Source organism: Benincasa hispida, chromosome 3 (assembly GCF_027475165.1).
Source record: "Benincasa hispida cultivar pf3 chromosome 3, pf3_genome.v1.1, whole genome shotgun sequence".
In the NCBI taxonomy this organism is placed as follows: Eukaryota; Viridiplantae; Streptophyta; class Magnoliopsida; order Cucurbitales; family Cucurbitaceae; genus Benincasa; species Benincasa hispida.
The window spans coordinates 76,996,892-77,141,070 of NC_143480.1; the positions used below are offsets into that span (position 1 = coordinate 76,996,892).

The 144,179-nt window shown below is 35.7% G+C and overlaps 6 protein-coding genes and 1 pseudogene across 11 annotated transcripts; 3 read left to right on the plus strand and 4 right to left on the minus strand.

Annotated features, from left to right (window-relative positions):
• Positions 1-18,807: 18,807 nt before the first annotated feature.
• On the plus strand, positions 18,808-24,873 carry LOC120074601 (CDK5RAP3 protein homolog). The gene is made up of 10 exons (XM_039027767.2): positions 18,808-18,989; positions 19,127-19,261; positions 19,998-20,092; positions 20,208-20,302; positions 20,388-20,523; positions 20,663-20,812; positions 20,954-21,481; positions 21,582-21,790; positions 23,093-23,225; positions 24,515-24,873. The coding sequence occupies exons 1-10, from the start codon at positions 18,929-18,931 to the stop codon at positions 24,644-24,646; spliced, it is 1,674 nt and encodes a 557-aa protein (XP_038883695.1). The 5' UTR covers positions 18,808-18,928; the 3' UTR covers positions 24,647-24,873.
• A 23,012-nt stretch (positions 24,874-47,885) lies between these two features.
• On the minus strand, positions 47,886-64,948 carry LOC120073293 (carbon catabolite repressor protein 4 homolog 1-like). Of its 5 annotated transcripts, none has more exons than XM_039026045.2 (12): positions 64,302-64,919; positions 61,008-61,761; positions 60,624-60,710; positions 60,409-60,492; positions 60,227-60,313; positions 60,024-60,110; positions 59,050-59,103; positions 58,849-58,940; positions 58,623-58,737; positions 58,270-58,417; positions 57,977-58,135; positions 47,886-48,493 (listed from the first exon to the last, which is right to left on the minus strand). In XM_039026045.2, the coding sequence occupies exons 1-11, from the start codon at positions 64,457-64,459 to the stop codon at positions 57,990-57,992; spliced, it is 1,812 nt and encodes a 603-aa protein (XP_038881973.2). In that variant the 5' UTR covers positions 64,460-64,919; the 3' UTR covers positions 47,886-48,493; positions 57,977-57,989. The 5 variants fall into 5 exon arrangements, 3 of the variants coding, with proteins under 3 accessions (XP_038881973.2, XP_038881971.2, XP_038881972.2); XR_016528381.1 differs by lacking the exon at positions 47,886-48,493 and adding an exon at positions 56,091-56,422 and having other exon boundaries at positions 58,270-58,430; XR_016528382.1 differs by lacking the exon at positions 47,886-48,493 and adding an exon at positions 56,091-56,427 and having other exon boundaries at positions 58,270-58,430.
• Positions 64,949-90,268: 25,320 nt separating this feature from the next.
• LOC120074346 (serine/threonine-protein phosphatase 7 long form homolog) lies at positions 90,269-99,382 on the minus strand (annotated as a pseudogene). Its single transcript, XR_005480960.2, has 3 exons — positions 99,246-99,382; positions 90,723-91,524; positions 90,269-90,493 (listed from the first exon to the last, which is right to left on the minus strand). The product of XR_005480960.2 is annotated as a serine/threonine-protein phosphatase 7 long form homolog (transcript).
• LOC150037538 (uncharacterized) lies at positions 92,409-93,599 on the minus strand. The gene is made up of 2 exons (XM_090312039.1): positions 92,798-93,599; positions 92,409-92,491 (listed from the first exon to the last, which is right to left on the minus strand). The coding sequence occupies exons 1-2, from the start codon at positions 93,597-93,599 to the stop codon at positions 92,409-92,411; spliced, it is 885 nt and encodes a 294-aa protein (XP_090168165.1).
• On the plus strand, positions 94,771-99,702 carry FCLY (farnesylcysteine lyase). Its single transcript, XM_039026091.2, has 5 exons — positions 94,771-95,413; positions 95,501-95,674; positions 97,348-97,707; positions 97,816-97,991; positions 99,293-99,702. The coding sequence occupies exons 1-5, from the start codon at positions 94,895-94,897 to the stop codon at positions 99,561-99,563; spliced, it is 1,500 nt and encodes a 499-aa protein (XP_038882019.1). The 5' UTR covers positions 94,771-94,894; the 3' UTR covers positions 99,564-99,702.
• Positions 99,703-101,377: 1,675 nt separating this feature from the next.
• On the minus strand, positions 101,378-103,378 carry LOC120073322 (SWIB/MDM2 domain superfamily protein). Its single transcript, XM_039026093.2, has 3 exons — positions 103,240-103,378; positions 102,789-102,994; positions 101,378-101,716 (listed from the first exon to the last, which is right to left on the minus strand). The coding sequence occupies exons 2-3, from the start codon at positions 102,960-102,962 to the stop codon at positions 101,588-101,590; spliced, it is 303 nt and encodes a 100-aa protein (XP_038882021.1). The 5' UTR covers positions 102,963-102,994; positions 103,240-103,378; the 3' UTR covers positions 101,378-101,587.
• A 5,379-nt stretch (positions 103,379-108,757) lies between these two features.
• LOC120073784 (uncharacterized) lies at positions 108,758-110,304 on the plus strand. The gene has a single exon (XM_039026623.2). The coding sequence runs from the start codon at positions 109,203-109,205 to the stop codon at positions 110,106-110,108; it is 906 nt and encodes a 301-aa protein (XP_038882551.1). The 5' UTR covers positions 108,758-109,202; the 3' UTR covers positions 110,109-110,304.
• Positions 110,305-144,179: the final 33,875 nt, after the last annotated feature.

Sequence of the window (144,179 nt, forward strand, 5' to 3'; positions counted from 1 at the left end):
ATGTAGCTTCGTCAAAAAAATCACTTCCAAATGACTTTACCAAAATTTCTCAACAACCAAAATTAATCCGCAAGAGGGTAATCAAAGCATAGAACTTACCAAAACTTGTTAAAACAAACTCCAACTTCACTGAACAACACCTCAATACCTTTACAAATTTGAATTCAAAGTTGAAACACAATGGGTATCAACCAATTGATGCCAAAAGTAAATGAGTATTCAAGAATCAACCGTAAACAAACCCAAACGGCAGAAATCTTACCCAAATCGATAGATCCAGTGACGGCAAAAGTGAACGACGATTGAGCAGTGGTGGACGGAGGTCATGAAGAAGAAACTGACGCGACAGCTTTCGGCGGTGTCGAACGGGCTCACGAACGTGAGGAAGAAAAAGGGGGGTGGGGTTTGACTTTTTATAAAAAAAAAACAATAATAATAATAAAACAAAAAGGAAATAAATATAATTACATTTAATTCCTTCCCGTTTTATATTATTAAATTATTTTCTGTTTAGAAAGAAAATTAATTCCTGCCATTAATTTCTAATTTGAATAATTTCACGCCAACAATTAAATTTCCACACTTACGCTTGAAGTCCAAAATTCCAAAAATGCCCTCCAACTAATACCAATTACTGAAATTCCAAATAATAAAGTTACTGAAATTACATTATTACTAAAAAAATGTGTGGGGTGTTACATTATTCCCTCCTCAAAGAATTTTCGTCCTCGAAAGTTCATTCTTGAAAAAAAAACTCAGGGGGTGTTACAGTAATGCTATGCTCCTTACAGTGTTGCAGCGCTTGGCTCGGCATCACAATGCTGTTGCCGAGTGTCGCAACGCTGGGCCTTTTGTGCCCCAACGTAAACAACGTTCTGCCTTTACGCTCCAACATAAAATGCTTGTCTTTGCTTCATTTTGAGTCTGTTTTGCTCCGATCTTGATCTCCTCTCCTCAACAACTCTTGCCAAAGCTTCAAGACATGGACTTACAAACTTGATTGCAAAAAATAAACTCCTAAACAATGGGTGTAGACATCGTATTTGGTTTGACTCGATGTTTAAAATTATGCTTAATTTTATTCTTAGTTTTTGATAAATTTTAACTATCAATTGAAATTTAATGAAAACTGAAAATTAAGTGATTTTTTTTTTCAAAATCTAGAAAATGATTTCCTTTATTTTTTTATTATAGAATATATTCAAAAATTGAAATAATTAAAATTTAAAAAGTAAAATAACTTTTCCTTTAGGTTCCTCGAAAAAAAAGGTAAAAATGAAAATGAAAAAGAATAAGTTGAAAATCAATAAAAATATTAAAAAGTTAAAAAAGTCTAAAATAAAAAAGTAAAATAATCTTCCTTGGTCTTCCATCTTCCCCTTCTTCTTTCTTTCCCCTTTTTTTCTCCCCAATTTTCTTTAACCAAAAGTGCTAATTTAAGCTTCCTAATGGCCTATAAGAAGAGGATTGAATACACATGCAGGGGGGATGGGGCATAATACATTGAGATGGGGGAGAAATCAATATGAACAAAGATATATTGATTGAGAGAAATAAGAATATATACAGTGAGGAACAAGTGAGAAAAGTGGAAGAATAAAATTCGGTTAAATACCCCACGCTCTGACAAACTCCACAACTCGGCAAACGAACACCATGTCCTCTATTCAAATGTTTCATGACGGCACCTCCGACAAGCTTCATGAGTAGTGAAAGTTTCCAATGAAGACCTCCACAACCCACTTGTAGTACTTCACCTATCGGGTAGTAGCACTTTGGGAAAATTTCACAAAATGACCCAAAACCCAAAAGCTTTTCTACCAATGACCTTTTCCTAAAAAATTTTCTACCATTGACCTTTTACCCATGCGAAATTCCAAAATTACCCCCACTTTTTAAAACTCCTCAAACCGCACTACATTTCTTCTTCCTTCAACGATTTCTTCAGCCCTTCATTCAATGTGCATTCAATAAAACACCAACATTCCACCAAAACATTTATTTCCAACTAATATTCTACCAATAGCATTGAATAACATTGGTATGAAGAGAATGAAAGGTCACTCTCAGTATTCACTTTCTATCGAAATCCCCACGAAATTCTCTCATTGTTCTCTCGTAGCTTTCTCTCAAAGTTTCATTCTAACATCTTCGTTGATCGCTTTTATCTTTAGATTCAGAAATGGAGAGAATGTAAGTGATATTCTACGATTTCTTGTCCCAGATCGCTTTCATAGTAAGTGTCGTTTAGCATTAAATGAACGATCGTATAGTAATATATACACAATCATTTATTACAATATAAATGATTGTTCATAAATTACAATACGGTCGTATAGTAAATTATAAACAATCATATAGTAATTTATACACAATCGTCTAGTAAATTATAAATGATCATGTAGTAATTTATCAACAATCGTATAGTAAATTATAAACGATCGTGTAAACATTTATAAATAATCGCATAGTAATTTATAAACCATCGATTACTTATCAATGATTTGCTTATCCCATTGTAGATCAATGACGCTACTTCACATCTTTGTACGATTTGATGAGGATTGGGATGAGTACGGAAGAAATTATGTTGGTGGTCATGTGAAAGGTCTAAAAATCAGAAATGATATAACAGTCAATGAATTAGTGAGTATGATACACCAACAACTGAATATCGATCCGAATATGTTTGATATACATATCAAATGTTGCTACAGTTTACTGGTCCCAACTCCCCCAATTGACATAATCGACGATGAAGATCTAGCTTCTTTTTAGAAGGTAGTGATGCATCCCAGATGCCTTTATTTGTATCGGTTACACCTTACGAAATTCATGGAGAACACACGGACAATATGTACCAGTATTGCAATCCAACCGATCAACCCATGTCAACCAGTCAAAATTGTGGGTTTGCAACCATTCCAACATGCAATATTCATACCATGTCTTCACTTGATGATCATATTGAGCCATATAACTTGGGGGATGACCGAAGTGAAGCTTGGTTTGGTCAGAACAATGAACCCAGATGTACTTCACAATTCAATACTGAACATGGATATGGACAATCTTCAGGACTACAGACTTCTCCAACACCTAATATTCATATTCCAACCCCACCTGCTCCCATTCCACTAGGTGTGATGCCTTTGGTTCTAATGCATTCCACCGTTCCAACCAAATCATTTGTTAATATACCCAAACCATTAGAGGGCCCATCGTATGACAACCTCATCACAATACCTCATGACTATCTGAATGACGAGGATATAAAGTTTGGTCAAATTTTCTTTTTGAAATATGATTTGTCAGTTAAATTATCAATGCTTACAATAAAAAAGAACTTTGACTACCATGTAAAAAAGTCAACAAAGAGCTTGCTAACTATCTGGTGTTTAGTGGAAGAATGCAAGTGGACAGTCCGTGCAAAAAAAAAAGAAAGAAAGTGATTCCTTCAAAGTGATGAAATATCCCAGCGAACATACATGTTCTCTTCAAATGAGAATTGGTAATCATCCACAAGTAAAAAGTTGGAATATTGGACACTTAATTCAGTCCAAATACGAACAAGTTGGTCAAATATACCACCCAAAGGATATAGTTGAGGACGTATGACGAGATTATGTAGTGAACATAAGTTACGAGCGGGTTTATCGCGCTAGAGAGTATAGATTGACGCTCACATGAGGGTCGTCATAAGGATAATATGTTATTGTTAGGGCACATGGCGAGGCACTTAAGCTTGTAAATCCAGGTATGATATTTAAGATTAAAGTACAGGGCGGACAATACTTTAAGTACGTCTTCATGGCACTTGGTCCGTGTATCAGGGGTTTTCTAAACTGCATCCGCCTAGTAATCATTGTTGATGGGACCCATTTTCACGAGAAATACAAAGATGTGTTGTTAATAGCAATGTGTATCGATGGAAATAACAACATATATCCTATCGCCTTTAGTATTGTAGATGGTGAGAACAATGCATTATGGACTTGGTTCATGACTCATTTGAAGACTTCGATAGGAGACGCTCCCAATTTAGTGATTATATCAGATTTTCACATCTCAATTGTAAAGGTTGTTGCAAGTATATTTCCTGATGCATTTCTTGCCCTATATATATACCAACACTTCTACCTAGCGGTGAAAGCTTATAGAATGTCTAAGTTTCAGATGTATTGGTCTAAGCTCCATCAATATCCTGGTGTGACGGCCCATCTTGAGGAGGTTGGATTACAACGGTGGGCAAGGTATCTGTTATGCAACCGTTTAGCTAACTGTTACACGATCATTTGATTGTTTAGGTTTATATCATGCAATCATTTAGCTAACTGTTACGCGATCGTTTAGATATCTATTATGCAATCGTTGAAATATCTGTTATGCGATAATTTAATTTTTGTTATGCTATTGTTTACTAATTGTTGTAGTGTACACGCTTGTAAGATTGGTAAGATAGACGTCCCTGCTGAGAAAAATTTTCCTGCTACAGTCTCTTGCCAAGTCCACAAAACTACCTATGTGATTAAGAATAAGTTGACAGAAGAACGGATGAGATTGTATAGGAAAAATGCTTTTGGTCCATTGTGGATATAGATCTTGTTTTTAATGGACAAGCAGATGCAAACTCAGATGTTATATCATTTAACATTCTAGGAAAGAAGGTAACATTCTCCCAAGATGATTTTAACTTGATAACTGGGTTGTGGCCGACCAGGGAAACAGTAGAAAAAGAAACAAGCGGTGAAAGGTTGCCAGAACTCATTCTTGGACCGAAGAACCCAAATGAAAAGGATAGTTCTTGCAAAGATGTAGAGACCACATTCGAAAAGTTCAATTTTACTAATGACGAAGATGCTATCAAGGTTGCATTGGCACTATTCATCAAAACGGTAATGATTGGAAAAGACAAGAAAACCCAATTCGATGTGGATATATATGGGATTATCGATGACCTTAAAGTCTTTGCACATTACAACTGATTTTCTCTTTTTTATAAATGTACATTGAATAGCATGAAGACTATCATGCGCGGGAAAAAAGAGGCATTCTACCATATTATCGTCATCTTGTCATACCTACAATGGACTTGATAAACCCTTGCCCACCGTTGTAATCCAACCTCCTCAAGATAGGTCATCACACCAGGATATTTATGGAGCTTAGCCCAATACATCTGAAACTCAGACATTCTATAAGCTTTCGCCGCTAGGTAGAAGTGTGAGATTATGTCCTTATGCTTAAATTTTTCAATCAAATTGTTCTGAATATGGTATATACATAGGGTATGAAATGTATCAGGGAATATACTTAAGACAGCCTTGTAATTGAGATGTGATGATTTAATATAATCACTAAATTCGAAATGTCTTCTATCGAAGCCTTCAAATGAGTCATGAACCAAGTCCATGATGCATCGTTCTCACCATCTACAATACTGAAGGCGATAGGATATATGTTATTATTGCCATCAATACATGGTGATATTAACAACACACCTTTGTATTTCTCATGCAAATGGGTCCCATCAACAACGATTATTGGGCGGATGCAGTTCAAAAAAACCCTGATACACGAACCAAGTGCCATAAAGACTTACTTAAAGTATTGCGTCCTCTACCTCAACCTCAAAGCTCATACCTGGATTTGCAAGCTTAAGTGTCTTGCCATATGCCCTAACAATAGCATATGATCTTTCCGACGACCCTCGTGCAAACACTAATCCATATTCTCTAGCGCAATAAGCTTGCCTGTAATTTATGTTCACTCCATAATCTCGTCAGACATCTTCAATTATATCCCTCGGACGGTATGTTTGACTAACTTGTTCATATTTGGACTTGATTAAGTGTCCAATAATCCAACTTTTTGTTTGCCAATGATTACCCATTCTCATTTAAAGAGAACATGTATGTTTGCTGGGATATTTCGTCAATTTGAAAGGAATCACTTTCTTTCATTTTTTTACACGGACCCCTCCACTTGCATTCCTCAACTAAACATCGGATAGTTAACAAGCTATTTGTTGAATTTTTTACATGTAGTCAAAATTCTTTCTTATTGCAAGCATCGATAATTTAACTGACAAACCCCATATCTCGAAAAGAAATTTCACCGACCTTTACATCCTCGTCATTTCAAACAGTCATGATGTATTATGATGAGGTCGTCATACAAAAGGCCCTCTGATGGTCTGGGTATGTCTATAAATGGTTGAGTTGGAACGATGGAATGCATTTGAATCGAAGGCATCACAATTGGTGAGACGGGAGCATGTGGGGTTGGAACATGGATGTAAGGTGTTTGAGAAGTTTGTGTTCTTGAAAATTGTCCATATCCATGTTCAGTATCAAACTGTGAAGTACAACTGGGTTCACTGTTGTGACCAAACCAAGCTTTACTTCGGTCATCCCCCAAGTTACATGGCTCAATATGATCATCCAGTGAAGACATAGTGTGAATATTACAAGTTGGAATGGTTGCAAACCCAAAGTTTTGAGTGGTTGAAATGGGTTGATCAGTTGGATTGCAATGTTGGTACATATCGTCTGTGTGCACTCTATGAATTTTGCAAGGTGTAACTGATATAAATAATGACATCCAAAATGCATTACTTCCTTCTAAAAAAAAGCTAAGGCCTTCATCATCGATTATGTCAATGGGGGGAGTTGGGACCAATAAGTTGCAACAACATTTGATGTGTATATCAAACATATTCGGATCAGTATTCGGTCGTTGGTGCATAATACTCACTAATTAACTAACTGTTATATCATTTCTGACTTTATGACCTTTCATATGACCTCCAACATAATTTCTTTCGAACTCATCCCAATCCCCACCATATCGTACAAAGATGCGAAGTACCGCCATTGATCTGCAATAGGATAAGAAAATCTTAAGCAATGTCCCATTAGAGTTTTAGAAATCGCCTAGTAATAGATAAGCGATCGCCCAACTATTTATAAGTGTTCACTTAGTATTGTATATGCGATCATATAAATTTCTGAATGATCGTTTACATAGTACTACATGATTGTTTATATAGTACTATACGATCGCTTACACAGTACTACACGATTGCACGATCATTTATAAATTACTACACAATAGTTTATAAATTACTGCGCCATCATTTATAACTTACTACACGATCGTTTATAACTTACTACATGATCATTTATAACTTACTATACGATCGTTTATAACTTACTACACGATCGTCTAGTAATTCATGAATGATCGTTTATATTGTAATGAATGATTGTGTATATATTACTATACGATCGTTCATTTAATGCTAAGTGACACTTATTATGAAAGAGATCTGGGACAAGAAATATTTGAAGGAACTCTTATTCAAGAGTACCTATGAGCGGAAGCAGATCTTTCCAATTCATTGTGACAGAATTACTGCATATACATTCAAAACATACTAATATGCATTCATAATGCTAAAGAGATCAAGTGATCATATAAGATCAAGATTTCTTCTTCATAGCGAGTCTAAAACCCAACCGTCTACCTCAAACAATCACCACTCGGACAGAAGGAAATGGAGAAGACACCACCACTCAGAGCCCTCAGTATTCTTGGAGTGAGAATCCAAAGTGTGGGCTTTGTTTGAATTTGGTAGATGGAAGAAGGAAGAGAGACCGTACACAACGATCAAGTTAGTGGGATATAAGGTCGTCTATCGCATAGACAAGATGCTTGATCATTTAGGTGAGGAATACGATCGTGTAGGAAAAAGTAAGGGGTCGTCTAAACGATCATGTAAGAAAAGGTAAGCGATCGTCCAAACAATCGCATAGGAAAAACTAAGCAATCGTCTATACGATTGTTTAGTAAATATCGGGAGCTAAACAATCACTTAGGAAAAGGTAAACGATCATTTAGATAATAGCGCGCGATAGTGAAATCGATAAATGATCAGTTAACAATATCGTATATGTAAGCGATCGTGCAGTCACTATCGTATAGGCATTGATTTTCTAAATGATGACACTATCTTTCTCACAATGTCTGCACATATGACTCCTACACACTGATAACGGGCAGAAATGCACGTTATCATAGCGTTAAGTTCTCAAACAATGTCGGATTGCGTTGATGAAATATATTAAATTGTGTCCATTAAGCATAAATTCTATAATATTGCGGTTGCATGCGTCCAACACATTAGAACAACTGATCTTTATATTTTTGTGCAGAATATGCGTTAACGCAATGCAAAGATTGTGATCATAGGAATTTATTGGTCGAGCGCAACTTTACCACAAGGCTTTGCGTTGATCGTGCTCGCACACATTCGCCTGAGAAGGATCGCCGCAACTTGGTCAACGCAACATGGTGGGCGTATCCGGGTGAAAGGATAATTAAGAGCGATGGGACAAAAAGCCGATGACAGTCGGATCCAAATAAAGTTAATCGATAACGGTCACGAAGTACATTCAGCTTTATCGGTGACAAGTATCCGGCGCATCAGTCAGGAATTAAAGTTGTCCCATCTATACAACCAGGAGAGAGAAGCCGCATTTCACCATGGAAGCTCTATAAATACCAAGTGCATTCTTCAGAAGGGGGGTTCACGACTTTTACAATCTTTTGTTCCACAAGCGCACGCCTCAGTCCATAGTTTTCTTTCGTTTTAAGGCGAACGTGAGGAAGAAAGTTGTGCCGGTAGATCGTTCCGGTAAGCTTGGGAAAGCGCCGAAAGCTCCAAGACAGAGAGAAGGCCGACGCTGCAGAAGCAGGAACATTTGTAGATCAAAATGGAGATTCAGTGTAAAAAGCCTTGGTCAGCAAGGAATTGCTACCAGGCTCTCTACCTTTACTTCCCATTTTCATTTTGTACTCAACTCATTATAAAAATGAAATTTCTTCCTCTATATCTGTTCACTCTCTGTTATTCACGCATGAGTAGCTAAATTAGTTGAATGGTTTAAGAAGCAATTAGATAGCATAATGAGGGAATCTTCATTCTTTGCGATTATCTTGTTTATGAAGGCTTCATTCGTCTATTAGAGATACTCGGGAGGGTATTCTAAGGACAGGATCTAGACTTAAGAAGGTCAGGTCAAAATCTAGGTTTGGAAGAACCATATTAGAATGCATAAACGAGAGATAGGCACTTAGGAATGAGCATTATTTGTTATTAACGCATCACATGCATCTTAGCGATAAGATATGATTGTATGCGATCACCTTGCTTTCATGCATTTTGCATCAATGCATAGGACAATAGTAGAGACTTAGGGATAAGCTCTATGGACACTTTGCATTCAACCATGCGTCCTAGACTTAGGAGCATCGCATTTACATTGGAAAATGACTTGTTGTGCATGTTGTAATATGATCGCATAGTCTGACGCATTCTCGAGTAACACTAGCTAAAGATCTTCTCAACCCGTTCATCGCATACTCATTTCATCTATCAATGAAACTGTTTTTCTCAAATCCGCCGCCTTTACTTATTTCCTTTCATCAACGCAACAACACACCCAACACTTTATTCATTTACTTGGTTACCACAAAGTTTTCGTAAAAATTACCAACGCAACTATTTTCACAAGTCCTTGTGTTCGACACTAGACTGACAAGGAAACTCAGAGGAATTTACACTTGAATTCTGCTGGGAAAACTTGAGTGTACAACGCAAATCCATCAACGCATATCATCCATATTTCCACTACATAATTCCCAGCATCACACACCGTCATTTATTTATAATGCACTCATCTGTTATTTTATAATGCACTCATCTGTTATTTTGAACAGAAGAGATGCCGTCCCATTTCCTTTATCACCGTTCAATGAATGTGATTGTATCATATTCATAATATATAAATTAATATCATATATTAATTATAATATTTTCCTATACTAGATATAAATCATATCTATATCCAATTTCCTCTAAATTAATGTATCTCATACATAAAGTTAATTATATCATATTTAATTAACTTGTTCAATTATATCATATATAATAAAACTCTCTTTTGTCAATTTGAACATTTCAAACTGACCCAAACACTGATTCTCAACTTGTATCCAAGCAACCAAGGGGACCTTATGGACCTATGGTTCGAAGCTCCAATGGTATGTGAATAGCTGACCAAACTCTTTAGTCACGATATCCACCATCCGTTAACTACCTAGCATTCTACTAAAGACCGACAGTTGAACTCTTCTTGCCATAGATATATTTATATGTCTATTGGATATAACCAATCATCAGTACGATGACCCTTCATAGATGCTCGTAATTACAACAGGCCAATTTATCGTTTTGCCCCTGTAATTACATCTTCCTTCTTAGGTACCACTGATCCCTCTAATGAACAATACAGCATAGTCCTACTATGTGTGAACACCTCTCAGGCCATGAGAAGGTGTGTGGTGCCACATCGTTCAAGCCCCGACCATTAAGAGAGTAATCTATCTACTTACCCCTACTTTGGGGAAGAAGTGAACTCCATCTTGTGAAGCAGAGTTCCCAGCTCCCAAATCAGAAGAATCCCCAAAATGGTAGGTTTGAGTTGGCGTTTTGGCCACTCGCACCCATGCAAATCAAAGGACCGCCCTCAATGGCATAAGTTCCCAACTCACTTAGGATTAAGGTCGTGTTATCTATGGTCATCCTAGTGAAGTGAAGTCTCAGTCATAAACGGTGTTATATGACAAGACATTAACACTTCGAGGTCAAGTCTTATACAAACTCTTTGTATAGGACGCCCCCGTTTGCATGTCCACTACACGAATGATCAGGATCAGACCATCTGTGACAAGTCACAACATTTGTAACAATTCCACAAAGCGGGCCATATCCATAGTGTTACTAGGATAAGGTTTCCCTCATATATCCATATACTATAGACTATTTTTGTTGTTACTTAAGACATGATCTACTTGTATGACACTACATACATGCTTAAGTTATATAAAGACAACTAGGGATATTAAGTTTATTGGTTTGTGGTAAAATAAAAAACATCTAAATGTGCAAAGTCAAGTAGTGAAGTAAATATCATTTATATTATACATCACAAGTATTAATGTCTTGCTCCGAGGTGCGTGTAGTCGTGAGAGCCTTCATTAACGGATCAATAACGTTTTACTCTGAGGCGATCTTCATAATGATCACGTCTTCTCAATGCACTATCATGCGGATCGACTTTTACATGGCAACAAGTGAGAAAGTCTCCTCTAGTCGACTCCCTCCACCTGGGTATAAACCTTTGCCACAAATCGAGCTTTGAAGGTTTGCACTTTCCCATCAGCACCCCGTTTACGCTTGTAGATCCATTTATAATCTAATAGGTCTTACCTTATCAGGCTGATCTACAAGATCCCATACCGATTTGAAGTACATCGACTCCATCTCGAGATTTATGACATTGACCCATTCATCCCGGTCAACATCCTCCATTTTCTTTTTATAGGACAATAGATCCTTAACGTCGCTATTTGTCACCATAGTTAAGATTTTCGTGAAACCCAGATCGCGATCAGGCGGGTTCGTAACCCTCCTACTGCGTCGAGGTTCCCTCAACTCTTGAGGTGGAACATACCTACCAGATGAACTATCATCAACAATTATGGTTGATCAAGTAGGTCCTTCAACAACTCTTGTTGAAGTTTCAGCAGTGTCTTTGGAAAACTCACTTAACACGACTTTACTACGTGGACTGTGCTCCCTGATATGATCCTCCTCCAGGAAAGTAACGTTCGTGGAAACAAACACCTTGTTTTCGGATGGATCATAAAAGTAACCTCCTCATGTACCTTTGGGGTAGCCTACAAAGAGGCACAACCTCGATCATGATTCCAACTTCTTTGAATTTGCCTCAAGCACATGTGCTGGACAACCCCATATGCAGAAGTGACGCAAACTAGCTTTATGCCCGTTCCATAACTCTAGAGGTGTTCTTGCAACACTCTTAGAAGGAATACAGTTGAGAATGTATACCGTAGTCTCCATTGCGAAACCCCAAAACGAGTCCGGTAAGGAGCGTAACTCATCATCGTATGAACCATATCCAACAAGGTTCTGTTTCTTCTCTCTGCTACACCATTTTGCTGAGGTGTACCCTGTGCCGAGAGTTGGGAAACGATTCCATGTTCTAATAAATAGTCCTAGAACTCAGAATCCAAAAACTCTCCACATCGATCTGATCGGAGTGTTTTTATTCATCTATCCAAAGCATTCTCAACTCCAACCTTAAATAATTTGAACTTTTCAAAAGATTCAGACTTTCATTGCATCAGATAGACATACTCATATCTCGAGTAATCATCAGTAAAACTGATAAAGTACTCATAACCTCCTCGAATTCGCACATTCATGGGACCACAAAGGTCAGAATATAATAATTCAAGAGGCTCTTTGGCTCGATAACTTTTTCCAGTAGAAGGTTGTTTAGTCATCTTACCTTCAAGGCAAGATTCATACACTGGTAAAGAATTTTCCTCTAACTCGCTTAGAAGGCCATTCTTCACCAATCTCTCAATCCTACTGAGATTGATGTGCCCTAATCGAAGGTGTCAAAGTCGGGCATTTTCTTTTGGAGAAACTCATTGGCATTTAGATTGAGTTACGATAGATTTAAACATCTCTACGTTATGGAAGGAACTTAAGGCTAAAGGTCTTAGCACATACAAGTTATTTTCCAGTTTAGCTGTACAAATTTCAACATCATCCTTACGAATAAACGCTTTATTCAATTTAAAAGAAATAGTGTAATTGTATTGTAACAGACACTTTACAGAAATAAGGTTCCTTTTTAGTTCAAGAACTACAAATACATCTTTTAATATAAGAAACCTATTTTGTAAAGTAAACTGGATGTCTCCCACTGCCACAACTGAGACGACGTGTCCGGTGCCTACTTGCAACATCATCTCACCAGCCTCCAACTGTCGCCAGGATCTAATCCCCTTTGTCTACCTTGGCCTTAGCCTTGACAGCCTTCTTTTCCTTTAGATAACGAGGACAATTTCTCTTCCAATGTTCGTCTAGGTTACAGTGGAAACATTTCCTTTTTCAACCTACGGTAGATACTTCTTTTGGGTGACAGGTGGCGGGTTAGCAGGTGCATTCCCTTTCCCTTCACCACCATTCTTCTTCTTCCCCTTTCCAGAGTTAAAAGTTGAAGGTGCAAACTTTATTCCTGAGGTCGAACCTCGATAGAACATTTTAGAGGACGAGGCAACATTTGCCTCACCTCCCTTTTTCTCTTTACTTTTTCAGCAAGGATTGGTAAGTCTGCAACTCGTTGAGGAGAGTGGTAAGAGAGTAGTCTACTTTATGAAGAATCGTATTGCTTAAACAAAGTAGAGGAAGCTCTCTGGTAATGAATGCAGGATACTACTAACCTGGCTGCCCTCATCAATTTTAGACTCATTCATCTCCGCCACGTTAAAGTGGACCATCATATTCAGCACGTGTTCATAAACAAAGGTGCCTTCCTCCATTTTGGAGCTGAAGATGTGTTTCAGAGCCTCATGTTTGAGCTATCCATACGACTGTCCGAACATTCCCCGCAGGTACTCCATGATCTCATGAGTTGAGACCATGGACTTGTGTTTCTTGGCCAGTCACTAAGACTGGTCAGAATATAGGTTCAGGCTTCTCGTTTGCCCGTGTCCAATGCCCGTATGCTGACCGAACATTTCGAGTAGCGTCCTAAAGTGGAATAGGAGGACATTCCTCCATAAGGACAAACTTTAGATCCTCGATGATGAGTATCGACGTGAGCATATATTTCCAACTTGAATAGTCTAGGCCATTCAGTTTTTCGTTGCTAAGTAAATTGATAGTGACTGAAGCCATTAAAAAACGAATAACCTTTTACAAGACTTTACAAAAACCACAGTTTTTACTTAATCAGTTAATTTTAGCAAAACAGATTCCAAGTACCCTAAGTGAAAAGACTTCTATTCTGCAATGATGCCCCCAACGAGACAGGACAAACATCACCAGTGGGGTGATCAGATAGCCCTTCACTGGGATGAGACATTCTCAACCATTAGGCATAATCAATTCTTGGAACTAAACCTAATATCCACCATTTGTTCGGTCCAGAATAGTTAACCCTTTAACAATTCTGCGTAAGTGCAACTCCTCGTTTTCGATCCCAGAGTCTCGCCCTAATATGCTCACTGTAAGGAAAAAAGTAGATTAGGACAAGAGACTAAGTAACCTTATCCTCTTACAGGAGATCAAATAAAAAAATGCGCAAAACAACCATCCTATAGGGGGACACACTCAGGGTGCCACGAGGCGATGCGCAGAAACTTTATTCAATCCAACGAGGGAGACCGAGGGATATGCTGTCGCACTTCCCGCTCCCACTTACTATGAACACTCTCTTCATCCACCTTGATATTGCCCTACCCAAACAACATTCGTTAGGGGGACACGCCAAAGGTGCCTCGAGGCCAAAGGTAGATCTCACGGTGTGGACTATGAGGGAGAAACGCGAGAGGTGAAAATGAAGCATCAAATGCCCCAAGAACCTCCCACTGAATGTTCTACCTAGGGGTTTATTAACCTAGAAAATTCGGCTACTGATGATGATCTAAGTCATTTATTAAGTTTGCTCAAAACAACTTTTGTCCTTGAAATTAAAAATAAATAAATAAATAAATCTAAGTAGTCACATTAAACTCTTTAATTGACTGACCTTAATTTGCATGCATGCATCAAATCTATCTAAATTACCTTTCCAGGTAGGTTCCCAGGTAAAGGTGTTTCGTGTCATTTTAAATACCCCAACCTAGACAGAACCCGCCTTCGACAAAAGGTCTACTATAGATAGACTTGCTACATATTAATATTTTACTAATTTTTTTAGTTCTAATTTCATTTTATAACCATTTATAAAATAAACAACTAAAACACTCATCCCACGTAACGAAGTATTTATAACGCTTATAAATATAACGTTAAATAAATAAAGCATATATAAATATAACCCTTATATTATATGATGCATGAGGATGCACTTCTATAAATTAAAACAAGCTTCTCAAAATTATAACAATTACAATAAAGAAATGATGCATAACCAATGCATAACCTAAGGTGGGATTTACTATATGTGCATACCATATGATATATTAAAAAACATACATCGCATGCAATAAATAAAGGATTAATGGACCGGGATGAGCCTTTACAAAAATCAGAATGAAATAACCCTATCTATTACATTTTTCATTGAGCAAACCGGTTCATAGGCGAACCGGGTCTTGAACTGCCAGGAGGACTCCATCGTGTAGTAAACGTCGTAGGTAGACGATCTTCCAACGTGCACTAGACGATAGAAGCAAAATTAAATAATCACGTAGACGACAATAAGGCTACGAAGCCTGATCGTCTATGTGATCGCTTAATGCGACGACAGGTAAACGATTTACCTTGCATTACTAAGCGATCGTTTAGTCAGTTACTAAGCGATGAAGCTTGCTGACCAAAACGATCGTCTATGCGATCACTGAACGTGGCGACAGGTAAACGATTTACCTTGCGTTACTAAGTGATTGTTTAGTCAGTTACTAAGTGATGAAGCCTGCTGACCGAAACGATCATCTATGCGATCACTTAACGCGGCGACAGGTAAACAATTTACCTTGCGTTACTAGGCGATCGTTTAGTCAATTACTAAGCGATGAAGCTTGCTGACCTAAACGATTGTCTAGTGCGTATGTGCATTAAATGATACGTGAGCATCCCATCGTCTACACGACTCTATACTCAGCGATCGCGTACCCGATTGTCGACATGATGCGATCAACCCTTGATCGCATACCCCATCGTCTGTACGATGCGATCAACCCTTGATCGCATACCCCATTGTTTGTATGATACGATCAACCCTTGATCGCATACCCTATCGTCTAACCGATGAAATCAACAGCGATCGCGTTCCTCATCGTCTGTACGATGCGATTAACCCTTGATTGTCTCCTTCCTTAAAGAACCGCAACGCTTGCTCCGACCTTCTTCACGAACGACTCAAAACTTAAATAGACTTTGAATACAGACTCAATAACGATTATAATGCCAAAAATGTAGGGGCCTTTACAAAAAACCGCAAATGTAAAAGAATTAAATCAACCCGACGCTAACATCCACAAATCTGCACATTCACGACAATTTAACGATTAAACAATGTAGATTGTACCCACCAATAACGTATTTGCAATTCTTTTGCAACAATGAATTGGAATATCAGAAAACCGAGTGCTCTGATACCAATTGAAGGAACTCTTATTCAATAGTACCTACGAGCGGAAGTGGATCTTTCCAATTCATTGTGAAAGAATTACCGCATATACATTCAAAACATATTAATATGCATTCATAATGCTAAAGAGATCAAGAGATCATTCCAGATGAAGATTTCTTCTTCACAATGAGTCTAAAACCCAACCGTTTACCTCGAACAATCACCACTCGAACAGAAAGAAACGGAGAAGACACCACCACTCAGAGCCCTCAGTATTCTTGGAGTGAGAATCCAAAGTGTGGGTTTTGTTTGGATTTGGTAGAGGGAAGAAGGAAGAGAGACCGTACACAACGATCAAACAAGTGGGAGATGAGGTCGTCTATCGCATAGACAAGATGCTTGATCGTTTAGGTGAGGTATACGATCGTGTAGGAAAAAGTAAGCGATCGTCTAAACGATCGTGTAGAAAAGGTAAGCGATCGTCCAAACGATTGCGTAGGAAAAACTAAGCGATCGTTTAGTAAATATCGGGAGCTAAACGATCGCTTAGGAAAAGGTAAACGATCGTTTAGATAATAGCGTGCGATGATGTAATCCGTAAGCGATTGCTTAGCAATATCGTATATGTAAGCGATTGTGCAGTCACTATCGTATAGGCATTGATTTTCTAAACGATGACACTATCTTTTTCACAATGTCCGCGCATATGACTCATACACACTGTCAGCTATTTATAATGCACTCATCCATTATTTTTAACAGAAGAGACGCTGTCCCATTTCCTTTATCACCGTTCAATGAATGTGATTGTATCATATTCATAATATATAAATTAATATCATATATTAATTATAATATTTTCCTATACTAGATATAAATCATATCTATATCCAATTTCCTCTAAATTAATGTATCTCATACATAAAGTTAATTATATCATATTTAATTAACTTGTTCAATTATATTATATATAATCAAACTCTCTTTTGTCAATTTGAACATTTCAAACTGACCCAAACACTGATTCTCAACTTGTATCCAAGCTACCAAGGGGACCTTATGAACCTATAGTTCGAAGCTCCAATGGTGATGTGAATAGCTTACCAAACTCTTTAGTCACGATATCCACCATCCGTTAACTACCTAGCATTCCACTAAAGACCGACATTTGAACTCTTCTTGCCATAGATATATTTATATGTCTATTGGATATAACCAATCATCAGTACGATGACCATTCACAGATGCTCGTAATTACAGCATGCCAATTTATTGTTCTGCCCCTATAATTACATCATTCTCCTTAGGTGCCACTGATCCCTTTAATGAACAATACAACATAGTCCTATTATGTGTGAACACCTCTCGGGCCATGAGAAGGTGTGTGGCGCCACATCGTTCAAGCCCCGGGATCAGCCCTTAAGAGAGCAATCTATCTACTTACCCCTACTTTGGGGAAGGAGTGAACTCCATCTTGTGAAGCTGAGTTCCCAGCTCCCAAATCAGAAGAATCCCCAAAATGGTAGGTTTGAGTCGCCGTTCTGGCCACTCGCATCCATGCAAATCAAAGAACCGCTCTCAATGGCAGGAGTTTCCAACTCACTCAAGATTGAGGTCATGTTACCTATGGTCATCCTAGTGAAGTGAAGTCTCAGTCATGAACGGTGTTATATGACAAGACATTGACACTTCGAGGTCAAGTCTTATACAAACTCTTTTTATAGGACGCCTCCGCTCGCATGTCCACTACACGAATGATCAGGATCAGACCATCTGTGACAAGTCAAAACATTTGTAATAATTCCACAAAGCAGGCCGCATTCGTAGTGTTACTAGGATAAGGTTTCCCTCCTATATCCATATACTACAGACAATTTTTGTTGTTACTTAAGACATGATCCACTTGTATGTCACTACATACATGCTTAAGTTACATAAAGACAACCAGGGATATTAAGTTTATTGGTTTGTGGTAAAATAAAAAACATCTAAATGTGCAAAGTCAAGTAGTGAAGTAAATATCATTTATATTATTCATCACAAGTGTTCGTACAAAGTTGTTTACAAACTACAGAACACGATACTTTAGGGCACAAACCCCAACAATATTGAATATCACTTACATTATCTCCGTTTCTGAATCTGATGAAAACGCTCGACGAAGATGTTGGACTGAAACTCTGAGATAACACTCCGAGAGAATAATGAGAGAATTTCGTGGGGAGTTCGATAGAAAATGAATACTGAGATTGAACTTCCATTGGTAGAATATTAGTTGGGAATAAATGAATAAATACTTCGATGAAATGTTGGTGTTGCATTGGATACATATTGAGTGCTTGAAAAATGGTTGAAGGAAGAAGATGGAAGACTTTGGTCCGAAGACTTTTTAAAATTGGGGGTAATTTTGAAATTTGCAAGGGCAAAAGGTTAGTATTAGAAAAGTTTTTAAGAAGAGATCATTGATGGAAAAGTTTTTGGTTTTTGGATCATTTAATGAAATTTTCCTAGTTTCTTGTTCTTCGTATTAATATATATATAAAAAAACACTGAGGGTCAAAAAGGTAGTTTTCTTATTTTTGTATTATTATTATTATTATTATTTTTTTTGATGTACAAATTAGCTCTCCTTCGAGCCGGGACAAGACTCTAACGCACCCTAAGCAACGGAATTTTGTGGAAAAAGAATGCAGGCCCCCGATGATATTCGTAATCTTCCAATCGACATTACATTCTCCCGCCTTGGTGGTAATAATTCCACTTACAATCTCCGATTCTTGTTCAATTTTTTATGTTGTTTTCATTTCATTCTTCGTTTATTGTTTGTTTGAATTGTTCTTGTTTTCTTCCAACTATTTGATTTTTGCACCTTCGTGGGATTGAAGAATGGCTCGTCGATCGGAAAAGAATCCCTGCTGATTGGCGTAAGCGTTTGGCAGCGTTGAGAGTTCGCATCTCCAAGGAGTTCTTGTCGCTCCCCAAAGATACCGATCCCTATTTCCATACCTTAGATCATGAAGGTTAGATTTAATTTTTTCAAGTTTTTTTTACGGAATTAGTATGTTTAATTTACTGGCATTTACTGGAGTCTACTCGTGTTTGTTTTCGAGTGAAACTTGATTAACAAAAGGCAGAGAGAGAGAGAGAGAGAGAGAGAGAGAGAGAGACAGAGAGTTCATTTTTATCAGTAGTACTGCAATTGACTTTGTTTCTTGTTTCACAAAAATAGTACTACAATTGCTGAAATGGAACCTTTAATTGACGCTGCTGCAAAGCGAAGAAACAAACTTCCATTGTAGTAAAGAACGAGCCTGACCTAAAAAATTAAAATTCTATGAGTTTGTTGATAACTTGTCTTGTGAGATGGTCGTAAGCTGGATTAGAACTTAGCATATAGTCGGCAGAGAGGTAGGGAGTATTCGTTAAGTGTGTAGAGGGATGTGGGGTTCACTGTCAATGATCACATTTGAGAAAGAGCATGACATGAATAGGATTTAGTAGGGATTGTACATAGAGATAGGTACTCTTTGATTAGCTGTGGCATCACAGCCAGGAGAGTTAGTGCGGTGTATATTTCTCTGTTGAATCAATACAGAGGTTCTATCATAATTTGATTAATATTTCTAAATTATAATTGATGTAATCTTTCCCTATCTTGTGCATCAAATGTCCCTTGTTATTCAGTTCTTTTGCTTATTAATTTATAGTTTATACCTCATCAGTAACTTGTACACTGGTTGAATGGTTTTTTCTCAGATATTGGTTATTTAGAGGCAAAGAAAATATACAATATTCTTCTAGAGTCAACCCCAGAAAGCCGGAATATATTTGGCCGGCTATCAGGTGCTGCTGTAAGACTTGTCTTTTCCTGTCCTTTTCTCAGTCTCCACTATACATTGGCAGGCTTGAATTGCTGTAGAGCTTTAGTTAAGTTTGTTTTCTAAATAAAATATACCTTTTTTGCAGGGTGCTTGGGAGGTGATTGTACGAGCTTATGAGAAGGATCATATTTTTCTTGGCGAGGCAGCTCAAATAATTGTCCAGAATGTGATTTATGAAATGTAAATGTCTTTTATGAACTTTGTGTAGTAACTGATGGATATAGAAGAGGTCAGTTTTCATGCTACTGTTATTTTTAATGTGAAGTCCATATCAGAAGAAACAGGTCCAAAAGATTCATCAACAGCTTGCTGAGCTGGAACGCAAAGAATCTGATACTAAAAGAAATGCTTCTCTTTCGGCAGCTAAATATGTAGAGGCTTGTCAGGATCTCGGTTTGCAGGTTATAACCTGCTCCATATATTTCCAAACTTTAGGAGACTCCTTTTGTATTTTATTTTTTATTGCATGGATTTCTTCTTCATCATCATCATTATTATTTTTAATTGAAATCTAGCTTCTTCATATTCTTCATCCTGCAGGGAAAAAATGTTAGAGCTGAACTTCTGGAGACTGCAATGTCACTTCCAAGCACGTTTAGCAGAATATTAGAAGTCATAAATGGTGATTCTGTGTCACGTGCTATTGAATACTATTCTGATTTTGTAAGGGATGCTCACTCGGATAAGGATGTAAGGAAATAGCGTAATATACATTATCTGATGATCATAAGTGTCATAGAGATGAATAGAGAAATTTATTTCCCGATGCTGTTTACGTTTAGGTTATTTTGACGTGGTATGTTAATTCTGAGTCTCTGACGTTCCATACAGAAAGACGCGACTGTATTACCAAACCTGCGGCATGTACATGAGCATCCTCCTTCTTTACATGTGTCTGTGGGCTTTGAGATTGTTGATTCTGGAAATGTTCAATCAAGCTATATAGAACCAGATGCTATTGGACAAACAGGAATTGCTGCTGATAATATTGACTGGGATATATCGGTGGAAAATACTCAAATTGATTGGGATATAGGTGCACTGGAAGAAACTGAGGACACAGGAAATGGGTTGGGACCTTATGAAATAGTTCATGCGAGTGAGGCTGTGGAATCATATCAAATGGAATCTAATAAGGAGGGTAGTACTACATTGCCAGAGACTACTGTGTCTGAGATATCATGGGATGTCAGTGTTGAAACACCGCAAGTTGATATCATCGATGATGTAACCTTGCCAGATATAGCGATGGATCAAAAGACATTCATCCCTTCAACCCAATCTGTGGAAATCACTGAAGTTAGGAGTGAGCTTTTGGAGACCGAGTATAGGAATAAAATTCTTGATGATCTATATGAGGTATATCTTAACTTTGGTACAGAACTTGAGTGGCGTTATCTGTCACTAAATCAAATAACTTAGATGAAGGCTTAATGGCTATATCTAAATACAATTTCAGGTTAAGGCATTTCTAATTCAACGTTTGAATGAGTTGAAGAATGATGAAACTCTGTCTTTGCAACATCAAGTCCAGGCAGTTGCTCCCTTTGTGCTGCAGCAATATGCTTCTGATGCCATTGAGACAATGTTATCAGATGTTTCCTTGGCTATTTCATTACTGTCAAGTAGGAAAACTCAAGATTTAATTATGATTCTCAATTCTAAAAGGTACTACGATTACTAGGTTATTATTTTCTTACATCTCTTAGGGATTTTCCAGATTTTGATACAAAAATTTCTTGTGAAAGATGCAAATTAAACGAAGCTACTGTTACTCAGATTTCAACCACCTTTTCAATAAACAACCATCCCACTTGTTTTTGTTGCAACTTCCTTTGATTGACGAACTAGCATTGGTAGACTTGTAACCCTTTGATTAATAAACTTTGCAATTATGATAATCTGCATGTGTATTTTCTAAATCATATCAAAATATGCTATGTTATTCTAGAAGCTGTTTGATTCAAATATTATGACTTACAGTGGACGTGTTTGAATCTTCTAATTAGTAGGTTAACTTTCATTTTTGGGTCTTTGTAAGTATTTTGTCTAGTTAAAAGGTTTTAGTTACATCTACAGATTTTGAATTCTATTTCTTTTTGCTTTAGTTTTGACAATGAATATTGGTTAGCAATACACATAAGTTGCTCTATTTGAGATTTGGACGAGTAGCATTGTACAGCTCATTGAAAAGATTATATATTATATCTAGATAAGATTAGATTTGATAATATTTTCTTAGAGTAGATTACAGTTTTTGTTCTTAAATTTTCACCTGTCCAATCATTTATGAAATCCATCTAACTAGTTGTTAAATTGTGTCACTTCATCCAAAATTCAAGAATTGAGTTCCGTCAGGCATGTTATCTACTGGTAACAATGATGGGCACTGGATAAATATAATTTAAAGTTTAAAGACAATTAATTTTTTTGAAGTTTAGGGACACAATTGATATAATGCTGAATGTCTATGAAGTATGTATTTAATATCTTTTCTATTTAATTGTCTCGATGTCGAGAATCAGTACTAAAACTTGGTTTTGAGCTGATGTTTTTTATTTATGTTAATTAGGCCAATTATTTTTGTTAAACATCACTTGGTTGATCATGATAATTGCCAATTTTCTTTTCTAATTTTGAATAATATATTCTTTTATACACTTACTAGTTACTATCAAGGAAATAATAGGACAAAAGTTATTTTCATGAGAAACAATCCATATTTCTAATGACGAATTATTGGATAACAAGGGGAGGTAGAAAAGAGACATTCCAACTTGGGGTGAATGGTAGATTTTCAAGAATACTCTATTTGATTAGTGATAAAAGTAAAGGCCAGTCGAAAAAGACTCCAGTTAGAGACTGTAGAGTGAACCAACTCTATCTTTTACATTTTCTCTAAAAAAATTTTTTGGTACTTTTCTTAAATTTGACCATTCTCAGGTAAACTGATGTAAACTTTGATTTCAGATTTCTAGATAGATTAGTTAGTACACTAGAGGAAAAGAAGCAGCGTGAAGTGAAACTGAAGGAAGGGTTAAAGGACTTGGCTGGCAAACGCATGGAGCTTCAAAATTCATTGGCTTCATTTTGGCCAAAACAGGTAAGTTTTCTTCCTTTTAACTTATATATGTATTTCAGTTCAGTTTAGTTTTTCTTCCTTTTTTACTTTATTTTAGTCATAAAAACATTATGTTTCAACGATAAATTGAAATATACAAACAAAGTGGGGTAAAACCTGCCCCAAAGCTGATGGAAGCTACATAAAGCCTTCTAGTTGGGCACAGGATCATTTAAACTATAATTTGTAAAAGGTGACAAAAAAACATTTTCACCAAAACAATGTTTAGGGTTTAGGGTTTAGCCAAAAGAGAGTTGTAACAAGTTGTAGCCAGAGAATTTATTATGTTTCTTTTGAGGTGTACCCATCTAAATAGATGAAAGAAGGCAGGCCTCTCATATTGTTTGCAATAGGGGTCTGCTACCTGAAGGAATATAATAACAAATTCCAAATTAATCTGTTACCAAGCTGCATGTAACAAACAAATGGCCTTGAGTTTCACTTTCGTTTTTTACACACAACACAATAAGTTGATGGGATGTTGAGGGAGCGTATCCTTCTCTGAATAACGTCTTGATTGTTTATGCTTTTGTGACCAAATTTCCCAATGAAGAATTCAATAGTCTTTTTGATACTTATCTTTTTCCCTCACAATATTTTTTAGTTAAAAAGATGATAGTACCTAAACACAAGTAACAACTATGCAATAGCAAGAGAATTACAATATCTAATTTTAAAAGCAGACAAGCTTGTGTTTTAATATTTATTTGACCTTTATAACTTATAACTTAATTTATACCCAATATCTTCTTCCTCCTCTCTGCCAATTCTCTATGAAGAATGGTTCCATTTGCTACTCGGGTACTGTGTCTTTCCTCTAGATGAGAAAACGTTTGCCATCTGAATAATTCTTCTCTTCTTTTTATCTATGGTATCTTATAGAATCTGGTATCTACTTTTTACCAATGTTTTTAGAAAACCAAGCCAAAGTTTGGAAGCTAGAGAAAGCAGTTCTTAAGCTTGTTTTTGGAATTTGACTAAAAATTCAATTATTTTACTTAAGAAAAATGCAAGCCGTCGTAAGACATTGAGAGGAAATATGCTTAATTTAAAAAACCAATGAGTAATTACCAAATGGTTAGAAAATAATTCATTTAAAAAAAAAAATTGAAATGTTTGGCAACTAATCCAAATAGCTTTTGAAACAATGTATTTTAAATATATATATATTTATTAAAAGAGTTTAAATAAAAATAACTTTTTTGAAAAATATTTTTTTTCTCCCCCTCAATCCAAAAGTCCTAAGACTAGCATGTTCGATGCAATTGCAGGAATCAGCTCTGACGAAAACGAGGGAGTTGAAGAAGTTGTGTGAAAGCACTTTATCATCCATGTTTGATGGAAGGCCTGTCAACATTATTGGCGAAATAAATGCTGTTTTAGCAAGCGGTCTCACCGCGTAAATACCCTAAAATGCCACCAAACACTTGAATATGGATTACAAATCGGATTGATGTTCCTCAACTTATTTTCCTCTTCCTAAATCAATCTGTAAAACATTAGATTTACTAACGCTTCCAAGTTTGTCACTTGAGTTTGTTTTGTTTTTCTTTACTATTAAGAAGGCTAAATATATATGTTCAAATCTTCGGTAATAGTGATTTTATTTTTGATGTTTGGTTTTTGAAAATTGTTCGTCTTAATTTTAGTTTGAGCCATGATTAGGTGGAGTTTGAGCATCCCATGCTCCCCTTCTCTTTGCACAAAAACTAATAACTTTTTTTAGAACATTTGTCACATGTTAATTTTTTATTGGACAACTGTTTGGGCTGCATAAAGAAGGTGAAATTCAGGTAGTATTTAAGTTTTTCTGTTTTAGTTCTTAATCAATTGCTAAAAATTAAAATAAGTTCTGAAAAATTATGTAGATATCTTTTTAGTTTTCAAAATTTGGCACGGATTTCTTTTAAAAAAAAAACATGGATTTTGAAATATTGTTAGAAAGTAATATAGAAACTCATCGGTGGGAGGGAGAAGTCAAACATTCAAATTCTTGATTTAACTTATTTATATATTCATTTGTTTATTTATTTGTTTATTTTAAATTGGAGGTAGGGGTACCCAACCCATGAATTTATGTTTTTATTCTTTTGGTGCATAACTTAATAAATTGATTTTGTTACTTTTACTTAAGTTTGCAACCAGTCCTATTTTCATGATACGTATGCATGTAGTAATGTTCGTATGGTATGTCTAGAAATTCAGATGGTTACATTATTCAATCAAAATGTGAGAAAATTGGACACAATGAATATAATTACATAATAGTTACCACTCATCTTCCTCGACGTTATCCCTCTTGACAGTCTCATAAAGGTGGGTATGATCTATCTCTTCCCATTTTCTTCCTGGTTTTCCAATCTTTGTCTTTCTTTCTTGCAAACATTTTTCAAATAGTAGCTGTAGGTTTGTAACTGCATGAGAGAAAATAAATTTTTTTAAGTTGGGCTAAAAATCATGATCATGTTTTTCTAACGTTCTTGAAAATTTTATCATAGGAAGAGTGCGTCATAAACCATCATAATAACAATAGAGTAATAGAGCAAATAAAACCATCAAAATACACAAAGCATAGTCCGAGCACAGCGCTCAAGGACCCAAGCTAAGATAAAATTACCCAACAGGTACCCCACCCCCAACTTTAAAATGATACATTATCTCCAATGTATCTCAAGTCTAGCACAAAAAGAAAAAGTAACAAGGGAACAAAAAACCTCCCTTGAAAATATTATCGCATACAAGATGGTGGTGGTAGGGCTCGCCTCACATAATGACACTCTTCTCTTTTAGGCTGTCCCTACAAAACAAAAACCAAAAAGGAAAAAAAAAAAAAAAAAAAAAAAAAAAGCAAAAGAAACCTAAAAAAAAAAAAAAGTTAAAAAAACTACAAAGTACAAAAACAACAGAAGACCAAAGAAAACAAAGAAAAATAAGGAAAGGAAAGGAACAATACTGTCGAGGGCACGAGAAGGAAAACTAGCCTCAATAGGAATCAGGTGAGTCCGGTTCCCTCTAAAGGTCGTTCTAGAAACTAATGCTAGCGTAGTAAAGATGATTATGCTCACAAATGTAGTTTACCGTCCTTTCCATACGCCTCGCCTGGTGAGCTGTCTCCTGACTCACCCTTAGGGACTTGGTAGCCATCGAAAGGGCCTTAGTGGACATCCTCAAGGCCTGCTCCTCGAAAGAGTCCTCTGCTATTGGCACATCATACTGATACTGAGGATCAACATGGGGAAGCTCCTTTGTGGTGGGAATATCCTCATCTTCCCCTTCGTCTTCGTCCTCTAAATCAACTCCACGGCCACGGAAGGCAACTACGAAAGATCTGCATTGGGTGCTTTACGCCTCATCCTTTCTTCATCATCAGGGATCTCCGCCCTAGAACTCCGACACAACTTGGTAATTAAGCTAGGGTGCCCTAAGCTACCAGTGGTGGAGCAACATCCACATCGACAGATCGAGGCCCTAATGACCCATCTTGCGTTAACGAACATACCCTAAACTAAATAGTATAGGACCTTGGCTCGGTCCTTTGTGACGTCAGTAAGGCATAACACTGGCATCAATTTTGAACATACAAAGGCATGCCCGATTTGGTCAGAAACAGACATATCTACTCCCCTAAACCTAACTGCAACACCACGTGGCCTAGCCCACTCAACTCCAGGTCCACACAGAGTCTCAATAACCTCTTACTCGGGGAACTACTGGGAGCAGAATTTACTATACTCATCATTGAATTCTATTAACCCGAAGACTTCATTGATGCGAATGGACGAAAAGGGAACTCTAATGCCCCTAACTAACGAGAAATCCCTATTCTCGTTAATGTTGGCATAAAACTCCCTAACCATGGGTACAACCGCCTCACCAGAACGGTTAGCTAAGGTTTCTCATCCTCTCTGCTGTATCTCAGCGGAGATATGAGGGTAGAAATCGGTCTCTAAGGCTAAAGCTCTTTCGAGGACTATGGTCCTTAACATAGTGATATCTATCTAGGGACCCTTGTGAACTAAACCTAGTATGCTCGAAAACAGGTCCAGGATCATGCCCACCCCGACTAGTGCTAGCCCCAATTTTCCTACTTTCTCTCCTAGGACCTATGATGGATATATTGATGAAAAGCTCACAAAAACTAGGTTTAACTAGGAAAAATCAACCAAATCCTCAAAATCGACCCAACCCCAAACAAAATGTATAACAATACAGTTCAATTCTACCTACACACAGAAAGATCCCAACAATTTATTCCAATTTCAACAAATAATTCATCAAACAAATTTTCAACACTATTTAGTTTAAGCATAAAATCCATATAATCCAAGAGATCTTCAATATGTTAAGTAAATTTATGAATCAAATACACAATAAAAACAAAAAAAAGTTACCTCCAATGAAGAAATCCTTAAAATCGCCCAAGAAAAAACCCTAGGATTTGATTTGGGTATTAAACCCATAAATCGAAGAAGAGATATTGAAGAAAACTTGAAGAATAGATGAAAACCAAGGAAAATCAGAAGGGAGTTTGTGATTTGGGGTGAAGAAACGTGAAGCGAAGGGAAGAAGTTAGGGAAGAATGGCTGAAAATCGGAGAAGATGAAAAGTTAAAACTTTCTCGTTATAGAACTGTGTTTTAACGTAGTTTTGCCTCGCAGCCTCACGACATTGCATTGTAGCGTTGCAATGTTGCGCTCTAATATATTTTTTTAAAACATAGAAATTAAAACAAAACTAAACCTAACCTTACTTAAACAAAAAATAAAAAAAGAAAGTACCCTAAAACTTTAAAACTAATTTTAAAAACTATCCTAAAAACAGAAAATAGAAAATAACAATTAAAAGAAAAATTTTCACCTGGCTACCTCCAGGAAGCGCAAATTTTAAACTTCGGTTGCTCGACGTGACTTGTCCCCTGTCAATGCACAAAGAAATTTTCGTATTTCTCTGGTTCTTTCTTGGATGAGTCGATATAGCCCGATAAAGCTATAAAGGTTTTCATCTTCCAAAGAGAACCAGACAAGTCAAATTTGGATGTTTTAAGTTTGTTTAAAAAAGGTAAAAAGAAAGAATCAAAAGACTCAAGTGACCCAAAAGAGTCAAAATAAAGAAAAGACTCACCAGACTCTTGAGAACAAGAAAAACAAAAATTAAAAAATATACGATATACCGGACACTGGAATAGGGTGAGGTTTTTTAACCTTTAAATCGACGGTGTGAGCTTGCATCGACATGTCAAATGTGGCAGGGTACGACTCATAGTGGCACTGGTCTCATCCTAGGTTTTCATAGCCATAGGACTCCTCCCATCTAGGCCGATGGAAATTGTCATCTATATAACTAGGATACCCTCCCATGGAGTAGTCTCGTGGCATAGGGCTCCACTATAGGTTTGGACATGCTTGTTCAGGGTGATCAATCCTACATGCTTGCACCTAGTTTACTTGCAACCAATTGACTAACCAAAGAAGTTAACTCAGCAAGTTGACCTGGAAGGTCAATAACTTCGTCACTAGGCCGAGATGCTTCACTTGATCGTCTTCATCCTTGTTGATGATATCTGTCCATGCTTAGAATATGAACACAAAAAAGAAAAAACAAATCAAAAGCAAAAGAATGCTCTAACCAGAAATTTAACTAACGAAACGTAATGGCCATCCTCGGGTCACCTACGTGACAGGCGGGAATACTTACCACTATACTCCAATGCCATTTTCGTTCGAACCACTTTTCGGTGTTGTTTAATTCCTGAAGGGCTATGAAGCAAAAGAAAATATGTAAATATCGAACTACTCCTATAACTATTAAAAAGTAGCAATAGTGGTAAGTCCGAGTCGATCCGTAAGGAAGCGCGATTTGTTTCGTTAAGCTAATTTTCTAACTAGAGTAGTAAATGGGGGTTTTGGTGTGGAAGAGAAAAAATACGAGAAATTGAAATAAAAGGATAAATGTAATCTAGGATAAGGATATGTCGAATTTCTAGAGCAGAGAGAGTTTCCTATGCAATTTCTATCATGGAAATCAATAATTAAACAAACATTCCATTCTATGCATGCACAACTACTAAATCGATTCGACTTAATTAATCTCTGCAGAGGCCGACAATCAATTAAATCAAAATCAATCAAGTACCCTAATTATTAATTAAGGTCGGAAAGACCATGCCCTAATTAAACTATATGCTCTTAATTCTACTGGGTTCTTAGCAATCATATAGAATTAAAAATCATATGCATTAAGAATGAAGATTCATTCGAGTCGATTAAATGTCAAGAAAAGCCATATTCAATTAATTAAGTTATTCTTTGAATCTAGATTAAACATGCAATACCAAAATTCAAGGTCAACCTATAAATTTAAGCATTCACATCTAATCTTTTGCTATCGGGGTAAATTCAAGCGTTGACGAACACAAGGAAACAGGCGAACTCGAAATTAACTAGCGGAGACATATAATTATGATAGGGTCCTCAATCCAACACACAAATGCAAATCTAATTACACAAATATTCAAAGAAAAATACAGAATTGAAGAACATCAAATCTAATTACAGAATTCTCAAGAAGTTAATCATAGGACTCTTGCTCAAAGAAATTAGATAGAAATTACCTCTTAATTCATCGACAAATTTGAGATAAACATCTGATCCATTGATTACAACCCAAAATAAAAAAGGAAAAACTAACCTAAAGATACTAAAATTTGAAGAGAAAAGAAGAAGATTGAAGATTAACCTCGACCTCCATCAAATTGGACCCCAAAATTCAACATATTTTGACATAAAGATGAAGAGAGGCATTTTTAATATAGATCGCAGCGTTGCAACGCTCTAGGGACAGTGTTGCAACACTGCCCTCTGTTTGGGCCAAAGAAGACACGCACGCGGACGGTCATAAGAAGTGTTGCTCTAATCGAAGCGTTGTGACGCTATAGGCAGTGTTGCCCTGCACACCGACGTTGTGCCTTCTAGCGTCAGATGAGCATTGGACCAAGGCATGGGTTGAGCGTTGCGACGCTGAAGTAGGGGCATTTTGGTCTTTTTGCTCTTTTGAAGTTTAAATGCTCAAATCGACTCCAATTTGCTTCAAATTAACCCCGTCCAACTCAAAATACTCGATTCTACCTCTTGATTGCTTGGAACCTATAAAATAACACAATAAACACTTAAAATCCAATAAAAAAACCCGAATTAAGTTAGGAATAATAGCTCTCTTTGAGAGCTATCAGTAACCTAAGCTAAACTTCTCGATGGCTTTAGGTAGAGACCTAGATTGGCTCCTACCTTGGTAATATTTCCTAAAACCTTTACCAGTTTTGTATCATCCCTTATCACAGATTATGCAACTATGTTTTGAAGCCTTTGATAATGACTACTACAAACTTTGGTCTTCAGAATGGGTGAAAATTGTACCATTTGTGATTTCAAAAGATTGAAAGTGACCTCTATGTAAGAGGTATCAGTAGACTTAGTTGATGTAAGGTGGATGAAATGACTCCTGTCAAAGGATCCAGGACTTACCTAATAGACAACTATAAGCTGAGTTTATGCTTATCACTTGGAATGTCACATCGAAGGTACAAGGTCCGATCTTGATAGGAACTTCGATATCTCCCACGAATCCTCTATGAGACCCATCAAAAGCCTTTTACCACCATCAACTTATGTTTGATATAAGATGGATCTACATGTGATTTTAGTATCGTATCATAGGCATCACATTTAAGGAAGAACCATTGTCGACAAGGACTTTTGCTATCGCATAATCTTTTTATTTTACCATTATGTGCAATGCCTTAGTATGCCCACTATCTTCAAGTGAGATTTCCTCATCGGTGAAGGTGATAGAATTAGACACAACAATATAGCCACATTCTCCTAAGAGTTCCAAATTCTCTTTTTTTTTTTTTATTCGGGACTCACTTTGCTCCCTTTCGAGGTGCAGGCACAACAATATTTCCTACAATTCTACCCAGTTTCTCAACTATAATATCGTGATTTATGTGTGCTTGGTTCAAAACATCCAACAGGGTTTTACGATGTTGCTCAAAATTAAAAAATAGTGACAATATAGATATCCAAGCTGGTGTACATAATAATTGCTCAATCAATTTATATTCACTATGTTTATTAACTTTAAGAACTCACCAACTTCTTCATCGGATACTATTTTCTTATATTAGCTTCCTTTAATGATCATAGGCACCTCACCCCAATTTTTTTCATGGTTAAGCAAACATTCTTTCTCTGTTCACTACTTTTGTTGGTATTCACTATATGATGTTTTTATGTCCTCAGGTCTACAGCATTTCCCACTTCTCGTCATTCCACTAGTTCCCCCGATGCTGATTACTGTGATAGTTTCTGAAGGAAATCGTGCACAAGGATTTCCATGAGCAGCGGAAAGATCATTCCAAATTACAATTATATATGAACTTTATAATTACAGTCATAAGCAGAAACATACGGTTATACATTCATTACAGAAATTACAGCATGATAATACAAAAATTCAAGGAGAAATGCTATACACATTTGTAGACTCATCTCCATCCTTGATCACGAACGCTCGAACACAACAACCTCGAACGCTCGTCCAACGCGACCGCTACACTGCACAAACACCGTGCACTTGAACTCAACGATCGCCTCGGTCACGAACACCCCAACAGCACGAACGGCCTCCACAGAACCTCGACGACATTGAGTTTAAGTATGACACCACCAAGAAGGCTACCTTGGTATTCTCGGTGTAAGAATCCAGAAGGTGGGCTCTTTGTGGACTTGGATTGAGGCAGAAGATGAAGGAAACAACAATCGTGTAAACGATTGAGCAAGTGGGAGAAGACTGAACCTATCGTATAGGTCGATGCCTAATCGTTTAGCAAGAGCTAAGCGATCGTTGATAACAGACAGATTAAACAATGTTGGATTGCATTGATAAAATATGTTAAATTGCGTCCATTAAGCATAAATTCTATAATATTGCGGTCGCATGCGTTCAACGTATTAGAATTATTGATTTTTGTATTTTTGTGCAGAATATGCATTAACGCAATGCAAGATTGCGATCATAGGAAATTATCGATCGACCGCAACTTTACCACAAGACTTTGTGTTGATCATGCTCACAAACATTCGCGTGAGAAGGATCACCGCAACTTGGTCAGCGCAACATGGTGGGCACATCCGAGTGAAAGGATAATTAAGAGCGATGGGACAGAAAGATGATGTCAGTCGGATCCAAATTAAGTTGACAGTCGATAACGGTTACAAAGTACACTCAGCTTTATCGGTGACAATCATTTGGCGCGTCAATCAGGAATTAAAGCTGTCTCATCTATACAACTAGGAGAGAGAAGCCGTCTTTCACCATTGATGCCCTATAAATACCAAGTGCACTCTTCGGAAAAGGGGTTGATCAGTTGACAAGTTAACCAGTTGCTTCTATTCATAGTTTTCTTTTCCATTTCACGGCGGAGTAAGAGAAGAGTGGTGGCACCGGAGATCGCCCAGGGCAACTCGAGAGAGAACCTTGGGGAGTAAGAGCAGAGAGCGGGCCGACTCTCGCGAGAGATGGAATATCTTTAGAGCACGAGTAGAAACAGTGTAAACGCCTGGCAGCAAGAAATTGCTACTAGGCTCTTTAATATACTTGCATTGTTATTTTGTACTTCATCTTCATATCTATTCAATGGAAGTTCTATTTCTACATCTGCTCACACTCTTAATACGCATGAATAGCTAAACTAATTGAATGGGTTGAGAAGAACTAAGCTAACATAACCTAGGAAGTTCATTGCTTGCGATTGTCTTGTTTTATGCTGTACAAAATACCCTTTAGAGTTACTCGAGAGAGAATCTAAAGAAAGAACCTAATGTCTCGAGAGAGCTAGGTTAGAATCTGGACTCGAAAGAGCAAGATTAGACTTGCATAAACAGAAGATAGGGACTTAGAGATAAGCTCTGTTTGTCATCTTCCGTTGCATGCATCCTAGGAATGAGAATGATAGTATGTGGTCGCATATTTGTGTGAATGTCATGTTGTCATCGCATAAATAGAGATAGAGGTTTATATGTAAACCCTGTAGACTTATCGCATATTTATTGCATGCATTCTAGCCTTAGAAACCGTAGCATTCACGTCGAGTGGTTTACTATTGTATGCATGTTGTATGATCGCAAAGCATGAACGCATTCTAGGAAGTGTTAGCTGAAAATTTTCTCAACCCGTTCACCGCATATTCATCGTATTTCTCGTTACCAACTCTTTTCAAACTCTGCCACATTCGTTATTTATTTTTATCAACACAAACAACAAACCCAACGATTTATTTATTTAACTGGTTACCGCAAGTCTTCATAAAAATCACCAACACAACTATTTTCACAAGTCCCTGTGTTCGACCCTGGACTTACCAGGAAACTCAGGGGGATTTACACTTGAATTCCGCTGGGGAAACTTGAGTGCACATCGCAATTCCATTAATGCATCTCATCCATATTTCCACTTAATAAACTAACGCATCAAGTTTTTGGCACCGTTGTCGGGGACTTCGGAAAAATAGTTGCTAACAGTAATTTTTATGATTTCTTTGCAGAACTCTCAATCTCTGGCGAATTACGACCCGGAGATTGAGAGAACATTTCGAAGGAGACTACGAGACCGCCAACAACAACCACAATCCGATAAAGAAGAAATAGCGGAGCAGCCTGGAGGTGGAGCACCAAATGATAATAATGTCATGGCGAATCCAATTCTGTTGATAAACGATCGCAATAGGCCCATTAGGGACTATGCATCGCCAAACCTCTATGATTTCTCTCCGGGAATCATGAGGCCTGCCCTCGACGGAAGTAGAATCGAGATGAAATCGGTGATGCTGCAGATGATCCAGACTGCAGGTCAATTCGGAGGAAGGCGTGGCGAGGACCCGCATGCCCACCTCCGAAGTTTTATTGAAATCTGCAATACTTTTATGTTCCCGAACATATCTGCTGAAGAGGTTCGGCTAACGTTGTTCTCATTTTCTCTCTGTGATCAGGCTAGGAAATGGGCTTATTCGCTCGAACCAGGAGAGATTACTTCTTGGGAGCAGGTAGTGGAGAAATTCATGAAAAGGTATTTTTCACTTACCGAGAATGCAAGACGAAGAAAGCTTATTACTAATTTTGAACAAGATATGGATGAATCGTTCAGCGATGCTTGGGCAAGGTTTAAAAGGTTGGTCCGGGATTGTCCGCATAATGGGCTACCAGACTACCTTCAAATAAAAATTTTCTATCACGGTTTGAATCCTGCTTCGTAGACCGCTGCCAATGTGGCAGTCGCTCGGGGTCTTCTTGACAAAACTTACGATAAAGCGAAGAATATCCTGGACCGCATCTCTAAGAACCATGAAGACTGGAGGGAGAGTGACCAGAGATTAAGACTTAAAGATTCTGACATAAATAACGATGCCATTGTTTCATTATAAAACCAAATGACCGTAATGATGAATTTAATTCAAGGAATGGCGATCAACAACCCAACACTGCAAGGTGGGCAAATTAACACAATAAGTCAAAACACCGCAAGGTGTGTGACCTACGGTGATGGGCCTGCGATGGAAGATTTCCCGCAAAATCCACAATCTATATGATTTGTAAAGAATAATCCCTTTTCGAACACTTACAACCCCGGATGGAGAAACCACCCCAATTTTGCTTGGAAAAATCAACAACAAAATTTTCAATCTGTGGCGCAAAAAGAAGGGCCACCAGGATTCTTCCAATGTAACAACGGTCAACAGAGTAACCAAGCAAGTAGCACAACAACCAACACAATCTTCTTCTCTGGAGAGCCTGTTGAAGCAATATATAGAGAAAAAAGAGGCAGTGCTTCAAAGTCAGGCTACGTCCATCCGCAACCTCAAATTACAAATGGGCCAGATTGCGAATGAGCTGAAGAGTCGACCACAAGGGGCGTTGCCAAGTTCAACTGAACTTCCACACAACCCAGGGGGATCAGGTAAGGAGCAATGCCAGGTTGTGACATTGCATAGTGGAAAGATTGTGGAGGGAGAAAAGAAGGATCAGAATAGAACAACTTCCATCGTAACTGAGCCCGAGATTGGGGTAACGCAAGAAGAAGAAAGAGAAAATGAAGCAGTGGACCTAAGGTTGCGTCAACCTCAAAGTCAAATGAAACGGAAACCGTGAAAGTCCAGTTTCCACCTTTCCCTCAGAGGCTAAGAAAGAAGAAAAACGAAGAGGTACAGTACCAACGCTTGTTATCTATGTTAAAGCAATTACATGTTAACATTCCTTTTAGTGAAGCGATTGAGGAAATGCTTGCCTATGTTAAGTTTTTGAAGTACATGGTAACTAAGAAAAGAGGCACTGGAAAATTTTCCATGGTGGCATTAACGCAAAGTTCCAAATCTATTATCCCACCGAAGATGAGCGATCCTGGGAGCTTCACTATTCCTTGCTCCATAGAAGGACTCTATATTGGGCAAGCCTTGTGTGACTTGAGGGCCAGTATAAATTTGATGCTGCTGTCAAATTTTAGACAATTAAAAGTGGGGCAACTTGTGCCCACATCAGTGACTCTCCAATTGGCTGACAGATCTCTGGTTCATCCAGAAGGTAAGGTGAAGGATGTGCTGATCACAATTGATAAATTTATTTTGCCAGTCTACTTCATCATCCTAGATTATGAGGCCGACAAAGATGTGTCCATCATTTTGGCACGACCTTTCCTATCAACAGGTTGTGCTCAAATTGATGTGCACAAGGGAGAAATCACGTTGAGTATAAACGGACAGAAGCTCAAATTTAATATAATTCGTGCCATGAAATTTCCGAATGAAGAAGACCTGCAAGATTCTGATGATGACCTGAATTTAATTGAAGAAGAAAAGTCTGATGAAGAGTGTGAAGAAGAAGATGCCAACGCATCCGTAGCTGCCTACAATGCAATCGTAGCAAAAAAAAAAAAAAACAAAGAAGAAGGAATGATCGCAATGCAAGAAGAAGAGCCAAAAGAAGAAAGAAAAACAATGCAACCTTCCTTGGTGGAACCACCAACACTTGAACTGAAGACCCTACCAACACATTTGAAGTACGTATTTCTGGGGCAGAATGAGAAGCTTCCAGTGATAATTTCCTTTGTGCTCAACGAAGATCAAGAGAATGCGTTGATGAGCATTCTCAAGAAACATGTGCGATTAATTGACTGGACGCTCGCTGACATTAAAGGAATTAGCCCCGCGTACTTCCTACACCACATTCGTCTTGAGGACGACCACATAGCAACAATTGAAAATCAGCGCAGACTTAACCTTGTGATGAAGGAGGTCATCAAAAAGGAGATTATCAAGTGGCTAGATGCGGGTATTATTTATCCCATAGCAGATAGCACGTGGATCAGCCCCGTGCAATGTGTGCCAAAGAAGGGCGGAATGACGGTAGTCTCAAATGAGAACAATGAATTAATACCGCAAAGAACCATCATTGGATGGTGCATATGTATGGACTACCGCAAGTTGAACGCGACCATAAAGAAAGATCACTTCCCTCTACCATTCATTGATCAAATGTTGGACAGACTAGCAGGGAATGATTTTTATTGCTTTTTGGATGGGTATGCCAGATATAATAAAATCATGATAGCTCCTGAAGATCAAGAAAAGACCACATTCACCTGCCCATATGGGACATTCGCTTTTCGTCGCATGCCGTTTGGCCTCCGCAATGTGCCGAGCACGTTCCAGAGGTGTATGATGGCAATCTTTTCGGATTTTCTCGAGGACTCAGTGGAAATACTTATGGATGGCTTCTCCGTTTATGGGAACACTTATGAAGTCCGCCTGGCCAATTTGGAGAAAATTTTGAAGAGATGTGAAGAAACGAATTTGGTGCTCAATTGGGAAAAATGTCACTTCATGTTGAAAGAGAGTATAGTGTTGGGACATAAAGTCTCCCGGGAAGGGTTGGAGGTGGACAAAGCAAAGATCAAAGCAATTGAAAAACTTCCACCACCAACCAGCGTGAAGGCTGTGCGAAGCTTCTTGGGGCACGCTGGATTTTACAGACGATTCATCAAAGACTTTTCTAAGATTGCATGACCACTGAGTGCGTTGTTAAAGGCGGACAGGAAATTTGAGTTTAACAACAATTGCCTCAACGCATTCAGAGTTTTAAAAAATGCTCCGATTACCGCGCTCGTACTAATTGTGCTGGATTGGACAATGCCATTTGAAATCATGCGCAATGTAAGCGGGTATGTGATGGGGGCTGCATTAGCGCAAAAGAAGAAAACTATTTTGCACCCCATCGCATATGCGAGTAGAACTCTAAACCCTGCTCAAATAAATTATACCACCACTGAGAAAGAACTCCTGGCTGTGATTTTTACGTTGGAGAAATTCAAGGCATATCTGTTGGGAACCAAGGTATACATTCACACTGATCACTCTGCGATCAAATATTTAATGACAAAGAAGGATGCAAAGCCGAGGTTGATTAGATGGGTTCTCCTCCTTCAAGAATTTGATATCGAGATAATTGATCGGAAGGGGATAGAGAATCAAATTACGGATCACTTGTCCAGATTGGAAAATCTCGAGGTTGACCGCAATGAATCTGAGGTGAGTGTTGTGTTCCCGGATGAGCAGCTGTTCCACATAGAAGAATTGCCCTGGTATGCGGACATCGTTAATTATTTGGTTTGTGAACAATTCCTTGAAGATTACACCTATCATAAACAGAAGAAGCTCAAGAATGAATGCAGACACTATTATTGGGATGAGCCGAATCTATATAAAAGAGGTGCAAAACAAATCATTCGATTATACGTACCAGATGCTGCTCAACAACGCATATTGTCACAATGCCACGACTCACCATATGGTAGGTACTTTGGAGGGCAGCGTACTGTAGCCAAAGTTTTGCAAAGTGGATTCTTTTGGCCTTCATTGTTTAAGGATGTTTCCAACTACGCAATGAAATGTGATCGGTGTCAGCGCACAGACAACATTTCATGAAAGAACGCAATGCCAATGAACACTATCTTTGAGCTGGAACTATTTGACGTATGGGGGATTGATTTCATGAGACCATTCCCTCCTTCAAACGATAAGCACTATATTTTATTAGCCGTCGACTATGTCTCCAAGTGGGTAGAGGCAACAGCATGCGCCGCAAGTGATGCGGCGGTAGTCTCCCAGTTCCTGAAGAAAAATATTTTCACTTGTTTTGGCACTCCCCGTGCCATCATAAGTGATGAAGGATCACACTTTGTCAATCACGATATCAAGGAGTTGCTGCGTAAGTACAATATCCTTCACAAAGTCGCCACTGCATACCATCCGCAAACGAATGGCCAAGCTGAAGTGTCCAATTGAGAAATTAAATTGATACTTGAGAAGGTAGTAAAGCCTTCACGAAAAGATTGGGCAACAAAGCTTGACGATGCATTATGGGCATACCGGACCACATTTAAAACACCCATAGGTATGTCCCCCTATGCGCTGGTATTTGGTAAGGCGTGTCACTTGCCTTTGGAGCTGGAATATAAGGCACTGTGGGCGGTAAAGAAGCTGAATTTTGATTTGAAGAAGGCAGGGGAAGCGCGAAAAATGCAACTGGTCGAGCTAGAAGAATGGAGGAACAACACATATGAAAATACGAAGATTTATAAAGAGCGTACCAAGCACTGGCATGATCAATGCATATGCTATAAGAACCTCCAAGTCGGGCAAAAAGTCTTGCTTTTCAATTCACGTCTGCGACTCTTCCCGGGAAAGTTAAAGTCACGTTGGTCCGGACCGTTCATAATTCGACAAGTACTTCCGCATGGTGCGATGGAATTATCAAATGACAACGGAACCAACATATTCAAAGTCAATGGGCAGCGAGTAAAGACATACCTGGAGAAGACTGGCATCGCTAAGTCGACTCCGTGAAACTAAGAGACTTTGAATGAAGAAGGAAGTAGGTAGTCCCTGCATTATCAAATGATCGTAACTTATCAGAGACGCCGAGTTTTGGGAAACCTCAAGTCTTCAACTCTTTTCTCCACTACTCAGAATTTTCACTATCTTTTCAATTCTGATTTATCCTTACTTTACTATCACTATCGTTATTATACAAAAAAAAAAAAATCGATATCGACTTTTATTTTGTTTAAAATAATTTGACCCTCTCCTTGTTTTTCTTACAACGATCGAGGTGCTGGATTGCGGAGATATTACGTGAAGAAGCACTTATCTTATTCCATCACTGCAACCCAAAGAAGAGTGATTGCCGCAAAGATGGATGCGTCAATACAATGCAGGCGACAACGCAAAATTTGGGGATGTACTCTTCCTTATCTTTATTTCCAATTTTGCACTATCACATTACATTTTAGTCTTCAAAGTTTTATCACCACATCCTCTTTAATTACCGCAATCATTTGACATAGATAAATTTAGTAAATTACCGCATTCTGTTTCTTATCCAAGTACGATTTCAATGATGAAAAATTATTCTTCTATTTCTTAAGTCAACTTAGTCTTAAAATAGTCACCTCATGAAATATTTCTCGAAGTAGGGGTTTGCTAGCTTTCTTTCAAACTTTCTTTACAATGCATTCCATGACCATCGCATAACTTATTTTAATCTTTTGGCAATGAGGACATTGCCACATTTTAAATTTGGGGGTGAGGTATTTATTTTCGACCTTTCTATCTTCTACAAAAAAAAAAATTTTGAGAATAACAACTCCATTAACAATGCAATGGAAAACCCATGTTGATAAAAGTTAAGTTGTGAAAGGCACTTATCTGTAGTTAGATGTCCGCATGATACCCGTGGAGGTAAGCCAAAATGAAGGTAAGTGGCCAAGATCAACGCATAAGCGCAACTCCTCTGTCTGGCGCAAGCCAAATTAAGCCAAGACGAGAGTTGAGTTGAATATGGCACGCAACCGAAGTTGGCTGTCCGCATGACACACGTGGGGGCAAGCCAAAATGAAGAGCGTAACTAAGTTCAACGCTTCACTCTAATAATAAATCGCAAAGCTTTGAATCGATTTAAATGGATGCATTGTTAAAAGCTAAACGCAAAGTTGTGGGGCATGAGTAAAAAGTTTTTGAGCAGAGGCTTGCCTTATTTAAGCTTAAAAAAGATTTCTTTGAAGAAGTAGCCGAAGATGAGGAGAGCATTGCTGCCAAGGTTAGAGGTATGAGTATATTCTGAGAGGCTGGTCATCGCAAAGGAAAGCCAGTGGGTGAATTATGAATTTCTTAAATGTAAAACATGCTTGAGGACAAGCATGATTCTAAGTATAATATTCGTGATTGTACTAAGAATTCATGAGAAAACGAGCTTGCGTCGATCGATATTAAGAATCTCGGCTAACCCACTATTATGTGTTACTTTGCGTCCAATTGTCTATTTTTGTAGCTAACGTAGGAATCGATCACATGCGGTGAATCTCGCCATCACAGAGGCGTCGCATACGCTCGACGCATGGATGTTACGGCCATTAACCGCATGCGTCCATCGCATAGAGGTTGTGGCTACAGAGTATAACCATAATAGAGGGATGATCACAAGGTTGATGGAATGCGATGATACTTCGGAAACCAAGCATGAACGCATTACTCCCAAGGTGATGTTGACATTTCACCTACCACGCTATTAGCAGCAAAGATTCAGAGCAGGTCTATCACGTCGTTAGCAACAGAGATTCAGAGCAGGTCTATCACGCCGGTAGCTGCAGAATTTCAGAGAGGGACCATTAATGTTGTCGGTGATCAAGCTCTATAAATAGAAGTCTTGGAGCACAACTTCAGATATCCAGGGTTTTCTGCCTGAAGGCATCTAAGCTTCTACCTTCGGACAGATCCTTGTGATCTAGACCAAAGCATGAGAAGACAGTCTTGAGAGTTCTTCATCCCTTCAACCATTCCAAGTGACGACCGAAGCTCCGCCGGAGTTAGATCTTGAGAGAGACTACTCCACCCCCCGTCCATGGCACCACCGGCAGCCTTGACACACATCTGATAGAAGCAAGACATTGCTTCCATCTGACCCTCCATATCTATTCTATCTTTGTATCGTATTACATTATGGCTTAAGAGATTAATACATTTTGTGATCAATGCATTTCTATATTTTCCTTTGATTCCATCTCCATCTTCATTTACTTAGCATCCTTTACTTTCATTGCACCACTAAGTAAGACTGCTAGAGTATCACATATTTAATCATGAGGCATAGACATTGAAGCATGTAGCAAACCATCGAGAGGTGTGCGTTGCGTGAGTGTTGTGAGAAAATCCTATTTGCCTAGTGTGAAGCTGTAGCAACACTTGTCTATAAGCGAACACAATGTTTGTCTATGAGTAGAATCAGCAGCGACCAACTGCCCGGGAGGGTAAGTAGTTGAACGCATTAAGCAAAGTAAGCAGTGTTCCTAGAGATAGGAATAATCTTATGTCAACCATGTTTATGTGATTACCTTGTCTTATGAGCGCATCATTCATCATTTAGGCATACTTGAGAGAGTGGTCTAAAAACCAAATCTAGGCTTAAGAGAGTCAGACTGGATCGCATAAGCAAGAATAGAGGCTTAGAGATAAACTCTGTTTTCTATTACACAGCGCATGCACCCTATAGGATGCGGTCACATCGCATGCGTCCAGAAGTAGGATAAGGTGGTATGCGGTCATCTTGTTTATGTGTGAGAGCACGTGAGCAAGAATAGAGACTTAGACATAAGTTCTATCAACACTATCACATATTCATCGCATGCGTCTTCGTCAAGTGTGTATAGCATAATCGTATAGCTTGCATTGGCTGGGGTTACCCTTGCGATCAAGCTTACTGATGATCCCCGCCATTTTATCTATTTTCCCATGCATCTTATTACGTGTTAACAGTTGTCGTGTCTCTAACTCTCATAGTCATACTTCCACTGCTTAATCTGTTAGTTAGGAGTAGGAGTAGCGCTTAGCCCATAACCTTCAATATTCTTTTATTCTTCGTCACAAACACATTACTCACAACATTTAGCTACAAGTCCCTGAGTTCGACCTCGGATCACCCAAGAAACTTGCGATCTCTTTATACTTGGCGAGAAAGCAAGAAAAATTGTGGCAGGAACGCATGGTCATTGCATACATTCTTAGACGCATATTGCATATCCAACGCATGCCCAGCGACACATGGAGAACGAACATATGACACCACCAAGAAGGCTACATTGGTATTCTTGGTGTGAGAATCTAGAGGGTGGGCTCTCTGTGGACTTGGATTGAGGCAGAAGACGAAAGAAACAAAAATCGTGTAAACGATTGAGGAAGTGAGAGAAGACTGAACCTATCGTATAGGTCGATGCCCAATCGTTTAGCAAGAGCTAAGTGATCGTCTAGCAAAAGCTAAGCGATTGTTTAGCTCATTTCTTAGCTAAGTATCTGTCGCCTACAAAACACTACACGATTGTTTAGTTAATCCAAGCTGTCGCTTAATAAATCCTATTTACTTGACAACTTCCGTGAGATTTCGAGACAAAAAAATCTCAAGCTTACAAAACTAAACCTTACTAAAAATAGGAAAATATTTTTTCTTTTTATCTCACGGTTACCATGAAACCACCAATAACCTCCCACTCAATTGGTTATTAGAGAAAATGAATTAATTATCTAATAATTAATATTATTATAAATATAAATGATAACCAAATTATCATACTATATTTATAACCTATAGTTTTAATATTTCATCTTATGAAACATATAAACCATAGCTCTTTTCCTATTCCATGACACTTAATGTAAATCTCATTTACATCAGTTTCCACTAGATGTATCTCATACATCATACCGATCATATCATATATAATCGAATTACCTCTTGTCAATTTGAACATTTCAAATCACCACCAAGAACTGATCCTCAACTAAATCCATTGAGCTACCAAGGGGACCTTATGGACTTGTAGCTCGAAGCTTCAACGGTACGTGAATAACTGACTAAACTCTTTAGTCACGGGATCCACCATCCGTTAACTACCAGGCACTCCACTAAAGATTGACAACTGAACTCTCCTTACCACAGATATATTATGTGTCCATCTGAACCAATCAGTAGTGCGACAACCCTTCACAGATCGCTCATAAGTAAAGCTCGGCCAATAATCGTTATGCCCCTATAGTTACATCTAACTCCTTAAATAGTACTGATCCCTCTAATGAACATAAGTCATAGTCCTACTATGATTGAGTCCTCTCTTCCAAAGAGAAGCTGTGACCACTATGTTCAGGCCTCGGAATCAGCCCTTAAGGGAACAATCTCTCTACTTATCCTTACTTTGGAAAAGAAGTGAATTCTATCTTGTGAATTGAGTTCCCAACTCCCAAATTAGACAGGCCTCCAAAAAAGGTATGCATGTTGAGTTGGCAATCTGGCCACTCTCACCCATACTAATCAAATGACCGCCCTCAAAGGCAGGAGTTCCCAAAACACTCAGGATTGAGGTCGTGTCACCTATGGTCGTTTATGTGAGATGTAAGTTTCTAGTATCAATGGCGTTATATACAAAGTCTAGTCATCTCGTGGTCCGATTTTATACAAACTCTTTGTATAGGATAACCTCGCTTGCACGTCTCCACATGAATGGTTAGGATCTACCATCTGTAGTAGTTTACAACACTTGTAAACCTCTATAAAGCGGGTTGTATTTGTAGTGTCACTAGGATCAGGTATTCAACCTTAATCCTTATACTACATACCTATTTAGGTTATCACTTAAGGCATGATTCACTTGTATCACATATACATACTTGAGTTCATATAAGATAACCATGGAGCTTTGTTTATTGCATATGAGTAAATGCCATAATGAAATAACAATTATTTTATTCATCAAACAATGTGTATCATTACAAACAACGAGACTCTGAGAGAATTAGGACACCAATCCCAACAGTTTCCTCATCAGGGATTTGGCCACCATAATTTTCATGGCACTGCTTTGTTATCTATGTATAAGTAGGAATTTGAGTAGTCAGTCAGAGGTTGTGCAACTTACAAAGGGGACGAATTGGGCGAGGCTTGCTCCTTGAACAAAATCACCAATGGTTGAAACTTGATCAAACTATTTGAGGGTTTTCCTTCTTCTATTATCATGTTTATAAAAGAATCTTCTACCTCGCTCCTCCTTACCATATAAAATGATTCCTTTTCGGATATGGTGATTGAACTGGCTCCATGGCTATACAAGGATTGGAAGTGCCTAAGCAGTTGAAATGCCATGATGCTGAGGTATTTGTGGAGTGAGCCCAAGAGGATATAGCGAGGTATCCTCTAATCCCTGGACTCCTTACTCACTGGTGGAGCTTCAACTACAAACTTTCCTTTTCCCACAATGAGTAACTCCACAATTTTTGTCATCTGCTCTCTCAATATCTTGCCTTAATGATTCGTTTTTATAACTATCATGCTCACTCATGATTCTTGATTGCACTCTAGTTTGGTAAGGATATCGATTTGAAAGTGAGTTATTTTTAACGACAATTCATTAAAGCTATGTAAGACCCTTTTTTCTTTTCTTTTTTTTATCATTAATTATTATAACCACCCTCTTCTTTTTCCCAAAACAGATTATGATAGAACATGTAGAAGGAATTGCAAATGGATGAACATGAAATGGAGCAATAATGGCTTAGTTGTTGTGCAAAACTAAAGATTTTAAACTTTAGGAAATGAAATAACTAGAACAAAACAACGTATACACATACTCAAAACTATAAAATATCTTAAAAGAAATTACCAAAGTGCAACGAATCTCTGCATAACTTTGCTAAAGATTCCCCTAATTCCTTTAAATTAGTTTGCAATGAGAATATGTCTCTACTAAGCTCATGCCTCTAATAGGCGAATGCCCCTAACTCTTTTGGCCATTGTCCTTATCCTTTCCATGACATTGTTTATTTGGGTCCTCATGTCTTCACATTTCTGAGTCAATTACAATTTTTCCTATCTCAGTCCCTTGAAATAGGTCTCATTATTTAACATTGACTCATGCTTTTCTTTAACCTGTGTATGCTCCAACAATATTTTTGTTGCAGACTCTAGACATCTACAAATCTAGTACTAAAGATTTCAATGAGAGTATGTAATGCTTCATTATTCTCCTCCCAATGCTTCATTATTCTCCTCTAGGGGTAGTTGAGATACTTTGGAAAGTGGCAACCTAAGAATAGTATAATTGATTTGCTATTCTTTTTCTCCAAGTAATTTCTACTCACTAAAAAATAGCAAGTGGCCAAGTCAAACTTGCTTAAACTTAGGAACTTGACTTGTACACCACTCAAGCTCCCTCACTCTCAGCTTCTCAGCATACCAGCCACTTAATCACTTTCCTTCTCTGAAAATTCCCACAAAGTTTGGAGAGGAGATTCGGCATCAATGGTTCACGTCGATCGTTCAACGGTCTGCTGACACTACCCGCATGCGTGCCTACGCATTAGTCACTCTGCCTGTCATGTGCACCCATGCGCCAATGCACACACTGTCATGTGCATCCCTCTGCACACGCGACCGCTTACGTGTGCTTGCTCCCTCGTGTGCTCTGTCAACACCTATGTGCTTGGCGTGTGCCTAGTGCCTTGTTGCGTCCAACCATGTCCATGCATGCCTTTGCACCCACCAATCCTCATCCTATCATCATGCATCCACCCATGCTCGTTGGTGTGCTGATGACCTATCTGTGCCCTGCTTGTCTTGGTTGTGTACCAAGGTATGCTATCAGTCGTGCCATCTGATGGCCTCCAAATTTGGCTTCCACTCCTACATGTGATCAAAGGTACACTCTCTCACACCCTCATTGCCTTGAACCTTGCATGTTTCCATCTCTGAAAACAACCTTGTGACGTGCATGCAGCCTTGCATGCATGCATGCTGCTGCGTGGGTCCCTCTACGCGCATGGTCCCACCTACGTGAGCTTGCACCCACGCATATATTGCCTAGTGCGTGCTAGGGCCTTCCCAATGCCTGATGTCTTGTTGCGTCTGACCATGCCCGTGCATGTTTCTATGCTCACTAATGCCCATCCCAGCATCGTGCGCCCACCCTCGCCTATTGGTGTATTGATGCCTTGTCCATGGCCTGCCTATCGTAGCTATGTGCGAAGGCATGTTGTTAATCATCCACTTTGTGGCCCATGAAGATGTCAGCCACCCATTGACCATCCCCACCTCAAGTAAATCGCTTACTTGCCTTTTTATTTTTTGGTGTGCCACCCCCACACACTTTTAAAAATAAAATTAAAGATTAATTAATCAAATTTTAAACCATTTAAAATAAATTATCTTATTAAGCTATCATGCAATTCTAATTTTTCATTCATTAAGTATACAATATAACTTTTATATAGATATATTAATGAATTAAAACTTATTATATGCATTTATGATAAAATTATTAACTAAATATAACTATTTTCATTAACATACACAATATAACTCATATACTAAAGATAATGAAAAACTATATAATAAGCATGTTTTTAACCATACATTAAATCATATAATATAACTCTTATATTATAACATGCAAACTATATAGTAATTATCATGCATATAGTTTTCATTAAATAGAACTTTTATATTACAAATAATGAAAACTATATATTAATTTTCATGCATTCATATATTTTAGGAAAATTCCTAAACATTAAATATAACAATTATATTTAAATATGATGCATGACATGCTTAACCTATGGTGAGATTTTAATCTATATGACACATTTTATGCAACATATAAATTAAAATAATTTAATACATATATCCCATCCATTATTAAATTAAAAAACAATAATAGATTGGATTTGGCATTTTAGAATACAAATAAAATTACAATAATTTTAAATTTCTTATCTTCATGATAAATATTTTGTCATGATCTTCTCAAATTAGGGTTCCAAAATCCTAATTTTCAACCAACTCCCGCATCATTCGCACCCAAAACAAATTGCTCTGTCTAGGGGAATCGGAATCCAAAACCCTCCATAACTCCCCTACAAAGGGAAGCTAACATGATTCTTTAAATTAAAAATAAATTTAACTTAATTTAAAATAATTTAATTATTTAATTAATTAAATTTAGATATCTTATATTTAAATAAACCCATATTTTGAATCATATTTAAATTCATATCTCTCTCATAACCTATATTTTTAGTATGAATCTCTTTCACATTAATTTTAACTTATAGTCTTTTATATGAATCTCGTTCACATAATCAATATTTGAATCTTATTCAAATATATTACTCTTTCATATTAATGTGTCTATATACATTATATTAATTATATCTTATATAAAAAGAGATTAATTATTTCGCCGTCCAGTCTTATACAAACTTTTTGTATAGGATATCTCCACGCATCTCCACATGAAGGATTTGGATCACATCGTTTGTAATGATTACGAAGTGGGTCGTTTCTATAGTGTCACTCGGATAAGGCACCCAACTTTATCCATATACCTCAGACCACTTAGGTTATTACTTGAATATGATCCCTTTGTATGTCTATCACATACTGTTCAATATATAAAATAACATTGAATCTTAGTTTATTGGATTGAGTTAGGCAGTATAAATGACAAATAAAATAGCGTCTTATTTTATTAAAAAAAAATACTTTGTATATACATTATAAACCACGAGATTTAGGACATAAATCCCAACAATCTCCCACTTTTCCTAAAGCTAATAGGGTGTACAATATATTAAAGTCCAACAATACAATAAACTAGGACATCCACTATATCCAGTAACATCTCCCACTTGCCCTAGACTCTCTAGATGACCCTCAAATACTTTAATCGAGAGAGCCTTTGTAAATGGATCGACTATGTTGTGCTTCGAAGCTGTCACACCCCTTACCAGATTACCCTCCTAACCTGGATGGAATGGTGACTGCAGCAGTTACCAACCCTTTTGCTGGCACTTACTGCCTATCTTACCTGTTAAATTTTGCTCAAACCCTGAATACATACATATTAACTCAGAACTTAACACATTTACATTACAGGGTTTCACAACATTGTTTATACATGGATATTACAACTTAGCCCCATCAAGAATACTAGTCACTAGACAGACACATGTGTACTAACTAATACAGGTCTTCAATTACGCTTCCTTCAACCTGTTTCTTTGAGTGGCAGAGCAGCAGCAGAAAAGTCTTTTGGGAACTGACCGCTACCTGAAAGGAAAACATTTGAAAACATGAGCTAGAAGCCCAGTGAGTGACTTAATAAAACATAAATCTCATGCTTAAACTAAAACCTCGAAAGCATAATACTGGAACTAAAATATACCAAGCAAACGTGTACATAAAACCTTTAAAACCATTGTATCCGAAACTTGAATCTTAGTTAAGAATGAACATTCATCGCTCTAATTCCCAACGCCAAGCCATGGCCAGATGAGACCCCTACTTCGATCTCCTCATACCAAACTATGGCTAGGAGAGACTCCTACGTCGATCTCTTCAAATATACCGATGGGTATCTCAAGCAACTTCCTTTATACATAAATATTGATAACAACTCTTAAACACCATTAGACATCATTATTCCCTAGTTGAGAACGAGCATACATCGCTCTAACTCCCAACGTCTGTTACTGGCCAAGAGACCCATACTTCGGCCTCTCTTAGCTGGCATATGGCCTAGGAGACCCATACTTCGACCTCTCATTCAGAACTACCTACATGCATGTGGAGTTTTCTATGTACCGTCAACACCTTAGGTATATTTATTCAGATACCTTCCTTACCTTCAGTATCCGGCTCACCTAAGCTATCAAGTTATTGAAGAGCATTAAAAGAATAGTTTTCAAATATAGCATAGAAAACTCTTTAGGATACCTTCCCTATCTTCAGTATCCCTTTTCATTATGTTTAGGAATACCAACGCGTGTACTTTGACAACCTTAGGTATTTAAAACATAGTACATCAAGCTTCATTCCACCTTAGCTTTAACCCTAACGCATGCTTCATACTTTGTAAAATAAGTTGGCTTAAATCATGTTGAACTAGCTTGTAAAAACCATTAGCATGCATTAGACATGGAAAACATACTTGGAAAACTCATACATTAGTAAACATCATGCGTTGATCATGCTTTCAATCATAGAAATAAGTTGCTTGGAATCCTATAAAATTTAGCATGAGACTAACTTTGCTCAGTCCCTCGATGTCGTATTACTTACGTGCACGTGCTTATAACTTAGTACCGTCATACCTTAGGTACTTAACTAGGATACTTTCTCATTGTCCTTCAGTATCCTTAGGATACCTTCTCATTGTCCTTCAATATCCGTCGTATAACTAGTTATAAGCATTTAGCTGAAAACTAAGGTTTAGTGCTCAAATCATCAAACTAGTTCATCCATCATACTAGTTCATCATAAAAATGAAGTTACTAAAATATGCTGAAAGTATTTGGACAAGATAACATATTTAAATCATGTCAATTTCCATGAAAAACATGTTTTGCTTAGCATGAGAAATAGCTTTAAACATATGTTGCTTGGCACTTCATTTAAACACTTAGCATGAGAAATAACTTCAAAGAAATCATAGTTTCTAAATCCTTAAAACATTAAATCATCATATAGTCACTCACAGCTCGTTGGGACTCTTAACGGGTTATACGCCTCTCCTAGCTCTTCTTGGCCTGAAAGGACATAATTCCTGGTTAAATTCCTTAGAATTCTTAGCAGAATACCTCAAATAGTTCATTTACTAATAGAACTTTCTTCAACAAAACCACATTGCTAGCGAGACAACCATTATGAGTGAATTCATCCTCATGAGCGAGATCAAGTATTTCTTTAACAAACTTCAACCTAGCGATACTCACCATACCGACGAGATTCAGCCCAAATTTCTAGCGAGATGTCCTTCTTGAGCGAGATCCTCATCACAAAATCAGCGGGATTATCATCTTAAGTGAGATCCTCATCCTCCTCATCTCGCTCTCGCGCTTCACGGTGAGCTGTTTGCTTGTTCTTCCCAAGCAATTGTCTGCTTCTGCACAGATTCTCTGTTTCAACTTCAAAAATTCATAACTCAAAATCCTGAACTCTTTTCAAGAAACTTCCTTCTACAAACTTGTTTAAAATCTAATTAACTTTCTTACCTCAAAATTTTAGCCAAAAATTCCTCATGATTTGGCCTGAAGCTTCCAATCTTCACCTCAGGCCTTGATTAATCCGAGATTTTGTCTCTTCTGCAAATTCCTCACTTTTTGTTCTTCTTCTCCTGCATTTTTTCTCCGGCAAGACAACCTCGAAAACTAGATTCTTCCGGCTTTCAAATGGCACCAATTTCACTAAATTTGCTCATGTATATTGCCAAAACCAAGCTTTCGAAGTTCCTCTTCCTTTTAATCTTCCTGCCGCCTCCCGAGTTCAAGGATTAACTGCCACGTCACCCCATATTTAGTGCCTCCAGCCAAACCAATAAGTGAGCTTCCCTATTTAATATGTTTTTCTTTTCCTTTCTCCACAACTCCTATAAATAACATGGATTTTCACTTACTAGATATTTAATATATCATTCCTTTGGCTAAACATACATGTCTAGGAAATTTAGAATTCGGGGTTTACAAAAGCTATCTTTGTGACGATCACCTCTCATCATTGTACAATCTTCCATATCAAATGATATTTGCGCTCTATGTGCTTTTCTCTCTTGTGACTTGTAAATTCTTTGGAATTTTCCAACACCGCTATTATAAGAATAAAGGATCATAGAGAATGACATATTTGGAACCACCTCTAGATCTTTCAAGAACTTCCTAAGCCATCGAGCGTCTTTAGCAACTTTACAAGTAGTTATATACTCTGCCTTCGTGGTAGAGTCAGCAATGCATCTTTTCTTAATGTTCTACCATACTATAGCTCCTCTGTTAAGAGTGAATACTTATCCTGATGTGGATTTCCTAGAATCCCTATCAGTCTGAAATTAGGGTCAGTGTATCCTGTAAGGAATAAATCCTTAATGTTATACGCAAACATATTATCCTTCGTTCTCTTAAGATCCTTGAGGATTGTTTTAACTGTAGTCCAATGATCTAATCATGGATTAGAATGATATTTATTGACAATCTCAACTATATAGCATATGTTTGGCCTAGTACACAACATGACATACATTAGGCTACCCACAGCTGATGCGTAATGAATCTGTCTCATTTCCTTAACCATTTGAGGTTTCTTAAGACATTGTTCCTTAGACAAAGTAATTACATGCCTGAAAGGTAGTAAACCCTTCTTGAAATTATGTATCAAATATCTTACAGGCATTTTGTCAATATACAATGTGTGATACAAGGTAACATTTTGTTCTTGTGGTTCCTAATAATTTGAATCCCAAGAATAAATTGTATTTCACCCAAATCTTTCATTTGGAATTGAGTAGGCAACCAATTCTTTACACTAATTAGTAAACCTACATCATTCCTAATGAGTAGGATATCAACCACATACAACACAAGGAAAGCTATAAAATTGTTGATAATCTTCTTGTAGACGCAAGTTTCATCAATATTCAGGTCAAAGCCATAATGTTTGATCGCATTATCAAAACTTATATTCTAAGATCTAGATGCTTGTTTCAATCGACAAATAGACCGATTAAGTTGCAAACTTTTTGCTCTTGATCTTATTCGATGAATCCCTCTGGCTATTTCATATAGATATTCTCATCAAAATTATCGTTCAAAAAAGCAGTTTTGACATCAATTTTCCATATCTCATAGTCATAATATGTGGCAATGGACAAGAGAATTTGTTGGTTGAAAATTTAACTTTCAAAACAAGAGGGAACCAACTTTTTGGTTAGAGAATCCCACATTGTAAAATTTGATATTGGAAGTCTCCCTTATGTACTCTAATCTTGAGTTTTAGGTTTAGGCACCAGGGGTACCCATGTTTTGGAGGGAATAAGGAGATAGACCAATGTGGGTTTGGTAGACGTCCCACACTCACGCCGTCGCCTGGTCGAGTGTGGCGAGGCGCATGTGTGATTATTATTTTTAATAAAAATATTATTTTTTTAATTATTTTTTTAATTTTTCTTTAATCGAAAAAAAGAGGAAAAGAAAAGAAAAGATCCTCCCCGTTTGCATTTCGTCCGCGTAAGCAATTCATATGTGCACGTTCTGAGGCTCACCACCTTTTTCGTTCCACGCTGAAGGCCTATAAAAGGTGTGGCCTTCAACAATTCGAAAACACAACTCATTTTCACTTCATTCCATTTTTCCTCTCCTATCTCTTCCATTTTAGTTTTCCGAGCAATGGGTTAGAAATGGTATATGTTCTGGTCGGTAACAATGCATTTCCAATCGAGTTTCTTTGGCTGTTTTATCTTGGGACAAGTGGCAATTTGTAGACTTGCTTGCATACTTGGGCAAAGCCACAAAACGTCTTAAAGAGAGTGAGCTCCACGACTCAACCTATAACGGGTTTATGTTTTGCAGGTTTTGCTCTTTGCTTGACCGTCGTGCCTTGACTGTTTACTATTCGTCGTTTTGAGGGTCCTGTTGTTTCCAACAAAATTCGAATTGATTTTAACATGGCAACATGTGAGAAAGTTTCATCATAATCTACTATCTCCACCTGAGTATAACCCTTCGCCACTAGTCTAACCTTAAAAGTTTGCACCTTCCCATCTACACCTCTTTTTCCCACTCCGTTTTTTTTAAGTTTTGACTCTAATACTGTCACCTTGTTTAGAGGTATGCCGCCACATGTTCTTCTTTGACCGACCATGATGGTGCCATGTGGCACTTGTGAATCTCCAGCCTTCCACAATGATCCTTAAGCCTAGAGTTGCTCGGATCAATATGCCCAAGCAGGCCTTGGCACTACCGGTGTGCGCACCTAGCCCATACCGTCGCACCCACATCTGTTGACCATGCACACACCTCCTTCGTGTGCGTGTGTGTATGTGTATGTATATATATATACACATACGTGTATCTATATATTCTACATGTGTGTGTGCACACGTGTATGTGTTTGTATGTGTGTATGTATGCTCGCACGTGTATGTGTGTGTGGTGCGTGTGTGCGCACGTGCACGCATGCATGTGTACATATTTATATATATATATATACACACACAAACCAAATGAAGCATATAAGAGAAGTTTCTTGCCCTTATGAACTTCCCAAAACTATTTTATTTTCAAAACCTACACAAGTAATGACTGTTTCTTAAAAAAATCGAAAATCATTGACCTTATAAATAAAAGTAGGAATGCATAAAAAGCTTCGATAGAAAAAATAAAGTATGTTAAATATTTACAGTAGTAAATATTTGAATTTTCTATAAATAAACCAAGGTATATTTAATAAATGTGTGAACAAGAGAATTTGTACAATTTATCGTCTTATATACCAAACAATATAGATGCACCAAACAATATATACGTTATATATTTACATTTTCCAATATATTTGTAAACACACCAAAAATAAATCATGGTATGTGTGATGTATATTTACTATTTCTAGTATATTACTAATATATTCAACATATATTTGAGATCTTAATGGAGATTTGATCGATTTTCAACTAGGAATATTGAAGAAAATAAATGAAATCTTCTAAAAATAAAGAAACATTAATTTAAAACATCTTGCATTAAATGAATATCAACCAAAATTAATAAATTACAAAAACAAAATCAAAAAATGATGTTACTAAGAAAAGAATTAAATATTATGAAGATTTATTGACTAGAGATAATATAATTAATGACATTTCAAAAAATAAAATCCTTACATAATTAATAATAAATCTTAAAATGATATATTTTTATTTTAAAAAATTACCAAATTAAAAAATGAGAGACAATCAATTAAAAGGTTAAAAATTTCACAAAATGTTGCTGAAATCTAATGATGAAATATTACTAAGCATTTATGAAATAAAAATATTAGTTAGACAAAAATCATTCTTGGCTAAATGGATAAATTGGTAACTCACATTGGATAACCCTAAAAGGTGGAAAAAATATGAGTATCAAGAGAGAAAGAAGTAGAAGCATTCACATATTCTTTAAACATGGTAGCCACGAGCCTCTTCGTTTGTTTGATCATTTTTTGCTTCCAAATTTTCAGCAGCTTTTTCTGAAGTAAAATGTGAATGACAAACTTAAAACTTAATATAACAGTGGAATAACACTGAAATACCCCTCTTAAAGAAGGTTAAAACTAAACCAACGACATGGCAACCACCATAACAATAGGTATGAAATCACCGATATGGAACTGGAACTCCGCTCTCTCTCTCTCTCTCTACTACCGATCTCCTTCTCTCACACTCAGAACCCACAGATCTGATGCTCCAAACTCACATCCCTCGCAAGGGAAAACCCACATCTGATACTCTGACGACCACTCGTATCTCTTTCTGACTAGCCCACAACCTCTTGTGTAAACACATGCCCAACAACCACTCTAAACACAGCAACTAGAGGGAAAAAAAAACTCATGGAAAAAGAAGAAACTCGGAAAAAAAAAATGGTAGTGTTGACTAGGGGTGTTCAAACAACCCGACAACCCAAATAACTCAGACTACCCAACCCAAAATATAAGGGTTGAGATAGATTAGTTTTGTTTTTGAGTTGAATTGGGTTCAATTTTTTCTGTTTCTGTTGGATTGGGTTGGATCGTAGGTTGGTTAAAAAAAAATTAGGTTTACCCAACCCAACCCGAATTATATATATATATATATATATACATCTTTGTTTAAAATTTGATTACTTTGTGATTTTTTAATATTTTTCTTTTAAAATTGTTATGATATTTATCTTTGTTTAAAATTTGCAATAAATATCATATTTAATATTTAGTATTTGAAATTTGAGATTTTAGTTATTAGTCATGTGTTGTTTATAAATTTACTTATTTTTAATTAAAAAGAAAAAATAAGTTATAACCCAATAACCCAACTAAACCCGAATTTTAAGAATTGGGTTGGATTAAAGACTTTATTTGGGTCATTTAGGTTGTTAACCCAACCAACCTAATTTTCAGGTTAGTCCTAAAAACATCTTCAACCCAACCCACGTACACTCCTAATTGTTGACTAGTAAAATTTTTAAGTGGGTGCCAAAATCTCTAAATCTAAATAGGAAAATATTGAAGAAAAGAAGAGAAGTAAAATTGGAAATGAATAGAAATAGATCCTAAGAAGGAAGCTATTAATGCAACGATGCACAATTCAAGAATATTATCAAAAACAAGTCGCAAAGTTCAAAATATTTTCTATAATATAACCTTATCACTCGACCGTCCTTAATCTAAATCATTTGTCAAGTACCTAAATAACAGTCACATATTAATTGAACACTAATTTAATGATTCGCAGTATCCAAAATAACAGTCACATATTAATTTAACGATTTGCGATAAATTTAACTTTTTTAAATGCCCTGAATGAAAACTTTTAATACATTAAAAATAAAATTGAGAATATCAAACAGTTAGAGAACATATTGGCCCCAAACATGAAAGTACCAATATAGCACCTAAACTTTAATTTGAAACATCTATCCCTGTTTCATGAAATTACAACAATTTAGTCCCTATAATTTCATATTTAACGATGCAGTTCCTATACTCTAAAATTTAGCTCCCTGGAGTTTTTTTGACACCCTAATGGTGTAGGGTCAGATAAGTTGTCCTATAAGATTAGTCAAAGTGTGCGTAACTTGGCCCAAACACTCACGGATACCAAAAAAAAATGCTTCCATGTCCAGAAAGAAGAAAACAAAAAAAGGAAAAGGAAAAAATTCTATATAGATTGAAAGACCATCATCATTTGGTGGGAGCAAAATGAATACAAATGGAAGAGGAGAGAATGATGGCTTTTGATTTCTTTTCATATTGAGCCCGTTGACATCAGAAGTAAAAATGGAGGGAGGGTACTAAATTTTCTTTTCCAATGAAATAAATGAAAATATAGGAGTAGATTTGGTCAGAGAATGGTTCCTGTTTTAAAAGAATTACTTGGGAAACAACATGCTGACCAATCTTATCCTTCCTTACAAGAACTTATATCTGTTTCCAACACCATTTCATTGCATCAATCTGTCTTGAATGTCTCCAGATCTATACTACAAACAACCATTAATTCAAGAATTATAACACTGATTATATAAAACCAAATACAGAAACACACAAATTTCTCTATGATCAGTAAATTAGCCATTAGTTGAACTCCAGAAAAAAAAAAGCATTAATAATAATATTAAAAGAAAAAAACATGTGGATTCAATTCATTCAATTTTTAGAGCAACTAAAAAACAATTAAATTCCGTATCTTGGAAAAAAGATTGGGGGAAAAGAACATTTTGTTTAATGTCCTAGCAAAAGTTAAAAGGCTCATTTGATAACGTTTCTATTTCTTATTTCCCAAATCTTGTTTCTTGTTTTCTATATTTTAAAAACTAAAAACAAAAACATGTTTGATAATTATTTCTACAAGTTTCTTGGAAAAAAGTTATAGACAAACTTTTTTTTCCTATCCTTTTCTCTTATTTTATAGTTTAAATATAATTTAATTATGTAAAATAAAAGATATATAACATGCATTAAAATAAAAAGTAAATATAAAAAAACTACATTATCTAATACAAGTCTCGATATAAAATTAACCACAATAATAATATTGTTCCCATCATTTAAATGTTCCTTAAATTTTATCTACAATAATATTTTTCACTCTAGTCATTTATCTTAAACGATTTGACTAAAATTCAACTCAATTCTATTATGTGTTGTGATTGTAAAATATTAGAGTAAAACTAAGTGAATTTGGGAAGAAAATTTATATATTGTAAAATTCTCATCGGTTTCAAATGTACTAAAAATAAAAATCATAAAATAATATATAAACATTCAAATTTAAAATTTAAAATTCAGAAATTAAAAAATTTAAATATATATATTGAAAATTCAAAATTTTGAAATTAAAAAAAAATATAAATCTAAATAGCAAAGTTCAAAATTAAAATTTATACTAATATACAAATATAGAAAAATTAAGAAATAAAAGAAATATTAAAAATAAAAAATAAAAACCAAACTGACTTAACTTAGACTCGAATTGAAGACCATGATCTAGATGAATTTTGATGCATGTCTTAAAACCAAGACGGCAGAGGTTCCAATGGATACATTTAAGAAACTGAAATATATAAAATAAGACGGAACGGAAATTTCTCAAATTTGGTCCCTTTTTGGGAAAGGTTTCTTAAAATTGAAACAAGAAATGAGACAGTTATCAAACAAGTCAATTTCTTGAAAAATGAGAAACAAAAAGTTAGAAAGAAAATAGAAACCCTAAACATTATGAAATGGGCCCTCTAAAATGCCTAAAAAAGGAATCATCTCAGATAATAGAAACTTCTATAATGAAATACAAATTTTCCAAACCAATAACTTGAGGAGCCAGCCAAGTTCATACTGATCACTAATGCCAAGTTTGTAGAAAGCTTAAACAACAAATATCACTTCAACAACTAGCAAACTTACCATCCAGGACATAACTAGAACCTCAGTTTAGCTTAATCAACTAGAGATTGATGAGCTAAAAATTAACGTGGTCACACAATAGGGAAGAAGTAAAGTTGAATATGGAGAAGGATGAAAAGATGGATTTACCTGCATCGAAGTATCAGCGTCTAATTCGAGGCTTGCAGCAGAACTGAGCAAGTAGGGCCACGTGATCAGAAGACCACTCTGGCGAGGGAAGTGCCGTGTTTTTCCTCATGCTTTCCTCATCCAGAAGCTCTAATAAAGACTCAACTGTTAAGGAGTCCACTGTAAACAAGAAGGAACAAGAGAAATGATGAAACAAACGGAAATTGTTTTTAAAGAAGTATCATCAATACAAAAAGGTAGTAAATAAATAAATAAAGAGCAGAGCCAATCATACTTGGCGTCTAAAAGCTTACCGGTATAAAATATGTAGTCTAGGGTGCCAATGAAATCTCTAGTACAGTTTGTAAACAAGGGTTCATTTGTTGTTGGGTCAAGTCTCTTCCTTTGTTTCTCTGATCCAATACTAACACCCATTCTTGCAAAGGATGAATAAGCACTAACCTGTAACAGTTTGCTGGAAAATTAGAATAAGGCCATAAGCCTTCTAGAAGAGGAATGTAAATGTAGCCCCAAGCTAACGTTAACATCGTATTAAAATTACTTTTTTTAAAAAATAAATACAGAAAAGAAGAGAGGCAAAGAGAAATGAAGAGTAAAAAACTAATAGAACTAAAATTTTAAAGCATTATGCAAGGAAAAATATTACCAGTTGAAGCTTATGAATCAGCTTGCTAGGTGGGCGAAATAAGTTGAGAGGATCAACTGCCAGGTCTGGATGTGATGGTTCTACCTTCCCCATTGCAAGAAGTGAATGAGGAGCACTGTAATAAATTTCGGTGGTAAAACTAAGCAGCAAAAATAATATCCACAAAGACCATAAAAAGAACGCCAGCATTCTTAGGGAGCAAAATTCATCAGTGCAGAAGACAAACCTTCCAGGAACAGAATTGAAATCGCCACAGACCAACATTGGAATGTCAGCACTAACAGCTATTTTCTCCAGTCCTTTCAGAAGAGTCGACACCTGCTTTCCAATAAGTATATTTAGAGCAAGAAGTTTCTAAATCTTTCCCCTTTTTTTTTAACTTTTGCTTTTGTTTTAAAAAAAATGGGTCGAGGGTTGGGGGAAGCACCTGCCACAGCTTGACATCTTTTAAATCCTGATGATCATTAACATGAGTATTGGCCTGAACAGAAGAATCCACCAAAAAATGGTCAAAATCTGTTTGAAAGAGTATCAGACAGTAGCATGGTTTTATCAGTTGATAAAAAAAAATGGAATTTTGTAACTAACCAAAGTTAAAGATTATAAACCTCTACGAGAGATAAGCAACCACTAAAAAGTACTCTCCAAATTATTTGGTTCATAACTTAGTAGAACAGGAAAAGATTCTTCTACAGATATATTATTAAATGGCAGTCCTGTCGTAATACATCGGAGGTTCTTCAAAGGAAACTTCCTTTTTTCACTCTCATGCATTCAGATTGTTCTTTTTTTTTTGGAGAACGGAAATTTATTTACCATTTGTTCTTCATTCTTCAGCCAAATCCGTTGAATTGCAGGCATAAGATAAGTTGTCTTCTACATTTAAGTTTTCTTGGGTGGTCTCTCCCAAGTTGAAGGATAATATTCATCAGCTTATTCATGGGTGTTATTTAGCTTCCAAATCTCATTTATTACAGATCAACATGACTAAGCTCTTCTGTTGGAATTGTGGATGGAAAGAAATTTGAGAACTTCATAAAACAAACATCTTCCATGGCTTGACCATTATGACTCCGCCAGATTGAAAGCACCAACATGGTTCTCCTTCCGAGGCCTTTACTACTTTCTCTTTACAAGATATTAAGCTAAATTGGGATCCTTTTATCTTTCCTTTATAAATATAAAAGAATTTCTTGGGCTTTTGAACCACCAAGAAGTTGTATACCATCGGAGGCCAAACAAATATTTAGATTCAAAACAAAAAGAACTAATCATAAAGTGCTTTTTCCCACAAGGTATACACTACATGAGGAAGTGTATAAGGTATACACTACTTGAGGAAGTGTATACCATCACTCGTTGGAAAGAATGTTGAGTAAAAGGCAAAAAAAGAAATCTTACCACACAGAGAAGCTGCCTTTTCCCCAGATTATCAGCTCCCTGATTACCAAATTTTGCTTCAAGAACCACTATCAGTGCAACATTATCCTACGCAGATAATATGGTTAAACTGATTATGGCTAGAACAGAAACAAAGTATATGAGGAAAATAAAATAGAAATCACAGAATTAACTCAGAGATCAACCTAGGAACAAGAGTCTACCTTAGCTAATCGTGTTAAAGTACTCTTCTTTTGTGCAGTGGGAATTTGAGCATCAGTCAACGACTGGGCAGCCTTATTAAACTCAACCTGAACGCAAGCATAAAGCTCTCTTAGATATAAATTAAACATAAAAACTGGAAAAGAAAAGAAAAAAAAAAAGTATATATATATAAATTCAAAACCTCATATTTCTTGACATGTGCAAATCTGTCTCTACGGAAAAATGTTGCACAACCATCAATTGTTTGTGTGTTTCCACTGTAAACCTAAAAGGTTCAACAGCAAGGATCATGAGAGGACCAAACAGCACAGGAAAAAAAGAGAGATGGAGCCCAAAAAACAAAAGTCAAGAGAGAAAGTAGGAAGTTAAAAGTAATAAAACAATTAAGACAGAAACCTCATTTGTCTTTCTCTTATACAGAGCTTGATAGCCATGTTTGTCAAGTTCAGGTGCAAAAAATGCCTCAAAATGATTGCTTTGGACCTGCACAAAAAAATAAAATATTTTATCATACGTAGCATCCTCCTAATCCTATCAGATCGCTGTTTCAGAAGTTCACAAGTCCTTGAAAACGGAGGTGATTCTAACAAGTTCCATGCAGTAAACCGTGACAGTGATACACCACAAAAAGGGATGAAGACAGAGAGGGATTTATCTCTATGGTCTCTTTCAAGAAACAATAGATTTTGCATTCAAACACAACATGAAAATCCCTTTTGAGTGCTAGTAAACAAAACTCACTTGGTTTTAGGAAAAAAAATGCACCATGTCTCATCATACCTCCTGAAGACAAACAATATCTGCATGATACCCAACTATTTCTCGTAACAAATTCTGTCGGCGGTATGCCCAGGAAAGAGCCCATGAAGGACAATAGCTGTATGATTCACTTGTCGCATATACATCAGCAAGAATGTTGTATGAGAGCACTGTGAAAGAACCAGAAGATAAAGAACGACCACTAGAATCCAATTGCCCAATCGCATCAACACCACTAACAGGGATTAAACAGCGTGGACTGGGGGATGGAGCTGGAATCACACGAGAAGTTAGTAAAGTGTTAACTGGTCCAGAAGGCAATTTTGACTCTGCATCTACCACAACACACTCAAACTTGAGGACATGGCCAATGTCATCAGCTGATGGAGTGTATGTTTTAGATCGTCCAACTTCAAACCAAGTCTCACCACCACTCCTTTGCGTAGTGGATGAAGGATAAAAAGGAGTTGAACCGTTGGTCAAGCTAGTACTTGATACTGTACCAGATAAGTTAGCATTGATCACTCCAGGACCTGCGTTATTGTAGCGTCCAAATAACTCTTCATCCTCATTTACATTAACACTCACAGCACTTGTCGCACGATCATGCAGCGCACGGTGATGTTGCCATGCATCCGAGAAACACTTAGTTGAGCAATGATAACTTTTAGCAACAGGTATTTTTGCTTTAAGACAACCTAAGCATTGCAAGGTTGCTTGCACAGAAGGATGTACACTACATATGGCAACATTTCGATCATTTTGGACCCGGTACCTGCAACAGAAAAGAATTGCAGAATAAAAATAGTGAAAATGCCAGAAATAGATTACTTCTTTCAATAGGAAACGGCCACAGATAATGCATATAGCATATGAATGCATACTAAAGCAAGGATAGTTTATCCAATCCGATCCCTTTTTCAAATAAGAACTTTAATCTAAAAACATTGTGGATAAACAAACAACAAAATTCTGTCATAATGGAATCGCCCATGAGTAAGCAAATCTTTTCTCGGAAAATAACGAGGATTTTTATTTCTTTAACACACGTGCCCGTGTGCACACACATATACATATCCAAGCTCTAAGCTTACTACATTCACAATTGGACAGTACCCATCAGTCATCACGTGATGTTTCTCCCCACTTCTACAACGAACTAGAAAGAAAAATACTGGAAATGGAATAAATGAAAAAGGGATCATTTGTCAGTTAGGTATTTAGTTGGTAGTCTTGGGGATTGTTCTGCCCAAGTCCTCAATAGTTGAAGATCATTCCTCACAGGTCTTTCTTCTTCTTCTTCTTCTTCTTTTATTTTTTTATTTTTTATTTTCTATAATAACATGATTGGTAGAAGAGAATATAATAAAAATCTCCATTTGAAGCTAAACATTTTTTTTCCAAAGCATCTTCTCCAAAATCTATCTCAAAACGGTGCCTCCTTTTCCTTGTCATATACATCTCAATTGGCTCATTGCTATGAGCACTTGGTTAGGAATGACACTACTTTTAGGAAAGTAAAAGTGAACGAAGAACTCCAATCTTTTCTTCTTTCTTCTTTTTTTTTTCCTTTTTTTTTTTTTAATAAGAAACAACTCCATTGATTGAATGAAATATCTAAAGATACAAAAGGGAAAGGTGTTTCCAATTTGCAATAAGGAAAGAATAACTATGGCTTTTTAAAGCCGATATATCTTTGCACCAAAAAAAAATGTATCAATGATGACAGCGTCTATAATGTCCTTTGAAGTCTTGCTCTTATCCCAATGATTCTTGCATTTCTTTCATCTCAAATCTTCAACAACAGCACAAATATTGCAAATCCATCAACATTTTTAGTGGCTGTGAAAGGTAGATCAATGAACAATTATCGAAGCCAACTCTAAATGTCATTAGTGAGAGCCACGGGCAAATTGAAGGCTGTAAAAAATCTCCAACCAAATCCCTTTTGTAAAGGGACAATCAAAGAGAACATGCTGGACAGTTTCATTGTTGATTTGGAAAAGGCAGCACCATAACCATGTTACCCACGAAAGACTCCAATCTAAAGCCCCATAACCAGTACAAGTTGCTCTCCTGTTCCTAATTCCTAACTTAACCCCCGCTTGATCCTCTATTGAGGACATCTCAACTTAGCGTATGAGTGCGAGTGCCATGCTCTAATATTCTACCATAGGTCCCTTATGTTGCTCAAATCCTTATCTTTGAGAAAAAAGACACATCCCCCATTTTGCCCATATACAGGGGCCAATTTAACCCTCATAGTTCATACCAAGAATGAAATGAATGGAACCATCATATCCTTGAAGATAGAGAAACGGAATTCACTCAATTTTTTTATCACCTTTTGTATACATATCTTTCAAGGTGTAAATTTACTTCCTTTTTGTGTAATTACAATCTTACATCTCTTACAACTCAATGGAATAGCATTATGTAATCTCTCACGACACATGTTGCCCCTTCTATAATTTCATATATCAATGAAACTATGATTGAATGTTTCTCATCAAATATATATATAGTTCATACCAAGAACACAGCATAATGAAGGTCAATGGATGACAAAAAGATGATGAAATCCACTGGTTTCTGTGAATGATATAATTATTGGAGAAAGGTTGACAGTAATAATGAGATGTAGAAGCTGCACAATGATGTGAAACTACATGGACATCTTGAAAAATATCTGTCATTCATTTCGAAGTCATGGGGTGAGGATCTAAATTCCAGTATGCTTGTTAATTTCCCATATAGAAAAGAGAAATGTTTATCATTTAATCAGTATCACTACAAAGAAGACATACAATCTGAATTCTTTTATGCTCCAGGGCTCTTCACTAGAAATTATCAGAAGCTTGGATTCTACCATGACATAAGCTGTCATAGTCATCCTAGTTTTAACAACTGACGAGCTTCATAGTCTCAGGTTAATCAAGAATGTCTTTGGTATTGATGCATTTCCATTTGACTTTCAAGCTTCCAAGATATATTCAATATTAACTCCATAGGGAGAGAAAAAATGGCAAAAAACGAATAAGTACAGGGCGTTCAATATGAAATGAAGAATTAACAAATATGAATTGTAATAAAAGAAAATGGGCATGTCACGCACAGAAAGATACTAGCACAAGTGTAAAAGCTCAAAAACCCAATCGCGAACAAAGCATGCAGCCATTGACAAAGATAAGGAAAAAACTTGGGCAACACCACGTTGAAACCTCGATCACAAACCAGCCTCCGGACACACCAAATACAAAACCCAGAAGTAGAAGCCTCAAAGAAAAACGATATGAAATGGGGAGGTACCGTTACCATTTGTATTTCAGAAAAAAACCATCAACCGGAGCCGACTCAGGCACATCATCAGTAGTGACGGAGGTGTCCGGGCGGCGGAGGAGCAGGTAGGGTGTGAGTTCACAGCCTACAATGGGGATATCAGAAGGAAGATGCACTCGGAGCACGATCAGCATGCTTTATTGTTGGTCAAACGTCGCAGCAGCAAGTTAACCCTATACACCAATTGATCAAAAACAGTGATAACTCGGCAGATACTTGGCGGATCTGCCATTAATACTTGTTGATACGAATACTCGCCAGCCTTGGAGAGGCAAAATCAAAGCTCGGAATCAGCGAATTCAAAGAAGATGGAAGCAGCCCAGGTTGGAAATCTGGAAACAACATTCAAAATTCCGGTATTGGAGTCAAGAAGTGAGAGAAACAGTAGGATTGAAGACAAAATTGTGTGCTGGGAATTAAAGGGGAGGGATAAAGAGTAGAGAAAAAGGGGGAAATGAATGGATTTCTAGGGTTTCATTACAAAGGGAGTGAATTTGTGTTGGTGCATTTTTCAGGTTCTTACGTAGATTCATAGATAGAGAGGGAAACGAGGAGTTTAGTTGAAAAGATTTTTTCTTCTCTTAATATCTTTTTGGAAATTTTCATAAAATAATCTCAAAAACAAAAAACTTTAGTATGGATTACCTCTCTCTTTCTAGAAATTTTTCAATAGCTGACCTTTTTACCATGTGAAATATCAATTTTATCCCACATTTTAAATCTCTTCTCAATCCCCTACTTTCTTCCTATTTCTTTAGCGATTGTATTAGATGCAATACCAACATTCAACCAAAACATTTATTCTCAGCTAATATTCTACCAATATCATTGAATGTTATTGATATTAAGAATGAAGCAAGTAATGGAAGGTCACTCTCAATTATTCACGATACTTTTAGTCGAGCTCCTCAACTTCTTCTCCCATTGTTCTCTCAGAGTTTCACTCCAACATTCTCATTGTCGATCGTTTTCATCGATCGTTCAGTTTATTTTATCTTTGGGTATAGAGCAAGATTGTTCGTCGGAACAAAAAACTGAGAGAATGTAAGTGTCTATGAAGTATTTTTCTTACCAGATCGCTTTCATAAAGATAGGAGACTGCTCATCATAATGTAAGCGGTCGTTTAGTATTATATAAACGGTCTCTTATATATAACTAAACAATCTCTTACATTAATATGGGCGATCGCTTAGAACTTACTGGGCGATCACTTATAATATACTAGACGATCTTCTATAGTTTCATAGGTGAACTCCTAGAACTTGTTGGGTGATTGCATATTACTTACTAAGTGGTCGCTTACTTTAATAGCAATTTGAATCCAATTGTCAATTTTTCGATTGCAGATCGATGACGCTAATTTGCATCTTTATACGATTTTGGGGAATGACTAGTCCAAAAGCAATTATATTGGAGGTCATATGAAAGGTCTGAAGATCATAAATGATATAACATGTAGTGATTTAATGAGTATTCTACACCATGGCTGAATATTGATCCAGATATGTTTGATATACACATTAAATATTGTTACAGTCTATTGGTCCCAACTCCCTCAATTGACATAGTCGACGATGAAGATCTTAGCTTCTTTTTAGAAGGCAATCCCGGATGTCATTGCTTTATCTGTTACGCCTCATGAAAGTCATGGAGTAGACACATATAGTCTATAGTAACAGTGCAATCCAACAATTCAAACCATTCCAACCAGTCAAAACTTTGGGTTAACAACCATTCTAACACATAATATTTCCATTATGTCTTCACTAGATGAGAATATTGAGGCATGTAATCAAGTCCAAATACAATCAAGTTGGTCGAACATGCCATCCAAGGGATATATGATGTCTGGCAAGATTATAGGATGAATATAAGCTATAGATGGGCTTACCGTGCAAGAGGGTACGCACTGGTGTACGAACAATGGTCATCGAAAGGATCATATGCTCTTGTTAACGCATATGGCGAGGTACTGAAACTTGCAAATCTGAGCACGGTCTCTGAGGTTGAAATAGAAGACAAACAACACTATAAGTACATTTTCATGGCATTGGTCTGTGTATGAGGTGATAGAGTAAAAATGCATAAAACAGAAGCTAACAGAATCATTAAGCACTCTAATTACACTTAATTTGAGTCAAAAGCATGCTAAAATAAGATTTTAAACAGAAAAGGGTTTCATCATGTATACCTTTGAAGATTTCAACTTGCTCCTTGCTTAATCCACGAAATTGATCTTCAAATTTCTCAGTAGACCACCAAGAGAGTCTTCTCTACTATTCTCAGTCTTGGATTGAGTGGTGGAAACTCAGAATTGAGAGGGTTTGAAAGGTTTTTTTTTCTTTGAAGATTTTAAAAAATCTAAATGCATGAACTGTTGTATATTAACGTACAGCGGAGAAAATAGAATCAATAAGCACTCTAATTATACTTAATTTGAGTTAAACATGTTTCAAAGTAACAGTTACAGAAGAGGGTTTGCTAAGCACAATACCTTTGAAGTATCCTCTTCAAGTCCAGCTGAGTTCTACGTGAAAGAGCTTCAATCTTCAAGTAGACAACCACAAAGATCTTCTCTACTATTCTCTTGCAAGGAATGTGTGGTAGAAATACTAAATTGAGTTGGACGTATATAAGATTTGAAGAGGGTTTGGAGGTTTCTGCAAAGTTCTTTTTGAAGTTCTCGTAAGCATGAATCATTATTCAACTCAGCACTTCAATTTATAGAGCTTTTACCATGCAAATTCATGGCTTGCATGAAGGCCAACTCCTACTTCATGGAGAAAACAAAGTTGAGTGAATAAGGTAGTTCAAATCATAGTGGAGATTTCCAAAATAAAACTAATTAATTAAACCTTTTAATTAATTTTGTTAATTTAATATCTAATATTAAATTAATAAATAAAAAATACCATCATAATGAAATTAATATTATACAATTAATATTTAAATCATATTTTAAACATTAATCGTTTCTCCAATTTTGTTTAATTTCGATAAAAATTAAACATTTTAATTATATCAAATACAATAAAAAGAAACCCTAATTGAATTTGAACATTTCAAATTCTAAATCTTAATTTCAAATCTTATCAAAATTACTCAATTTACTAATCCAAATTACAAGCTAGTAAAGGGATCTTATGGACCTACAGATCATGAGCTCCAACGACTTGTAATTAATTGGTTAAACTCTTTAAACCGAATTAATTACTATTCGTTAACTACTAAGACATTCCACTATAGCTCGATAGTTGCACTCTTCTCACTGTAGATATATTTCTGTTTATTTTAATCATAATCGATAAGTCAATCCTTCACAGGTCGTTTGTATTTACAAATGGGTCAAAGATTACCGTTTTACCCCTGTAAGTATATCTTGCTCCTTAAGCTCCCACTGATCCTTCATTGAACAATTGATTTATAGTCCAAACTTATAAATCATAACCTTCTCTTCCATGAGAAGGCGGAGCCCTGTTGTTCAAGCAAGGCATCAATGCTTAATAGAATAACCCATCTACTAACCCTAAATCAGGTAGAAGTGAATTCCATATTGCAAAGTTATGTCCCCAACTATCTATCTGGTCTTATCCTCAAAATAGGAGTCTTATTTAGCAGTGTTGTTAGACTACTCTCACCTATGCAGATTAAAGGATAATCCCGAAAAAATAGGAGTTCATAGTTAGCTCAGGATTAAGATCGGGTTACCCTAGGTCTTCTAATTTGAAATTGTCAGTTTTAATAGTAAACGGTTGTTATAAAGAAAAGTGACTATTTCGTGGTTCGGTCTTATGCAAACATCTTTTGCATAGGATGTTTCCACTTGCATGTCTCCACACGAACGATTTTGTGATCATATCGTTTGTATTAGTATATAAAGTAGGCCGCATTCATAGTGTCCCCAGGATGAGGTACCCAATCTCATCCATATACTTATAGACCTTTTTGGTTATATACTATAACTTGATCCTCTTTTATGTCTCTACATAAAGTTAAAGTATTCATATTATAGTTATGGATTCGTTTATTGGATTCTATAACATAATGCAATTTTCAACAAACGTTGTATTGAAGAATACTTTTATTGATAAATAGAATATGTTTCCAAAAATACCAACTGCGAGTTTTAGAACATTCCCAACAATCTCCCACTTGGACTAAAAACTCTAGTGGGTTACAGATATATACAAATATACAATGTTGAAAAAAGAGAAAATACAATAAACTAAGGCATCATTATACCCTTGACATTCCCCCACTTGCCTTAGATTTATAAAGCTTGTAGTCCCCATCCGACCAGGTGACCCTCGAACACTTTAGCCGTAAGGTCCTTCATAAATGGATCAACAAGATTATGTTCAGATGCTATTTTTGTGATTATCACGTCTCATTTGTGTACTATCTCCCTGATGAGATAGTACTTTCACTCGATGTGTTTTTTGCATTTATGGCTCCTCGGTTCCTTTGAGTTAGCAACTGCTCCACTATTATCATAATATAGGGTGATCAATAGATGCATATTTGGAACCACTTCCAAATCCTTCAGGAACTTTTTAAGTCATACTACATCTTTAACTGCTTCACATGAAGCTACATATTCAGCTTCCATGGTGGAATCAACAATACAACTCTGTTTAATGCTTGATAATGGGCAGAATGTATGTTATTACAATGCAAAGATATAAAACAATGTGAGAATGTGACGGTAAAAATATGCAAAATCGTGTCCAAAAGCATTAAGTTGAGAATATTGCGATCGCATGCGCTCATCACATTAAAATAGCTAATTTACTTATTTTGTGCAGGAAAATGCGTTGGCACAAAGCAAATTGCGATCCAAAGAATTCAGCTGACCGCACACACTAAAAGATTGCAACTGCAAAATCATGCGATCGAATGCGCTCACGAAAATTCGCTCAAGAAGGTGGCCGCATAAAGATGACACATCAAAGTGAAAGCATAATAAATCGTGATGGGACGGAAAGCTGATGACGGTCGAATCCGAATTTAGTTGACAAGTCGTTAACGACACACTATAGCAAGTACATTCAACTTTTCGGTGACCATTAATCGGCGCATCAGACAGAAGATTTAATGACCTCCCATCATTGCAATCATTAGAGAGAAAAGTTCTTCACCTTGAAGCTCTATAAATACCCAAGGCCACCACCATTAAAGGAGTTCAAATTCTACACAGTTCGCCATATACATAGAAGATAGAATATACAATTAGTTAGCCATTAGTCTGTAGTTGTTCATATACTTAGAGGCAGAGGCGAGCGAAGAGAAGAAGACACCGAGAGATCATTCCTGGTTAGCTCGAAAGACTGTCGGGAAGTGTTGAAAAAGGAGAGAGGACCGACACTTGCGAAAGCAAGGATATTCTTCTGGAAAGAGTATAGTAAAAGACAGTGTAATAGCCTCGGGAAGCAAGACATTGCTACTGGGCTTCTTATCCCTACTTTCCATTGTTGTTTTGTATTCTGACTTTATTTATAAAATGGAATTTGCATCTTAACATCTGTTCATTCTCTTCACATTTCACATGAGTAGCTAAATTTCTGAATGGGTTGAGAAGCACTTAGCTAGCATGACCTAAGATCTTCACTTTATGCGATCATTTTGTCTTATGTATGCGTCCTTCACCCTTTAGAGATACTTGAAAGAGTAATCTAAAGAAAGAACCTAGACTTGAGAGAGTCAGGTTAGAATCTAGGCTTGAGAGAGTCAGATTAAAACCGCATAAGCAAGAAATAGAGACTTAGAGATAAGTTTTGTTTGTTATTATACATCGCATGCACCCTAGAAATAGGATATGATAGTATGCGGTCACCTTGTGTATGTGTGTATCATTCATCATCGCATAGACAAGAATAGAGGCTTAGATATAAGTCCTATCGACATTATCGTATACATCGCATGCGTCCTAGAATTAGGAACTATGGTATTTGCATTGAGAGATGACATGTTGTTGTATGTGTGTAGCATGATCGCATAACTTGAATGCAATCTTAGGAAGTGTTAGCTAAACCCCTTATCAACCCGTTCCTTGTATACTCATTGTAACTTTCACTTTCATCAACTCTTTACTCAATTCTGCCGCATAGAATCTATACTTAAAACAACACATCAACCACTTTTTTGTATTTGTCACCACAAAGGAATCAAAATTTACCAATATATAATATCTCAGTAGTCCATGTGTTCGACCCTGGACTTACCAGGAAACCTAGTAAGATTTATACTTAGGTTTTACTAGAAAAACTTGCATGTGTAACGCATAATCCACCACCGCAATTTCATACCATTATTTCATCACATTCACAACGCATCAATGCTTCCCCACACTATAGCTCCTCCGTTGAGAGTGAATACTGATCCTGAAGTAGATTTCCTATAATCAACACCAGTCTGAAAATCAGAATCAGTGTATCCTGTAAGGATCAAATCCTTAGGATCATACACAAGCATATAGTCTTTCGTTATCTAAAGAAACTTGGGGATGTTCTTAACAACAGTCCAATTGCTATATCCAGGGTTGGACTGAAACCTGCTGACGATTCCAACTGCAAAGCATATGTCGGGACGTGTACATAACATAACGTACATCAAGCTCCCCACTACTGATGCATAAGGATTTCTTTTCATCCTCAATTTCTTGAGATATCTTAGGACACTGTTCCTTAGATAAATGAATTTCGTGTTTAAAAGGTAGCATACCCTTTTTAGAATTTTACATGTTATATCTTGACAACGTCTTGTCAATATGAGATGTTTGAGATAGCACTAGTGTGTTCTGTTCTTGCAATTTCGAACAATTTGGATTCCAAAAACATATTGTGCATCTTCCAAATATTTCATTTGAAATTACAATGCTAGCCATTTCTTTACGTCAGCAAGGAATCCTGTCTCATTCCTATTGAGCAGGATATCATCAACATAAAAGACCAAGAAAACTACAGTCTTGTTGACTATCTTCTTGTAAACACAAGGTTCGTCAACATTCTATTCAAGGCTATAAGATTTGATCGCAGTATCAAATCTTATATTCCAGAATCGAGATGCCTGTTTTAATCCACAAATGGGTCTATTAAGCTTGCAAACTTTTTGCTCCAGGCTTTGTTCAATAAATTCTTCTAGTTGAGACATGTAAATACTTTCGTCAAGATGACCATTCAAGAAGGTTGTCTTGACATCTATTTGCCAGATTTCATAATCATAGAAAGCAACAATAGATAAAAGTATTCTAATAGATTTAATCATGGCAACTGGAGATAAGGTTTCTTTATAGTCTATCCTCTCTCTTTGGGTAAAACCTTTTGCCATGAGTCTGGCTTCATCGGTTTGCACCTTATCAGTTTTGTCTCGCTTTTTCTTGTACATCCACTTGCAACCAATAGGTTTTACCCCCATCTGGTTGATCTACAAGTTCCAAATAGAATTGAAGCACATCGACTCTATTTCAAGGTCCATGGCTCTTATCCATTGATCTCTATCTACATTGTCCATTGTCTGTTTAAAGGTAAATGGGTCCTCTAAGCCCATCATCAGGTATGATGACATAAGTTTCTGTTAAACCCATATAGTGGTCAGGCTGTTGAACAACCCTCCCACTACGTCGAGGCATTCTCAACTCATGAGAAGGATGTGATGGAGTAACAACTCTTGTTGAAGGACCAACTTGATCAACAACTCTTGTCGATTTATCTGTAGATTTTCTGGACTGTTGGGTTGTATGTCCTAAAATTCGTAGTTTTGTAAACAATAAACATATATGAAGTTTATTCAGACAAATGTTATTGATTATTTAATAACTCTAAATCCAATAAACTACGAACCCTTGGCTATTGTCATGAATACTTGGACTTTATGTGGAGACATAAATTTGATCAAGTTTGAGTAAAATAGCCTAAACCGTCTATAGTACTTGGATTAGGTTGGGTACCTATTTCTTGAGATAATATTGAATACGGCCCGCTTTATGATTGTTACAAATGTTGTAAAGTATCATAAACAATGTAATCAATTCGTTCATGTAGAGACATGTGAGCGGGGGTATTCTACACGATAAGATTGTGTAAGACAAACCATGAAATAATCACTGTTACGTATTAACACCGTTTACTGTTAACACATATTAGTTTCACTTCTTGATGATCTAGATAACTTGATCTGAATTCTGAGCTGTCTATAAAATTCTGTTTATTCACGATTGTCCCTTGATCTGCATAAGTGAAAGTAAGCCCAGCGTCGCTACTCAATATGCCTCCCATTTCAGGGATAAGACTGGGTAGATAGCTGGGGACATAGAAATTGTAAGATGGAATTCACTTCTACCCATTTTAGGGATAGTAAAAAGGTTGTTTCCGTAAGGGCTGGTCCTAGGTTTTGAACAAGGGCCCCCATCCTCTCGTTGGCCTAAGAGGGAATGGATTTAGTGATTATGTTCTAAATCAATTTTTCATTAGAGATACAGTGGTACTTAAGTAGAAAAGATGTAACTTAAGAGTATTTCAGTATTTAACCTAGTTGAGGTTACGAACAACCTGTGAAGGATCAACTTATTGATGACGGTTATATCAAATAAAAACAAACATATCTACAGTGAGGGGAGTGCAACTACAGGCTATAGTGGATAGTCCTATTAGTTAACGAATATTGATTAACTAGGTTAAAGAGTTTGACCAGTTAGTCTTGGATCATTGGATCCCATGATCTGTAGGTCCATCGGGTCTCCTTGCTAGCTCAATACGGACAAAATTAAAGAACTAGGTGAAGTAAGAATTTGAAATGTTCAAATTTGGGTTTTAGGAAAAATTATATTTTATATGAGATATAGTTTAAATTAAATAATTAATTTATTAATTAATTATTCTTTAGAGTATACTTAATCATAACATGAAAGTGTTTTCTAAAACTTGATTAATGTGATTAATCAAAGTTAGGTGTCAAAGACAATTTAATATGTGATATTAAATTTGTTTATTTTATTTAATTAAAATTGTTTTAATTAAATATTTTTTCTAAAATTTGAAAATTTTTTTTCATTTTTTTATTAAAAAATTAGTTGGTGGAAAAATCCAATTGTTGGATTTTCCCACTAACTAAGTGGAATTTGAAGTGGCACTTCCCAAGCTTGACACCTAGAGATTACATGCTAGTGGAGTTTGATGTGGAAGACATGAAAAATGGGATTTTGCATGTGTTTTCTCTATAAATGACTTTGTTTTTGAAATTTGCAAGACTAATGCTTCCACAACTTTTGACCTAAACTCTTCCACCTCAACTCTCCTTTACTCTCATTCTTTCTATAGTGAAATCCCCTTATTTTCACTAACAAAACGGTCCCACAACCGTGTTCTTCAACCGGAGAATAGTGGGGATTTACAATTGGTGGTGTCGTTCGTGCACGAGAGAGGAAGTTTGCGCTAGAGTCTTCAAAGGTTGTATTTTATCCATCCCTTTGCATGCTTATTCTTGTTTTTATTACAATTAGAACGTTGTCGATTTCATTGCTTCTGTTGTGCATGCGTTCTTTATGTTCCATCAAATGGTATCGGAGCATGCTTATAACGTTCTATTGCATTTTGGTGGGTGTTAATTCATGTGATGAATGTTTGGTTGACTAAAGTTGATACATTACGGTTTTGGCATTAGTTTTCATTTAATTTCTTGTTGAAATTTGTAATTGCTCACATGTATATGAGCTTTAATGTATGATAAAGGGTCTGTAATTTTGCTAGAGTCTTTAGAGTCATTTTTAGGCTATAATTGCTCAGTTTCGGGAAAGAGGACAACTTCAATTTGGTGGAGAAAAGCTCACAGACTCGAGAACCCGGCGGTCCGGCTTGACTCGATCCTCGATTGGTTTTTTTCCTCGTTCCTCGCGTGTGACCCAGTTCCTTCAGCAGCCCCGTTGACCCGCGTGTTCCATGTGTTGACTTCGTGTGGGCGCGTTGACCAACCGGTCTAGATGGTCTGGACTAGTCCAGTTGACCTAGTTGAGCCGGTTTGATCGGTTCAACCTGGTTTTTGGTGTTTTCAAGCCAGTTCGAGTGGTTTTTGGGTTGGTTTAAAGTGTTTGAAGTCGGTTCGAGGGAACTACTTGCTGAATTATGTAATAATTTAGTTGTTGGTTTGCTTTTAATGCCAAAACCGGTCCACTTTAGTGTTGTTTACTTGTTATGCATGTGATGTATAATATTGTTTGACTATGTGTGCATAAAGTATGCAGTATAGTTTTTAAAAAAACCCTACCATAGAATAAGCATGTGGCATGCATTTGTTATATGTTATAAGTGTTATAATATATGTAATATGCATGCCAGGTTTTAATATAAGTGTTATATTAAAGCATGTTTGTTTAATGAAGCATGTTATAGATGGATGTTCTAGGATTATAAATGTTATATTTTATTTTATAATTGTTATAAAATAACCTAGACTTTTAAAATCTATAACAAAGATAAAATGCATGCTCACGTATGGTTAACGGTGCAATTCAATCGCCTTTTTTAAGAGTTAGAATAGGTCGATTACTTGTAAAACAAGAGTTGTTTACTTACCCGGGGTGATCTTGTCTAAGATTGGGGATACTTAAGTTGACGGTTTACGGAACACCTCGTACCTAGAGATCATATTGGCGTCTAAGTCAATAACCCTAGTTTTATGAGCATGCATAAGTGGTGTAAGGTAATAAAATTGGTTTATCATCTAGACATTGACAGGGCGAACTGCTAGTTTTCGGATACGAGATATCCATCCTAGTTATGGACATATTTTATAGGTTAATCCCGGTATAAGAGTTATACTAAGGAAAAATCACTTAGACTTAGGTTGTTTAATATTAGCTAGTTAATAACCAAGTAAATACCCAATCTTTTATAAAATAGAACACTTCAGTAGGAGATTAATAGTATATGAGATATATTATTTCTAGCTCTCACGTCTTTAAGAGTTCACACCATGAGATCCATGCTCGGCTTCGAGTTGCTATTAGCGGCAACCTTCTTTCGGAAAGTGTTTGCACGGGTCAATAATAAGGTGAATAGGAGAAGTAGTTCATAGTAAGTGGGTGAAGGGTGTGTGTCAACACGTCCTACTGTCTCTTCCATTGATTCCTATGTCGCGTTTGTTGGTTGGCTTTATGTGACCCTTTGCTAGTCGTTTAGCGACGACTATCCTTTCGGAGGGTTGTAACATAGGATTCAGAACATCGTGAACCTTAGAAATGGAATGTAACATCCCACAATTTTTTTATTAATAATAATGTAATTTTCAGTAACTTTATTATTTGGAAATTCAGTAATTGTCCTTACTTGGAGGGCATTTTTGGAATTTTGGATTTCAAGTATAAGTGCGAAAATTTAAGTATTGACGTGAAAATTATTCAATTTTTGAAATTCAATTTGAAAATTAATGGCAGGAATTAATTTTCTTTTGAAAAGGAAAGAAAATAAATAGTATAAAGTGGATTAAGAAAATGATTTAAATGTAATTATACTATTTTCCTTTTTAGTAATTATTATTATTTATTATTATCATAAAATAAAAAGAAACTTATCCCTTCTCCCTCATACACGAAACCCTTCTCCCCCAAATTTCCTCCTACCAGTCACGACCTCCCTTTGCCGCACGAGCCAAACCCGATCTCGCTGCCACCTCCCTCACTGCCCAAATTCGATCTCACCATTGCCTCCCTCACTGCCCAAACCCGATCTCGCAACGCTCGCCCAGCCGGGGAGTCGCCGTCGGAGTTGCACCGCTCGCCCAGCCGAAGAGCCGCCGACGGAGTCGCACCGATCTCGCTAACCGGAGGAGCCATCTGAGTCGTTGCCGCTCGATCCGACTAGTTCAGCCTGCCGCTTCTAGCCACAAATGCCGCTGCCGCTCTAGCCTCCTGACCATCGCGTACTATCGCCGCTATAGCCTTCTGACTGCCGCGCTTGACTCTTAGATTTTGGAAGATCTATTTTGGTGGTTAGGTTTCTTGAAAGATTTTGGATGCCCTCTAAGTTGGATTAAGGATTAAATTAGTCGCATTATTTTGATTTTAGATTTGAGCTTGGGAAATCACAGCAGCAACTGTCCAACGGATTCAAGATCGTTCGGCAAGAGTTTTGGTAAGAATTATGGTCTTTATTGTTGATTTGTGGGCACGCTTTGATTACTGAATTAAGTTTGACTTAACCCTTGTATCTTTAAGGTTCCAAGTCGTTGTTCATTGGGATTTAAACTCTGTTAGAAGGAGATTTTGGAGTCGAATCTTGGGAGTGGTTGTTGATCAAGTTCTTTGGGTAAGCTTTTGGGTATTGTGGATTTGAATATGAGATTTCGCAATTATTGTTGGACTGAAATTTAATGGTTGTAAACCGCGGTCATCATTTGGTTGTCTGAGTTTATCTGTGGAATTTCGATTAAGGTGAGTAATCTTACTATTGGAACTGCCCACGGGCCAGACTTTAGTTGTATGCTAGCATGATGAGTGTATGTTATGGTAAATGTTAGCATGTTGAATGATAGTATGATCTGAACCAAAATATGTTCTGGCATGAGATCTGAATTGTTTAAATATACACATAAATACTTGAATGTTAGTATGGGGTGGTATGTGTTTCCATATGATTGTATATGATCTGATGATGTTGAGGCATACATGAATGTTGTAGAACTATGATGTTAATGCATACTTGAATGTTGTAGAACATGCTGTTGAGGTATATGTGTATGTGGTAGAGCCATGGTATCGAGGATTATATATATGTCATTGATTCGTACGGTGGTGATTTTGATGTTGAGGTCGTGTGACTGTCCTTACTGATTAGTTAGATGCCCCTTTAGATTTTGTGTTTCCTTCGGGATTCACCAGTTTGTGTTTCCTTCGAGATTCACCAGTTTGTGTTTCCTTCAGGATTCACCAGTTTGTGATTCCTTTGGGATTCACCAGTTTGTGTTTCCTTCGGGATTCACTAGTTTGTGTTTCCTTCGAGATTCACCAGTTTGTGTTTCCTTCGGGATTCACTAGTTTGTGATTCCTTTGGGATTTACCAGTTTGTGTTTCCTTCGGGATTCACCAGTTTGTGTCTTCTTCGGGATTCACCAGAGGTAGGGGGCATGCTTAACTACAATAGGATAGGACTCAGTCTCCTTCTTCTTTCATGTGTATATGTGCCATAAATGGGTATCTAGAGGACATAGATGCCCAGCCTGACCCCAGTAGTAGGGTTTCTTACTGAGTATTTTATACTCATCATTTCTCATGTTGTTGTTTCAGGTAAGGGTAGAGATGCACCGACGATGGACAAGTGAAATCCGTGATCGAGCCACTGGGACTAGTTTTTACGCTTCCGCATAACGAGATTTAAAGTTGTTTTCATATTTCCTTTAATGTTAGTTTTGATGTTCGAACTTGTTAGTAAGAATTGTTTTTTTATATTTATTTATTAACCTTTATGATTTATGGGTACCCTAATTTTGTTTTTGACATTTGCATTTAATAAAGGGCTTTTGAACTTTCGTATCTATTTAGCATTTATTTCAACATAAAGAAGTGTCGTTTTAAGTGTCATGCATGCATGTATTTTAGTAACGGTCTAACGTAAGTCCTAGGGGGTCGGGTCGTTACAGGGTTACTTATGTCTGTTTTCAGACAATTATTTCTCCTTTGAGGGCTTGTTTGATTCCGATCTCTATAATTCAAAAGTGGTGGGTATACACTTACAAGACTTACTAAGTATTAGTAAAGATCTTGACCAAATAAACGGTAACTAAGTACTATAAAGATAAGAGTTATTCTGTTATTAGTATTTAGTCAAGAATGTCTTGATTTAGTGAAAGAGTAGTTGACTACCCTTCGATGGGGGCTATTTTGACTTATTGAAGTATCGTAACAAAATAATAATGAGAACGGGTACATTATTTTTTGCTAAATAAATTGGATTAAAAAGAGTTAAATCAATTCTCTAATTAATTTGTTTACTTTTTCAGCAATGTCGAAATCCATTATACAACTACTAGATTTTGAAAAACTTAACGGCGATAATTATGGAACTTGAAAATCGAATATAAACACGATACTAGTAATAGATGATATTCGATTTGTTTTAACAGAGGAGTGTCCTCCATCCCCTGGTCCCAACACAAACCAAATAGTTCGAGATGCGTATGATAGATGGGTCAAAGCTAATGAGAAGACTCGAGTTTATATTTTAGCCAGTGTATCTGATGTATTGTCTAAGAAATACGAGAAGTTAGCTACTGCAAAAGAGATCATGGACTCTTTGCAGGGCCTTTTTGGACAATCGTCCACATTTGTCATGCATAACGCAATTAAATTCGTTTACAACTGCAAAATGAAGGAAGGAACCTCCATAAAGGAACATGCTTTGAATATGATGGTTCACTTCAATATTGCAGAAGTAGACAGAGCCGTCATGAATGAAAAGAGTCAAGTTGGATTCATCATGCATTCTCTTCCAAAGAGCTATTTTCGATCCAAAACGAATGCAATGATGAATAAGATAGAGTATAACTTGACAACTTTTCTCAACGAACTCTAGATTTATGAATCTTTATTGGAAAATAAAGGTTCAGGGGTGGAAACAAATGTTGCTTCCACTTCAAAGAGGAAATCTCAGAAAAATTTGTCTTCTAGGAGTAAATCTGGCCCTTCTTTCTATTCAGAAAAAGAATGAAATTGGGAAAGGGAAGGCTCCAACTGCACAGAAAGGTAAAAAGAAAGTTGTCAAAGGAAAATGTTTCCATTGCAACGAAAATAGGCATTGGAAAAGAAATTGCCCTAATATCTTGTCGAGAAGAAAGCTGAAAAAGAAAGACAAGGTAAATTAGATTTACTGGTTATTGAAACATGTATAGTGGAGAATGAAGATTCTACCTAGATATTGGATTCAAGGGCTACTATTCATGTTTGTTATTCTTCTTAGGAAACTAGTTCCTAGAGGCAGCTTGAAGATGATGAGATTAGTCTCTGGGTTGGATCAAGGGAGCATATCTCAGCAAAAGCAGTGGGAGTTGTTGAGTTAACTTTTAGAAATAGATATCTGTATTTAGAAAATGTTCTTTATGTACCTTCTTATAAAAGAAATTTGATGTCTATTTCCTATTTGTTGGAAGATTTGTACAAAGTAAATTTTTGTCTTAATGAAGCGTTCATTACAAAAAGAGGTATACAAATCTGTTCTGAAAACTTAGAAAGTAACTTATATAAGTTTAAACCATCTAAAGTTGAAGCTGTATATAATATAAAAATGTTTAAAACAGCTGAAACTCAAAGAAAAAGGCAACTCATTTCTCAGAGTACCTATCTTTGGCACTTGAGATTTGGCCACATTAATCTCAATAGGATTGAGAGGTTGGCTAAAAGTGGACTTCTAAACAAGTTAGAAGATGTCTCTTTACCGCCATATGAGTCTCTCTCAAAGGAAAAATGACAAAATGTTCTTTTTCTGGAAAAGGTCTTCGAGCCAAAGAAACCTTAGAGTTCATGCATTCGGACCTCTGGGGACCGATGAGTGTTAAAGCACGGGGAGGTTATGAACATTTCATTAGCTTTATAGATGATTATTCTAGGTACGGTTACATTTACCTAATTCATTTTAAGTCTGAAGCTCTTGAAAAGTTCAAGGAATTTAAGATCGAGGTTGAGAACCAATTAGGTAAATCTATTAAGACACTTCGATCAAATCGAGGTGGGGAGTATTTGGACTTGAAATTCCAGGACTATATGATAGAACACGAGATTCAGTCACAACTCTCTACACCGGGAACACCTCCGCAAAACGGCGTATTTGAACGGAGAAACAGAACATTGTTAGACATGGTTCGGTCCATGATGAGTTATGCTTAGTTGCCTAACTCGTTATAGGGGTATGCAGTAGAGATTGCAACTTACATTTTGAATAACGTTCCCTCTAAGAGTGTTTAAAAAACACCTTATGAGTTATGGACAGGACGTAAAGCTATTATGTCATTTCCGGATTCAGGGTTGCCTGACATACGTGTTGGTGCAAAATCCTAAGAAATTGGAACATCATTCAAAATTATGTCTATTTGTAGGTTAACCTATAGGAACGAGAGGTGGTCAGTTTTATGATCCTCAGGATGATAAGATAATTGTATCAACAAATGCCACATTCCTAGAGGAATACCACATTCGAGATCATAAACCCCACAGTAAACTAGTATTGGAAGAGATTTCAAATAATGCTACAGATGAATCAACAAAAGTTGTTGATCAACCTTGCTCATCAATAAGAGTTGTAGATAGATCAAGGACGTCTGGTCCATCACATCCTACTCAAGAGTTGAGAGAGCCTCGACGTAGTGGAAGGGTTGTGAGACAGCCTGACCGCTATATGGGTTTAACTGAAATCGAAGTCAATATACCTGATGATGGCTTAGAAGATCCATTAACATATAAACAGGCAATGGATGATGTTGATTGAGATCAGTGGATCAAACCATAGACCTTGAAATAGAGTCTGTGTACTTTAATTTATTTTGGGAACTTGTAAATAAACCGAATGAGATAAGACCTATCGGTTGTAAATGGATCTACAAGCGTAAAAGAGACCATACGGGGAAGGTACAAACCTATAAAGCCCGGTTAGTAACAAAAGGTTATACCCAGGTTGAGGGGGTGGACTATGAAGAAACTTTCTCACTTGTTGCTATGGTCAAATCAATCAGGATACTCTTGTCCATTGCCACTTTTTATAATTATTAAATTTGGCAAATGGATGTCAAGGCTGAAGGAACTCTTGAACAAGAGTATCCATGAGCACATGCAGATCTTACCGATTTCATTGTGATCGAATTACCACACATACATTCTAACAAATAGATAACACTAATTATGGGCATGCTTTAAAAATTAAAATACAACAGATTGAGTAAACGTACCAGTTGAAGACAATCTTCACTCGAACTCAATCCAGCGGAAGAGAACTCCTTTACGCTCCTTATCGCCCAGCAATCAGTCGCTTAGCAGCACCACAATCGTCTACACGAACGACAGCGCACGAACAAACAACAACCGGGGACGACACCACCACTCGAAGTCCTCGGTATTCTCGAAGTGAGAATCCAAAGAGTGGACTTTGATGGAATTGGTAGAGGGAGGAGGAAAAAATGATCGTGTAGAACGAACAAGCAAGTGGGAGATAATAGATGACTATCGTATAGTCGGGTGCTTGTCGTTTAGGAAAAGGTACACAATCGTATATGTTTTACTAAGCGATCATCTAGCAAATAGTAAGTGATAGTTTAGGTTTACTCGATGCGCTAAGCGATGGTTTAGAAAAGGTAAGTGATTGTTTAAAAATTGTATGCGATCGTTTAGTGTGCGGGTGTGCGATCGTTTAGGATGATGGACGTTATCGTTTAGGCTCTCAACGTTAAGCGATTGTTTGGAAACACATCGTGAGCAATTTTCTTGCGTATCTCACAAAATGAAAAAAAAAATTCATTTTATTCTTCAGTTACAAAAACCGAATTCAATCTTCCCACTTTCGCACGATTTAGGAGAAATTCTCGGCCAATTATCTCATAACCGTCTATTTAATTAAATAATGAATATAATCATATTATATTCTTAACCTATAATTTGATATCATATATCTACTATAGTAATTTCTCCTCTACTTGATATAAATCATATTTATATCCAATTTCCTCCAAAATAATATATCTCATACATTTAGTCAATTATATTATATATAATTAACCAGTTCAATTATATCATATATAATCGAACTCCCTCTTGTCAATTTGAACATTTCAAACTGACCCAAAAACTAATTCTCAACTTTATTCAAGCTGCCAAGGGGACCTTATGGACCTGTGGCTCGAAGCTCCAACAGTACGTGAATAGCTGACTAAACTCTTTAGCCACGAGATCCACCATCCGTTAACTGCCAGGCATTTTACTAAAGACCAACAGCTGAACTCTTCTTACCACGGATATATTTCTGTGTCCATCGGATATAACCAATCATGAGTACGATGACCCTTCACAGATGCTTATAAGTACAGTTGGGCCAATTTACCGTTTTGCCCATGTAGTTACATCTCACTCCTTAAGTACCATTGATCCCTCTAATGAACAATACAACATAGTCTAACTATGTGTGAACATCTCTCGGGCCAAGAGAAGGTGTGTGGCGCCACATCAATCAAGCCCTAGAATCAACCCTTAAGGGAGTTGTCTATCTATTTACCCTTGCTTTGGGGAATGAATGAATTCCATCTTGTGTAGCTGAGTTCCCAGCTCCCAAATTAGACGAATCCCCAAAGTGGTAGATTTGAGTCGGCGACCTGGCCACTCACACCCATGAAAATTAAAAGACCGCCCTCAATGGCAGGAGTTCCCAACTCACTCAGGATTGAGGTCATGTTACCTATGGTCATCCTAGTGAAGTGAAGTCTCTATCATGAACGGTGTTATATAACGAGATGTTAACACTTCATGATCAGGTCTTATACAAACTCTTTGTATAGGACACCTCCACTCGCATATCTCTTACACGAATGATCAGGATCAGACCATTTGTGACAAGTCACAACCCTTGTGACTATTCCACAAGCGAGCCGCATTCGTAGCATTACCAGGATAAGGTTTTCCTCCTATGTCCGTATACTACAGACCATTTTGGTTATCACTTAAGATATAATCCACTTGTATGTCACCACATACATGCTTAAGTTACATCCAAATAACCAGGGATTTTATGTTTATTGGTTTGTGGTAAAGCAAATAAAACATTTAACTGAGCAAAATCAAGAAGTGGAGTAAAATATCATATATTGCAAACTGAAGAGATCTATTTATGTATTGAAACAGGCATCAAGATCATGGAATATAAGATTTGATACTGCAGTCAAATCTTATGGCTTTGAACAGAACGTTGATGAACCGTGTGTATACAAAAAGATCATCAACTCCACTATAGCATTTCTCGTTTTGTATGTAGATGATATCCTACTTATTGGGAATAATGTAGGATATCTAACTGATATTAAAAATTGACTAGCAACCCAATTTCAGATGAAAGATCTTGGAGAGGCGCAGTATGTTATTGGGATTCAAATAGTTCGAAACCGAAAGAACAGAATGCTAGTCATGTCTCAAACATCTTAGATAGACAAGGTATTGTATAGGTTTAAGATGCAGGATTCTAAAAGTGGTATTTTACCTTTTAGTAATGGAATACATTTGTCAAAGGAACATTGTCCTAAGATACCTCAAGAAGTTGAGTATATGAGACGGGTTCCCTATGCATCAACAGTCAAAAGTTTGATGTATGCAATGTTATGTACTCGTCCAGAATATGCTTTACAGTAGGGATTGTCAGTAGGTATCAGTCCAATCCTGGTTATGAACATTGGACTGGTTAAGAATATTCTCAAGTATCTTAGGAGAACGAGGAACTACGTGCTCGTATATTGAAATAAGGATTTGATCCTTATGGGATATACTGATTTCGATTTTTAGACCAATATAGACTCTAGGAGATCTACTTCGGGATCGATGTTCACTCTAAATGGAGGAGCAGTAGTATGGAGAAGTATTAAGCAGAGCTACATTGCAGACTCCACGATGGAAGCAGAATATGTTGCTGCTTGTGAAGCAGCCAAGGAAGCAGTATGACTTAGGAAGTTCTAAATGATTTAGAAGTTGTTCCAGACATGCATCTGCCAATCACTTTGTATTGCGATAACAGTGCGGCAGTAGCGAACTCCAAAGAACCTAGAAGCCATACGCGTGGAAAACATATTGAGCGCAAATATCATCTCATCAGAGAGATCGTGCTAAGAGGAGACGTTATTGTGAGACAAATAACGTCTGAGGACAATATTGCTAATCCGTTTACAAAGGCCCTCCTGGCTAAGATTGTCGAGGGTCACCTGAAGAGTTTAGGACTACGGGTAGAATAAATAGGGCAAGTGGGAGAAATTGTGGGTATGGTATGCCCTAGTTTATTGTATTTAGTTTTCTCTCATAACACTCAACTTTGTTGTAACCCACTAGGAGTTTTAGTCCAAGTGGGAGTTTATTGGGTTGTATGTCCTAAAACTCGTAGTTTTGTAAACAATAAATATATGTGAAGTTTATTCAGACAAGTATTGTTGATTGTTTAATAACTTTAAATCTAATAAACTACGAACCCTTGCCTATTGTCATGAATACTTGGACTTTATGTGGAGACATAAACTTGATCAAGTTCGAGTAAAATAGCCTAAACCGTCTATAGTACTTTTATTAGGTTGGTTACCTATTTATAGAGATACTATTGAGTACGACTCGCTTTATGATTGTTACAAATGTTGTAAAGTGTCATAAACAATGTGATCAGTTTGTTTATGTAGAGACATGTGAGTGGGGGTGTTCTACACAATGAGATTGTGTAAGACAGACCACGAAATAATCATTGTTACGTATTGACACCGTTTACTGTTAACACTGATTAATTTCACTTATTTGATGACTTAGATAACTTGATCTGAATCCTGAGCTATATATAAACTCCTGTTTATTCGTGATTGTTCATTGATCTGCACAGATGAGGGTAAGTCCAGCGTCGTTGCTCAATATGCCTCCCATTTAAGGGATAAGATCGGGTAGATAATTGAGGACATAAAATTTACAAGATGGAATTCACTCCTACCCATTTTAGAGATAGTAGAAAGGTTGTTCCCTTAAGGGCTGATCCCAGGTCTTGAACAAGGGCCCCATCCTCTCGTTGGCCTGAGAGGGAATGGATTTAGTGATTATGATCCTAAATCAATTTTTCATTAGAGGGACAGTGGTACTTAAGGAGAAAAGTTGTAACTCAGGGGTATTTCGATATTTGACCTAGCTGAGGTTACGAACAACCTGTGAAGGATCAATTTATTGATGACGGTTATATCAAATGGGCACATAATATATCTACAGTGAGAGGAGTGCAACTACAGGATATAGTGGACAGTCTTGTTAGTTAAGGAATTTGATTAACTAGGTTAAAGAGTTTGACCAGTTAGTCTCGGATCGTTGGAGCCCATGATCCCGTAGGTCCTCGGGTCTCCTCGCTAGCTCAATACAGACAAAATTGAAGAACTAGGTGAAGTAAGAATTTGTTCAAATTTGGGTTTTAGGGAAAATTGTATTTTATATGAGATATAATTTATAATTAAATAATTAATTTATTGATTAATTATTTTTTAGAGTATACTTGATCATTAGCATGAAAGTGTTTTCTAAAACTTGATTAATGTGATTATCAAAGCTAGGTGTCAAAGACAATTTAATATGTAATATTAAATTTATTTATTATTAGTTGAAATTGTTTTAATTAAATATTTTTCTTCTAAAATTTGAATTTTTTTATATTTTTTTAATTAAAAAATTAGTTAGTAGAAAAATCCATTTGTTGGATTTTCCCACTAACTAAGTGGACTTTGAAGTGGCACTTCCCAAGCTTGATACCTAGAGATTACATGCTAGTAGAGTTTGAGGTGGAAGACATGGAAAATGGGATTTTGCATGTGTTTTCTCTATAAATGGCTTTGTTTTTTAAATTTGCAAGACTAATGCTTTCACAACTTTTGACCTAAACTCTTCCACCTCAACTCTCCTTTATTCTCATTCTTTCTATAGTGAAATTCCCTTATTTTCACTAACAAAACAATCCCACAATCGTGTTCTTCAATAGGAGAATAGCGGGGATTTACCGTTGCTAGTGTCGTTCGTGCATGGGAGAGGAAGTTTGCAGTGGAGTCTTCAAAGGTTGTATTTTCTATCACTTTTGCATGCTTATTTTTGTTTTTATTGCAATTAGAACGTTGTCGACTTCATCGCTTCTGCTGTGCATGCATTCTTTATGTTCTATCATGGACAACTCATCTAATACTAGTTTACTACGAGGATGATGATTTCTTATGTGATCTTCCTCTAAGAGTATAGCATTTGTTGATACAAATGTTGGGTTTTATATCCTAAAACTTGTGGTTTGTAAACAATAGAACTTATTCTGAAAATTCAATAAGTTGTTATTGAACAAATGTTTTGCTTATTAGAAATCCAATAAACCTAAAAGTCCCTTGACTATTACATGAGTACTTGAACTTTATGTGGAGACATAAAAGTGGATCAAGTTCGAGTATATAGTCAAAATGATCTATAGTATATGAATAAGGTTGGGTTCCTTATTCTGGTAACACTATTGGATGCGGCATGCTCTGTAGTTGTTACAAAGAGTTGTAAAGTGCTACAAATGAAGTGATCCTAATTCATTCATGTTGGGACATGAGGAGTGGGGGTGTCCTTGTACAAAAGGGTTTATATAAGACCGGACCACGAAAATAGTAACGCTTACTTTATAACGTTGTTTACTATTTAAGTCTGACTATTTTAAAGCGATGACCTAGGTAACTTGACTTTAATCCTGAGCTAACTATGAACTCCTATTTATTCGGAATTATCCTTAGATTTGCATAGGTGAGGGTTGGCTCAACAGCGCCGACTCAATAACCTCCCATTTTAGGGGTAAGACCGGATATATAGTTGGGGACATATGATGCAAGATGAAATTTGTTCCTACCCGCTGTTAGGGATACTAGAGAGGTTGTTCCCTTAAGTGCTAATTCTGGGTCTTGAACAAAGAGCCCCACCCTTTCACTGGTCCGAAAGGAACTTGGTTTTGTTGATTAATTGAATCACAAAACAATTGTTCATTAGAGGATCAGTGGGACTTAAGGAATAAAAGGTAATTTTGGGGATAAAACAGAGATTCGACCCAACCGTTATTACGAACAACCTATGAAGGATTAACTTACTAATCATGGTTATATCGAGTGGACATATTATATCTACAGTGAGGGGAGTTCAACTATGGGCTTTAATGGAGTGACCTATTAGTTAACAAATGGGGGTTAGTTTGGTCTAATGAGTTTAGCCGATTAATCTCGGATCGTTGGAGCCCATGATCTGTAGGTCCACGCGGTCCCCATACTAGCTCGAAAATGGATTAGCTCTAGAGTAGCGTGATAAGTTAATTCGAAACGTTCAAATTAGAATTAAACGGAATTGGAGAATTAATATTTAAATATGATTTAAATATATGAAGCTGGATTTGTGTAAAATTAATTTAATATTTGATATTAATTTAATTAGAATTATTTATTGATTTTATTAGATAAATTAATTTATGAAATTAATTTTATAAAATTAATAACATTTTCAATTTTAGAAAATAAATTTATTTATGAAATCAATTTTTGAAAAGTTGAAGAAGAAGAAAAACACAAAATAAAATTTGAGTTTTTCCATCATCATCTTCAAGTAACTCACACTAAACCCACCATCTTTAGCTTCAATTACCCCAAGCAAGATCTGCATCTCATGCAGTTATTCTCATGGCATGATGGTCTTCAATATATTGAAGAGATTGGAGTGAATTTGAGGCAATGCAATCATAAGATTTTTTGTTGAAAAATTTGGTTGAAGAAAGTGTTCTTCAAGTGGGTTGCTGTTGAGCTATTCTCCAAGTTTCTTTGATTCCAGCTTATTTTGAGTCCCATAACTCAATCTAGAGTACTAAGAAAATAGTGGAGAAGATCTTAGGGTGGTCTGCACAAAGATTTGGAGAGTTTTGCAGCTGGAAATCGAGATTTCAAGAGGACTACAAAGGTATGACTTGAAACCCATTTATTTTTGCTAGAGCATGCTTTCGTTTCTGCCAAAATTAATGAATTAGAGTGCTTAATGATCCTTGTCGCTTCTGCTGCGTGATGATACAATCCAACAATAAATACCTTATCTTCTTGAGGATCATAAAATAGACCACCTTTTGTTTCTTTAGGGTATCCTACAAATAAGCATATCTTTGAATGTCGTTCCAACTTCTTAGGGTTTTGCACCAACATGTGTGCCGGGCATCCCCAAATTATGTATGACGTAAACTACCTTTACATCCTCTCCATAACTCATACGGTGTTTCTGAATTCGATTTCTCTTTTTTGTTACACCATTCTGTTGTGGTGTACCAGGTGCTGTGAGTTGGGATTGAATTCCATGTTCTACTAAATAGTTATGGAATTGTAAATCCATATACTCACCACCCCGATCTGATCCAAGGGTTTTTATCTTTTTACCTAATAGATTCTTAACCTCAGTCTTATATTCTTTTAACTTTTCAAGAGTCTCAGACTTATGACATATTAGGTAAATATAATCCTATCTGGAATAATCATCAATGAAACTGACATAATATTCAGATCCTCCCCGAGCTTTAACATTCATCGGACCACAAAGGTCTGAATGTATAAATTCTAGAGGTTATTTGGCTTTAAGACCTTTTTTTGAAAAAGATCTTTTGGTCATTTTTCCCTCAATACATGATTCACATGGAGGTAAAGACTTGTCTTTTAACTGATTTAGATGACTATTTTTTACCAATCTCTCAATCCTATTGAGATTTATGTGATCAAGTCTTAAGTGCCAAAGATAGGCGTTAGGAAAAATCTTTCTTTCCTTATTTTGAGTTTCCGCTGATTTATTTTGACATCAACCAAATCGTGTGTTGAGACAGTTTAGTCCGCAATAAATAGTACCATCATTGTGCCATACACTATCGGTACTAAACCAGATTGATTTGAGAGATAAGCACGGCCAAGACTGACGTTGAATTTATGCAAAATATATATAATACTAATGTGCACATCATGATCGTTGTGCATAAGGAAAATTGACAAATGGACCAACAATATCAGATGACTAGTTTTCTTGGTACGATTCAATCAAGATGCAATTTATCACACCATACGACGCTTACTATTACTGCATGGTAAGAGTTTTATTATGTTATGTATATCAAATGTATGATATGAACATTATTCAGTATTATTTTTTTATCATACATAATAATTTTGTCCAATATGTACAACAATATTTAGTACAACACAATTTACTAGAGTTGAGTTTAGTGTATGAACAAAACTTGGTAATGTAGGACATACTATTCAGTAGACAAGACGACTCATTGTTGCTGACACTGATCGAAGACGTATTCGTTGTAGACAACAACGACAATAAGGCAAAACTAATCCAGAGGAATACAAAGACGACCACCAGGTGAAAATTTGAGAGATAATTTTAGCTTGTAATTCAAACTTTTAGCTTCATGTGAACTTCTATTTTGAAATAAAAGAATTGATAAAATTACCTTTTATCTTGAGACACTAAATCAAATAAGAAAGAAATTTTTTAAATAAAAATTAAAGAAATCTAAATCGTGTATCATTGCACCAATTGTGCTGGTCAATACTTTTCCCTTTAATTCTACTTTTAAAGTTTTTTTTTTTTTTTTTACTATGTACCCTATTTTTGCCATTACCTTAAGAAATTACGTTATTGTTAAAGTTAACCCCCAATCTTGAATTTTTTTAAAAAATAATTTTTTTAATAAATAATGACAAAAATAGGGTTGGAGGGGAAATATTTTCATAAATAGGTGTTTTGGAAAAGTATTAACAGATCTAGGGTAGTGAAATCGTGTACCCGGTACACGATTTCTATGTGGCATACTTGTATACCCGATACAGGAGCCCATTTAATCCAGTCAGCTGACGACTGGTTGATCGGTCAAGTGAACTCGTGTACCCGGTATATAAGTATTATTGAACGTCGCCGATAAAATTATTCTGTAGAATAAAAAAAAAAATTAAACAATATTCATATTATATATATGGAAAATGTCTAATTTGAAATATCATACCATGTAGTAATAGTAAGTGCCGTCTGGTGAGATAAATCGCCTCGTGATCGAATTGTACTAGGAAAAGTAGTCATCTGATACAGCTGACCCATCTGTTAATTCTCCCTGTGCACAACGATCACGTCATCCATGCCAGTAGGATAAATACTCCGCATGGATTCGACGCCAGTCTTGGTCGTGCTTGCCCCTTAAATCGATCTGGTGTAATTCTGGGAGTGTATAGGACAACGAAGGTATCGTTTGTCGTATCAGAACTATCTCAGCACACGTTCTGGATGATACCACTCTACTATATGGAAGCATATAAGAGGGCTAACAGTCAACCAGATGTCTTCATCATCACGACAATAATCAGGTAATGATGACCAAATCTGTGAGTATGCTGTCCAAATAACCTGACAAAAAAAAAGTATACATATAAAATTTTTTAAATATTCATTTATATACATATTTACTACTTGATTAGGCGTCAGCATGTCGAATGTTTTCCTGTACACGAGCAATATATTTGCTAACTGTTCAGAGGCAGCTAATACATCACTCCATATAAAATTATAAAAAATACAATTAATTTATATTCTTACATAAAATGGTAACGAAATAAATATATAAATAAAATAATACCTGACACTAAGTGGCCGATGATCTGGGGCCTGTAGTTGTACTTGTGGTGCTACGATTGGAAATCGATTATAAGCCCACACTTGTAATAGTATCAGTGGTCCCACTATTTCCAACGCTTGTGCATTGGAAGCCCGACAAAGTTCTCTGTACAACCATGCAAGACATGCACCACCCCACAAGTACGTACCAACGTGCTCGAAATCAGACAATAATGGGAGGAACATGAGATGCACCAGAGTATTTGACTTGTCGACAAATAAAAATCCTCCAATAAGCTGCATGATGTATGCTCGTGCGTACCTACGTACGCTGATGTCGTCAGCATCGGAGGTAATTCGGGAAATTGGGATGCCAACCAAGGGATACTCAATCTTGATCCCTTCAGATCCTCTGGTAGAACACCTAAGAGCTCTTCACATACGTTCTTCCAGTCATACTGTAGTGAGCCGGTCAGTGGTTGCCCGTCCACTCTTAACCCAAATTGTACGGCTATATCCTGCAGCGTAATAGTGCATTCCCCACAGGGTAGGTGAAATGTGTGGGTCTCTGGTCTCCAACGCTCAACTAGAGTAGTAATCAGGTGCCAATCGAGCTGGATGAAACCAATCTGTGCAACCCCAAGAAAACCCACCTCCTGAACGTATAGAATGGTGCGATGATCAAATGGGATAGTACTCTGTGCAGTCGCCTCCCTCCTCCGACAACTCAACACTGTAGTGGATGAACTATCCCATACTGCCTGTGAACGATGAGTGTTTTGTTGGTACAATTGGACAAGATTAGAAGGACTAGGCTCCATTACCTAAAAAGTTCAAATTATATTACATAATAGAATTGATAACATAAAAGATACATAAAAAGTACATAAGAAAATACAATTACATAAAACAAGTTTATAAATTCATTACATAAATTCATTATAAATACATAAAGAATACAAATACATGAAAATTTATTATTTACACAAAGAATACAAGTAAAAAAAAAAATCAAAATCAAAATTCTAATGACCCAAAGACGATGAAGCACCAAGTGTACGGTGTGGACAAGTGCGTCTCTTATGTCCTTCTCTTTTACAAATTGTACATCGCACTTTTTGGCTTGCTTCTCTCTAATCCATTTCATTATGAATTCACGTACTTTTTGGCCGACCTTGTTCTCTGAGTAAGTTCGCATTTGGATGAACTTCTGTAAATGATAATTCTAGCCAATAATCTGGGTGTTGAATTAGATGGAAGCGGCCTTCGTAACAACGCTTGAAATTGGATAATTTGTAGCATTCATCAATAAGTGGTAGGTATGTCATACGCATGTAATTACAAACTGCAATTACATGAGAGTATGGAATCTTGAATGATTGCCACTTATTATAAGAACATGTCCCTTCTTTCTAGCTTAAAACTTGGGTGTGCTGTCCTTTGTAGGGAGAAATCATACTTATGCCAGTTTGTACTTCGAAAGTTTGACTTTTCTTGTCAATGGATGTCACCGTATGTCACCGTATGTGCCGATGCTCGTTTTTCCCACTTCTTCAGTTTCTTTAGGGCATATTCTGTATATATATCCCAACGATCGAGTGCTTCACTGATTTCTTGTCTTCGGTGTCAAGATACAATATTGTGCGATAGAATGTTAGTCTAACCAAAGAAGTAATGGGTAACATTCTAGCACCTTTAAAAACGCCGTTCATGCATTCGCTGCATTGCTAGTCATCCACCCATAGCGGTACCCACCGTCATGTGACTGTGTCCATTTTTCTAAGTCAATGTCTGAAAAAAATTCAAGACATTCAGGGTGCAATTGTTTCAATTCTTTCATGCATTGAATGAACTTACGCCTTTAGTGTTGATTTTTGGCCTTAAACACCAAATTTTTTAGTTGCTTCGATTTGTATCTTGTATTGAAATTACTGGCAACATGGTGAAGACAATATCGGTGGTACGCTTTGGGTTCACTCCAACCAATTTCTTCATTATTAATTGTAGCAAGAATGTCCTTATGTCTGTCAAAAATCAAGCAAATACCCTCTCTTTGGGTAACATATTCACGCAATGCCCACAAAAACCATGACCAACTGGACGAATTCTCATCTTCTACAATAGCAAAAGTAAGGGGAAATATATGTCCGTTTGCATCAACAGATAAGACTGTCAATAATTTTCCTTTATACTTTCCGTATAGATGAGTTACATCAATCTGGATTAATGGCCTACAATGGTTGAACCCTTCTCTTGCAGGACCAAAAGACCAAAAAACTCGTCCAAAAATAGTCGTACCTGGCATATCAGAGGGAAGGAAAAACCAGTCTACTCGTGTTCCTGGGTTGTAATGAACAACATCACTCAGCCAATACGGAAGCTTCGAATATGATTTCTCCCAGTCGCCAAACACAGCAATTAATGCTTTTCTCTTGGCTTGCCACACCCGTCTATAATTGAAATTATAGCCATATTGTCTTTTAATGGCTTTTTGAAGTAGGGCCACAGGTACTCCAGGATCAGCTCTAACCAAATTCTGAATTTCGATACTCATGAAATTTGAATCCAGCTTTGAATGATCCTGTGTCAACTCTGAAAACAAACATGAGTGTTCTCCTTGAAGTTTTGTGATTTCGAACATCCCATGACTTTTGCGTCGACATGCCCGTAGCCTCCAAGCACATCCGTCACTACAGGATTTACATTTAACATACCAAAGGTCCTGATTTAATTCCACTACGACAATTTTGTAGTGTTCCGTCACACAATATTTTTTTACAGCAAGCTGTAAATCTTCTTTGGTATTAAATAACATCCTCTTCTGTATTAAACTACAGTTATCTACTCCTACATTCCTTTCTTCCAAAGTAGACCCTAGTTCAAATGTTGAATTTGTCATTTCCCAATATGTTTGGTTGAACATTTCCGACGGTACCAACTCAAGATCTTGTTCACCACTACCATTGTTTCCAAATAATTCATAACATCGATGTCACTATCTCCATCATTTCCAAGTTCAAGAATTACTAAATCTTCAGGACGCATCGACATATTTATTATGTTTTTTTTCAACAATTATAGTTGACAAAAAAAATATGTTAATATGTCAACCCAACAAACTCTAATTTCTAAGTTTTCTAAGTTTTCGAAGTTTAAATCAATCATATATAAACTATATAATACACTATACATAAACTATACATAAATTATACATACATAAAATAATCATAAATTATACATACATAAATAAACATAAACTATAGTTTATACATAAATAAATTATACATACATACATAAACTATAACTATATATACATAAATACATAAACTATACATACATAATTATACATAAACTATAAATACATAAACTATAAATACATAAACTATACATACATAACTATACATAAACTATAAATACATACATACATAAACTATAACTATTTATACATACATAAACTATAACTATTTATACATACTTAAACTATAACTATTTATACAAAAACATACCAAGCAAAATTCAGCCCAAAAACAGTCCAAAACATACATATAAATATAGATCAGCCCAACTAGAGAAAGAAATATACCAAGCAAAATTCGACAGCAAAAAATATAGGAAAATCGAGAACCACGACCGCTAGATTCGGTGAAGATCAAATGGAGGACTGAAAGTCAAGCAAAATCAAAGTTTTGAAAGATTTCAGTGAGGGATCGACGATTTCGATGAGGGATCGATGATTTGGGCGAGGGAAATCAGCGGTAGGGAATATGAGTAGTCGTTTTAGTGAAGAAGAAGAAGGGTTGGGACAGAGCTTTTAATGTGTGGAAATTGTGTACCCGGTACACGACATACGGTACACGACATAAGGTAATCGTGTACCCGGTACATGATTTCCTCAGTCAAACCTACATGATTGCCACGCCAGACTGGGGGTGCCAGGTGGCCAAGGAATCGTGTACCCGGTACACGATTTAAACACCTATTTTTGGAAATACTTTCCCCCAATCCTATTTTTGTCTTTATTTATTAAAAAAACATTATTTAAAAAAAAAAATTCCCCAATCTTATTTACATTTTTTTTTTAATTTTTAATTTGTTTTTTATTAATTGCAATTCTTAAAATTCTGAACAAAAAATAGTTAATTAAAAAGCTTCATCAAGTGCTTTCTTCCTTGAAGCTCCATCACCATCGGAAAAATGTACGTAGTGCGTTGGTCAATCATCGTCTCCCTGTTCCTCTGCTTTCTCACCGTTCCGCCAGCGACTACTCAACCACCACCGCCCACTGTATGTATTATCGGCAGCGGTATTGGAGGCTCCTCCGTCTCCCACTTCCTCCGGCAATATGCTCCGTCGTACAACGCCTCCACCGATTTCAACATTCGGATATTCGAGCGCCACAACATCGTCGGCGGTCGGATGGCCACTGTCAACATCGCCAGTGACACATTCGAGGCCGGAGCATCCATCTTGCACCCCAAGAATCTTCACGCCTTGAGATTCACTGAGCTACTCAATCTTACTGTCAAGAAACCTTCCTCTTCCGGTTCGTTCTCTCTCGGCATTTGGGACGGCCACAAGTTCGTCTTTAGAACCCTCACGAGCGGCCTCACATCCACGGTTCCTTTTCTGGATAAGATCTTGGAGCTATGGAATCAGCTCGTCATGTTCCTCCGATACGGCTTCTCGCTTCTCAGAATGGAGGAATTTGTTGAGGTTTTTATCATTTTCTTCGTTGATCTGACCTGGTTCTCCAAAGTACCCTAGTGTTGATTCTCTATTTTTGGTGAATTGATGATGCAGAGCGCCGTAGAAAGATTCTCGAAGTACTATGAAGGCTTTGAATCTAGGCCTGTCTTTGAGACTGTAAATGAGATGCTTAATTGGTCTGGTTTGCACAATCTCACCACTCGAACTTTGTATGAGGAATTAATTGATGCTCGGTTGTCTCGCTTGCTAATACAAGAGCTTGTCACTGTAAGTACTTTTGACTTTCGTTTCTTGTTCGCATGAACCTCTATAAATTATTAAGTTAGATTCTTTTTGTTCATTATTTATGATGATTTATTGCTTTTGGGGGTTGAGGAGGTTTCTCTGTTCTGCTGGATACGAGTATATCCCTGAATGTAAAAAGCTACAAACAGCTATTATCAAACGTGTTAAAATTGGCTCTCTTGGTGTGAGTTTCTGATATTTCTTAGTGAAATTTGAATTGAAACAAAGGAAGTTTGTTGATTTCATTTAGATTTGGAGAGAAAATCGGCTCTTTGAAAGGCTGCAGAGATGAAACTGTACATATTCATTAACAGTGGCTTCCAAGACTTTGTCTGAATGTTCCAAACCAGAATCAGGGGTAGTTTATAGAACTGTATGAAGGATTTCTTATTTTTGAGGTCTTGATATGGCATACCGTAAAGATTTATGTAACTGTTTCAAAGCAAATTCTGATCCACAATCTTTTGAAGCCAAAACCTTTGGCAATTCATTTTTATGCATGAATTCCTCGGACACTTTTGTTCAACACTAATTTGATTACCAGTATTTGCCTCGAATGGAGAATTGTTTTTGATCAGTTTGGTATTTGTCACCATGGTGGTATAGTTCTCGTATAGTATAACGTAACTCATAGATTTGCTTACAATCTTGGTTAGTTAGTGACATTTTTTAAAGGTCCATTCGCTTTTGGAAAGGTAATTTCAAATTTTCATTATGTTTGATTTGGTGATCAAAAGTTATTTTGAGATTCTAAAAATGGGTATAAAGTACTTTGAAGTTCTTTTAGAAGAATCACTTAATTAACTTTCTCTTAAAAGTGCTTACAGAAGGAGTGCTCTACTTAGAAGTGGTTATCCCAAAAGCCATCTCAAAGTCACTCTAAGTTAGAAAAAGCACTAAGCTATTACGATGGTGTCAGTAGTAATATGATCAGCATCAGTTATGATAGAATATCAAATGTATTTCATAATATATTTGTTGGAGTTTTTGTCATTTCAAAACTTGGCATTGCTGATATCAATATTTCCATTGTTAATTTTAACCTTTAATGTAGAGTGTCAATATTTTTATCATTTTTTTGTTCCATGTAACTAGTAATTTACAAATCACACAATCATCCTAGAAGCATGTGATGGGCACTCACTCGAAAGAATGAATCAATCCATCTCTTTATTTATGTCTGAAGTTTTGCTATCTTGAGACTTCTTTAAATGTAAATATTATGTTTGTTTCTGGTTTACAAATTCAAGCTCAGAGATCAATAAATTTATGGGTGGTGAATGTGGAATTATTTATGCATTTATTTTGTGCATGCAAAGCAAGTCATTGTGAAGTTGATAATTTCTGATTCCTAGCCCAGACTTAAGTGTTCTATTCTTTTTCCAATTTTTAATTTTAATTATAATGTCTTCTTGGATCTCCGCTTACTATATTTCTTAATCAAGTATAGAATGGCATAAAACTCAAACTATGGTTTAACTTTTAAACAATGTAGGGTTGTTGCTTGAGATCCTGTTTGTTCTTGTTCCCTCTTTTTTTTATAATTTTTATTTTTTATTTTTTTTACAGATGTAGGCCCTTTTTTTTGCTTCAGATGGAACAATTTATGTTTTTTTTTTTTTTTTTTTTTAAATGTTGTCGGTTGATCTGTGCAGGTTATCACAAGAATTAACTATGGTCAAAGTGTCTCTATTAGTGGACTTGCTGGGGCAGTTTCGTTGGCAGGATCAGGTGGAGGGTTGTGGTCAGTTGAAGGTGGTAACTGGCAGATGGCTGCTAGACTGATAAATCACTCAGATAGCACATTACATTTGCAAGAAGAAATCGAGTCAATCTCTTACCTAGGTGAATATTACGAGGTCAAGTCTAACAAGGGAAATATTTATTCATGTGAAATTACTGTAGTTGCTACTCCTCTAGATGAGCTGAACATTGAGTTTACACCTCCGATTATAATTCCCAAGAGAGAATTGCAGCATACTCATACAACATTTGTTAGGGGCCTCTTAGATCCTGTGAGTATATTTGAGATTTTGAATGGTTCTATTATTTCCAATTGTTTATCTTCATTCTCTTCATCTCTTCTAACGTCTTGATGCTTTTGTTTCTCTTTTTCGTGCAAGGGGTACTTTGGCCTGAAGGCTTCATCAAAGCTTCCAAAGTTGGTGGGTACAACAGAAACTGACAATGTACAATTTTCAAGTATTTCAGTTCTTAAGCAACATGATGAGAACGATAAGACTTACAAGATGTTCTCTCGTAAACCAATGGAAGATACCCTACTGGATAAGATCTTCAGGTAAATCTAAATGCTCTATCTCTGTTTTTCTTTATTTGAACTTGGAAGGAATGCGTTGTTGCTGAAATATTCTGCTTACTTAATTTTGTATGGATGTCGATTCAAGTTTTTTACATTCGGTATCTTCTTGTATGTTATTATTTTCGAGAAACTTTATGCACATTTTGGAGTGATGGTTTAGGAAAAATATGGTTAGTATAAGTATGATTCTGTCGAAATGATAAGTTTGTGCTAGAAAGAAGAAAGGCATCAAAGAGTCTAATGCTCAAATTACAAGAAGCCATAATTAAAAGAAAGTAGAAAATAAAAATACTACAGTTCAGGCTAATTTCCTGAATAGAGTAATTAGGAAAGGCCTTGGATAGAGAACACCTAGAGGACACAGTGTTGTTAGTTAAATGCTCTTTTTTATTTTTTCCCGGAAGCTATACACAAAGGAGGGTCTTCTTTAAAGGCAGCTAGATTCTAAAATTTTATGAGCAGTAGATAAGATTTATTCTGGTTAAAAGCTTAGTAAAATTGCATGTTTAGTGTTTACACTTTTTTAAGTTCGTGTTATATAGGTTTAATTATAAAAGTGTCTAATAAGTCTTAAACTTTTAATGTTGGATCCAATAGTCTGGGACATATTTTCAATTTTTTAGATTAATTGATTTATTATACATATTTTTTATACATATTTTTTAGTACAATTGATCTGTTATACTTGTTCAATAGTGCACCTAATAAGGGTCTAAAACTTTCAGTTTTGTGTCTAATACTAATAGATATATGAGTTTTAAAGGATGTCAAATAATATAGAAAGTGCCTATTAGAGAACAATTTGAAAATTGAAGAACCTATTACATACATAATCTAAAGTTTAGACACTTTCTAAAGTTCAGAGACGAGTTTCAGCTGTGTGATAGAGCCTAAATATTCTGAAAGATAAATGATAACGAATTACAAGATAAACCAAGTGTTCGAGGTACTTGGACCTTCCCAATCTTGGGAATACTCTCAAGCCATCCTAACATATACTCCAAAAATATTGCCTAGCTTCCTCCTCCTCTACTCCATATATTTATAACCAAACATCCCTAACAAACTTCTTAACTAATTGCTAATATGTTATTAATACTTCAATTATTTTCCCATAGCATTCCTATCATTATGTTAGTTTTCTAAAGTTCTTGGACCAAATAGATACACATTTGAAAGGTTAGAGACAAAACATGTAATTTAACCTAGAAACTTTCATGCCATTCTCCTTACCTTTATGTGTATTTGGTTTTCTCACATGACTTGTTGTTGGTTGTTAGAATAAGAAAGGAGACCATTCGGATAGATTGGGCTGCATATCCCCACTTCAAGGCTCCTGAAGTATTTGCACCTTTTATTTTGGATGGTCGGCATCTATACTATGTGAATGCTTTTGAGAATGCAGCCAGTACCATTGAGACCAGTGCTGTTGCAGCCGAAAACATTGCACGACTCATCCTCTCCAGATTTTTTGCAAAGGTCGGCCCCGATTTGTTACATCTCAACCCTGATTCGGATCGAGAAGCTTCAGCTTTGCATATAGATCTTTGAGTTCAACATTTCTCTGTTTGAGATTGTATAATCATGTAACAATATGTCATGTATATCATCAGGTTTTTGTTGTATGATGAAGAGAGATAAACCCAAACTCAAAGTGGTTCTCTCTTCTGTTGAAGTATTGGACAGCAGGGGGAATTTGGAATTTGGGGTTTGAAAGTTATTATTAATAAAATATTATATGTTTAATATTTAAAGGAGAAAAAAAAACAGTTTAGCAACTACTCTCAATCATGAAACTTGCAGTTTTATAAAATATAGGATGAAAATCACAAAATAGGTTTGGGATAGGGATTTTTACATTGAAAGTTCTTTCTACCCTATAAATTTTATAAATTTTATAAATTTCCTAAAATTTGAATTATTTCATTGAGAGATTTTAGCTACAATTTTGGATCAAATCATTAGTTTTCAACCAATGGGACAAATAGAATCTTGATTTTGACTTCATAAAATGGTATTCAAGAATTTATGTTGCTTTCATTTAATTTAAGATTTTCTATTTTTTATAACTACATTCTCATGAGTTAGGAGATTTTGTTTGTGTTGTTTCATATTAATTTAATGCAAATCTTCTTTTTAATATATTGTTTTTTCATTTTAGGAAATTTTTTACTAGTTTCTTTTGTTCCCTTTTCTCAATCTCTATTTCGAGTTTCTTCAGCCCAAACCATCACATTTTTCATTTTGAATTTCTTCATTTTTATGTATATATACAAGGTTATTTCAAACATATATAATGGTTCTTTTGTCATATACATATATATTTAGGTATTTTACAAATATATACCTTATATTATATAGCAATAATGTTAACGCATGATAAATTATGGCATAAATTAAGATATATGACATCTTTAGATTATTTGAAAAAAATCTAGACATATTTGAAACTAAAGATAAAACGTAGAAATAACCCCCTAAATATACTATGTACTACATTCTCTACATTCTCATAGTATATGTAGTACATAGTATATAAATCTCAATATGTGGAGTTTTGTTCTCGTTGCCTTTATTGGAGTTTCGTTTGTGGGCCAGATTTGTTTGTCCTTACTTTCTAGACATTCATTGGATCTGTAACATATTTGTTTTGTTTGTCTATGTTGACGAAGAATGCCTCTCTTTGCCATTGATGCATGCTCCGGTCGTCGATTTCTACTGTTGGCTTTAGTTGGGCTCATCAGAGAAGATGGGTAAGAGAGGGAGGTTTGTTAAGAGAGATGAGAGAGTAATAGAGAAAGAGGAAGAAAGTGGGGGCCTATGGTAGAGAGAAAAATATGAGATCTTTTTTAGGGTTATTAGAATTAAACATGGAAAAGAAAATAAGTCTTTTAATGTGTTGGAATCACCATATTTGAGAATGAACATCGTATCTTTCTTGACGAACACTTGCCTTATGAAGACAACACAGCAGAACACACAAATGTATCAAACATTGTTTGTAGCAAAAGTCAAATAAACCGTGTTCAATTCCAAATGATTTTGGCAATTGAAATGTAATTATTTTCCTTTCAACGAGCTAATTACAGCTCCATATGATATTGATGAATTGCAGTATAGCAGTACAGAGCAGTAGTGAGAGGGAACAAAGAAGAGATTGCAAATGAGAGTGAAACGATATGATGCATAGGAACCAAAGATTGGATGAACATTGTTTAATTATGTTTCACCTCATTCGCTTTGCTGCTTCTCTTTTGTTTCCATTATAAAAGTTTTGGATCAAGTTCGAACTTTTGTTAAAGTTCCATCATATGTGTACAAAAGTTCCAATCAATTCCATGTTAATTGAGAACAATGCACAAAAATTTAAAAATTATAAAATGTCAAGTGAAGCCAAATATAATATACAAAAGGACATGAGGCACAAAAAGAGAGTTAAGTCAAATAATTTCCCGACAATATTTGAGAAAGAGACCTAGTAGGACAGTTATACAAAATTGAGGCTAAACATTCTAAGCATTGGCGATGTGAAGATGTCACTCTGGAGCTGCCAGAGGTTAAACTACAAGTATAACTCACTTGGGATTTTTGGGAAAATGTAATTTAATCAGTGCAGGAAGTTCGGCTAACTCAACCTTGGGCTTGCCTAGCAATATACTCTTTAACTTCTCATCACAAATGACCACATTCTTGTTGGTAGGATCCTAGACAAGAAAAATACATATCCATGACCTTTTATCAGAATAAAGAAAGCTACTTATAGATCAGCAGAAACATATTTATAACACTTAAGTCAAAAGAAGTGCTCCTTCATTAAAGTTTCAAGTACTTCTAGCTTCCCAAGATCATATCATATGACATTTGGAGAGTCATAAAGTGTACCGCAAACTGGTGCAAAAATCAAAAGGCTATTTTACAAGTAAAATCAAGAACTATTTTTTTTTTTTTTTTGAGAGGCATGGATAAAGGTTTAGTAGAAGGGTTGCTTGCTGGGAGGGACAAAAATCGTCCATCTTACTCATTTTTAGTTTATAATACAATTTAAGTATTTCCTTATGCATAAGGAGAGGTTGTCCTTTGGGAGCCTTAATAGGACTTCATAGGTTTGGTCTTATTTAATAAGAAAAAATATTTGTTATTGGCATTTGTGGTAAGGCAGACAAGCTTGAGAGATGGGTTCATACGGGTGTGACCCTATGGTTGAAAAATTGTTCAGAGGATCTCATCTTCTATAGCAATGCAACAAGGAGTAGTTAGGAATATTATTAGAACATACTGTTGGGGGGATTAGTTACAGATAAGGTGAGTGCTAAAGGATGAAAGTAGAGAATTGCTCAGATAGTTTCTATGGTTTTGACTTGAGTCGGGGACGACGTTCCAAACTTCCAAGTACCTTGAATACTTGAGTTATCTTGTAACTGTTCTCTCTTTTACGTTTCAGTATCATTCTAGTTCTATTTGGGTTCTATCAGACTCTCTTTGTAACCTCTTTCTCATACAATTTTACCTTGCAAAAAGATGGTTCTATTGAGTGTATTTTGTCTTCGACCTTGACCCACCATCAGTTTCTCATAACTTTCATCTTGAGTATTCAAACATATGATCAATCTTCTCCTACCCTGTTCCCCATTTTTAATCTATAATTTAACCAGCACAAAACGTAGAATCTACAACAGATATTTGGAAGTAGATTAAATAAGGGAGGTCTCTGTCAGGTTGATAGCAGCAAAATCAATATGCATCTAAAAAAAAGAAAAAAAAAAAAAAAAAAAGAACCTGAAGATTGTTGGTTTTGATATATGACCACACACACTTGAAACAGCCTAGACGAGAAATTTGGGACTGGCCCACAAACTCCCTGAGAGTTGAAGGAAGATTTACGAGATCAATCAAGTTGGCAAGCTTCTTTGGGTTATCTGTAATGGCCATCTTCATCCGTTTTGGAAGCATTTTTCTGCACAACTAGTTTACTTCCTCCTCCACTGAAAAATAACATAAAAATCGTTTACTCAGCCGTTGAATGAAGTTTAAAAAAAAAAATGAAAAACAGAAAGCCCTGCACAAGACCTGGGCATCGATTCTTGGGAATTTTATCAAACAACTTGCGTGCAATGAAGTTTCAATCACAAAGAGTTGTACAGACTACGCAGATCCTCCGAAAATCAAGAGAAAATTACAGGCAAAGAAATCGAAAGCATGGAATAGATTGAAAAGGGAGAAGAAAAACCTGTAGGAATTGGAAAGAGTTAAACAGAGACTAGAGGGATGAAAGCGAATTAGGGCCCGGAATGAAAAAAGGAAGATCAGTTTTGTAGCGCGTCTATGGCTTAGCGCTCGAATTTTTTGCAACTTCGAGTGCATTAGCATGTGTAAAGATTATTTATTTATTTATTTATTTTTAATTTTTAACAATAGGTTAGGTTGGCAATGGGGCCGAGGTGGAGCGGAAGACTCCCCATCCCCGCTGGGGTATTTCCCCGATCCCCACCAATTGAAGGCGAGGACGGGGACAGGGATTCCCCGTCAAGGAAACGGGTCCCCTTGGGACCCATCTCCGACTTTTTTTTTAATATATATAAATGTAAAAATATTTTTAATTAATATATATATATATATAATAAAAAATTTAATTGGGGCGGGGATACCCTCTTGGTCCCCGCCCCGCCCCGTCCCCGACCGAGGACCCGGTTAGGATCTCCAGTTTGACCCCATCCCCAGTCAAACCGAGGATACCCCACCCCGATCGGGGTGGGGACCTGGGGATTTTTGCCAACCCTAATAAGAAATAACGCTTGATTGATTACAAAAACGAGCATCAAGCTCAATATTGGTCCTTAACCACAAAAGTATCGCATCGATCTATTGACCATTCGCACCATTGATAGAAGTTTATCAAGCTAAAGAATGAACTACTCGATTACAAGACGAGAAATAAACGAAGATCCATAATGTTCATCTTACCCATTCAATCGCTAATTTCTTCCAAGATCCCAAGAATTTAGTTTGTTTATATACCATAAATCCTTTTTTTTGAATGTTGAATTATAAGTTTAATATAAATTTTTAGATTTATGTCTATTTGATTTATCAATTCTTAAGAGTATCTAGTTTGTACCTAAACTTAAATTTCCTTTTTGTTCAATCAATCTAGAACTATAAAAAGCACATTTTATTATAATTAATTTGTCATTTGACTTGTAGATTTGAGTAGAGATGATCTTAAATTCCAAATTGAAAATTACTTCAAATTCTTATTTGCTTTTGAAACAAAAGCAATTTGAAAGTGACTAAATTTTCAAATGAAAGAAACTCCTTTAAGAGTCATTTGTTTTGTGGGAATCCAACATTCTCATAAATTGATTATCTAGATTATCTCGTTTGTTTGCAATAACGTAATATATCGAGGCATCTAGAGATTTCTGAGCATCCTAGAATGCTTTTATGGAGGGATCCTAGGAATTTTGGATGCCCATATAATATATGGGTTTTTTTTTTAAGTTTCTATGTTGATACCATTCATTTTTTTTCTTTTTTAACCCTTCCTTTTTTATACATATATAGTTGAATATATATATATATATATATATAACTCTGCTTTATTTACATTTTTCATTTTACAATTAAAATAAATATTGATAACTATGTATTTCATTCTCTTTTAATATTGTAATTGGTTTTTTTTTAAGAAATATATTGAAATTAATATTTATTTTATAAAAAATATTATATTACTATAGATTATTTTGCTAAGAAAAACAATTAAAACTATATTAATTCTAAAAAAAATTTAAATTAATAAAAACAAATATGTAATATAAATTCACATTATATTCATTTAATTAAAATTAATGCATTGTCGTAAAAACATTCTTCAAATATTATGTACATTTAAGATATTTTGAAGTAGAAATCCTACAAAATAAACATAATCATCAATGTATTTCTAGATATCTTAAAAAAATATTACTATCAAACAAGCATGGTTATTAAATGATGTTAAACATTTTGGACATTTAGATATTCCAATTATCTACATTTCCAAAAAACAAACAGGTTAATGTTTTACACTTAAAATTTAGTTGGAAATGATGTGAATTTAATATTATATATTTTCTTTCTTAATCTTCATCTTTTCCCTCTCTATTTCTTCATATAGTTTTCCCTTGCTCTAGTTTTATTCTATAGCTTTAACTTTGCTTCTTGTAAAATATAAGTGATGAATCCTTGGTGATCAAACTATTTTAGTATTTTGTTTTAATTTAAAAGAGTGATGTTGGAGAAATGAACGAGAAAAGAAAACCAATGTATGATGAGTAAATGAGTGAACTTCGTTGAAACGAAGAAAAAAAGAACAATGATTTCACATGATAAAGATCAAAAGAAGGTAAACAAATAAAAGAAAAAAAAAAGAAGGAAACATTCAATGAAAATGTTGAAAATATCTTAAGTCCCTAAAAATTAATAGGAGTGATCCGGGAGACATAGGTGAGGTGGTTTCTCGCAAATCTCTAGCCCATGTTGCATACCCTCGAGCTCTTCTACCCATTACTTTGATTAACTTTTCCTAGGACTATTTGCATGTCATCCCTCAGGAGATCATAGTTTTATTTTAATGTATAACGCTCCTTCTTCTAATGCTTGTATTTTTGTGACAATTACTTGTTTTCTCTTTGGTAGTCTTAAAGTTGATGTTCAGTTCACTTTGCATTACTCTTTAAAATCTCATGTTTCTTCAAACTAATTCTTTATGCTCAAATGAAGACTATCAATAGTTTGGTGTGTTGTTGCATTGGCTTCCTCATTCTCTATAAGTTGAGATAGTTGGTTTATTTAAGTTAATGAAAACATTTTACTAATGTGAGTCCAATTAAATAAATCAACAAACTTTTTTTTAACAAGTAATTTAAACAATAAATTCATGTAAATAAATTCAACTCAAAATAATCAAGAAATTAATAATACTACTTTAAGGTACCCAAATTGGTTTTCATAACGAGATTGATAATGAAAGTAGAAATTCAAGAACAACCAATCAAAATAATCCAATATGAATATTAATTTCAAGAACAAAAATTGCAATTAATTTCAAGCAATAAAATATAATAACAAATTAATTGCAAAATTAGAGAGGAGAGGGATAGAGAAATTGACAGCAAGAATTTTATAGTGGTTCGACACAATCAGCCTACGTTCACTTCCCAAGCTCCTCTTGAGTATGTCACTACGAACTTGGCTATTTCCACGACTTAGAGTCGAATCGCTACAATTTTTTTTTGGGAGACTCGATCATTTCCACGGTTGAGGATCAAACCGCTGCAACAACTCTTTTTCCGAGATCAAGAGCAACCCTTACAAAATGTTTGTAAAAATAAAGGGCACAATTACAACTCTCTCAATAGTGTGGATTTACAAGTTGTAGCTCTAGCTCAATGAATCAATCCTCACAACATAAAATATCTCTCTCAAGAAGAAGATGAAAAGAAGAAAATTGAAGCTTCGAGAGAGAGCAACAATGGTAGCTTAATCATACTTATGCCAGTTTGTACTTCAAAAGTTTGACTTTCCCTGTCAATAGATGTCACCTTATGCGCAGATGCTCGTTTTTCCCATCTTTAAAGTTTTCTTAGGGCATATTCTGTATACATGTCCCCACGATCGAATGTTTCACTAATTTCTTGTATTCGACGTTCAAAATACAGTTTTGTGCGATAAAATGTTAGCCTAACCAAAGAAGTAATTGGTAACATTCTAGCACCTTTGAAAACCTCATTCATGCATTCAGCTGCATTGTTTGTCATCCACCCATAGCGGTACCCACTGTCATGTGATTGGGTCCATTTTTTCAAGTCATGAAAAATATTCAAGGCATTCAGGGTGCAATTGTGATGGTACGCTCTCGGTTCACTCCAATCAATTTCCTCATTATTAATTGCAACAATAATGCCCTTATGTCTATCAAGCAAATACCATCTCTTGGGTAACATATTCACGCAATGCTCACAAAAATCATGATCAACTGGATGAATTTTCACCTTCAACAATAACAAAAGCAAGGGGAAATATATGCCCGTTTGCATTAAGGCTGTCAATAATTTTCCCTTATACTTTCCGTAGAGATGAGTTTCATCGATCTGAATTAATGGCCTACAATGTTTAAACCCTTCTCTTGTAGGATCAAAGGACCAAAAAACTCGACAAAAAATAGTCGTATCTGGCACATCAGAGGGAAGGAAAAACCAATCTGTTCGTGTTGTAATGAACAAGAGCACTCAATCAATATGGAAGTTCTGAATATGATTTCTCCCAATCACCAAACACAACAATCTTTTCTCTTGGCTTGCCACACCCGTCTATAATTAACATTATATCCATATTGTTTTTTAATTGCTTTAGGGCTACGTGTACCCAGGATCAACTTTAACCAAATTTTGGATTTCGATATTCATAAAATTTGAATGATCCTGTGTCAATTTTGAAAACAAACATGAGTGTTCCCCTTGAAATTTGGTGATTTTGAATATCCCATGAGTTTTATGCCGACATGCCCGTAACCTCCAAGTACAACCATCACTCCATGATTTACATCTCACATACCTAAGATCTTGATTTTATTCCATTACAATAATTTCGTAGTGTTCTGTCACAATAATTTTTTATAGGAAGCTATAAATCTTCTTTAGTATTAAACAATTTCTTTCTGGATTAAACTACAATTATTTACACCTATATTCCTTTCTTCCAAAGTAGACCCTAGTTCACATGTTTGTAATTTCCCAATCTATTTGGGTGAACATATACGACGGTACCAACTCAAGATTATGTTCCCCACTACTGTCGTTTCCAAATAATTTATCAATTTAACGTCAATGTCACTGTCTCCATCATTTCTAGGTTCAAGAATAACTAAATCTTCATGACGCATCTGACATATTTATTATGATTTTTTCAACTGTTATAGTTGAAAAAAAAAATGTTAATATGTCAACCCAACAAAATCCAATTTCTAAGTTCAACATATAAAATCTAAATATTATACATTTAAATCAACCCAAATAAAGATTCATAAACTATACATTTAAATCAGCCAAAATCTAAGATTCATAAACTATACATTTAAATCATCCATCAACTATAAATTTAAATCAACCCAAATAAAAACAAAATAATATATCCATAAATCATACATTTAATTCAGCCCAAATGCAAACAAAATAATATATATATATGAACCAATCTTCATTTTTATAAACATATACATATATTTCTAGATTCAACCTAACAAATAGATCATCATTCAATAAATTAATCATACAAAAAAATAGCCAAACAAATAGACAAACATAATCATATATTTCTAGATTCAACGCAACAAATAAATCATGGATCCATAAATTACACATTAAATTCAGTCTAAATGCAAACAAAAGGATATATATATGAAAATTATATATTGGAAAACAATGCAGGGAAATATTTTTACTACAGTCAAAGAAAGGCAGAAGCTTTTGGATGATTTTGGACGGACGGTTAAATGGAGGTAAAATGATACGTTTGGACACGCAAGATAGAAGCACGAAGGAGGTTTCCAGACAATTTTGGATGGAGAAGATGGAAGCAAAGAGTGGATAGAGAAGAGGAAGCAAAGAGGTAGAAGGCTTTTGGATGGAGGAAGAAGAGGGTCGTGGCGGTTTAATGGAGAAGGAAGTCATGTACCCGGTATATGACTTAACGTAATCGTGTATCGGGTACACGATTACCTCAGTCAACGCTGCATGACTGCCACGGTAGACTGACACTCGTTTACTAGATACACGATTTAGGGCTAATCATATACGATTTAGGACTAATCATGTACCGGGTATACGATTTAAAAACTTATTTTCGTTAATACTTTCAATCCTAGCCTATTTTTATTAATATATATGAAAATAACATTATTTTTTTTAAAAAAAAATTCAATATTCACTTACCGACCAGCCCCCATAGCTCCCAACTCCATAGAGGTAGATAAATAAAATTCAGCTAAATCTCCGGTGGAAAGCGTTTTTCTCCATTTACAATCAATTCAATTCCAATTTCAAATTTCAAAATCCAAAGCCCCCAAATTCCCCGTTACAAAAACCCAATCCCTCTCTATCTTCTCCACAAATTCAAGATCGATTTAGGGTTTTCACTTTTCGGAGACTGAAGATGAAAGCATCTCTGAAATTCCGCGAAGACCAGAAACCATTACTGAGAGCCAAAATCCCTCTCAGCATTCTTGGCCTCCCTTTCCAATCCGCCATAGCCGCCGGCACCTCCAATGAACTCACTCTCAAGCTCTCAACTCACTTCGAATCCGGCCCTTCCTTCAACCTCGCTTATCGCCCCAACGATTCTTCAAACCCCTTCTCCCTAATCGTCAAAACCGGAATCGGCTCCTTCGGTTCCCCGATCTCTTCCCCCATGCTCATGAGCGCCGAGTTCAACCTACTCGCCAATGGAAACCCCTCCTTCATGCTCCATTTCAAGCCTAAACTTGGCGATTTCTCCATCAAGAAATCGCAGTCCTCGTCCGTGATGTTCCAGAAAGTTCTGAAATCGGAGGAGGAATCTATTGATGTTAAATCTGCTGTTTCTAAGGTGGTTTCCGGTTTGGATTTGGCGGCTAGTACGGCGGTTCCGGTTATGAAATTCGCCGCCGTGAGGTTTCGTTGGGGTCTAAGGGTGCCGGCGGCGGAGGGGATGAAGATGAGTGGTGGTGGTGGTATGTCGTTTAGAGAGGTTCCGTTTATGCTGGATAAGATCGGGCTCGAACACGTGGACGGTGGGGATTCGAGTTCGAGGGAGGGTAGTTTGGGAAATAAGGATTTGAATTTGGATTTGGATTGTTTTTCAGTGAAGCGTCAGTTTGAGGTTTTGAAATTAGAGAATGGGTTATTGAAAAACAGCATTGATGATCTTAGGAAGCAAATGAAATTGTTGTCTAATTCCGGTCGCCGGTTTAAGGACAGAAAGGCGCCGGAGTTAGCCGGTTTTGATGGGCTGCCGTCAGAAGACGCGGCGGCGGCGGCGTGGGGCGAGGAGCTAAGGAAGCCGGCGCTGTCTACTGTCTGAATTCGTCGATAAGACAATCGTCAGTTTAATTGTAAAAACTGAGTTTTTTTTTTTCTTTTTTTCTTTTTTTTTTCCTCCAGTGTTTAGTTCTCTATCATCTATAGAATTTTTAATGATTTTCTCCATTTTGTTTCTTTTGTTAAATGTAATGAAATTGTTTGTTGTGGTTAAATTGAAATTAGAATAGTTTCTTTCACATTTCATTTGGATTTAGTTTTAGAAGTCATATATACAAATTAAAACTTTAAGCTATTACAACTTTTGAAAGCTTTCTCGAATTTAAATAATCACATGATTATTTTTCTAACAAAAATCACATAATTATTAATACCATTTGAATGAACCGCGGATCTCATGGTTATTAGTATATTCGGATGCCAATTAAGCTACAATCACACATAATTATAATTTTTAATAACAAAAATATTTGTTAAAAGAAATTTTCACAAATAGAAAAATGTCAAACTATTTATAGAAATAGTAAAAAAAATATCGATAGACTTCTATCAATTTCTATTCGTCTCCTACAAAAGATTAAAATTTTGTTTAAATAATTTGTCTTATTTTTTAATTTTTGAAAATCTTTTACGAACTTTTAAAAGTGTTAATAAAACCATTAAACTTAAAAAAAATATGCAGATTAGTTTTGGAGGAAAGGCGTTAGTATTTTATTTTAAAAAAATATCAAGTTAAAAAAGTATATATTATAATTTGTTAGTTTTGGAGGAAAGGCGTTAGTATTTTATTTTAAAAAAATATCAAGTTAAAAAAGTATATATTATAATTTGTTAGTTTACATACGAAAATTGTCAATATATTCAAAACTATTTTTGAAGTTCCAAAATTTGTATTAATGCTCTTAATTACTTTTTTATTTTTTATTTTTTAAAAAAAAAGTTTAAAAATGCTCTACTATATATATAGTAAATTTTTTGAGTCATCTTATTTTAAAACAACTTATAAGTTATTTTGAGTTAGAAAAGAACCAATTTCAATTCAGCTTATACTTATCTTCATTTTTTTCCCTTTATATAGATACTCTCATTTGTTTAATTCTTACACCAAATTTTTAAGAACCAAACAAAATACCAAACTTTAAATTAAAAGCATAAAGTCTTATGAAATTTCAAAAATCCCAAAATCAAAATATCTCTTTAATATTCAACAAAACGATTAATAATCAAATACAAAAAGAATCCCCAAAGTAATATCATCTTCGATCACTTTGAATCTTTTTAATTAATCATAATAATTAGAGTAATTTGAATCACAAAAAGGATCAACAAAATCTCCGTTAGGACACATTTCATAATGCACATATTTTCTTTCTTTTTCCTTCCATTAGTTGTCCTCAAAATCCAAATCTCAATATGTCTCTAATTCTTAATGTGTATTAAACTCAAACGATATATTTACATATGAAACAAAAAGAGTAAATCACAAAGATGTCACAAGTCAGGAAAGATATCACAAACAAAGGTAACAACAAAAAGAGAAAGAACACAAAGAATTGTTAACCCAGTTTGGTGTAACTACACCTACGTCTAGGAGGCTCTATGCCTAGGTGAAGAGAAATCCACTAGTAAGTGATTTAGTTCTATGACATACACTTCAACTAAAATTACCTAAAATCAGCTTACACATAACTGAATTATTAGTAAGCAAGTTAGGCTCCCCCTAACACGAATATTGCTTTTAAACGAGTCTGCAGATTTAGGCTCTCACTAATTTTGTTACCACAGCAATGACCTCACCTTCTCTTCACCTATCAAATGACTACCTATTCACTTGTTCTCATGAACAATTCTACTAACAAACTGCTTGAACAGAACAAACTTCACAAAGTACAACCGCTCTACTTCATGATGATAACCCTCTGCCCATAGTCTTCATACAAAACCTTTTTGAACAAGAACCTCTAACCAAAGGCAAAAGACGGCTTGCCCTAGAAAAACCAAAACTAACCAATAAATACAAACCATATAAAGAAAGGAGACCAACACCGGCGGCAAGAATATAAGGAAAAGATCTCCCCAAAAAATCTGTCACCTATAAGGAAAGAATAACTCAACCATGCCAGATACAAGATATTCAACTAAATAAAAGAAATATTATCCGCCAACCTCAACAGTAACAACATACATCAACTATCAAAGTATAGCCTTATGTTTTAAACCTTGTTAAAATATTTAAATCCTCTCTTCGTAGTCAGTTTTTTCTCTTGCTATAGTCTATATATATTAATTGAAGGGGGTATTTTTAATTTTTGTAATTATAATTTTTTTGGATAAAAAAAGGTGAAACAATTAATAGGAAGCAACAAAATCAATAAGAAGAAGAGAATTAAGGTGGAAATGAAAATGGGGAGTAAGAAGGTATCGAAGAAAATAGGAGAAAAAAGAGAAAAAATAGAGAAGGGTTAGATTATAGATTAAAGTTGGTAAGAGAGTGGAAATGGAAGAGAGAGACTATGATGGAATGTAGATAAACGATAGAACATCTTTTAATAATTGTTTTTTAAAGGTTAAGGGTACCAATGTAACTTTTGAATGTTTGGAGGTACTTTTACAACTAGATAGTAACCATTTCTTTTCATGTACTAACAATAAGAGAATTTCTCAAACATTTTGTTTAAAATTTAATAGTATTTTTGAAACTTCTGAAAGCTCAAAGATATTTATGAAACAAATTCGAAATATTTCTATCCAAACTAATAGTAAGGTTATGGCCTTTTTTTTCCTCTTTTTGAATGTGGATGTACTCGTTTCTTTGGATTTGGAGGATCTAATTCTCAAATCTCCTCTTCTTGTACTAAAAACAAATCTTGTCAACCTTTTGGATGGTAATTGGTAGGGGTGAATTTAAATAATATAGCTTGAAGAGCCAAATTTTGATAATGTTTGGAGATCTAACGTCAACATACAATAATATCAACTAATGTTCAATTTTACTTAAGGACCTTTTAAAGACCATTTTCAAACTTAGGGACTAACCAACATTCAAATTCAAGTTGTGGGTGTCAAACATCTTCTTTTTGAAAGCCCAAAGATCAAATAGAATTTTGGGAAAAATACTTTTTTGGTCCCTAAGTTTTGAATTTAGTTTCCTATTTGGTCCCTATATTTTAAAATATAATATTTATTCACCTTGAGATTTCAATAATACTCAATTTTAGTCCTTAAGATAAGCAAACCATTAGTGACTTGACTGAAGGCTGATTAGAATGATGATTGTGTTGAGGTTGATGCCCTAAATCTCATGGTTTCGTAGTTTATAATTTATTTGTACAAACAGACTATTTTTTTTTAATAAAACAAGTTGTTATTTTATTTGGACATAGTTTCATTGACCAAAAAATAATAAACTATGATCCAAGGTTATTTGATGAAGCTTAAACGTGTATGTGGTGACATATAGGTGAATTATGTTTAAGCAATAATCTGAACGGCCTGTAGTAGATGAATAAGTCTGGGTATCTTATCTTGGTGATACTACGGATACGATTTATTTTGTAATTATACAATTGTTGTATAGTGTTAAAAATGATTTGATCCTGATCATTCATGTTGAGACATGTGAATGAGGGTATTTTATATAAAGAGTTTATATAAGACAAGAACACGAAATGATTAGTCTTTCTTTATAACACCGTTATTAGAAAATACTTACATTTCACTATGATGACCATAGGTGACTTGACCTTAATTCTAAGTGAGTTGTACACTCCTACCTATGAGGGTGGTCCTTTGATCTTCATGCGTGAGAGTGGCTAGTTTCGCCGACTCAATATGCCTACTATTTTAGGGATTCATCCGAGTGGGGACCTAGTAACACAACTACACAAGAAAGAATTCACTCATTCCCGTTGTTAGTGTAAATCGATAAATTGCTCCCTTAAGAGTTGATTCCAAGTCTTGAACAATGAGGTGCCTCATTCTCTCGCTGGCTAGAAAGGGGTCTAGTTATAGTACGACTATGATTAATTGTTCATTAGAGGAACCACTGGTACTTAAGAAGTTAGATGTAACTATAGGGGTAAAATGGTAATTTTAACCTAGTTGTACTTAAGAGCAATTTATGAAGGGTCAACACACTATCAATTGGTTATATCCAATGGACACATAAATATATTTACAATGCGAAGAGTGCAACTGTCGTTCTTTAATGGAGTCACCGACAATTAATGAATGTTGATTAATTTAATTAAAGAGTTTAATTAATTAATCTCATATCATTGAAACTTCTAATCTGTAGGTACATAAGGTCCCCTTATTAGCTCAATAAGGATGAATGAGAATCAATTAATTTTAGATTAATTTGAATCATCCAAATTAATTAAAGGAAATTAATTATACGCGATACATTAATATAATGTATGTTGATACATTATATTATAAAGTTTAAATGAGAGAAATAAATGTTTGAACATCATTCAAATAAAAACTATAAGTTAAAATTCATGTGAATATGATTCATATTAAAACTATAGGTTATATAAGAGAAATTAAACTATAGGTAAATTATATGTGATATAATACAAACTAGAGGTTATATATTATATGAGATATAATATATGGTTGTATTTAATTATATTAATGTAATATAGTTAAATTAAAGTTGAATTTTGAATTAAAAAATTAACTCTTTGGGAGTTATTGTTTAAGTTGTGGAGGGAGTCATTCCATAACTTCATCACTCACACATCTCTCATAGGAATAGGCAAAGGAGTTGGTGCATTTGATACGTGAAAAATCAAGACCTCATCTTCCTTTCTGCACTCTCCTTCCTCTGTATTTTTCTCTCAAGAACTCAATCTCCCTTTCACCAAAAATGAACAACAACCCCACAAAACTCTACTATGATTCTCACCTTGAGAATAACGAAGTAATTCTTGTGGTGGTGTTCTCATTACTGTGTTCGAGGCCTTGCTGTGAAACCGCATTTGTGAGAAGGAGATATTGTTTGTGATCTTACTGTCGGAGAGAAATTTGAGGAGAAAGATTCTTCAAGAGTATGTATACCATTTCTCTTTTATTCTTTGTAATTTTTTTTTTTTTTTTTTTTTTGTAGAAATGCATGCTTAGGTTCTTAATTGTTTATCCATGTTTCCATTCTCTGTTTTGTTAAGTATGTAAAATGAAAATTCTAAGACACGAATGCGATCTACCGCTCTAGCTGCAAAAATTTCATTTTCTTTAGACTGAACTAATTTTAAACCTAATTAGATTGATGTTGTGGCTATTTTAATTTATGTCGAGGAGACTACACAAATGCTAAAAGAAATAACAACAAAGAGAAATATTAAAATCGAAAGAAGGAAGGGAAACACAAAAACAACAAAAACATTCATGCATGCAACTGTCACTGAAATATTGAACAAGATGATCATACCTATTGCAATTGGTTGAAACCTAGAAAATATCGTCCTGATGAAAAAAATTTGGTGTAAAGCGCAAGTGTACACATCTAGTTACAATATACTACAACAGTCAAGAGACCGAGTACCGTTATCTGGAGATCAAGTGATCGAATTGAGTTTATCTATTCTAGAATTGTGTTAATTTTATTTAAGAATTGAAACCGATGAATATGTGATTTTGAAAATAATGAAAGACAAGAGAAAATCAAAACATAGATTGAAACTTTAAAGACAGAGATGCTCAAGGATGTTGATTTTCTTAAATACTTCATTAAGTCATATAAAAGTTTTGTGGAATATTGAATCAATGATATGTGTGGAAACAATATTTGAATGAATTATTTATATATTAACTTGAGATTTACATAGGGAATAGAAAAGACGATAGCCAAATTTCCTAATTATAGCCTAAATATATGCATAATACATAAATTAAAGCCTAAATATCTCAACACCCTCCCTCAAACTCAAGGTGATAGAAACAACTTAAGTTTGTAAGCGGATAAATTGAAACAACTGGATGACAAAAATTGAAGAAGCAATTCTGAATCAAAACACAGTAGATCTGAGCAAGAAACAGAAACCCATGAAGAACTAGAACACAGAGAAATTCTGGGCTGCAAACATGAACTTACGAACTTTTGAAATAGAGACCTATATAGAGATTTAAAACCAAACCCATGAACTTCTAAGCTAAAAATAGAGATCTACGAAAATATCCAAAGATAAAACCAGGGACTCTGGAAAATCTGAAAAACTGAACAAAGATTGAAATCGATAAAAGAATCAACTAAGAACCAAACTGAACCAAACTTGCCTGACTAAATTGAACTAACTGGGCTGACTAAATGAAAACAAATCAAGTTTATTTAACCCAATTGGTCCATCTAAATCGATCTGGTCTGATTGAAACTGGAAGAGCATCAAGTGGGGGAGCATCGATGGAGGGTGTTTGTTATGAACCCCGACTGATCGAGAGAGATCGGATGCTATCTAAAGCGAACAACTGTGCTAGAATGGAAACGAAACCCAATTGGATGCGTGAACGTACGGACACTTGCGTGAATCTGGCTGACTGAAACTGGAATGAGGGACTGGTAGCACTGGGTTTCTGTTCCAGATGGCGGCGACGAGGGTTGCGTGAACGTTGGATAGACCTAGCGGCTTGGGTAGGTGGCGACGAGGACGCCTGGAAGATGAAGCGACGACTGAAGCTGTCGACAGTAGCTAGCTTGTGCAAAACTGACGTGAAAGGGATATGACGAGTAGGGCTGAACAGTGTCAAAGGAAACACAGATGGAGGGGGGCTGATGACTTGCATAGACAAGGAAGAGAGAGAGATTTGTGAGTCAGAACACGGACTAACGATGGAGAAAAGCGTGCGACAACAGGGCAAAACAAACGAAATTGTGGATTTGGGGTGGGGGAGTGCGGTGGCGAATTTGTGAGTCATCAGTGGTCTAGATAGGCCTCCAAAATAGTGGGTGTGAAGTAGATCTACACTGGTGTGGTGATTTGGGCTATTCGTTGGAGCTGTCTAGGCAAGGCGGATCGGGACTTTTGGCAACAAGTGGATCTATGTGTAGATTTGCCTCCATCGATCAGTCGTCAACAGAGGCAAAGATCGGAAGCAGTTGAAAAGTAGAAAACCCTAGTAATTGGGGGCTGATACCATGTGGAAACAATATTTGAATGAATAATTTTACTATTATTATCTTTCAACAATAATATTTTGTCGTGCAAACTCAATCGATTACTAATTGTTTGAAACAAAATTAAAGAAGCATGGCATATTAGGTATGGTCATGATCAACTTTCATTATCAATCTAACAATTTTGATAGATTAGATAATGATCCAATATTATAGGTCAAACTAAACATACAGTCTTTCTAATTGAATATTTAGTTTAGCATGCATCAATTATCTATCAATAGAAGAAGCACAATAATGTTGAAAAACAATCAAAACTACAACATCCATGGAAAATTCTAAGCATTATCTTAATTCTATAAAGAAGTTCATCAACACCCTAGAACTAACATGTTTAGCCATTCATTATGTTACAAACATAATCTCATATATCTTGTGACAACTACAAAAGTAGAGAAAATAAAGGAAATAGAGAAACACTACTGTTGTTGTGTAATCCCATCAATAAAGAACATCTCAAACTTCTTGATTCTGAAATCAACAAACGGTCTCCAAATGAATCTCTCACTCTCTTACACTTTTCTATAGCTTGAGCACACTCTAAGGCTCTACAATTTCGTGATCTAGTGTTGGTGAAAAACCTAGAATAAATAGATACAAACGTTTCCAAAAATAAAATACTTTCCAAAATTGTAGCGTTGGCACTGCGTTGCTTCTTGATGGTACCACAGTGCTACGGGAACTCTTACGGTGCCGCAACGTTGCAATGCTTTCTACAGTATTGCGGCGCTCTCTCAATGGTTACTCTCGGGTTTGGGTGTGGCACATAGCGCTGCAGCACCCCTTTTTGGACAAAATAACCTTGTTTTCTTTCCTAGTTTGGGGTTTTATCCCCTTTTTATTTTATTAGACAAATAATACACTTTAATCTTCAAGTGCATTTGAATTCCTTCTTTCTTTCTCAAAATCGAAAAATAAAACTCCAAAATTTCTTCCATCCTTCCTTTTCCTTCCGTAGAAATGAAACGAAGAAATTTGAAGGTGAATGTAGTATCTATAGACTTAGTATCAATATTAAAATAGTCACATCATCATCTTTTTAAGTATAAATTAGTTTAGTTTGATAAAAAAAAGATAATAAATGAAGAAATTTTGAAGGTGAACGTTGTATCAATAGACTTAATTTTTAAAATCAAAATTAAAAAGTCAAAAAGTTATCGAACGAGTAGATTAGTTAACCATTTTCAGATTTCTTATCATCAATGAAAATAATAAAGCTTGATTTATATTTTAAATGAGAATAAATTAGATCGAACGTTAGGACTAGGAGTATAATCAGATTTTGAATGAAGTTAAGAATCTGTTAGGGCAATCAAGTTTCGAATCTGATTCAATCTAAACTTAAATTCTTTTCTTTTTCTTATCCTATACGATTTATGTATGAACGGATAAGATTGTATTCTTCAAAAAAAATTTAGGAACTTAGAAAATAATAAATTTAAGGTGGTTTCATAACTAATTGGTTTTTAGTTTTTTAAAAAAGAGAGTCTGATTTTCAATTGAGTTTTCAGTTCTTTTTATTCTAAAAATGTTTTAAGAAAAGAATAAAGAAAAAAAAAAAAAGAAGAGAAAACTCGTTTTAAAAAATATTTTTAAAATTTTAAATTGCACACTTTTTCTATCTAGTGATAATGAAGCTAGCCTCTTACCTTGTATGTTTGGGAGAATTACCTCCCTACCAGGGGTTTGAATACTTCACAATTTAGTTGATCAATCTTAACTAAACGTTTAATCATGCAACCTTAAAAATATCATTCTCAAAATTCAATTTTTTTTTGAATAACCTAATATTAGCATAATTACTTTAAATCTATATTGAATAGATTAATCTCTAGGATCATTCATGCCAAATTGTCAAGAATAAATAACATACCCGATTGCATTGAGATTGATGATAGCTTCGAGATGATGATAGTTTTATGATGACTATAGTCTTCCTCAACCAAAACTCCGAATGCCTTTAATTAATGGGATCTCTCTCCAGATGAGATTTAAGAAAGACTAAAAGTGCGTATTATTTTAGTATTTTGGGAATTATAACCCTAAGGTCTCTTTATGTGCTAGTTCAATTAGAGTTCACATTAAACTCTAATTAACTAGGAATGAGCTTCTATCCATTAAGTCCATACTCAATTAGAAATCTAGGGTCTTAATTAATTAGTTCACATAATAGGGCTCAATCTAGTTAAATAATCGAATGTGATAAAATATTAATCCACATAGATAGTCCATACTTTAATTATACGTATTATTATTTAAATACGTGTGACAATCTCCCATTTGGGTTATATTTGTATACCTAATGTAAATAATCCACACAAACCTTAAGTACACATAAACAGGTTATTTCAATAATAGAATTTCCCTTTAGTTCAATCCGTTTCATCTCTTGCATTAGCACAGAAACAAGGCGGCTTTGTCACTATCTTTGTAACTAAACCTTCCTTGATCACCAGTTTCAATACATTTAATAACATAGTGTTGAAGTTGAGTCCTAAATCTCATGTCTTGTAGTTTGTAAACTTGATGTCCTAAATATCATGTCTTGTAGTTTGTAAATACAAACAACATATCTAATAAAATAAGAGGTATTTTATTGACGTTTAGACTACATTAGTTCAATCCAAAAAACTAAGATCCAAGGTTATTTTAGGAAACTTAAATATGTATGTGGAGACATATAGGTGGATCATGTTTAAATGATAACCTAAATGGTCTATAGTAGATGGATAAAACTGGGTACCTTATCTTAGTGACACTATGAATATGACTTACTTTGTAGATGTTACAATTATTGTAAAGTGCTACGAATGATCAGATCTTGATCGTTCATGTGAAGACATACGAGCAGGAGTATTCTATACAAAAAGTTTATATAAGACCGGACCATAAAATGAATAGTCTCTCTATATAACACCATTACTAGAAGAGACTTACATTTCACTAGGATGTCATAGGTGACTTGACCTTAATCTTAAATAAGTTGAAAATTCTTGTTTATGAGGGCAATACTTTGATTTTCCTGGGTGAGAGAATCCTTGTTAGTCGACTCAACAAACCTACCATTTTGAGATCTGTCTGAGGAAGGAGCCGGGAACACAAATACACAAGATGGAATTCACTTTTTTCCCTCCTTAGGGAAAGTAGATAAATTGTTCCCTTAATAGTTGATTCTAAATCTTGAACATTGAGACCTCAACCTCTCACTAACCTAAGAGGTGTTAGTTTAACTGGACTATAAACTGTTTGTTCATTAGAGAAATCATGGTACTTAAGAAGTTAAAGGTAACTATAGGGGTAAAACTGTAATCTGACCCAGTTATAGTTATAAGCGATTTGTGAAAGGTCAAATCGCTATTGATTGGTTATATCCATGGACATAGAAATATATCTATAGTGTGAAAGTATAGCTTTCGATCTTTAGTGGAGTGATCGGTAGTTAATGAAGATTGATTAATTTAATTAAAGAGTTTAATTAATTAATCTCATATCATTGGAGCTTCTAATTTGTAGGTCCATAAGGTCCCCTTGTTAGTCACTAAAGGATAGATAAAATGAATGGTTTGAATTGTTCAAGTCAATTAATGGAATAGCATATTAATGAGATTAATATGATATGGTTAATTATAGATGTGATCTATGATTAAGAGAGAAATATTTGAATAAGATTCAAATATTAAATTCTTTTGAATTAGATTCATGAAGAATTAATTAATTAATTTTGAGAGGTGAAGGCAAATAAACATGTGATGTTTATTTATTTATTAATTATATATATTAATTGAATTTAATATTTATAGTTATTTAATTGGTATGTTAATTAATTAAATAAATGATATTTAATTAATTGTGCGTAAGGGTAAATTGAAAAAGACTTGGAGAAGGTAAAACCTTCTCCATCTCAATATCCCTTTATGGCCAATTTAAGGGATGAAATTTCATTGTGAAATCCCCAACATCCAATCTGGATTTCCTCTCAAACATTCTCTATTATTCTTCCTCTCCATGGTGATAGATACCACCCTTGTACCCTTGGATTCCTAGAGAATAACAAGGTTACACTTGTGGTGGCGTCCTTTGTTCGTTGAAGAAACATTTGTGAGAAGATGAAGAGAAAAACGTGAAGAGTTCAGGATTCGAAAAAGGTTTGTTGCTTTATCCCTTTGTTTCTTCTTTTGAAGCATGCTTCCTATAATTTTTATCCATTATTATTTCTATTTTCTTTGTTGTTTTTATCTCCTTAAAAACTGAAAAACAAAATGCAAGGCAATCTCACGCTTCAGCATGATTCCTTCAATAGAGCCAATTCTTGCCATTTTGTTTTTTAGTTTTTAGAAAAAAAAATAGAGAACATGGTGGGTGCTTTTATGCATTATTTTAATGAGATGAGTACTATAAATTTCGTTTGGGTATTTTTGACTTAATAGACGTTTTTGGTATTTAGCACATAGACTCGCTTTACTTGATTTGATCATATAAGAGCCCATTGTTTTTGGGCATTTTTACTATAAATTGAGTCTATAAGTTCGTGTCGTTCATGAAAAAAGTTGTTGTGAAAAGAACTCGGGAAAACAAAGGCGAAAAAGAAAAAACGGAGAGAAACTATGCAGTGCAGATTGGTTTTTCAGAGACAACTTTTACAAATTTGTTGATAGCCGGAGTTCTAATCGTTGGATCGTGTTGAAATTTGGTAAGTATATTTAAGACACCAAGGGTCTCATTTTGAATAGTTGGATCTTTTTTTTGAGCTATGGTTTATCCACCGTCACTGCCGAACAAAAGTAGTTTTTTTTTTTTTTTTTTTTTAGAATTTTCTTAAATATAGGGTTTTATATTTTATTTGTTTATAATTATATTAGTACACTTTGATTATATTAATTTAATTATTTTATTAGGGTGACAAATATCGATCTATTAATGCCTTTTATATAATTGAATGTGCATGAGATGTATGTTTATATTATATGATTTATATGTTGCATATTGTATGCCATATAGATTTAAAATCTCACCTTAGGATAAACATGTTTCATGCATCTTTTTAATATAAGTGATATTTGAAGTGGATCACATCCAAGCAGAAGTGTGTGAGTACATTGCATCCCGAAATCAATTTTTACATATACAAATTCAGTGCACTAAAATGTAATATATATAGAATAAACATGTAAATAGCATGCTGTAGGGAAATGATAGAACCATTGTCACGTTTATAGATTCCCAAGCTCCTAGAACGATCCTCTCAATGTTCCAACGAACGATCCCTCTGACGATCTTGAACACGTATGTTTCCTCAAACAATCTTGAACACGACCATGAGAGTAACCTTGTTATTCTCAAGGATTCCAATAGAAGGATAGGTGGTATCCAACTATTGGAAGAGGATGGGGAGGAAAAACTTTTGGGAGAGTAGAGAGGATTTCTTTTGTGGCTTAGTGAAAAAATTGCACAATGAATGCTTACAATTGCTTTTCCTTGCCTTGCCCCAAAAGGGCTATAAAGAAGACTTTATATAGAACATGATCAATCCCCTTCTCCAAATCTTTTTTCAATTTTTCCTTATGCACAATTAATTCAATAACACCTATTTAATTAATTAGCACATTAATTAAATAACTATTTATACATTAAATCCAATTTAACATATATATATTTAATTACCATAAACATCATATATCTATGTTAGACACCTTTCAATTTATTAATTAATTCTTTGTGAATCTAATTTACTTGAATTAATTATTTGAATCTCATTCAAATGTTTCATTCGAACTTAATTTGAATTATAGTTCACATCTATAATCAATTACACATTAATCTCATTAATGTATAATTTCCTCAAATTGACTTGAACAATTCAAATCATTCCTCTTTAATATCATTTAATGAGCTACAAGAGGACCTGGTGGATCTGTAAATTAGAAGCTCCAATGATATGAGTTTAGTTGGCTAAACTCATTAACCAAGTTAATCAATATTCGTTAACTGTGGGTACACTCCATTAAAGGCCCACAGCTGCACTCTTCTCACTCCAGATATATTTCTGTGTCCATAGATATAGACCAATAACAGCAAGTTAGTCCTTCACAAGTGTTTGTAACGCCAACTAGGTAAAATTACTATTTTACTCTTAGGTTACCTCTGACTCCTTAAGTACTAGTGCTCCTCTAATGAACAACCTGTTTATGGTCCAATTAATAAACAGAAATCCCTCTCGGGTCAATGCGAGGGTAGGTCCCTCTACTCAAGTCTCGGAGACACCACTTAAGAGAACACTCATCTACTTACCTTGAAGACGGGAAGAAGTGAATTCCATCTTGTATTATTTTATTTCCAACTTCCCTCTCAGTCTTATCCTCAAAATGGTCGGTATATTGAGTCGGCAAACTGGCCACCCTCACACATACAAATCAAAGAACAATCCCTCATAAACAAGATTTCATAATATACTCAGGATTAAGAGTATGTTTCCTAGGTCATCCTATTGAAATATGAACCTAATTAGTTAAGACTGTTACATCTAGTGGTTACTATTTCACGGTCTAGTCTTATGTAGACTTATTGCATAGGATGCCACTACTCATATATCGCCTACACGAACACGTTGGATCAGTGCATTTGTATCAAATACAAAGTGGGCCATATCCATAGTATTACCAGGATAAGGTATCCAACCTTATCCCTATAATATAGACCCTTTAGGTTGTATCTTGAACATTGATCCTTGCATATCTTCACATATAGTTTAAGACTCATAAAGTAGCTTTAGATGTTAGTTTATTGGATTTAGGGTTATTAAGACAGAATAGAAAACAATACAATCAATAATATTTATTGAATTAACATCTATAACTCTTTATTGATGACGATCAATTAATAACACGTACTATTTGCGAGTTTTAGGGCATAAAACCCAACAAACTCCCACTTGAACTAAAACTCTAGTCAGTGGGTTGTACATAATATCATAATCTAAAAGGCAGGATAATGCTAAATAAATACAATAAATTAGGGCATCCATATCCCATTAAACATCTCCTATTTTCCCTAGATTATACAATGTAAATGTCTCGTAGACCTAGATTCTCTAGATGGCTTTCAAACACTTTAGCTGAGAGAGCTTTTGTAAATGGATCAACAATATTGTGCTTTGTGGCAATCTTTGTGACAATCACATCTCCTTGTTGCAATATCTCTCATATCAGTTGATACTTCCTCTCGATATGCTTTCCTCATTTGTGACTGCGAGGTTCCTTAGAGTTGGCTACTGCCCTACTATTGTCACAGTATAAGGTGACGGGCAAGTCTATATTTGGAACCAATTCCAAATCACTTAGGAATTTCCTGAGCCAAACTTTTTTCTTTGCTACTTCACAAGCAGCTACATACTCAGCTTCCATAGTGGAATATGCAATACATCCTTACTTGATGCTACGCCACACTACAACTCCCTTGTTCAAGGTAAACACTGATCCTGACATGTATATCCTAGAATCCTTGTCAGTTTGAAAATCAAAGGGTGTATCTTGTAAGGATCAAATTCTTAGCTCCATACACCAGCTTGTAGTCCTTCGTTCTCCTAAGATACTTGAGGATGTTCTTAACTGCAGTCCAGTGATCTAACCCTTGATTGGACTGGTACCTACTGATTATTCCCACTACATAACAAATGTCAGGCTTAGTATAGAGCATAGCATACATTCAGTTGCCTACAGTTGAGGCAAAGGGAATACGTCTCATATCCTCAACTTCTTGAGGTGTCTTAGGGCACCGTTCCTTAGACAAGTGAACCTCGTGCCTAAAAGGTAATAAATCCTGTTGGGATTGGTGTCCTAATTCTCCTGGAGTCTCGTAGTTTGTAAGCAGTTTGTACACATTGTTATTAATAAAATAAGAGTTATTTTATTTGCATTTACTCATATCCAATAAACTAAGATCTGTGGTTATTGTATGTAAACTTAAGCATGTATGTGAGACATACAATTGGATCATGCCTTAAGTAAAAGAGGGATATCTTATCCTGGTGACACTACGGATAAGACCTACTTTGTAGATAGTTACAAATGTTGTGACATAGTACAAATGGTCTGATCCTGACCATTTGCGTGGAGACATGCGAGTGAAAGTGTCCTATACAAAGAGTTTGCATAAGACCAGACCATGAGATGATTAGTCTCTTTATATAATACCGTTGATAATTGAGACTTACATCTCACTAAAATGACCATAGGTGATATGACTTTAATCCTGAGTGTTTTGGGAACCCCTACCTATGAGGGCGGTTCTTTGATTAGTATGGGTGAGAGTGGTCAGATTGCCAACTCAACAAGCCTACCTTTTTGCGAATTTGTCTGATTAGGGAGCTGAAAACTCAGTTACACAAGACAGAATTCACTCGTTCCCCGAAGCAGGGGTAAGTAGATAGATTGCTCCCTTAAGGGTTGATTCTGGGTCTGAACATAGTGGTCACACCCTCTCTTTGGAAGAGAGAACCCAATCATAGTAGGACTATGACTTATTGTTCATTAGAGGAATCAGTGGTACTTAAGAAGTTAGATGTAACTATAAGGGGCAAAACAGTAGATTGGCCCAACTGTACTTACGAGCGATTTGTGAAGGGTTATCGCACTATTAATTGGTTAATATAGACACATAAATATATCTATAGTGCAAAGAGTGCAGCTGTTGGTCTTTAGTGGAATGCCCGACAGTTAACGGATGGTAGATCTCGTGACTAAAGAGTTTAGTCAGTTATTCACGTACCGTTGGAGCTTCAAGTTATAGGTCCATAAGGTCCCTTTGGTAGCTCAATGGGTTCAAGTTGAGAATCAGATTTTGGGGTTGATTTGAAATGTTCAAATTAACAAGAGAAAATTCAATTATACATGATATAATTGTAGTGATGTATGAGATACATTATTTGGAGGAATTAATGTAAATATGATTTACATTAAGTACCATAAAATAGAAAAAGGACTATGGTTTATATGTTTCATGAGATGAAATATTAAAACTATAGGTTATAAATATAATATGATAAGTTGGTTATCATATTTATTTTTAATATATTAATTATATGATATTTTTTTCTCTAATAACCGATTGAGTGGGAGGTTATTGATAGTTTGATGTAACCATGAAATAAAAGTAAAATTGTTTTCCTAAATTAAAAAGTTGCCTCATTCGGAAAGTTCTCACGGAGACAAGCTAGAAAGTGAAAAAGTTTCACTAAGCGATAGCCGTTGAGAGACTAAACGATCGTTTAAGAGTTGACAATACGATCATTGACCTTTTGATCACTGCTACACGATCGAGTAGTAAAAGTCTATGCGATAGACTGTGTATTATCTCCCACTTGCTCGATCCTCTACTCGATCGCAGACCTCCAGTCTTTTCTTTAAGCCAAGATTAGATAGAACCCACAACTCCTAGACTCTCACACTGAGAATACCAAGGTAACCATTGTGGTGGTGTCTTTACTCAGTTCATGAATCGAGTTGGACTTGATTGGGTTCGAGGAGTTGTTGGCTATTCATGTTGTTCGTATGGTGGTTGTTGCATTCGAGTGTTACTGTTCTTGGACGCTTGGAGACTGATCGAGGGATTCTTGAAGAATCGTTCTTTAGAGGTATGCATCCTCTATCCCTTGTATCATCGTATAACATGTTGTAATTTCGATTTATACATGACTTGTTAGTTTCTGTTTAGACTGTGATTGATTGTGTTCATTCAAATGGAATTTGGAACGATCTCTTCCACTTCTCATGGAAATCCTTGTGTTTGATTTCCTTCAAATCCTTCTTAGAGTTCTGCATCGAATATTGAGTTAACATTTTGTCGATATAAGTTGCTTGAGACAAAGCCAGTGTTCTGTTCTTGCGATCCCTAATGATTTTGATCCTAAGTACATACTGCGCTTATCCCAAATATTTCATTTGGAATTGGGCTGCTAACCATTCCTAATGTCAGTAAGGTACCCTATATCTTTTCCAATGAGTAGGATATCGTCAACATAAAGTACTAAGAAGGCTATTTTATCGTTGATGATTTTCTTGTAGATAAAAGGTTCATCAATGTTTTGATCAAAACCAAAAGATTTGATCGCTGTATCAAATCTAATGTTTCAAGATCTGGATGCCTGTTTCATCCCATAAATGGATCGATTTAGCTTGCAAACGTTTTGTTCCTGGCCTTGGGTTAAGACATAAAGATGTTCTCTTCAAGATTTTCATTTAGAAAAGTAGTCTTGACATCCATTTTTCATATCTCATAGTCATAATATGTGGCTATAAACAAGAGATTTTTTATACACTTAAGCATAATAATAGGGAAAAAATTTTCCTCATAGTCAACCCCTTCCCTCTAGGTATAAATCTTTGCTACAAGTCTAGCTTTGAAGGTCTGTACCTTTCCAACTACATCTCTATTTCTTTTATAGATCCATTTGCACCCTATGAGTTTGACCCCTTCAGGTGGATCTACAAGCTTCTATATTGAATTGAAGTACATATACTCCATTTCAAGGTCCATGGCTTTGACCCATTGGTCCTTGTCCATGTCATTCATTTCCTGTTTATAGGACACTGGATTCTCAACACCATCATCTAGTATAACAACCTGGGTTTCAGTTAAACCCAAGTAGTGGCCAGGTTGTATCACAACCCTTTGTTGAGGAGAAATTAGTTTATTAGTTGATATGCATTAATGGTCATGCAATGACCATGCATTCCTATCACAAGTTTTCTTGCTCTCTCGCCAAGTATAATAAGATCGCAAGTTTCTTGGGATGATCCAAGGTCGAACATGGGGACTTGCAACTAAAAGACGAATGTAATTGATGTGTTTGAGGTGGGGAATAAAAATAAAATAAAAAGAAGCTGATTAACTATGCGTTACTCTTACTTCTAGCTAAGCAGATATGAACAATTGAAGTCTAACTATAAGAATCCTTAGAGATGTGCCAATTGTTAATGTGTGATAAGATGCATGGAGAAGCAGGGTTGGGGAGAAGACATCGCCAAGTCCTTAAGTTTGGTCGCAAGGGTAATCCCAGCTCGCCACACTCGCACATCGCACACCTCTCAGTGGTCAGCTACGTGCATCATATCTCTATAACACATGATTATTATCGTGTGAGCATAAGGTTACTCCTACCTCTAGGAACACTTCTTACTTTTCTTAGTGAGTTCCACAACTACTTACCCTTTCGGGCAGTTGGTTATAGCTACTTGTTTCTATGAGCGATCATAGACAAGTATTGTGATAGCCTCACACTAAGCAAACAGAATTGACTCATTACACTCGCACCTCTCGGTGGTTCGCTACATGTGTCACATCTCTATAATGCATGATTGAGTATGCGATAACTCTTGCAATCTGTTCTTAGCTCATGATGGTGAAAGAAAAAAATGATAAATTAGAAGAAGATAATGGAAATGATGTTGAAGGAACTAAAGAGATGCATTGATTACAAAGTATATTAATGTCTTAAGCCAAAATGTAATACAATACAGAGGTGAGAAGAAGAGGTGAAAGGCTAGATGAAGGCAATCTTTTGCTTCCATCAGATGTATGTCAAGGCTGCAGGTGGTGAAATGGATGGGCGCTGGAGGAGGCCCTCTCGAGCTCTATCTCCAACGAAGTTTCGGTCGTCAATCGGAAAGGGAAATGAGGAACTCTCAGAGAAATTCTTGCTCATGCTCTCATCTGTGATCGCAGGAATCTACCCAAGGCAGAAGTTCCCGGATGCTTGAACTTGGGCTCCAAGGCTCTATTTATAGAGCCAAAGGTCGACAGCTTTGATAATCCCGCTTTGAATCACTGTTATTACTGACACAGTAGGTGAGAATGTCATCATGATCTTATCGCTTTGATACTTTCGAGGTATGCATTCATAATTATTTCTTCTGAAGGATCAATGCATTCCACCCATTATTTGCGACCTCTATCATGGCTATCACTGTAGTTGTGGCATTGCATGCGACCAACTTTTCTTCATTGAGAACAACACATGCGATCAACTTTACTTCATTGAGATCGATGCATGCGATCGACTCATGTGATAACTACAAAATAGACACTTTGATGCAGGATAACGCATGATAGAGGGTTAGCGGGGATTTTTAGTGTAAACCAACAAAAGTTCATTATTTCACATGAATTCTAAGTAATATCAACGCATGTTCTGCTCATTAACCCTTATTATTCTAAGCAAAAGGCTGCGATAGCTTGTATTTCTACAAGCTATCACACCCCCAAATGTAAAATCATGTTTGTCCTCAAGCATGACATATACGAGGGAAATTCAAAACTTGTCCTGTACCCTTTCCTCTATAATGACTAGCTGCTCAGAATGTAATTCACTTGCACTTCTAGCCTAGGTAGCAGCACTCTCCTCAAACTTAGCCAATTCTTCTAAGAAATATTTTCTAAGTTTAAATCCAGTAAGCCTCCACTCAAAATTTTTTACTCATCACAGACAACTTTGTTTTCAGTTTTTTACAATGCGATCGTTCAAAATGATTCAAAGCTCGTGACTTATTATTAGATTAAAGTGTTGAACCTGGCTACGCTCTTCGTTTTGGCTTACCCCCGGTGTCATGCGGGCATCCAACTTCGGTTGCATGCCATATTCAACTCAACTCTTATCTTAGCTAAATTTAATTTGTGCCAGATAGAGGAGTTGTTATTATGCATTGATTCTGGTCACCTACTTTTGTTTTGGCTTACCTGCACGGGTGTCATGTGAAATATCCAACTACGCGTAAGTACCTTTCACAACTTAACTCTTATCAGCTCGGGTTTTCCCCTTTGCGCTGACAGTAGAGTTTTTATTATGATCATTTTTTAAAATTTTTTTGGGCATTGTTATCGCAATGTTTATGTTGAACGCATTTGCTCAAACCAAACCCACCCCCAAATTTAGAGAGTGGTAGGGTCCTCGCCAAAAACTAAAGATAAAATTGTTCAGAGATATGGTAATAGAAGTTCGAGCAGAGGTTTGCACGCAATAAAAATTAGACGGTCAAACTATTGAAGAAGCTACTTAAGCGAAGTGAACCATGCGACTTTTAGCGAGTAGATTTAGTGAAGTTACATAAGTATCATCATGGATGCTAATTTATCAATGTAAAAGAACGCAGACAGGCAAAAGAGAAATTCAAAAGGATAACGCATGAAAGAAAACAAGAAAAGAAAAGATGCGAGTAAAATGGTGATCACGTCAATACTTAGAATTCATGTGGAAGAAATTATCATGCATTGAATAAGGGAGAGAATTCTTCTTTCGAAACAACACACCGAGAGGAAATTATTATTGCACCAAAAGGAGTGATCGTAACACACCATATCCAAGAAAAGCAGCCGTAAATCCAAAACGACAATAATCAAATAAATCAACTAAAGAAGTTAACTAGGAAATCAAAGTAAAGATAGAGTAGAAGACATCCCTAAAGGAAATTGGAGTGAAGCTACTGCAAGGATTCTTCATCGTAGGGGATCGAACTTGCCTACTTAGGTCAAGGGACTCGTTGTCCCCATTGCAGAGCCTTCAACAATCATCGGCCACATGACAGTTACCATGCTTTTAAGACTGCTTCCAGCTTATGTGACAAATAGCCTTCGATCTCAGGGTCAATATTGAATTCAGGCGTAACACCTTTACTCAAATACTGTTTACAACTTGGTCGTACAAGCTACAATACGCCTAAGATTAAAAGGGGGCCTGCAAAAATACAAAACTTAAACAAACTATCAGATGCCAAGTCCCCGATAACGGTGTCGAAAACTTGTTGAGGAGAAATTAGTTTGTTAGTTGATATGTGTTAATGGTCATGCGATGATCATGTGTTTCTGTCACAAGTTTACTTGTTGATCCAAGGTCGAACATGGGGACTTGCAACTAAAAGATGAATGTAAGTGATGTGTTTGAGGCGAGAATAAAAATAAAATAAAAAGAAGCTGATTAGCTATGCGTTACTCCTACTCCTAGCTAAACAGATAATGAGTAATTGAAGTTTAACTATAAGAATCGTTAGAGTTGCGATGGTTGTTAACGCGTGATAAAATGCATGGAAAAGCAGGATTAGGGAAAAGACATTGCCACGTTCCTAAGTTTGGTCGCAAGGGTAATCCCAGCTCGCCACACTCGCGCATCGCATACATCTCGGTGGCCAGCTATGTGCATCATATCTCTATAATGCATGATTGTTGTTGTGTGAGCATAAGGTTATTCCTATCTCTGTGAACGCTTCTTCCTTTTCTTAATGAGTTCCAAAACTACTTACCCTCTTGGACAGTTGGTTATAGCTACTTGTTTCTATGAGCGATCATAGACAAACATTGTGATAGCCTCGCACTAAGCAAATAGAATTGACTTACTACACTAGCGCGACGCACACCTCTCGGTGGTTCGCTACATGCGTCACATATCTATAACGCATGATTGAGTATGCGATAACTCTTGTAACCCGTTCTTAGCTCATGGCGGTGAAAGAAATAGATGATAAAATTAAAAGAAGATAATGGAAATGATGTTGAAGAAACTAAAGGGATGCATTGATTACAAAGTGTATTAATGTCTTAAGCCAAAATGTAATACAATATAAAGGCGAGAAGAAGAGGTGAAAGGCTAGATGAAGGAAATCTCTGGCTTTCATCAGATGTATGTCAAGGCTGCCGGTGGTGCAATGGATGGGCAGTGGAGGAGGCTCTCTGAGCTCTATCTCCAGCGAAGCTCTGATCATCAATTGGAAAGGGTTGTGGAAATGAGGAATTCTTAGAGTAATTCTTACTCATGCTCTCATCTGTGATCACAGGAATCTGCCCAAGGCAGAAGTTCCCAGATGCTTGAACTCGGGCTCCAAGGCTCTATTTATAGAGCCAAATGCCGACATCTTTGATAGTCTTGCTCTAAATCATTGTCATTACTGATGCAGTAGGTGAGAATGTCATCATGATCTTCTGAAGGATCAACATATTCTACCCACTATTTGCGATCATACCTATATCATGGCTATCACTGTAGTTGCAACATTGCATGCAACCAACTTTTCTTCATTGATATCAACGCATGCGATCAACTGTGCTTCATTGAGATCAACGCATGCGATCGACTATTGCGATAACTACAAAATAGACACTTTGATGCAGGATAATGCATGATATGGGGTTAATGGGGATTTTTAGTTTAAACCAGCGCAAGTTCATTATTTCACATGAATTCTAAGTAATATCAACGCATGTTCTGCTCATCAATGCTCATTATTCTAAGTAAAAGGTTGCGATAGCTTGTATTTCTACAAGCTATCACTTTCCCACTGTGTTGAGGCACTCTCAACGATTGAGAAGGATGAGATGACCTGAAGTGCTGGCTTCTTTATTAACTCTTATTGAAGGACCAGTTGCATCAATAATCCTTGTTGATTCTTTAGTAGCTTCACCTAATACTATTTTGCTTTGTGGTTTACGATCTCTCATGTCGTCGTCCTCTAAAAATGTAGCATTTGTTGATACAAACACTTTATTTTCTTGAGAATCATAGAACAAACTACCTCTCGTTTCCTTAGGATAACTAACAAATTGGCATAATCTTGAACGAGGTTCCAACTTCTTAGGATTGGTTACTAACACATGTGTAGGACAACCCTAGATTTTGATGTGACGTAAACTCAGTTTATGCCCCCTCCATAACTCGAAAGGTATTTCAGAAATACTCTTCAAGAGAACATTGTTCAAGATATGAACTAATCTCTACGAAAATTCTTATTTTTTTGATAAGGGATTGAATTCCATGTTCTATCATATAGTCTTGGAATTTAAATCCATGTACTTTTCACCCCGATTAGATCGAAGTATTTTAATTTTTTTACCTAATAGATTTTCAACTTTAGCCTTATACTATTTGAACTTTTCAAAGGCTTCAGACTTATGTTCTATTAGGTATAAGTAACCATACCTCGAATAATCATCTATAAAAAAATGAAACATTCGTACCCTTTTCTAGCCTTCACATTCATTGGACCATAAAGATCCAAATGTATGAGCTCTAAATTCTCATTGGCTTTATAACATTTTCCACTAAAAGGTCTTTTAGTCATTTTTTTCCTTTTAGACAAGATTCACATGGAGGTAATGAATCATCTTCTAACTTTCTTAGAAGTCCGTTCTTTACCAATCTCTCGATCCTATCTAGATTTTTGTAGTCTAATCTTAAATGCCAAAGATTCGTATCATTGTTTCTTGGAGAAATTCTTCGCCTTTTTGTTTGAGTATTTGCAATTTTAAACATCTCATGATTTAAAAGTGCTTTTGATCCAGTTGGTCTTAACACATATAAGTTATCTTTTAGTTTAACGAAACAAATAGTTTTTTTTTTCCCATAATGAATGCTTCACTAGAAGAAAAAGAAACAAAGTATGATTGTTCAATTAAACAGGAAATAGAAACAAGGTTCCTTTTATTTTTGGAAGAATGTATAAGTTTTCTAGAAACAAAAGTCTATTTAAAAAAAAAAAACTTAGCAGCTCCCATTGCACGAGTTGAAATGACGTCTTCTATTCCAACCTTGAGCATCATTTCACCTTCCTCGAGCTGCTGGAAGGAACTAATTCCCTGTAAAGAAAAACAAACGTGATTAGTGACTCCTGAATCACGTTTCTATGCATCATGGTTATTTTTCACTAAACAAGTTTCCAGAATTTGTAAATCATATTTACCTTCCTCCTCTTTCTTCTTTTCAGCAAGATACTTGGGGTAATTGCGTTTCGAGTGACCATCCACATTGTAGTGGAAGCATTTATCCTTGTCAAACTTAGCCTTGCCCTTTCCTTCATTTCCTCTTTGAGTCTTCTTAGAACTAGAGGTTGTAGGAAGAAACTTAGTTCCTGAGGATAAACCCTTGTGAAACTTTCTAGAATGAGCAACATTTGCCTCTCCTTCTACCGGACCCTTACCTTTCATAAGGGACTGAAAAGTCTGTAACTCATTAAAAATGATAGTTAGAGTGTAGTGTATTTTGTTCATAACCGCATTGTTGGGGAATTGAAGAAAACTCTTCGGAAGAGATTCTAAAATAAAGAACACCTGACTTTGCTCGTTGATGACCGTACCGTTCATTTAAGCGACATTGAACAAGACCATCAGGTCAAGAATATGTTCTCTCACTGACTGGCGTTCCTTCATGCACATGTTGTAAATGTACTTTAGGGCCTCGTGCCGAATTTGAATGGACGGTTGTCCAACTCTTGGAGGGAATCCATGATCTGACATGCAGACATCATGACCTCATGCATTTTGGTAAAAAAAACCAGACAGACTTGACAAGATGTAGACTCGAGCCTTGTCATTAGCCTTTGTCCAATGGTCATAAGCATTCGTCAACGCTTGGGATGCATTTCGAGCAGGCACTGAAGGATATTCCTCCATCAAGACGAATCACAGATCATTATAACCAGAATCGTATTCAGGTTAGATTTCCACGTCACATAGTTTTTACCAGTTAATTTTTCGTTTTTAAGCAAGGATATGATTGTGGAAGACATGTTGAAACATATTACAATCAATTGACCATATTAGTTATAATTGTCTTAACTCATTACTTAATTATCCAATCAATTTAACAAAAACACATGTAACTATAGAACCCTAATTAAACTATTGATTTTATTTTTTGCAATGATACTTCAGAGGTTTAGAGCAACAACCTTCGAAGGGTAATCGGCTACATCTCCTCTGAATTGAGACAATTTCAGCCAATCACTTATACTAGAGTAACTCTTATTCCTATAGTTTTTAGCTAACGTTGTTTCAGTTGAGGACTAGCTTAATTCATCTCATAAGTGTGACCCTCTCATGTTCGGATCCCAGAGGTACACTTCAACATGCTACCGAAAGGAAAGACAACTGTTGAAGATTAGCGTAAGGAACCCTATCCATTGCTGGAGTTTGCATTGTTCTAACTTCTATGATCAGGTTGTTCGATGGGATCGTCGCTCCAGGATGACACGCTGGTGGACCATAGGAATCCCACGGTGCAACCTAATGGAGGAGACCGTAGGATACGTTGACACACATCCCTCTCCCACTTACTATGAACACTTTTCCTATTCACCTTGTTATTAACCCATACAAATACTTTCCAAAGGAAGGCCACGCCCAGGGTGACACGATGCCGAGCATGAATCTCACGACGTGAATTCTTAGGGACTGAGAGTTGAAATTGGATATCACATATACTAATTTCCTCCTACTAAAGTATTCTAATATTTTTAGGATTGTATTATACTTAGTCAAAACTTGACTCATGAATTTATCTAAGTCCTTTTAATATGCTTGATATAACACTTATATTGAATGATTTAACAATAATTGATTTCACTTATCAAACTCTTTAATAAAATCAATCATTTATTGCATGTTTATAAAATATTTACCCAATTCACCTTCCAAGTCGGCTCCTAGGTGACGGTGTTCCGTTTCCATCAACTTAAATACCCCCATCTAGATAGAACGTTCCTTAGTCAAAGGTCCCTTATGGACAATTATTTTATAAATTTAATCTTATAACTAAATTCATTTTTAATCCTATTATAACAAATTAAAAAGATTAGCCTATTTCTAATCCCATTAGAAATAATTCTAACATAAGTCTAACTTGATCAATTTTAAACCATTTAAAATTAATTAGGACATATGTTTGCGTGCAATTCTTGATTATAGATTTTAAACTATCTCATTAAAACTATACCACTTATATTTTAATGCTTTATTAAAACCTATAAATTTACATCTAATGACATTAATTAAATACAAAAATTATATTTATCTAAGTAATGTCATGCTCAATGTAAATTCAATTTTCATTTGATAAATATAACACTTATATAAATCATACATGAAAATCAAGTATTCACATACATAATTCCATTATTTATTATAACAATTTTAATATATAGCATGATATATGGACATGCTTAATATAATCATACATCATTATAATATAACTCTTATATCATGATGCATGAGCATGCTAATTTAATCATGCATCCATAAAATATAACTCTTATACTTAATTTTGATGTATGTACATGTTTATCCTAAGGTGGATATTTTTAAATCTATATGACATACAATATGTAATATGAATTCAAATATTAATTTAAACATACATCCAATGCATAAATAAATTAATTTAACAAGCAAAAAATTGTATCGATTTTGGCACCCTAATGCAAAATTAATTAATTAAATCAATATAACTATTATATCAATTTAATTAATTAAGCCATGACTGCGCTCTTTCATGATATGATGAACAAGGAAATGGGGGGCGCCCTGAATCAATCAATAAGCTTTTTGATTTTCATGGAGGAGCCCGTCGCACTTTCACTTTTTTCGCTAGCATGATGGATAAAGAGCTGTGAGAAGACGGGAAGTCTTCTAGTATTCAAAGCTCTTTATTTTGGGGGCGTATATGATACCTGGGCTCGGGGGGGGGGGGGGGAGATGTAAGAAAAATCTGAAATCCTTTTTTCTAGGATCTCGTATGACCAATCCACGATTCCCAGCTTAAAGGAATGGCCCGAACCCACCCCATTCAATTCAGGGCTGTAACTGTGCGTGATCTGGTAATACACCAATTTGGCCCTTTCCTGCTAGGATTGGAAATCCTGTATTTTACATATCCATACGATTGAGTCCTTGGGTTTCCGAAATAGTGTAAAAAGAGGTGCGGAAGAGAACTTCGATTCGCCCGGCCAGCAGGCGCGCCCGGTCTGATTGAGGAGTAACTGTTTTTGCCTGAGAGAGTAAATAGCTTGACGAACGAATGGATCGGATTGAATTGGAAAACTTCGGCCCCTGAGAATACCACATCAAGGTGACAGGATTCGAACACTTTCGCTCGACCACCAATGTCTTACACTGCATGGCCAGCGGCTTTAGCTTCTGCTACTGACAATGACTACAGCTCTGACGACTGCCCTACTTACTCACTTGCATGTCGTCTTCGGCTGGAATACATCCTGTCTTTTCACCTTAGTAGTCCTATGCTCTCGGTTCGAGAAAGAAAAATAATCGAGGGACGAGCCTCGACTGGGCCAACATTGATGAAAAAATGACAAAAGAGAAACTTCTTCTACGTGTGATTCTTGATCTTGAATAGGAATCCTACAGCGATGGATTCTTTTCTTATTAGCAGTCTGATTTTATAAATGTCTCTCGTTTCTTTTCTCTTTCTTTAGCTGCGAACCTTTTCGGAACTGGTTAGGAATGGGCGCCACGAGACCAGCTCGAATCCAGCCAGTCTTTTCGTTTTTGGGTAAGGGTTTACAGGTACACCCTTTGTAACTTCATGGTATACCCACCCATGGATTGGCAAGTTCCTATTTGGAAGGATGTAACTTCTTAACCGCCGCAGTTTCGACCCCGATAGCTGCAGAAGTAGGGATAATGGCACCAGAAAGAATATTGTTTCCGTAAAGTAGAGATCCAGATATTCAAATTGATATCTTCCATTATGGATTAACTCCCAGTTCGATTATGATTCTTGACTGTACTTATTATTATAAAAACGGAGGCTCTGGGGAAGTCGGAATAAGGGACTTGAAGCTTACAGTCCTTACTCAACTACAAGTACATAGAGAGCTGCTGCCACCTATTCGACGAGGTGAGCCTTCGCTTTTTGGATCGTCTTCTGCCCAATGCGGTGCCCTCCCGTTTTTTTTCCTGCCGCCGAAAGGAATTTGTCTCCACTAGCGTCATTCGAAGAATGAAAAAAAAAAGGGTGACGATTTAGGTAGCTTTTAGTCGTCAAGAGGACTTAGTCGAAGGAAGAGGTGGCTTTCCAGGGTTTTAGTAAAGGATCTTATTAATTAAAACACAAAAACGAATTAGATAATAAAAAAAAACTTCAGCCGCGTCACTCCTTACGCATGCGCCGCCACTATTCTATCAAACTCCGAAATTTTGAACGTCATTCCATTTTAAGGTGTTTCTAAAACTTCATATGAGATATGGAGAGCTCATAAAAGTTGTTTATGATATATAAAAAATGTTTATATAGTTCAGAAATCTGGAATAGATCGATACATGTGTTAGTGTCGAACCCTTAAATATTGGAATATCGTTCAGATAGCATGCCTATCTGTAGGCAACACAAAAGTAGTATATTTTTCAAGTAAGAGAAAATCAAGTGTTTATGTTAACAAATGCTAATTTTTTCTAGAAAAGTATACAAGATCCCTTGTATTATTTAGTTTCCATAAAAAGCAAAGTGTATATCAATAAAGAGTTATTGATTAAAGCTGACACTGTAACAAAAGTTTTTTTTGGACAAATTAGATTCATCTTACTCAAAGAGTTGATGGTACTTTGATGTAGTAGGAGGAATATACGACAACTTATCCATTATTTGAGTTTAGTGGAAACTCAAGTCATCAGGTCTTGGTGATAGTATCGAGAAACAAGAAGTTGTGGAAATTAGATGCATTCCTTATATTGTTTTGAATCGAAGTCTGTTGTATACTAATATGTTTATATCGATCCTCTCGGCTAAAGTGTTTGAGGATCACCTAGTGAGACTAGGACTACGGGTTGTATAACCTAGGGCAAGTGGGAGAAAAACTCATGAGTATGTGATACTTAAAGATGGGTATATGATATCTAAAGGCAAATCATGGGTATGTGATGCTAGTTTATTTTATTTCTTTGTAAAACTCAAAAACTCAATGTATTCATATGTATGTTACCACTAGAGTTTTAGTCCAAGTGGGAGTTTGTTTGGTTTTATGTCCTAAAACTCGTGGTTTGTAAACAATAAACTCATTCTGTAAATCAATAAAGTTGCTATTGAATATATGAATTGCTTATTTTATTTTAGAAATAAATCCAATAAACTAAAAAGATCCATGACTATTACATGAGTACTTGAACTTTATGTAGAGACATAAGAGTGGATCAGGTTCGAGTAAATAGTCAAAATGATCTATAGTATGTGAATAAGGTTGGGTGCCTTATTCTGGTAATACTATCGGATGCGGTCCACTTTGTAATTGTTACAAAGAGTTGTAAAGTGCTACAAACGAAGTGATCTTGATTCGTTCATGTGATGACATGAGGAGTGGGGCGTCATGTGTAATGACATAAGTGATCTTTATAACGTTGTTTACTGTTTAAGACTGACTATTTCATAACAATGACCTAGGTAACTTAACCTTAATCCTAAGCTAACTATGAGCTCCTGTTTATTTGGGATTATCCTTAGATTTTCATAGGTGAGGGTTGGCTCAACAGCGTCGACTCAATAAGCCTCCTATTTCATAGGTAAGACCGGGTAGATAGTTGGGAACATAGGTTGCAAGATGGAATTCACTCCTACCCGCTCTCAGGGATAGTAGAGAGGTTGTTCCCTTAAGTGCTGACTCCTGGTCTTGAACAAGGGGCTCCACCCTCTCATTGGCCCGAGAGGGACTCGGTTTGATGATCGGATCACAAACTAATTGTTCATTAGAGGATCAGTGGGACTTAAAGAACAAGAGGTAATCTCGGGGGTAAAACAACATTTTGACCCAGTCGTTATTACGAACAACCTGTGAAGGGTTAACTTACTAATTATGGTTATATCGAGTGAACACAATATATCTACAGTGAAGAGAGTGTAACTATTGGGCTTTAATGGAGTGACCCGGTAGTTAATGAATGGAAGTTAATTCGGTGTAAAGGGTTTAACAAATTAATCTCGGATCATTAGAGCCCATGATCTATAGGTCCATTATGTAACGACCCGAGTTCAGGAGGGGTACATGAATGAATCGATATCACATCTAAATAAAAGGGATCCTGAGGACAGAAAAGTATGGTTAAGCAAGGCTTAAAAGAATTTAAAGTTACTACCTATACCAACAAGGTGCACCTTCCTTTTCGGTGGCTCAATCATAAGAACTCCAAAGTTAAGTGCGGGTGACCTGAAAATTTTTCTAGGATGCATGTGAGTGAGGACAAAGCATGCTGAAAGGGGGCCATCAGGGGTCGAATCTGGATTCCGAATCTTGGTCTGAGTAATTATATGTGATATAATTACACGTTTAATTTTAGAATTAAACGTAATTGGAGAATCGATTAATATATAAATATGATTTAAACATTAATTTTATGAAGAAGGATTCATGATAATGTAATTGGTGACAAATTAATTTAATAATTGATATTAAATTAATAGAATTAATTAAATTAATTATTAATTATTAATTTTATTAGAAAAATCGATTATTGAATTAATTTTTGTAAAATTAATAAAATTTTAATTTTAATTAAAGAATTAAAATTGGAAAAAGTTTTTATTTTGAAAATCAGTTTCAAAATAAATAAAAAAATAAAAAGAAGGAAATTGAAAATGGGAAAATCCAAATGTAGGATTTTTTCACTTTCTAGCAAGAAGGTTAGTCACCTTCTTACATATAATTCCACCGCCAAATTCCAGGAGGAGCTGGAATCACTTGAAGTGATCAGTTTGCATGAGAGTCATGTAATAAAACTACTCTTGATTGAGTGGAAAAGCTTATGCAATTGTTAAATTGCTAAGTTTTTGAAGGTTGAAGAAGTTCAAGTTTGTTTTGAGTCACACAACTCAATCTAAAGCTCCTAAAGAATAGTAGAGAAGCTCTAGTGGTGGTCCACAACAAGAATTGGAGAATATTGTAGCTCAAATTCGTGTTTGAAGAGAATCTTCAAAGGTATGTAATGAAACCCTCTTGATACCCCATGAACATGCTTAATTTGATATCAAAATTAAGGAATTAGAATGCTTAATGATTCTGTTTTTTTCTGCTGCCTATTTCTGCATTCCAACAAAAGTACCTCTCAACGATACATCGGGAGAGCACACATTATAATCATTATCACTTTTATGAATATTTCCCGACGGGTTATAGGGACCATCAAAAGATAGACTATCCACCGATGGCGTAATGGTACCGTTGGGAGAGAAGAACTACTGATGGTGCACATACATCGTCGGGAGTGCCCAATATCTATTGACGGTGTACATACGTCGTCAGCAGTGCCTAATATCTGCCGATAGTGTGCTTTGTTTGTTGGGAGAAAAGCTCTCGATTAAACTCCCAACGGATGGTTTCTCATCAACATATCTTCTTTCAACGTGATTTTTAGTATATGTCGATGGTTTGCTGTGTCGATAGAGGGCTCAATTCTTGTAGTGATAGCTTGATCATGTGATGCTTCTTGGGACAAAAAAGAATGTAAGTGTGGTATCAATTGGGTGCTTTGGAATCATAAGGGTGCGATTATTGCAATAGGTGGGAAGACTGTCTGAGGTTTGTTTATATTTTGTTCATTGAGGTTTGGGTGATTGCAATCGATTTGTAGGAACTTGGTTTGATAGTGCAACTGCCAGTGATGGTGCAATCGAACATTGTGACCGCAAGGCAACTACTGACAGGTGAGACAGATGTGTCAGTACCACCAGTGAAATTGGTGATGGAGGAAATTTTGTTCTTGAGAGCTCAATAAAATATACAATTCCATCACATTCAAAGATATCATAATATGATGATTAATGGTATAGTTTGTTAGACAGTGTATACGGTTGAGCCTCATAATGAGGTAGATTGGTCTCGATGTCATTGTAATATTGTTGGTCGATTGTTTTTTTTAAAAAATTAAAACCTTTTTGTATTTGAGGTTTATTTGTTAAAAGATAAGGAGCCAAAATAAATGACATAAAATGTGCACTTGACCAAAAAGTAGCTAGAAGTTCGAATTTCAAACGTTGTATTAAAAAATATATATATATATTGTTGAAGGCGCAGTCAAAGCAGTACAGTTCCAATTCAAAATTGCGCCAGATGCACAACTCTATTATTGCCTTTTGTCTTTATTATTCAATTAAAATCGTCAAATTTTGGACTTGTCTGACCTATTTAATTGAGATTATCATTTTTCTGAAAATTAAAAAAAAAAAAAAAAAAAGAAACCTTTCCCGCTTTCATCTTTTAAAACAATAATTTTAAATTTTTGGAGGGAATTTATACTGATGTCGGCTGATCAGTGATCCTGAAGTAAAATCAAATACAAGGATTTAAAAGGGTTTTAAATAGGTTAAATTATAAAAAACGTCCTAGAATTTTATATTTTGTGTGAAAAATGTCCCTGAATTTTCAAAAGTTTTAAAAATACCCTTAAACTTTCAAAAAATATCCTTACCGTTAGTTTTAGATGGAAACCGTTAAAGTTTTGTTTCGAAAATACCCTTGAATTTTCAAAACGTTTCAAAAATACTCTTTAACTTAATTAATAAAAGTTAAAAACTACCTCAACCATTAGTATTTGAAAAAAACATGTTGATTTTTCGTGACAAAAATGACAATAATTTTTTTTAAATGAGGATATCTATATAATTTATTTTAAAATTGATTTTTTTTTTAATTTAAGAAAGCTTTAAACAAATTGATCAGTATGAGTATTTTAATTTTTTTTTTTTAATTTTTAAAATCATTTTTGTCACGAAGAATTAACGATTTTTGTTCAATACTAACAGTGAAGGTATTTTTGAACTCTTATTAAAGGTATTTTTGAAACGTTTTGAAAGTTTAGAGGTATTTTTGAAACAAAATTTTAATGGTTTCTATTTAAAACTAACGGTAAGGATATTGTTTGAATTTTTTTTTTTTAAAGTTTAAGGGTATTTTTGAAACTTTAGGGCATTTTTGACCTAAAGTATAAAGTTCAAAGACATTTTTTTTTAATAATTTAACCTTTTAAATATAGTGACACTTTCAAGACTAACAAAACAATTATGAATGTTGCAATTGGGCCAAACTATTCAAATTAGCAAATCTAAGACGATGATAATAATAATAATAAGTTGTAAACTCTAAAATCACACCAAAAAACACGAAATTTGAAATTTACAGTTTTGGTAAATCAAACTAATATGTCGAGTAACAATTATATCAATCATATATATGTGATGTCTCGAGTTTAAGAGGGGATATGACTGAACCGATGTCACATCCGAGTGAGAGGGATCTGGAGAACATAAAAGAATGGTTAAGAAAAACTTAAAAGATTAGAAAGTTACTACCTAATACTAACAAGGTGAATCTTGTTTTTCGGTGACTCAATCATAGAAACTCCAAAATTTAAGCATGCTTAACTTGGAACAATTTTATGTTGGGTGATCTCTTGAGAATTTTCCTAAAAGGAAAGACCTGTATTGATTTGTGGGATAACCTTCACTTTTAAAAGCGGTTCAAGACAAACAAGGATGACAATCACGAATATATCTCAATGATATATTTTATTTAGAATGTATCTTTCTTTGTTATTTTGTTTTGACATTTTAATCAAAGATTTAAGAAAAGGACATGAAATACAAAAGAGGGAAAAAGGAAAATTGACGTGCAAAAAATGGTAAGCTGGATAATAGCATTGATACACTATTAATGAGCTTTGGATAAGTATTAATATATAAATATTATATTTTAAATTTCATTTTAAATGAATGTTGATACTAATATATAGCTCTAATGTATAATTGATATGCGTAACACTAATATATGATTGATGTACCTAAGTCCATGAATTTTTTATTATATACATATCTTCAATGTGTCGTTGGTTTACCTTCATTAGATACATTTTACATCAATTTATTATCTAATTTATATAGATGTATCACTTATATACTCCATGTTCTTTTTAATACACAAAGCAATTAAATATTTAAATCAATATTTTTCTTTTAAATAGCCAGTATATCATTAATATATGCAAGTTAATCGTATACATGATAATTGAATACAACTCATTTATAGACCTAGTTCCTTGTCGAATACTTATAAATAACTAGTCTATTATTGATAACCACATAAAATGATTATAAGATTGATCATGAAGTAAGCAAATTCCGTACGGAAGCGTGTG

Coding starts and splice junctions, on each gene's coding strand:
- LOC120074601 (XM_039027767.2), top strand. CDS start 18,929: ATGCAGGCCCCCGATGATATTCGTAATCTTCCAATCGACATTACATTC. Junction 19,262..19,997: donor CCATACCTTAGATCATGAAG/GTTAGATTTAAT, acceptor GTTTTTTCTCAG/ATATTGGTTATTTAGAGGCA. Junction 20,093..20,207: donor GCCGGCTATCAGGTGCTGCT/GTAAGACTTGTC, acceptor CCTTTTTTGCAG/GGTGCTTGGGAGGTGATTGT.
- LOC120073293 (XM_039026045.2), bottom strand. CDS start 64,459: ATGCTGATCGTGCTCCGAGTGCATCTTCCTTCTGATATCCCCATTGTA. Junction 61,762..64,301: donor TTTTTTCTGAAATACAAATG/GTAACGGTACCT, acceptor TTTCTGTTGCAG/GTACCGGGTCCAAAATGATC. Junction 60,711..61,007: donor ATATTGTTTGTCTTCAGGAG/GTATGATGAGAC, acceptor TTTTTTGTGCAG/GTCCAAAGCAATCATTTTGA.
- LOC150037538 (XM_090312039.1), bottom strand. CDS start 93,599: ATGACAAATTCAACATTTGAACTAGGGTCTACTTTGGAAGAAAGGAAT. Junction 92,492..92,797: donor AGAAGATGAGAATTCGTCCA/GTTGGTCATGGT, acceptor AATTTTTTTCAG/ACATTGACTTAGAAAAATGG.
- FCLY (XM_039026091.2), top strand. CDS start 94,895: ATGTACGTAGTGCGTTGGTCAATCATCGTCTCCCTGTTCCTCTGCTTT. Junction 97,708..97,815: donor TTAGGGGCCTCTTAGATCCT/GTGAGTATATTT, acceptor TTTTCGTGCAAG/GGGTACTTTGGCCTGAAGGC. Junction 97,992..99,292: donor CTACTGGATAAGATCTTCAG/GTAAATCTAAAT, acceptor GTTGGTTGTTAG/AATAAGAAAGGAGACCATTC.
- LOC120073322 (XM_039026093.2), bottom strand. CDS start 102,962: ATGCTTCCAAAACGGATGAAGATGGCCATTACAGATAACCCAAAGAAG. Junction 101,717..102,788: donor TCAAAACCAACAATCTTCAG/GTTCTTTTTTTT, acceptor TTTCTTGTCTAG/GATCCTACCAACAAGAATGT.
- LOC120073784 (XM_039026623.2), top strand. CDS start 109,203: ATGAAAGCATCTCTGAAATTCCGCGAAGACCAGAAACCATTACTGAGA.